The 105,174-nt window shown below is 45.2% G+C and overlaps 2 protein-coding genes across 2 annotated transcripts; one reads left to right on the top strand and one right to left on the bottom strand.

The window, feature by feature from the left end:
* The first annotated feature begins 29,543 nt into the window (after nucleotides 1-29,543).
* On the top strand, nucleotides 29,544-99,420 carry NUDT13 (nudix hydrolase 13). Its single transcript, XM_040437938.1, has 9 exons — nucleotides 29,544-29,580; nucleotides 71,174-71,280; nucleotides 81,041-81,180; nucleotides 83,578-83,685; nucleotides 84,417-84,535; nucleotides 89,063-89,188; nucleotides 95,479-95,590; nucleotides 98,349-98,497; nucleotides 98,673-99,420. The coding sequence occupies exons 2-9, from the start codon at nucleotides 71,201-71,203 to the stop codon at nucleotides 98,868-98,870; spliced, it is 1,032 nt and encodes a 343-aa protein (XP_040293872.1). The 5' UTR covers nucleotides 29,544-29,580; nucleotides 71,174-71,200; the 3' UTR covers nucleotides 98,871-99,420.
* Nucleotides 52,262-54,109, bottom strand: LOC121005654 (zinc finger BED domain-containing protein 4-like). Its single transcript, XM_040438427.1, has one exon. It carries the CDS (start codon nucleotides 54,059-54,061, stop codon nucleotides 52,262-52,264), a length of 1,800 nt encoding a protein of 599 aa, XP_040294361.1. The 5' UTR covers nucleotides 54,062-54,109.
* Nucleotides 99,421-105,174: the final 5,754 nt, after the last annotated feature.

Consider the following 105,174-nt stretch of genomic DNA (forward strand, 5'->3'; position numbering starts at 1 on the left):
TGACCCATTGAAATGAATAAGTTCCCATCCTATCCGCAAAAAAAACGGAACGGAGGCAGAGAAAAACAACTGTCGTGTGCATGAGGCCTTAGTAAAAGAAGATCTCACTAGCCATAAAGTACCGCGTGGTTGCCTTCCAATATAACAGTGTGATATAATAAAGATATGAATTTCAGAATGAAGAAGTTAGGGTACTTTCACACTAGCGTTCAAAGATTTCCGGTATTGAGTTCAGTCCTAGGAGCTCAATACTGGGAAAAAACACTTTTGTTTTGTCCCAATGCACCTTCTGAATGGAAAGCAATCCGTTCAGTATGCATCAGGATGTCTTCAGTTCAGTCCCTTTTACGGTATGCGGTATTTTCTCCAGCCAAAATTCCGGAACACTTGCCGGAATGTCAGATCCGGCATTAATTTCCATTGAAATGTATTAATGCCGGATCCGGTACCAAGTGTTCCTGAAAAACGGAACCAGTTTCCCGGTCTGCGCATGCGCAGACCTTTAAATCTGTGAAAAAAATAAATACCAGATCTGTTTTTCCAGATGACACCGGAGAGACAGATCCGGTATTGCAATGCATTTGTCAGACGGATCTGCAAACAAATACGGATTTCCGGATCTGGCCGGATTCTTCTAACGCTAGTGTGAAAGTACCCTTAGAATCCAGCAGGCAGTTCGGTTGCCGGATTTGGCAAACAGGATGAAAACTGATATACTTTTTTTTCCGGCTCCGGTGAAATACCGGTATTTAAATTTTTTTCAAAGATCAAAAGCGAAACCCGCTCCTTCCATATCCCGGCGCATTCGCAGACCGGAAAACCGGATCCAGCAATGGCAAGCTGCGGTATTTTGTCCAGCCAAATACCGTACAAGGGACGGAACAGAAGACATCCTGATGCATACTGAACAGATTGCTTTCCATTCAGAATGCATTAGGACAATGCTGATGCGTTTTTTTTTCCGGTAGTGAGACCCTTTACCAGATTTCAATACCGGAAAAGAATAACGCTAGTGTGACAGTACCCTTAGATTTCCTGACAAACTTGGTGTATCCATTGAGGTTGTCACGGCCTCTCAAACATTCATTACTGGGAGGATCATATAAATGAGCCATGGAAAGGTGTTAAAATATATTGGCTGAGAGTCTCAGATTTTATTATTAGAGTGAGGGCTTAGTCCATATATAATGCTTGCATTTATTGTGTTAGTGCATTATTTTCTGTTATTTTTCTACCTGAAATTTCACCCACAAGCCACCTCCTCTTCAAACAGCTGATCAGGTGCTGTCCGCATCTGTATTGCTGTTCTTCAGCCCTGCAAAAAAATAGGACATGTCCTGTTTTGTCCGTTTTGAGGACAAGAATAGGCATTTCTAACAGGGCAGGCCGTACCAATCTGCAAAATGCAGAATTCACATGGCCGATATCAATGTTTTGCAGATCCGCGATTTGCGGACCACAAAAATGGATACGGCCGTGTTGTCATGATCAGGGTGGGGGGGAAACTCCACACTGAACACAGGAGGGAAGGGGAACAGTAACTGCGCGTGGAAACTAGGGAAGGAACAGGACACCTCCTAAACAACCCTAATCCGGGCCCTGACTACTTATCAATATGAATAGACCTTGAAGGTAGGAATATTCATATGAAGGATATCTAGGTCCTGATTTTCCTATTAGGCTCTGGAATAAGTTAAGGACCAGAGACAACCAATTCCTCCCCAGATGGACGAATGGAAGTCTCTGTCTCAGCCCAGATACAACAACAGGGAATATAACAAATACAAACAAACGCAACACTTAACTTCTGTAGAGATGGAAGAACCGGAACACCAGAGACGACCTCACACCAGCTCAGCCAAACCCAAATGAAGCTATCTACTGCATAGTCAGAAGGGTGGGGTCAGACTATAAAGGGTAGAAGTGGTGACCACTGAGCAACAGCTGAGAAAAGGGAAGTGGTCATTAACTCTATCAACAATGAATAAAGAGAAATCAAGGAGGCTGTTAGATTCCTCCACACTCAGCAAGTCTCTCTGATCTCCTGACACCAGTCACCTGAGGGACCGTGACAGTACCCCCCCCCCCCTTCTACGGGTGACCTCTGGGCACCCAGGACCGACCTTATCAGGATGGGCTCTGTGAAAGGCCTTCACCAGGCGATTAGCATTAATATCGGCCGCTGGAACCCACATCCTCTCCTCTGGTCCGTAACCCTTCCAGTGGATGAGATACTGGAGGGATCTATGGAGAACTCGGGAGTCCATAATCCTGCTGATTTGAAATTCTAAATTACCATCCACCATGACCAGTGATCTTATATGGACCAATAACTCTTGGGCCCAACTTCCAAGAAGGTACCTTAAGCTTAATGTTTCTTGTGGACAGCCACACAGAATCACCCACTCTCAGGTCCGGACCATTCATACGTCTCTTGTCAGCCACAAGCTTATACCTGTTGCCCATCTTTTTCAGATTATTTAGAATTTTCCACAAAATAGAAGACAAAGAAGAGGAAAATCGTTCCTCCTCAGGAATACCGGAAGTTTGAGAACCAGAAAATGTGCCAAACTGCGGATGGAATCCATATGCCCCAAAAAACGACGACTTATCAGTGGACTTCTGTCTACGGTTATTATTGGCAAACTCAGCTAACGACAAGAATGAAGACCACTCCTCATGGTCATTAACCCTATCAACACTGAATAAAGAGAAATCAAAGAGGCTGTTAGATTGCTCCACGCTCAGCGAGTCTCTCTGATCTCCTGACACCAGTCACCTCAGGGACTGTGACATGTGTGCATGCTGAGGCTTAAAGAGGACCTTTCACCATAATAAAACATCTAAACTAACTATACAGACACGTAGAGCGGCGCCCAGGGATCCCCCTGCACTTACTGTTATCCCCGGGCGCCGCTCCGTTCTCCAGTTATAGCCTCCGGTATCTTCATAGTTAGGCTCCACCCAGGGGAACCTGACGCCGTCTCATTCTCCCATGCCGTAGTGCTGGCCAATCGCAGCGCTCAGCTCATAGCCTGAGAGAAAAAAAAACCTCTCAGGCTATGAGCTGAGCGCTGCGATTGGCCAGCGCTACAGCATAGGAGAAAGAGACGGCGTCAGGTTCCCCTGGGTGGAGCCTAACTATGAAGATACCGGAGGCTATAACCGGAGAACGGAGCGGCGCCCGGGGATAACAGTAAGTGCAGGGAGATCCCTGGGCGCCGCTCTCCATGTCTGTATAGTTAGTTTAGATCAGGCATCCTCAAACTGCGGCCCTCCAGCTGTTGCAAAACTACAACTCCCAGCATGCCCGAACAGCCTACAGGTATCAGCCTACAGCAGGGCATTGTGGGAGTTGTAGTTTTACAACAGCTGGAGGGCCGCAGTTTGAGGATGCCTAGTTTAGAGGTTTTATTATGGTGAAAGGTCCTCTTTAACAGGGTTATGTGCATCCAAGGTTCATTGTTATTAGTAGAGGGTGAAGGCTAGCCTGTCTGGTCCCATAGAAGAGCTACTGTGGGAAACATTGCTGAAAAAGTTGAAGGGGTTTTCCCATCTCAGACAATGGAGGCATATCCCTAGGAGCTACACTGAGAACGAAGTCCCGTAAGTAATGGAGGGCGCACTGCGCATGCGCAGCCCCCTTACTTTCATTTCTATGGGGCCGCTGAAAATAGCACAGCGCTGGCTCGGCATTTCCGTCGGCCACCACCTTCCACACTAAGTTCACGGCGAAGGTGCGGGTTCCAGAGGTGAGACCCGCACCTATCAGACAATGCAGGCATATCCTAGCGATATGACCCCATTGTCTCAGAGGGGAATACCCCTTTAATGGGGGAGATTTATTAAATGGGTGTATAGGAAAACTGGTTTAGTTGTTCATAGCAACCAATCAGATTCCACCTTTCAGTTTCCAAAGGAGTGCTGAAAAATGAAAGGTGGAATCTGATTGGTTGCTATGGGCAACTAAGCCAGATTTTTTTTTTTACACCAGTTTGATAAATCTCCCCCCATATGTTGGCTATGACAGAAAGGTGTCAGAAGATACAGTGCATTGCAGCTTGCTATATATGGGGCTAAGTGTTTATGCTGAGCATCAGATCTGGTTCATGGAGAAATGGAAGACGGTAGCTTGGTCTGAATCACATTTTCTTTGATATCATGTAGACCAGTGTTCCTCATTTCCAGTCCTAAAACCTTCCGATCATGATTTCAGAATATCCCACAGAATGAATACCTATGATAAGTCCTGATAAACTGACACTAATTCTATCACCTGCTCAATGCTATGGAAATCCTGAAAACATGACCAGCTGGGGGTCGTGAGGACTGGAGTTGAGAAACAATAATGTAGATGATCAAGAGCACTTCTGTTGCTTACCTGGTACCAGGAAGCCCTATGGGAAGAAGCACGGTGGTAGAGGCAATGTGATGACGCTCTGGTATAAGCAGTAGAAAGAGTGAAGTGCTTATGCCGCTGTACAGAACACTGGTGAGACCTCACTTGGAGTATTGTGCGCAGTACTGGAGGATATAGATACTCTAGAGAGAGTTCAGAGAAGAGCTACTAAACTAGTACATGGATTGCAGGATAAAACTTACCAGGAAAGGTTAAAGGACCTTAATATGTATAGCTTGGAAGAAAGAAGAGACAGAGGGGATATGATAGAAACTTTTAAATACATAAAGGGAATCAACTCGGTAAAGGAAGAGAGCATATTTAAAAGAAGAAAAACTGCTACAAGAGGACATAGTTTTAAATTAGAGGGGCAAAGGTTTAAAAGTAATATAAGGAAGTATTACTTTACTGAGAGAGTAGTGGATGCATGGAATAGCCTTCCTGCAGAAGTGGTAGCTGCAAATACAGTGAAGGAGTTTAAGCATGCATGGGATAGGCATAAGGCCATCCTTCATATAAGATAGGGCCAGGGGCTATTCATAGTATTCAGTATATTGGGCAGACTAGATGGGCCAAATCGTTCTTATCTGCCGACACATTCTATGTTTCTATGTTTCTATGGTCAATGTTCTAGTAGGAAACTTTTGGTCCTAGCATTTAGATGAATGTTACTTTGAAATATACCACAGACCTAAACTATGTTGCAGAAAAAAGACAACTCTTCATGTCAACGGTAGTCCCTATCACCAGAGGCCTCTTTCGGCAGGATAATGCAGTCTGCCACACTGCAAAAATGATTCACATATTGTTTGAGGAACATGACAAAGAGTTTAATGTGTTGACTTGTGTTCAATACGATGGAACATCTGTGGGATGTGCTAGAAAAACAAGTCCAATCCACATTGGAGGTTGACCTCGAAACTTACAGGACTCAGTGCCAGAAAACACAGGACACCTTCAGCGGTCTTCTAGAGTCCATGCCTCGACAAGGTCACAGCTGTTTTGGCAGCAAAGGGATGGTGGTTGCATAGTTATGGCTGACCAGTGTAAATGTGCCTGTACTCAGAGCATAGCTAGAACTGACTAGGCCCCACAGCAAATTTTTACAGGGTCCTCCCCCCCATCACTTAAAATAAAACCTTTAAACGATTTCTCTTTGTATCGCCAGTTCTGGGAAGATAATATTCTTTGATATTAGACAGGGACCAGGGCACATACCTGAAAAATTTGAATGAAAGAAGCAGTGGCGTGCCTAAGGTGTTTGGCACCCAGGGCGGGCCTTTTCTCTGGCACCCGCCCCCCATACTTTAAAACATTGTGTCACTCACGGTTGTTATGCCTTCATTTTCCCCCCTCACAGTAGTTATACCCACATTTTGTCCCTCACAGTAGTTATGCAAAGAAAAGGGGGTTAGTCAGCACATCCCAATGTTGGATCCACATCCATGCTGGGTCCACTCTGCCTTTTACCATTTTTGGTGCCATAATGGCCTCCATTACTTACAAGGGATGCAGGTACCAACATGCATGCTGAGCCCACTCCATACCTTTCCTTGTGCCAGACAGCTTCCAATAAATGTAGTGAGAGCAGGCCACCCTCCCCCCATACTTTAAAACATTGTGTCACTCACAGTTGTTATGCCTTCATTTTTCCCCCTCCAGTAGGTATACCCACATTGTGTCCCTCACAGTAGTTATGCCATCATTTCGCTCCAGGGCTCCTCCTACACAGTCCAGCAGTGTAATCTGTGCCTGCAGGGATGAATGGTGAAGCAGCCAGCCTGGAGAAAGGAAGGAGTGAGGAGAGCTGGGCGGTCATTAAGTGAAAGCACTGCCAGCTCCTCTGTGCTCTAACAATGAGCGCTTCAACCTGACAGCTGGCATCCAGGGCAGACTGCCCCACTTCTTCAGGCACGGATGCACTTAGCCTTTCTGCTGCCTGACGCAAAAACTGAAATGTCGCCCTCCCCACTCAGGATAGGTCATCAATATCTGATTAGTTGATGTGACCTCCATGTGAGCGCTACTTCCTCTTCATAACCCTGCCTGTCCTCTCAGAGGCGCAGTTTAATTATAAGCTCTTACTCCATTCAGTCGAATGGATCAAGTACCTGTAATCACACTACGCTGCAAAGGAAACAACGCGCAATGTAATTATCAGGAAGCAGTGGACGCATGGAGCACTGCCTCCTCTTCAAACAGCTGATCGTCGGGGGTAACAGCTGAGGATAGGTCATCAATATTTACAGCCCTGATGACCTATCCTCAGGTCATCATTATCAGATTGTTTGAAGAGTGGTGAACAGGTGTAATTACAAGTATGGTGTCCCTATTCATTTCTATGGGCCAGCTCCGTCTGTTCAAGTAAATAGGACGGAGCCATCCCATAGAACTGAATGGGGATGCCATACTTGTAATTACACTGCTTGCGCTGCAATTGCTGCGGCAGAGGAGTTAAACAGAGCAGAGAAGGCAACACTCGTATGAGCACTGCTTTCTCTTCAAACAGCTGATTGGCTGGGATGCCAGGAGTTGGATCCTCACCAAACTGATCCTGAGGATAGGTCATCAATAGTAAAAAAAATACCCTGACAACCACTTCAAAGAATAACTAAACTTTTGAGTAAAATTTTAATAAGATGTTCCTAAAGCCCTAATAATAGTTCTTCTAATATACTTTTTGTATTTTTATTACAGTTTCCACCCCCCTAAAGCGCACCATTCCCTGTGTGCTTAGAATTGACATTTCTGTACACCGCTGTACCGAGGTTTACTAACTGGCATAGCACATGGGTACAGGATTAGCTAAGCGGTTCTATGCCAGGAGTATGTAAACCTCCAAGGAGCACGGGCAGGAGCAGCAATATGCGCTCCTGCCCATACTCACAGCGCTGCTACGGCCCCATTCATAAAATGTCTACAGCTGGTACTAAGCAGTCAGCGGTGTACAGAAATGTAAATTTTAAGCGCACAGGGAATGGTGCATTTTAGGGAGGAAAAAGTATAATAAAAATACAAAATTAATTAATAAAGTATATTAGAAAAACTATTATTAGGGCATTAAGAATATCTTTTTAAAATTTTACTCAAAAGTTTAGTTACTCTTTAAGTATGTTGCACAGACTGCCGGAGGAGGCAAAAAATTCATGACAAGCCTGTGCCTCAACATTAATTTATTGGATCCTCTGGCAGCACAGAGGGATTCAAGACTTTTGTTTAAAATGTCGGTCTTGATAAATGTCCCCAATATTCTTTATATATACATACTGTACATATATATTCATCTAAAATAAGAACACTATTACTTATACCTTGATATTTAGGACACTCTTGGCAGGACAGTCTCAGATTTCAGTGGCTCTCCTGCTCTCAGCTGATTGTAATGGTGAAGCAAGGAGCCATATGCTCCCCGCTTCACCATTCCTCTCAGATGCCGGCGCTCCCCAGCAGCAGCTCGATGCGGTCACACATTGCGCTGCTGGCTGTGTAAGAGGAGCCGGGAATCCGCTTTAGCTCCTGCTACACAACAAGCATGATGTGTGACCACGCTGTGCTGCTGGGGAGTGCCAGCAACTGAGTTGTGATCATCAGAGGAACCAGGTGAGTATTTACTGTTTGTTTGTTTGTTTTTTACTTCCTGTGAAGGGGGCACATGTGGACATAACTACTCTGAGGGGACACATTTGGGCATAAATAACTATGAAGGGGGCACTGCTGGGCATAACTCCTCTAAGTGGGCACATTTGGGTATAAATAGTCTGAGGGGGGACATCTTGGCATATCTACTGTGAAAGGGGCACGTATCTTGGCATAAGTACTCTGAGGGGGAAAATCTGGCCCTAACTACTATGAAGGGGCACATGTGAGAATAACTACTCTGAGGGGACGTATCTTGGCATAGCTACTCTGAGGGACCACAACTCGGCATAACTAATCTGAGGGGGCACATTTTGGCATATCTACTATGAAGGGGGGCACATATTTTGGCATAACTACTCTGAGGGGCACATCTTGGCATATCTACTATGAAGGGGGCACATATCTTGGCATAACTACTGTGAGGGGGCACATATCTGGGCATAACTACTGTGGAGGTGGCACATCTGGGCTTCAATGCTGTGAGGGGGCACATATCTGATGTAACTACTCTGAAGGAGGCACATGTGAGCATTACTACTGTGAAGGAGGCACAATGTGGGTATAACTACTATGAGGGGAACAATGTAGGCATTACTACTGTGAAGGGGGCACAGTGTGGGCATTACTACTGTGAAGGGTGCACAGTGTGGGCATTACTAATATGTGCTGGCACAAAGGGGGAATAATTACTATATGGGATGTGGGGACTCGCTCTGGTAGACAGGATTAGCGGACGCAGTATAGAGGCAACAACAAGTTCTTTGGATCAAACAGTTCAGTGTTTTATTCACACTTTAGGCAAATGACAAAACAAGCAGTTAAATTCAAACAAAAAGTCACCTTGCGGTTTTGGTGGTAATACACACCATGCGGCAATTCTGCCTCAAAGAGTCCTTGCTGATAAAAGCACCAACCTGTTTTCACGCCAAACAGGTAGCAAGCCTTCATCCAGACACAAGGCTTCCAGATCCCAACACAGACACCTGGCTTCTGAGCCCAGCTGCCTATTTAAGGACAGCCAGGTGCTGCCAAAACCCAGACCGACATTTAAAATCCAGTCCGGTATTTTACCTCACCTGGCTGTAAATCAGCCCGCAGCACATGCTGGGAGTAAAATACCTGTTTTCCCAGACCAAACCTCTCACTGTGTCACAGGGGGCATTAAAGGAGTTGTCTCACTTCAGCAAATGGCATTTATTATGTAGAGAAAGTTAATACAAGGCACTTATAATACTAATGTATTGTGATTGTCCACATTGCTTCCTTTGCTGGCTAGACTAAGTTTTCCATCACATTATACAATTCTCATTTATGACCACCCTTCAGTCCAGCATGGTGGCCATTCTTGCACACTATAGGAAAAAGCGCCAGCTTATGTGTGCTCCTGTGATTCCGGCCACCAGAAAGGCCAGTACTTTTTTCTATAGCTTTCTATAGTGTGCAAGCACAGCCGCCAATGCTGGATTGAAGGGTGGTCGTAAGCATAGAAACCAGAAGTGTGTAATGTGATGGAAAAATGTGTCTAGCCAGAAAAGGAAGCAATATGGATATTAACAATACCTTAGTAAATACCTTGTATTAAAGGGGTTGTACAAGTTATATTTATTGATGACCTATCTTCAGGATAGGTCATCAATATCAGTTCGGCTGGGGTCTGACACCCGGCACCCCCGCCGATCAGCTGTTTGAGGAAAAGGCACGCGCCGTGCCAGAGCTGCGTCCTCTTCATTGTTTACCTGGTAACCATTGCATCTGCAGCGGTGAGCAGGTGTAATTACACCCAAGCCGTCCCATTCATTTCAATGGTACGGATCGCTCCTATACAAGTGTATAGAAGCGATCCGTACCATTGAAATGAATGGGACGGCTTGGGTGTAATTACACCTGCTCACCGCTGCAGATGCAACGGCGAGCAGGTAAACAATGAAGAGGAGGCAGCGCCTTCTCTTCAAACAGCTGATCGGCGGGGGTGCTGGGTGTCGGACCCCAGCCGATCTGATATTGATAACCTATCTAGAGGATAGGTCATCAACAGGGACGGACTGGGACAAAAAATAAGCCCGGGCATTTTTGACTGAGCAGCCCAATCACATGACCCCCAACAAGCCCCACCCCCTTGCAGTCTAGGGGCGGAGCCAAAACCGGAAGCACAATTGAGAGGCAGGGCCAGCCACCAGTAAGATAGGAAGGCTTCAGCCAACACACAAGCTTCTTTGGGGGTCCCCAGGTGACTTTAGGGCTCTTAGTACGATCCGGCCACCTAATCCGGCAGAAAATGCAAGGAATCGACTGGACACAAAGCACAGCATGCAGCGGTTTATGTCCCGCTGATTCTCTGCATTTTTCCCAGATTGTGGCCGGATCTCTGCCGTACCCCATTATAGTTAATGGGGCTGGCAGGCATTCTGTCTGCATCCAGCAGTGCCGGATCCAGTGAATTCTCAGCTGGAACAGCCTGCCGGGATCACTAACGCAGATGTGAAAGTAGCCTAATACAGCGCCCCATACCTCTTATATCCAGTGACGTCTCCTCTGATGTAGATGTTTTCTTTCTTCATCTTCTCCATTCAGACCAGACCACCGTGATAATTTCTTTCAGCCATCTCACGTCTCTGCAGAGTTTGACAGACATCTTAGTTTCCTACTTTTCCATCATCCTCCAATTAACATCCCATCATGCACCCCCAATACTGAGAAGCTGTGCTCCCCAAAACTATACTGCAAAAAGAAGTGTGCTAAGCTGATGCTGTGCCAGGGTGCCCCCAAAGTAATGGTGCTCCCAAAGTCCCAACAATAGTAATTATTTCTTTGCCAGAGTGCATTTAGTAGTAATAGTGCTCCTACTGTGCCCCCAACAGTAATTGTGTCCCACAAGTAATAATGCTCCCATAGTCCCCCAGTTGTAATAAAGCCCACCATAATGCCCCGATAGTAATAATTCTCTTTATAATGTGTGACAGTAGAACCCCCCCCTTATAATGTGCACCAGTACAAAAAATGCCCCGTTGTGTGGCAGTAAAAAAAGAAATACCTCCTCTTAGTGCCCCAGTAGAGCCAATGTCCCCAGAGTGCCCTCATGTGTTCCAATGACCCGTACTGTGTGCCACTACAAAAAACACTTAGTGCCACCAGTTGAGCTTAGGTGCCCATAGTGACCTTTTAATTTGTGCCAGTATAAAATACTCCTATATAGTCCCCCCAGAAGATGCCCCCATAGTGCTCCTTCCCCTTCTCCATAGTGCCCTCCATAATGTGGCACTATAAAATGCCCCTATAGACTGCCCCACATAGATACCCCCATAATGCTCCTTTCCTTCCTTCCCCATAGTGGCATCAAAATGGGTGCCAGTATTAAATGCCCCTATATAATGCCCTCATAGTGCTCTTGTCCCCCACTTCTCCATAGTGCCCACCTATAATGCGTGCCAGTATATAGGGCCCCCAGTAGATGCCCCCATAGTGCTCCTTCCCCTCTTCTCCATAGTGCCCCCCCATAATGTGCCAGTATATAGGGGCCCCATAGTGCTTCCCCTCTTCTCTATAGTGCCTTCGTATTGTGCCAGTATATAGCCCCCCCATATTGTGCCAGTATATATGGCCCCATAGTGCTTCCCCTCTTCTCCATAGTGCCGACCCCCCCCCCCCATATTGTGCCAGTATATAGGGCCCCATAGTGCTTCCCCTCTTCTGCATAGTGTCCCCCCATATTGTGCCAGTATATAGGGTCCCACAGTGCCCCCCCCATATTGTGCCAGTATATAGGGCCCCATAGTGCTTCCCCTCTTCTCCATAGTGCCCCCCCTCCATGTTGTGCCAGTATATAGGGCCCCATAGTGCTTCCCCTCTCCTCCATAGTGCCCCCCCATGTTGTGCCAGTATATAGGCCCCCCATATTGTGCCAGTATATATGGCCCCATAGTGCTTCCCCTCTTCTGCATAGTGCCCCCCCCATATTGTGCCAGTATATAGGGCCCAATAGTGCCCCCCCCATATTTTGCCAGTATATATGGCCCCATAGTGCTTCCCCTCTTCTCCATAGTGCCGACCCCCCCCCCCTATATTGTGCCAGTATATAGGGCCCCCACCCCCCTTCTTGCCACAGTATAGTATAAAATTAAATAATAAAAACAATAAACTCATATACTTACCTCCATGCTGCTGTCAGCGATGCGATGCAGGCCTCTTCCGGCCTGTGTCCCGCGCTGTACGGCTCGGGCGGCGCCCGCGATGACGTCATCGCTCCGCCTGCACCGGCCTCTGATAGGCTACAGGCACTAGGCCTGTAGCCTATCAGAGGAATGGGCAAGGGAGACGCCTCTCCCCTGCTCCATTCATCTGTATCGCTGTCCTGAGGACGGCGATACAGATGAATATGGAGATGAGCGCTTCCACAATGGAAGCGCTCATCTCCACTCCTGCCCGGCTGCTGATTGTGTTCGGCCCGGCCCACCAGGCGGCCCGGCCCACCGGGCAAATGCCCGGTCTGCCCTATGGCCAGTCCGGCCCTGGTCATCAATAAATATAACTTGGACAACCCCTTTAACTTTCTCTACATGATAAATGCTGCTGAAGTGAGACAACCCTTTTAAGAGGACTGGGTGTGTATAGTTATTGTGACAAAACTAACCTCGCCACTGGGTTTTGGAGGGGCCTGTTTGCCAGTCTCTTGCCTCAGGATTATGGCCCATATACTAACTTTGAAGGAGAAGATAGACCAGCCGCACAGCCTAAATCTGTGGAACTGTTTTGGGCAGGAAAGCCATGATTGCGGTCTGCCAAATGTGACTTCCATGGAATTCGGGAACCCCTGCTCGGATCTGGGTGATTTTTGGATATGTTTTAAATTATGGGGATATGTGGGGTTTTGAGGTATTTTCTGTGTTTTGGGAAAAATGTGTGTTTTCTGCCTGTGAGTGATTAAGTTAGCCCATTATGTTTGGTAATTGTATCACAGGCAGAGCCATTGTGTTTTGTTAATTCTGTTTAGTAATTGTATCACATGCAATGCCCATTGTATTTTGTTGATTGCCTCACAGGCAATGCCCATTGTATTTTGTTGATTGCGTCACAGACAGAGGGGGTTGGTTGCTGGGAAGGTTTCTGTAACGGAACGCCTAGCACCCCGACCGGGTACCTCCGTCGATAGATGCTCCTTGTGCTTCCAGAGGACTCCAAGCACTCCACTCGACACCGTCAGCACTGCAGACCCCACGAACCGCCACAGCTTGGTTGGGGTCTCACCGTCCTCCACCAACGCTGGACCCAAGACTGGGCTTCAGCTTCCAGTGGGTGAACCTCTCCTAATTCCAGAGACAGGAACCAGGAGCAAGCTCTTACAAGAGCTTATACTCAGGGGAGTATTATGATATAGCAATCCCCAAGAGTGTAGTTATCCCATGAGCCAAACATGAGCCAAGACTTCATGAAGGTATAAAACAGGAACTCCCTTTATTTTAACACACAAGCATTTTATACACATCTCCCAACAATGTTACCACCCACAGGGTTTTGTAAAAACAGCCAATCACATGTACCTACAGTATTCAACCTTCCCAGCAATTGTACACAAAATCCCCTTCCCTCTATCTGTAACGCAATAAACAAAATACAATGAGCATTTGTCTGAGACGCAATTAACTAACACACGCATTGTCTGAGACGCAATTAACTAACACAATGAACGTTTGTCTGAGACGCAATCCACAAAATACCATTACCAAACGTAATGGACTAACTTGAACCCTGGTCTAATTCGTGGGGGTGGGAGTTCAAGTTAGTCCAAGTCCTTTGTGAACAAATGAGGCCTGGCTGATGAGAGGGCCCATAATCCTGGGGCAAGAGGCGGGCACGCAGCCCCCTCCAAAACCCAGTGGCGAGGTTGGTTTCGCCACACATCTCCCCCTCCCAGGGAAGAATAACCAGATACCTGACCTCACGGTCAGTACCTGAGTTAGTTTGGCAGTCCACCCACAACCCAATACTGGATCTGTTAAATTTTTGGGCCTGGCTCTGTTCTGTATGTCCCCAGCTGTTGAGTGGGCATCTGCGACTCCTTGCTTCCTTGTGGTTCTCTACCTTGGAGCTGTAGGTACTTGGTGGGCAGAGGCCGACTGCGCTCTGCCCAGATGCCAGCTCTTCCGCTGGGGTAGCCAGTGGGGAGTCAGCCTCTGGACACGAGGATAGAGGAGGGCAGAGGCCGACTGCGCTCTGCCCAGATGCCAGCTCTTCCGCTGGTGTAGCCTGTGGGAAGTCCGGCTCTGGAGAAGAGGATAGGGGAGGGCAGAGGCCAGCGGCGCTCTGCCCTGATGCCAGCGCTTCAGCTGGGGTGCATGGTGCCAACTCCTGCTGGGTAGTAACTGAATGGTTAGGGCAGAGGCCAGCGGTGCTCTGCTCTGATGCCAGCTCTTCTGCTGGAGAGGGGTCAGTGGGGTTTAAAGCCTTACCCACTACCCTCAGTATTGGGCTGGGAGAGAGCTGTGGAGGGGGGCTATCACTTACCCCCTCCTCTGGATACCCCATCTGCCGCTGGGGAGAGAGACCAGCTGTCTCCACTACCAGTGATTCTGGTTGTTGCAGAGATGAGGGACCCACAATCTCCTCTCCCTGTACTCCCAGTGGCAGTCGGGGATCTGGGCCGCCTGCCCAGCCACCCTGTTGGGACGGTGGAGTGACTACGGTCCCATCTCCACCTGCCGACTGGGGTTCCTCCCAGTACCAGTCTATGAAGTCCCCTACCTCCACAGTTTGTGAGGAAGTAGGGGATACCTCAGCTGTGACTTGCCAGGGGTAGGGCTGCAGGTCTGGGCCTGGTATCCAACTGTCTTGCATCTTGCGCTGGGCTTGAATGGAGCGAAACAACTGTTGATAATCTTGCTCCAGTTCCCACTCCCTTTGGACCAGAAAGGTCAGATCTGCCCTCACCCCACTAGTTGTAGGCCAATTGTGCAAGTCCTACCTGTAGTCAGTAATGTCCCAAAATCTAGACTCTTCTGTGCTCCCAAAGTCAATGTCTTCAAAAGACTCCCACAATAACCCAGGGCAATTATATTCCTCACCTTCGGGCTTGGCGTACTCCTCCATCCATGGAGACTGTCGTACTTTGTCCCACCATAGTGCTTGGTAAGCGTCATCCAGCCAGGTTTCCTGCCATACCAGTGTCTCAAGCTCTGACACCCACTCCATCAATGGTTGCTCTCCCAGTAGAGGTAGTCACAGCGCCAATCGCATTCACAATCTCTGCTCCTTACTGGGAAGACTCTCACCCTTCCGACGCTGCACATCCTCCAGGGCCTGGTGCCATACGCCTTTCCGCTCGGCATCCCTGTAATCCGGGTGATCTTCTTCATGGAATGCTGTGCAGGAACCAACGGCATCCATATCGCTGTAGCCAGGGGCGCTGTACGGATACTAGCGTTGCCCTCAATATACTCCACAAACGGTGTCTCCAAGCTGCTTCTCCTCACACTAGGACGCCATCCCACTGCTTGCCACCAATGTAACGGAACGCCTAGCACCCCGACCGGGTACCTTCGTCGATAGATGCTCCTTGTGCTTCCAGAGGACTCCAAGCACTCCACTCGACACCGTCAGCACTGCAGACCCCACGAACCGCCGCAGCTTGGTTGGGGTCTCACCGTCCTCCACCCACGCTGGACCCAAGACTGGGCTTCAGCTTCCAGTGGGTGAACCTCTCCTAATTCCAGAGACAGGAACCAGGAGCAAGCTCTTACAAGAGCTTATACTCAGGGGAGTATTATGATATAGCAATCCCCAAGAGTGTAGTTATCCCATGAGCCAAACATGAGCCAAGACTTCATGAAGGTATAAAACAGGAACTCCCTTTATTTTAACACACAAGCATTTTATACACATCTCCCAACAATGTTACCACCCACAGGGTTTTGTAAAAACAGCTAATCACATGTACCTACAGTATTCAACCTTCCCAGCAATTGTACACAAAATCCCCTTCCCTCTATCTGTAACGCAATAAACAAAATACAATGAGCATTTGTCTGAGACGCAATTAACTAACACACGCATTGTCTGAGACGCAATTAACTAACACAATGAACATTTGTCTGAGACGCAATCCACAAAATACCATTACCAAACGTAATGGACTAACTTGAACCCTGGTCTAATTCGTGGGGGTGAGAGTTCAAGTTAGTCCAAGTCCTTTGTGAACAAATGAGGCCTGGCTGATGAGAGGGCCCATAATCCTGGGGCAAGAGGCGGGCACGCAGCCCCCTCCAAAACCCAGTGGCGAGGTTGGTTTCGCCACAGTTTCAATACTGTAAATGCATGTAATTGGCTAATGTATAAACTGTTGCAGTCTTCCACAAGGTCCCCAGGGGGAGTGTCCCTTGCTGGAAGACCTGCATAAAAGGCTGACATGTAGCCCCATTAAAGAGTTCCTGTTTTACCCTCAACAAAGAGCCTCGTCTCATCTGTGGGGGAGGGGGGAAGAAAGGCTGTATCTTCACTGGGGAATGCTATACGCTGTATACTCCCCTGGCTATAATCACTGAGCTCTTTTAAGAGCTTGTTCCTGCATCGCTCTCTGAAGGAAAAGAGGATCACCCACTGGAGCCTGGAGCCTTGTCGTAGGTTCAGGGTGGGTAGGAGACGGCGAGACCCCAACCAAGCTGCGGCGGTTCATGGGGTCTGCAGTGCTTACGGTGTCAAGTGGAGTGCTTGGAGCCCTCGGGAAGCACTAGGAGCATCCATCAACAGAGGTGCCAGGAGATCCGTTACAGTTATGCTTTGAGTAAAGTTAGAGGTGTGGCCAAGTGTCACATATCGGGGACCAGACTGGCCCACCGCGTCACGTTACAAGGGTTGCCCAAGCCCTTCAGGCCGATTCACCTCACGCCCTCACACGCTGTTACGCCCTACGCCAGGCCATAACTTGAGCATAAATCGCTACCTGAAGCCTGCAAGCATACCCACGCACTAACACGAAACTTTCACTGCCACCACCCGTCAGTTATAAGGTCGACAGGACACCCCTGAGTGTTCTACTCGCAAGCAGACACCCACACGATAGCAAGCCTCACGAAAAAACAACATACAACCTCAGACTGCACACACACTCTTCATCGAGCTAACAGGTTCTTAAAGGAACACTGACAGGCCAAATCAGCATATATAGTTAGATATATCACATTACAGGTCTTATAGAGTCTTTTAAAAGCATATAACTATCCCCCCTGTCCACCTTATAAAGAGCGAAATATAAAGTTTTATAACCTGCTTCTGCGGTCAGCAATCTGCCCAAGGGGCGGCGTTTCATGTGAAAATGCGCCCAGCCAGCCTTCCCAACTGCCGTTCTTAAGCCCCGCACAGCTCATCATTATTCACTTCGCTGGGCGGCGGCTAGAACTCTCCCCAGTCCCGATCCTGCGCCTGCGCAATTCAATCCTCCGGGCATCGTTCATGCCCAATCTTCTGCGCCTGCGCCCCGCCGTCGGACGCACTATAATTAACCCCTTATATGATGTGAGTGAGCAGCGCTCTGAAGCGCTGCTCTGAACAGTGCATGGCTGAGGCTGCAGCTGCCTCGAAGACGCAGGCTGGTGTGTGTACGCAGGCGCGATCTAACGGCATGGCGGGGCGCAGGCGCAGAAGATTGGGCATGAACGATGCCGGGAGGATTGAATTGCGCAGGCGCAGGATCGGGACTGGGGAGAGTTCTAGCCGCCGCCCAGCGAAGTGAATAATGATGAGCTGGGCGGGGCTTAAGAACGGCAGTTGGGAAGGCTGGCTGGGCGCATTTTCACATGAAACGCCGCCCCTTGGGCAGATTGCTGACCGCAGAAGCAGGTTATAAAACTTTATATTTCGCTCTTTATAAGGTGGACAGGGGGGATAGTTATATGCTTTTAAAAGACTCTATAAGACCTGTAATGTGATATATCTAACTATATATGCTGATTTGGCCTGTCAGTGTCCCTTTAAGGTTACAAGACAAACCATCAAACTTTTAGGTTTAATGTATAAAAAATAGACAGTACTTGGTTACAAAAAAAATATTAACAAGAGGCATACATAAATGGCAAACAATTGTAAAATAAAAAGGAGAAAACAAAGAAAGTTCTTATACTTAACATTTGTGTGGTAAAAGTCCTTTCCTCCCAGGAGATTTAGGCAGAGTAATGGTGCACAAAACCAATTCGATTGGATAGCCCACTGCTGCCACCAATATGTGACGAATACCACCCCTCGTGCTCCGACTGACGTTGGACATCAACGATGTCGAGCTCACGAGATACGGTATGGTCACTGGTAATTAAGTTGTGACGTTATTCCCTGGAGGAGCGGGTAAGGTCAGTCTTGGTACAGTTTTCAGAGACTCCTCCTATCCACACGGGCACAGAGAGGCAACATGCTGAGCCTTTTCACTGCCCCAGTGAAACAGCGCGTTCTCAGCCCGGAAAGACTGCCACCAGTTCCTTGTTTGATATAAGCCCGGTCCGCTAACAGGATTACATAGGGTAAGAAACCAACCTGCGGTAGCGTATTACTAGGCCGAAACACAGACATGAGGATTTGTGCTCGAGATACCAGACAGCACAAGATTAAATTATATATTTAATCGCCTTAAGGGCCCACTAGACAATACACTATACCCACAAGGAATATATACAGTGATCTGAGGTTACAAATACAGGTGGTATGGTACAAACAGGGTTAAGCAGAACAAAAGTCAGTTTACCAGATAGATCCTTTTGGGTTGTGATGAGTTCTTAGCTGTATTCACATAGAGGGCAGTGATGTCAGCAGGTTGCAGGTCCCTCTAAACACATGGCACGATGTGACCCTCCTTCAGAGAAAAGACACGCCTGCTTGCTTGCACAAGCCTTTTAACCTGTAGCCGGACCCTCCCCTCCCGGCCTCAGGGAAGGGTCCACTCCCCCTCTTCTGGGCTGGCAGCAAATGACCCACAAAACACTTTTGGGTTCATAGCTCCAAACCAGAAGGTCATAGGGAGATGGTTCTGGGACCAACAGACCTGCCTGGGTTCCGGCTACAAGTAGAGTCCAAGCATGGTACCATTATTGGGTTTCTGTGGGGAGATATGTATATCTCCCTTCCCTGGCCTCCCACCGCCAGACTATGACCACGGGCCTGTTCATTGTGGCCACAGGGACACAAATGTGTATCTGGTTTATGTATGTAATGCATGGGCGATTCATAATTCCTCATGAACCGCCGGTTCCAACCTGTCTGATAATCTGAGTGAAGTGGTGAATGAATTAGACCCCCTGCAGGGACGCTTTTCCTGTTTCTTTAGCTGGGTTCCTGACTGGCTGAATGGAAGTGTGAAAAGTTGTAAACACTGGTGGACTGCTAGAGGTCCTCTGCCATCTGCTGGCTTTGAAGCAGGGCCCCCCTGTGGAGCTCACTACCTCTGCTACCTTGCAGCTGATGGCTGGTGTGGGAACATGGCTGACAGTAAATATTAATCCATATTCCTCACACCTAGTATGAAAAGAATTGCCATGGCGCGCTATGCGCTGCACACGGTGTCCCTCTTTGCAATTTTCTAAAGTTGTGAGGTACGAGATATGTAATTCTACACACCCCTGTTAAAATGTCAGGTTTCTGTGCTGTAAAAAAAATTAGACAAAGATAAATCATTTCAGAACTTTTTCAACCTTTAATGTGACCTATAAACTGTACCACTCAGTTGAAAAACAAACTGAAATCTTTTAGGTGGAGGGAAGAAAACAAAAATTACTAAAATATTGTGGTTGCATAAGTGTGCACACCCTCTTATAACTGGGGATGTAGCTGGGTTCAGAATTAAGCAATCACATTCAAAATCGTGTTAAATAGGAGTCAGCATACACCTGCCATCATTTAAAGTGCCTCTGATTAACCCTAAATAAAGTTCAACTGCTCTAGTTGGTCTTTCCTGAAACTTTCCTGGAATTTTCTTAGTCGCATCCCACAGCAAAAGCCATGGTCCACAGAGAGCTTCCAAAGCATCAGAGGGATCTCATTGTTAAAAGGTATCAGTCAGGAGAAGGGTACAAAAGAATTTCCAAGACCTTAGATATACCATGGAGCACAGTGAAGATAGTCATCATAAAGCGGAGAAAATATTGCCCAACAGTGACATTACCAAGAACTGGACATCCCTCCAAAATTGTTGAAAAGACAAAAAGAAAACTGGTCTGGGAGGCTACCAAGAGGCCTACAGCAACATTAAAGGAGCTGCAGGAATATCTGGCAAGTACTGGCTGTGTGGTACATGTGACAAGAATCTACTGTATTCTTCATATGTCTGGGCTATGGGGTAGAGTGGTAAGACGAAAGCCTTTTCTTACAAAGAAAAACATCCAAGCCAGGCTACATTTTGCAAAAACACATCTGAAGTCTCCCAAAAGCATGTGGGAAAAGGTGTTATGGTCTGATGAAACCAAAGGTTGAACTTTTTGACCATCACCTCTTCACTTTTTGCACATCACCAAAAGAACACCATACCCACAGTGAAGCATGGTGGTGGCAGCATCGTGATTTGGGGCTGTTTTTCTTCAGCTGGAACTGGGGCTTAAGTTAAGCTAGAGGGAATTATGAACAGTTCAAGTCAGAAAACCAGTCAGTATCTGGTGTGGCCACCATTTGCCTCACGCAGTACAACACATCTCCGTCGAATAGAGTTGATCAGGTTGTTGATTGTGGCCTGTGGAATATTGATCCACTCCTCTTCAATAGCTGTGCGAAGTTGCAGAATATTGCCAGAAACTGGAACGCGCTGTCGTATACGTCGATCCAGAGCATCCCAAACATGCTCAATGGGTGACATGTCCGGGGAGTATGCTGGCCATGCAAGAACTGGGATGTTTTCAGCTTCCAGGAATTGTGTACAGATATCACGGTCGGCGTGGCTATCACATACGTGACACAGAGGGAGGGAACGAGGAAGGCCCTGCCCAAGTGAGAGGGAAGATGGTGACCCCTGACTCACCTGGCAGCTGGCACCTGGCTGCCCTGACGTCCCTAGACGGGTTCCTCACCCGTACGCCGATCACGTGCCTAAAGCCCTGGCTTTCCCTGAGCTGAGCCCTAGGTAGTGAACAGGGCGATGGGAACACTAGTCCGCACCACTAACTCTAAGGGAAAACACCAAGGGGAGGACAGACAACACAGACTCAACATATATTCCCAGGTGGGCGACAACAGGAGACAACAATAAGCCAAACAGGGATCCGGAGGGTAGCACACAGGAACAACAACCAGGATTAACCACTCCAGTGGGTCAGTATAGATGTCCAGGCAGGAAGCTCTATAACTGGCAACTAGAGAAGTGTGAGGGGAGAATATAAGGAGGTAGGGAGTGGCAGACACGAAACAGCTGAGGAGGAGAAGCTACGGATCCCTGAGAGAGACAAAAAGGATAGCAAGGCAAACACAGAAAACAATAACTAAGAAACACCATGATCTTTAGATATAGAGCGCGCAGCCACCCGCTGCGACTTCCTGACCCCGGGTATAACGGAGTCAGACGTGGCTCTTGATACCCTCGTGACAACAGATCCTTGCAATTATCATGCTGCAACATGAGGTGATGGTCGTGGATGAATGGCACAACAATGGGCCTCAGGATCTCGTCACGGTATCTCTGTGCATTCAAAATGCCATCAATAAAATGCACCTGTGTTCGTTGTCCATAACATATGCCTGCCCATAACATAACCCCACCGCCACCATGGGCCACTCGATCCACAACGTTGACATCAGCAAACCGCTCACCCACACAACGCCACACACGCTGTCTGCCATCTGCCCTGAACAGCGAAAACCGGGACTCATCCATGAACAGAACACCTCTCCAACGTGCCAGAAGCCATTGAATGTGAGCATTTGCCCACTCAAGTCGGTTACAATGACTAACTGCAGTCAGGTCCAGACCCCGATGAGGACAACGAGCATGCAGATGAGCTTCCCTGAGATGGTTTCTGACAGTTTGTGCAGAAATTCTTTGGTTATGCAAACCGATTGTTGCTGCAGCTGTCCGGGTCGCTGGTCTCAGATGATCATGGAGGTGAACATGCTGGATGTGGAGGTCCTGGGCTGGTGTGGTTACACGTGGTCTGCATGTGTGAGGCCGGTTGAATGTACTGCCAAATTCTCTGAAACGCCTTTGGAGATGGCTTATGGTAGAGAAATGAACATTCATTGCACGGGCAACAGCTCTGGTAGACATTCCTGCAGTCAGCATGCCAATTGTACACTCCCTCAAACGTTGCGACATCTGTGGCATTGTGCTGTGTGATCAAACTGCACATTTCAGAGTGGTCTTTTATTGTGGGCAGTCTAAGGCACACCTGTGCAATATTCATTCTATCTAATCAGCACTTTGATAGACCACACCTGTGAGGTGGGATGGATTATCTTGGCAGAAGTGCTCACTAACACAGATTTAGACAGATTTGTTAACAATATTTGAGAGTAATGGGTCTTTTGTGTATGTAGAAAATGTTTCAGCTCATGCAAAATGGGAGCAAAACCGAAAGTGTTGCGTTTATATTTTTGTTCAGTGTATATATATATTGTGAGGCAGTGACAGGAGTCATTTATGATGGGAGATATGTGTCACCCAAAATGCTGCAGGAAGCATTTTAAAAGAGGTTTTGTTTGCACCGGGAACGTGTCACCAAGGTGCCCGGCCTTGGTGGAGTAAAGGCCCCTAGATTAGGTGTCAAGGGTGTCTTCACACAGTGCGGATTACACGTGACATTTCCTCGTGGATTTTGTTCATAAAAAACATGGCATAATACAGAACCAGCAAAGTGTATATGATTAAACAAATCTCATGTACACTTTGGTTTTTCTTAGGGGCATGTCAATTGTTTGTGCGATTCCACATCTTCTGTAAAGTGGTTTTCCATAGACTTCAATGGGATGGTTTACATAAACCAAAAATCTGCACCACAAAATGCATAAAAACTGCACAAAAACTCACCAAAACCACAATAAAAAGTGCAGATTTATGTGCAGATTTCTTGCAGAACGTATCTATGTTTTGCGCACTGCAAAATAGGCTACAGTCGTGTGCATGTGCCCTAAAGAACAGATATTTCTCCTCTATTTTAGAATTTACTCCAAGTTTGGGCTTCCAAAACTACAGCGGCCGTACCCTCATATATTCAACCGAGCTCCGATAAACAGGAGGAACAAGCAAAACAAGACAAGCAGCAAATCCCCAGAGATTAGATCTCACTGATGGTCACTTTGAAATTCACAGTCAGGCATTTTAGTATTATAGTGTACAAACATAAAAAAACTTATAAAATTCAATTTTTATTTAGACAGGAGGGTAGGCTAGCCATAAAACGTGGCACTTAATTTTCGGCAAAAATATTGTTTTGTTACAGTATAAAATGTGATTGAATATTGTGAATATTATTCATGTCTCTTAAAGGGGTTGTCTCCCCATCTTCCCCCACTCAGCCCCTCTAACATGAACATTTCTCGCAGGGCAAGGGCTTTTTCTGGAGATCCAGTGACGTTCCGGGCTCTCCATGGGTAAGCTAGGCGGAGGCTTCCACCTAGCAGTGAGCCCGGTGACATAACTGGCACTAATCAGAGCCGGCACTAATCAGAGCGGACATCCAAACAAAAAACCTGAAAATGCTCTGATGCTTATCTCAGAGGGGTAGCTGAGGGCTGGACCACTTGGACATCCAGCGATCCTGAGTACAGCCAGAAGCCTACAGCCCGTACACACATGAATTTGGTCTGGAGTTTTATTAACCACTATAAAAATGCCATAGAAACTTCTTGCATATTTTTCCATACAGCATGCGGTTTTTATGATTTTTTTTTTGTGGCTTTATTTTTTCAAAGCTGTGGATGGTGTGTGTTTATTAGCCTTTTTCTTTTACAGAAAAGTAAAAACACCATTGTTTCAACATGCTGCATTAGAAGAAAAATGAAAAAGCCACCAGCCAAAAATGTCCTGGATATAGAATTTCCCATAACTTTCATCCAACATCTGCAGCTGGTGTTTTTCTTTCAACAAAAAAACGCCACAAAAAAATGCAAGTGTGGAGAAAAAAAAACCATGCTCAGTTTTTTCCCCTCCTTTCCTGACGTTTTAGTCCCCTAGATATCCATTGTTTTTTTTTTTTTTCTCTCCGCTTAACACCTTAAGATCCCAGGACGAGAATGCTCATCCTAAGGCCTCCTGCACACGAATGTGTGCTTCCCGGTTGCCGTATTGCGGACCGCATTTGCGGATCCGTAATACACGAGCACCGTTCCGTGTACATTCCGCATCACGGATGCAGACCCATTCACTTCAATGGGTCCGCAAATCCGGAGATGCGGAATGGTGCGGAACGGAACCCTACGGGAGCACTATGGAGTGCTTCCGTGGGGTTTCGTCCCATACTTCTGTTCCGCAAAAAGATAGAACATGTCCTATCTTTTTGCGGAACAGCCAGGTCGCGGACCCATTAAAGTAAATGGGTCCGCGATCCGCTGCAGCTGCCCCACTGACGGTGTTCATGCATTGCGACCCGCATTTTTCGGGCCGCAGCAAGACCACGGGGCGCACACGTTCGTGTGCAGGAGGCCTTAATGGCTGGTACTTTGCGCACCAGGACGAGTATTCTCGTCCTGCGGTCATTCCTCCCCCCATGAGCAGTCCGGCAATCAGCAGCACGGATCTGGCTGTTACTGACAGCCGAATCCCTGCTGCATCCACCAGCATCGGTGATAATGCTGATGCCGATGGATTAACCCCTCATATGCCGCGGTCAGCGCTGACCGTGGCATATGGGAGGTTTGCCCTCCCTCTCCTTAGCCATCTGGTCCCGCAGGCTGGTTCTCATAGACAAACTATCAATGTATTACACTGTGTAATACACTGATAGTTAATGCAGTACAATACAGATGTATTGTGCTGCATTGAAACAGGGATCAGACCCTGTAATGTCCCATATTGGGACAAAAATAAAAAATATTAAATGTGAAATAAAAGTGTTTTTAACAATAAAAAAAAACCTAAGTTTTAATTTAAAAAAATATCACATGATCCACCCCGTCTGGTCAACACCATAATTTTTTTTTTTTTTATAAAAACTGTGCTAAAAAAAGCCATTTTTTGGTACCTTTCATCACAAAAAGTGTAATACCAAGTAATCAAAAAGTAGTATGTACCCTAAAATAGTACCAATCAAACCGTCATATCAACCCGCAAAAAATGAGAGCCTACCTAAGACAATCGCCCAAAAAATAAAAAAAACTATGGCTCTCAGACTATGGAGTCACTAAAATAATGTTTTAGTGTCTCCATAGTCTGAGAGCCATAGTTTTTTTATTTTTTGGGCGATTGTCTTAGGTAGGGGCTAATTTTTTGTGGGATGAGATGACGTTTGGTTGGTACTATTTTAGGGTGCATATGACTTTTTGATCGCTTGGTATTATACTTTTTGTGATGTAAGGTGACAAAAAATAGATTTTTTGTCAAGGTTTTTTTTTAGTTTTTTTTTACGTTGTTCATCTGAGGGGGTAGGTCATGTGGTATTTTTATAAAGCAGGTTGTTACAGACGCGGTGATACCTAATATATCTCCTTTTTTATTGTGTTTTATATTTTTATATTATAGTTTTTTATATTTTTTATATTTTTATAAAACTTAGGCCTCATGCACACGGCCGTTGTTTTGGCCAAAACTGCAGCTCGGATGCGGACCCATTCACTTCAATGGGGCGCAAAAGATGCTGACAGCACTCCGTGTGCTGTCTGCATCCGTTGCTCCGTTCCGCTGTCCGCCCAAAAAATATAACCTGTCCTATTCTTGTCCGCGTTGTGCGGACAAGGATAGGTAGTTATTTTAAGGCTGTCCATGCGGTTCCGCAAATTGCGGAACGCATACGGACGCCATCCGTATTTTGCGGATCCGCGATTTGCAGACCGCAAAACACACAACGGTCGTGTGCATGTAGCCTTAAATAAATTAAAAAAGTATACATATTAGGTATCGCAGCATCCGTAACAACCTGCTCTATAAAAATATCACATGACCTAACCACTCAGCCGAACACCGTAAAAAAATTAAATAGTGTGTCAAAAAAGCCATTTTTTGTCATCTTACATCACAAAAAGTGTAATACCGAGCGATCAAAAAGTCATATGCACCTTAAAATAGTACCAATCAAACCATCATCTCATACCGAAAAAATGAGCCCCTACATAAGACACAATGGCTTTCAGAATATGGAGACACAAAAAAATAATTTTAAAAAAATGCTTTATTATGTAAAACTGAAACAAACAACAAAAAAGTAGTCATATTTGGTATTGTCCCGTCTGTAACAACCTGCTCTATAAAAATACCACATGATCTAACCTGTCAGATGAACACTGTAAATAACAAAAACTGTGCCAAAACAGCTATTTTTTGTTACCTTGTCTCACAAAAAGTATAATATAGAGCAACCAAAAATCATATGTACCCTAAAATAGTACAAACAAAACTGTCGACTTTTCCCGTAGTTTCCAAAATGGGGTCTTTTTTTGGAGTTTCTACTCTAGGGGTGCATCAGGGGCTCTTCAAATGTGACATGGCAACTTAAAATTATACCAGTGAAATCTGCCTTCCAAAAACCATATGGCGTTCCTTTCCTTCTGCGCCCTGCCATGTGCCCGTACAGCAGTTTACGACCACATATGGAGTGTTTCTGTAAACTACAGAATCAAGGTAATAAATAATGAGTTTTGTTTGGCTGTTAACCCTTGCTTTGTTAGGCTACTTTCACACTTGCGTTGTTCTTTTCCGGCATAGAGTTCCGTCACAGGGGCTCTATACCGGAAAAGAACTGATCAGGTATGTCCCCATGCATTCTGAATGGAGAGTAATCCGTTCAGTTTGCATCAGTATGTCTTCAGTTCAGTCGTTTTGACTGATCAGGCAAAAGAGAAAACCGTAGCATGCTACGGTTTTATCTCCGGCTAAAAAGACTGAAGACTTGCCTGAATGCCGGATCAGGCATTTTTTCCCATAGGAATGTATTAGTGCCGGATCCGGCATTCAGAATACCGGAATGCCGGATCCGTCCTTCCGGTATGCGCATGCGCAGACTGAAAAAAAGGTGAAAAAATAAATGCCGGATCCGTTTTTGCCGGATGACACCGGAAAGACGGATCCGGCATTTCAATGCATTTTTTCGACTGATCAGGCATTTTTAAGACTGATCAGGATCCTGATCAGTCTTACTAATGCCATCAGTTAGCATACATTTTGCCTGATCCGGCAGGCAGTTCCGGCGACGGAACTGCTTGCCGGATCTCTCTGCCGCAAGTGTGAAAGTAGCCTTACTGGAAAAAATGGATTAAAATGGAAAATCTACCAAAAGAGTGAAATTCTAAAATGTCATCTCCATTTTCTTTTAATTCCTGTGGAACACCTAAAGGGTTAACAAAGTTAGTAAAATCAGTTTTGATTACCTAGGGGTGTAGTTTCTAAAATGGGGCCATTCATGGGTGTTTTCTATTATGTAAGCCTCACAAAGTGACTTCAGACCTGAACTGGTCCTTTAGGGTCCCTTCACACGTCCGCAATTTTGCGGAACAGGTGCGGACCCATTCATTTTCAATGGGGATGGAATGTGCTGTCCGCATCTGCATTTGTGGATCCGCACTTCCGTTCCGCCAAAAAATAGAACATGTCCTATTCTCGTCCGATTGCGGATAAGAAAAGGCGTTTTCTACGAGAGTGCCAGCAATGTGCGGTCCGCAAAATGTGGAACGCACATTGCCGGTATCCGTGTTTTGGAGATCCGCAATTTGTGGATTCGCAAAACACATACGGACGTGTGAATGGACCCTAAAAAGTGGGTTTTGGAAATTTTCTGAAAAATTTCAAGATTTGCTTCTAAACTTCTAAGCCTTCTAACGTACCAAAAAAAGAAAATGTAATTTACAAAATGATCCAAACATGAAGTAGACATATGGGAAATGTAAAGTAATAACTATTTTAAGGGGTATGTTTTAAAAGCAGAGAAATTAAAATTTAAAAAATTGCTAATTTGTCCAAATTTTTGGTAAATTTGGTATTTTTTTATAATTAAAAATGAAATATTTTGACTCAAATTTACCACTGTCATGAAGTACAATATGTGACGAGAAAACAATCTCAGAATGGCTTGGATAAGTAAAAGCGTTTTAAAGTTATCACAACTTAAAGTGACACTGGTCAGATTATCAAAAAATGGCCTGATCCTAAGGGTCCATTCACACGTCCGCAACTTGTGTCTGGATCCATTTTGCGGAACGAGTGCGGACCCATTCATTTTCAATGGGGCCAGAACCGATGCGGACAGCACACTATGTGCTGTCCGCATCCGCATTTCCTGATCTGCGCTTCCGGATCTGCAATTCCGTTCCCGAAAAAAATAGAACATGTCCTATTCTTGTCCGCAACTGCGGACAAGAAAAGGCATTTTCTATTATAGTGTCGGCGATGTGCGGTCCGCACATTACCGGTGTCTGTGTTTTGCGGATCCGCAATTTGCGGTCTGCAAAACACCTACGGACGTCTGAATGGACCCTTAGGCTAAGTTCACACGAACGTGTAGGATCCGTGGCCGTATTGCGGCCCGCAATACACGGCCACAGTTCCGTGTGCATTCTGCATCACGGATGCGGACCCATTCACTTCAATGGGTCGGCAAATCCGGAATCGCGGAACAGCTGCACGGGACGGGACCCCTCGGAAGCACTACGGAGTGCTTCCGTGGGGTTACGTCCCGTACTTCCGTTCCGCAAAAAGATAGAACATGTCCTATCTTTTAGCGGAACGGGCGGATCGCGGACCCATTAAAGTGAATGGGTCCGCGATCCGATGCGGCTGACCTACGGCCGGCGATCGCACATTCAGGCCTGCTATTTGCGGGCCGCAGCACAGGCACGGGTCACACACGTTCGTGTGAACTCGGCCTTAAGGTGAAAAATGCCAAGGTCCTTAAGGGGTTAAGGCGTTTTTTGCAGCAATGTATTTTTGCCATACTGCTAAAAAGAAAGTGGCAACAGAGGGGGTGACATACTTTTCTATATAAAAAACAACAAAACATTAAAAAAGCCCGTGATGACACACACTATTTAGAAAAAAACACCCCACAAAACCCAAACAAAAACATAGCGTGGCAGTGTTTTTTTTTTTTAAAGAAAAAACCCTGGAAGAGCGCTGCAAACATTTGTGGTGTCTTCTGAAAGGGAGCAATTCCAATAATATACATTTTTAGTCTTTTGAACAACGGCATGGGGAATGGATTCCTACGCTTCTCACACATCCCCTCTTCTGGCAGGAATATACGTCACTCACACAGGAGAACTATATTTCCCGTGATGCCCTTGTACTAAAACTGCAGCAGCTGACGTTTTGAACGGGATTGTGGGAGATGTAGTTCTCACCGATAACGTTCCTGCTTGTTACCAGCGTACGGCTCGCGCACAGTGACTACATTTCCCATACTTCCCTTACGCCCGCCCGCGCTATGGCTGGTACCGAAGGTTGAACTTTCAAAGTAAGTACCTCAGAACCCCGGTGTCATTGAGTCACGTGATTCACACGATGTTGTGCGGTTTTATTGTGGTTTATGTTCTCGTGCACATTTTTGTCTTTTATTGGAGTTTCATTATCCAAAATGTATTTTATTTGTTTTGAAAAACAGAGTCTCATTGAAGAGAATGGAGGAATAATATGTTGTAATTCTAGCTAAGTATTGGTTAAATTCAAAGACAAAATACACAGAAAATGCTGCAGGTATTAAAATGGCTCATGAGCAGTGACATATCTGCAACCTGCTAAACATGATACTCTCTTCTGCATCTAATGGCTTTCCAGCAATATTTTGTGCCTTTCACAAATTTGGTCCATTTTACGTTTCCTCCTGGCCACACCGTTCGCTGTTGCCCCCAACCCCCATACACATGCATTATAAACGGGAGAAAGCCGCTGTCAGACACTATGATGAATAGCCAAAGGGTTTATCGGGTACTTTTAGGGCTCATGTAGGCCGCCCGTGCCCGTATTGCGAACCACATTTACTTGAATGGGTCTGCAAGATGCAGGGCGGAGGCACGTATCGGAATGACTACGAAGCGCTTCCATGACATTTCGGTCCATGTGCCTCCGCACCGCACAAAATTGAACAGTCCACACTATTTTTTTGCAGTGTGGGCTGTATCTTGCGGAAGGCGGACCCATTCAAGTCAATGGATCCGTGCGGATTTTGAGATCTGCATCATGTCAGTTCTTTGTGCAGATCTCACCCTTTATAATGCAAGGGTGAGATCTGCAGCAAAACCGTATCAAATCCGCACCAAATACAGTAAGGGACACATGGGTTTTTAGTGCGGAAATGCACAGAAATCCACATGGAAATTCATGTGGAATTTCTGCAAGACAGCCTGCACCTACACCCCAGGTCATAAATATCGGAGCGGTGGGGGTTTGACTCTCGACACCCCCGCCTATCAGCTGTTGCATCTTCCTAGACGTCACCTTCATCAGTCACATGGCCTAGGTGCAGCTCTGTGCCATTCAAGTAAATAGGGGTGAGGTGCAATACCAAGCACAGACAGTATCCAATGGACGACACTGTGCTTGGTAAGCTGCAAAGAGGCCATGGCGCTCACCGGACCCTTATCCTGAGGATGGGTCATCAATATTAAACACCCGGACAGGTGATTGGCTGCGGCAATGTCAAACCTGATATTTACAGTGAGGAGGTCTAGCAGAGCATGAAGGAGGAGTGGGGAGCCAGCGCCAGGAAGCAGGTAAGTAAGCCTTACAGGTCCTGCCAAATGGGGGAGGGGGTGGCCAATACCCCCACATTTCTGCACAACCCCTTTAAGACCAAGCCCTTGGAAAGCCTTTCATTTCTATGCTGATGTCTGAAAGAGGCCATTGTGATGAAGTAGCAATCACAAATTTAGGATTCAGATTTAGGTTACAGGTGGTGGGTTGTGGCTGCACAGCCCTGGCGACTACCAGAGAGAGTTGTCTCCAATGGGTCCATGTTCCGTAAAGTAGTGCATGCCCTTGCTCCGGGTGTAAAAATGGAGGTGTGAAATGTACCATTGACTTCTATGTGTTCATTACGCACATGCGGAAAAATACTGAATCAGGCCTAACCCAAACAGATGCATTTCAGTGGTACATATCATTGACAGGTAGCCATCGTCACTACTTCAGATTGGAGCTAATGGGCTACCATACCAATTTGATACGGCAGTGGCAGCATAAGGTTTTGTAGGTGCGGCCGTACAGTCTACAGCAGGATCAAATTAACTAATAACCAATTTTTTTATTCAATATTCATTGTTAAAGGGTTTTACGAGAAAATACAAGCGTTTGCGCCACTGCTTCAGTGCTCCTGGTCTCACTGCAGCAATGACATATCCGACTACCCCATGTGACCGCTGAGGCCAATGATTGGCGACACTAGTCTCATGGAGCAGTGGTCATAATTTTCTATCTTTTCACATCTTTTAGGACAACATAAAACTAGGGATAATCTGAATACAACTTTTTTTTATTACTTTTCTAAAGGCAGCAGTATACACAGTGAGGTTCTGCTTTGCATCGGGTTCATGCAATTCACAGACCTAACTAAAGACTTGTGTTAATGAGGTTTTCCACTTGCATTGCTATGTGATTGTATATACAAATAACTAAAAGAGCCTGTTGTTTGTGCAGATGGTCAGAAGCTGTAAAAGTCCAGCCCCTGTGTGCAGATCCCACCAGGAAGACCTACATCTGTCTAAGGTTCCTGGCACATAATCACACATTAGACTTGGCCTGTGTTTGAGCAAAAGAAAGTACACGCAGCATCTATAAACTTGCTTGCCACTATCGTGTCCATACCACTGTCAGACATAGAACAGGGAGCTGAGATGAAGTCCTAAAAGCTTGTCCTCCAGTGGTTGTGATGAAGCCTCTAGATGGTTGTGATAGTGCTGACATTGGCCAACCACTTTCACCATGATTATAGCATGCGAAAGAGACATCCTGTAAAAAGTACTCCAGTTGTGGGAGGAACGATTGCTAGAAATGATACCCATTTGATGATCTTGATGAGATAGTATTGGGAGGCCCAATCTGTTATGAGCAATGCCTTTTAATAAGAAGGCTGGTTTCACAGTAGGTATTACCAGGATATGCCATAAAATTTGATAGTTGAGTGTTCCACCACTGAGGCCAACACCTATTGTCAGAGGAGGGGTCATCTGACCACCATTCTGCCCCCAGATTGAGAATGAATGGAGAGGTGGTCTCACTTCAATGGGAGTTAGCCAAGAACGCATGTACAACTGTGTCCCTGACTCCTTTAGAAGTGAATGGAGAAAGCTGCACACATTGGCGGGCAATCCTCCTTTCATTCCCCACCTAGCTGTGGCAGCTGCCTCACCAAATGAGTTGCGGGTCCCACAGATGGTGTCTGCATCTATCAGACTTTAACACCTTAAAGGTGTTCTCCGAGTTCAGAGCTTAACCCGGACATATCCCCTTCTTTCCTCACTCATGCTCCGATGCTCTCCCTTGCCCTGCACGATTCGGCAAGGGCTTTTTCTGGATATCCAGTAACGTCCAGGGCTTCCGCCTAGCAGTGAGTCCTGTGACGTCACCGGCACTAATGAGCAGGCTTTAGCGCTGCCCTAGCCTGTAAAACAGCTAGGGCAGCGCTAAATCCCGCCCATTAGTGATGGTGACATCACAGGGGACGCTTCAAGGAGGAAGCCTCCACCTGGCAGTGTAAAGATGTAAACAAAAAAGCCCTGTGCGATACAGCGCCGGGCAAGGGAGAGCATCGGAGCATTAAATGCTCTGATGCTCATGTCACATGAGCTGAGTGGGGGAAGAAGGGGAACCCCTTTAAGTATTGGGCCCATTTTCGTTTTACTTTTCTGTTCACATAGCCATATGAGGGCTTATTTTTTGCATGATAATTAGTTTTTTTGTAATGGCACCATTTAAAGGGTTTATCTGATTTCTGTAACATCCCCCCCATGTGCTGGGCCCCTCACAGTTAATATACTTACCCCGCTCCCTGCTCCTGGCGCCGCTCCTGTTCCCCGCACTGCCGTTGCTGCTTCTCCCTGCGCGGGGAGCGGGGTACGTATATTACCTGTGAGGGGCCCGGCACATGGGGGGATGTTTCAGAAATGGGATAACCCCTTTAATTTACCATGTCTTGTATTGGAAAATGAGAAAAAAAATCTTGGTGGTGAGAAATTGAAAAAAAGCCACAATTCCAACAAGATTTATTGGGTTTTTATATAACAGCGTTCAGTGTGCGTTAAAAATGACAAAATTATATTCCAATTACAGTGATACCAAATTTGTACACTGTAGTTTTTTGTTTTGCTACTTTTTTTTAATCAGATGTCTTTTTATTGCTTTTTTTCTCAAGTTTTGCATAATCCAACATACACATACAATATGTGAATCAGACAACTTAAGGAATGCCATATACAGAGACGATTCTGACAAGCAGTGCAAAAAGCAACATATATAAGTACTAAGCAAAAGTAGATCGTATATATCCCCTATAACAAGAAACCCCCCCACCCACCCCAACATAACCAGAGCAGGTAATAATAATAATAATAATAAAGTCCATATATGGTCTCCTCCTAGAAAAGAAAATAGACATACAGAGCAGTAAGCGTAATACCCATTATCAGTAGTATGACCCATTCAGTCACCTCCGGGGTGTCAACACCACAAATCCCAATTTGAAGACAGTAGGGGGCATCAACATCATGGGAAAGTGCATGTATTATTGTACGTATCGCACCCACTAGACACCTATACATCCAGGCCCATTATATTGATAGAGCACCAAGTACCTTACTAATCCGTAGTCCCAGTACCCTACTCCATCCGACAGCTGTACCAGGATCAACACTTTCTCCACCTTGCAAAGCCACATCCACACCCACCAAACACCAAGGTTAAATGGATCGTAAGATCCCCCTGATAAGTGCCACATCCACACCCACCAAACACCAAGGTTAAATGGATCCCCCTGGTAAGTGCCAGCCACGGGCTACAGCACCCTGAGTTGTCGATCCATGCACCCCAAATAGCTTCAAACTTAGACAAACTGTTCCTTTTTAGATAGACCCCTCTCTCCAAACGAACAATCGCATTCAGTCTATTCACATACTCCAATACCACGGGAGGCGTTGGTTGCATCCATGTTGCCGCTAACGTTTTGCGCGCTTGATACAGCATTCTGTTAATACCAATGGTGATAACCACTTGTAGATCCTCCACCGGCAGAATTCCCAACAGGCACATCCTGGGATCAGGAACAAGACATGTACTGTATACTTTATTAATTAGTTGCACCACCGCTGTCCAATAGGCCGATGATAAAGGACATGCCCAAAGCATATGAAACAAATCTGCCTCTGCTGCTGTACACTTTGGGCACCCCGGGCTATCCCAGTATCCTATTTTAAATAAAAATAGAGAGGTCTTATACACTCTATGTAATAAGTACAAATGGGATAACCGCGCAGCTTCACTCAGGGACAGACTCGGAGTAAGGGCCAATACCTCTTCCTATTGAGCATCTGAGATGCTACCCACGTCTTGCTCCCAACCTCTCCTGACTTTAAGGGGAGTTTTGCTACTTTTAAACCCTTAATGATCCAGCACGAGAATGCTCATCCTAAATGGCCGATACTTTGTGCCCCAGTACGAGGTGAACACTGTAAAAAAATAAAAATAAAAACTGTGCCAAAAAAATCCATTTTTTGCCACCTTACATCACAAAAAGTGTAATACTAAATGATCAAAAAGTAGTATGTACCCCAAAATAGTACCAATCAAACCGTCTCTCATCCCGCAAAAAATGAGCTGCGATTGGACAGCCAGGGAGAAGGAGAGGCCCACTGAGAAAGACTCAGTCTCCTCCTCATTTTTCCGATACTCCTCATTATAATACAAGGCGCCAATGGGGGGCCACAGCGGACGAATGGGGGGGCTTTTGAAAAAAAAATATGTGACTTTTGCAAAACTGATAAAAGGTCCTCTTTAAGGTGTTAAAATTATTATTATTTAACGGTTGTTAAATTATTATTATTTTTTTGGGGGGGGGGGGGGGGGGGGATAAGGTGACAGAAAACATTGAATCACATGTTTTCATTTTTTTCCATTACGCTGTACACCGCCCAGGAAAATATTTTAATAGGTTAGGCATTTTTGGATGAGGCGTTTTTTTATTGTTTATTTTTATATTTTTATATTTGATCCCTTGTTCCAAAAACCATGATACAGAGCTGAATAGTGAATGAGCAGGTTCAACACAGCAGCACACTCCATACAAGCCCTCAGCCACTATGACGTACAGGTACGTCACGGCGGCTGAAAGGATTAGGGGTTTGCCCATTTCAGACATTAATGGCATATCACTAGGATTTGCCATCAATGTTAGAAAGGCGTGGGTCCTACCTCTTGGAATGGGGGCCCCGAAGTGAAGGAGAGCACACAGCAAAAGTGTGCTCTACATTTACTGCTATGGAATTTCCATAGCATGGCTATTTTTTGAGAAGTCCCATAGCGATGAATGGAGAGCACTCTGCGCATTCATGGCCATCTCTCCAATCGCCACAGTGGGACTGCTGGAAATAGCCGAACCAGCGTTCAGCTATTTTCGGATGTCCCATACAGATGGACGGAGGGTGGCTGCGCTTGCGCGTTGTGCTCTCCTTCACGTTAAGAGAGATGGTGCCTTCACCTTTCTGACATTGTTGCCATATGCTAACAATATGCCATCAATGTCTGAGATGAGAAAACCCCTTTAATTCTAAATTTCTAACCAACTTCAGGGACTGAGAGTGGAAAGTGCATTGTGAATGCCCGGCCTCGGGCACCAAAAGAGTTTGTCCTGCTCCTGAGATATCAGCCCTTGGTGCTGAGCTGAAGGTAACAGGAGCGGAGAGTGTAAATACTGTAAATATGTCTGACAACCTCACAACAGCCTTCTTCTCATCTCCGTTGGCAGATCTTTTTCACCACTGGATCCCTATTGACTGCAGTGGGGTCCGGTGATGATCCGACCGATTTCCTCTATAAATGCTGGGTTTCAACTGGACATAAACCATTGCACTGCTGGACCTCATTACAGTCAATGGCGATCCGGCGTTGAAGTTGGGGATCCAGCAAGGTGCTAAAACAGCCTGCCGGATCTGCAAATGGGGATGTGAACGAGGCATAGTACAATATGTGAACAGCTAGTTGGGCAATCTGAAGTCTTCTCATTCTCCTCCATGTGAGTGTCATGTTGCATAGATCTTTAATATATATGCAGATATCAATAGTCTAAATATTTGGTTTAGAAATTCACATTGTTCTCTTGCTATTTGTACTGCTCGACTCGTGAGTATAAAGTATTTTTTTTTTAAAGTTGCATTAAAGAGAACCTATGAAAATGCAATGCAATCTAGAGGCAGCATGTTAAAAAGCTGGCGGAGCTGACTTCTAAGGCTACTTTCACACTTGCGGCAGAGTGATCCGGCAAGCAGTTCTGTTGCCGGAACTGCCTGCTGGATCCGGCAAAACGTATGCCAACTGATGGCATTTGTAAGACTGATCAGGATCCTGATCAGTCAGAAAAATGTATTGAAATGCCAGATCCGTCTTTCCGGTGTCATCCGGCAAAACGGATCCACGATTTTTTTTTTTTCACCTTTTTTTCGGTCTGCGCATTCCGGTATTTTGAATGCCGGATCCAGCACCAATACATTTCTATAGAAAAAAATGCCGGATCCGGCATTCAGGCAAGTCTTCCGTTTTTTTGGCCGGAGATAAAACCGTAGCATGCTGCGCTTTTATCTTTTGCCTGATCAGTCAAAAAGACTGAACTGAAGACATCCTGATGCATCCTGAACGGAATGCTCTCCATTCAGAATGCATTAGGATAAGGCCTCATGCACACGGCCGTTGTTTAGGTCCGCATCCGAGCCGCCATTTTTTCGGCTCGGATGCGGACCTATTCACTTCAACGGGGCCGCAAAAGATGCGGACAGCACTCCGTGTGCTGTCCACATACGTTGCATCGTTCCGTGGCCCCGCAAAAAAAAATATAGCATGTCCTATTCTTATCCGTTTTGAGGACAAGAATAGGCATGTCTACAATGGGCTGCCCGTTCTGTTCCGCAAATTGCGCAAGGCACACGGACGGCTTCCGTTTTTTCCGGATCCGCGGTTTGCGGACCGCAAAAAACGGCACGGTCGTGTGCATGTAGCCTAGAACTGATTCTTTCCACAATGGTTCATTTTATTTCCTGGAAGGTCACTGGTAAATGAATTATGTCCCTTGAAGCAAGATGTGTCCAATGTACAAAGCATATTGTGGGGATTATATTGGTGAAGAAAAATGGAGTTGTCATGGTACCTTGTCCATGATATAGCAATCAGTTTCTGAATAAGGGATTTTTGTTTTATTAGGAGAAGCAGATTCCATGTTTATGTACATGGAAAACATGAAGTTGTGCCTAGATTGGCCAAAAGCATTATGCTGGTGTCAGCTTGTTAGAGACGGATGGTCCTGGTACAAGGCATTCCCAGATAGGAACATCTGCTTTGCATTTGTGCAATGAAAAATCTAAAACAAAAAAACATGGCTGGCAAGCAGAGCATTGAAACTTGCAATTGAACAATTGAATTTTACATGTGGATAAGTACAATTGAAATCACGACCACGTCCGCAATACCACTGATCTGAAAAACATGGACACCATCTGTGTGCACTCCACATCTTGACTTCAATGGGTCCGTGATCCACATGATGCAGTGAAGTGCAGTGGCCGCATGGACTCGAAAAGACATGGAAGAGCTCCTGTGTGCTTTTGGTTCCATACGGCTGAGCCGCAAAAGATAGGACTGTCCTATTTTTGCCTGCAAAATGCAGATCGCTGACCCATTGAGGGGCAGTGAGTAAATGGGGAAGAGCTAGTTTAGTTAACATGATAAGCCTGCCTAAAAATATGTATTTTTAATGCACGTTTAAAGTTTTGGAAGTTGGAAATTGACCTGAATGTCGAGGGCAGTGGTTTCCAGAGCGCTGGTGCAACTTAAGAAAGGCAGAAGTTCTTATTATGGAGTATGTTAAAGGGGTTCTCCGGCAATTAAGAAAATGAAAATACTTAAATATTACTTCATTATAAATACAGTATATTACCAAATACCTTTCATTAGTTATAATGGCTTGTTTTGTCCGGCGAGCAATCATTAGGAAAAATAAAATTGCCGCCATCCTACTAGTCCACACAAAACCTGTCCTAATTATACAGGAGGACAAGTTAAAGAGCTGCGACATCTTCCTCTCTTACTTATCAGGGATTATGATCCTGAATACAGTTTAATATGATCTTCTGCTGAATCTCTGTAGAAATGGAGTTCATTAGGAGACATGAAGTACAGAGAGGATAGTGGGGGTTTAGATAATGAGCAGCAGCACTTGTATGCAGTCTCCATTACCACAGACCCACATTACCTGTCCTGTCCGTCCTCTCTGTACTTCATGTCTCCTTATGAACTCCATTCCTACAGAGATTCAGCTGAATATCTTATCATCTGTATTCGGGATCATAATTCCTGACAAGCAGAGCAGAGAGGAGGATGAGGCAGCTCTTTACCTCAGTGTTGTAAAGTAACTTGTCCTCCTGTGTGATTTGGACAGGTTTTGTGTCTACTAATAGGACGGCAGCCATTTTATTTCTCCTAATGATTGCTCCCCAGACAAAATGAACCATTATAAATAATGAAATGTATTTGGGAATATATTTATTCTAAAGTAATATTTAAGTATTTTCATTTTCTTAATTCTCGGAGAACCCCTTTAATCTTAGATCATTTGCAGAACGGAGAGCACAGGTAGGGTGTTAGATAAAAATAAGGTTGGATATGTAGGGAGGTGCAGGACTGCGGAGAGGTTTGTGGGTGAGGGTGAGAAGTTTAAACTGTACTCTGTGTTAGATAGGAACCAGGAAAGTGACTGGCCCAGGCTAGAGGTATATGTGTAATGGTTGGACAAAAAGATGAGCCTGGCTTCTGCATTTAAGATAGACTGCAGGGGGTAAAGCCTAGTGAGGGGAAGACCAGTTAGTAATGAGTTACAGTCAAGAATAATTCGAAACAACAAGAGTTTTGGCTGTTTGCACCGTGAGAAAAGGGCGGACTCTGGAGATGATATGAGAATGCCAGTGATTAAATATAGGAAACAAATGGAAGATCTGAGTCAAACAAAACAGCCAGCATGCTGCCCGGGAATTATGATAGTAACACAAACTGAAATAAAAATATCAGGTTTAGGTAGGTTAGTAGATAGGGGAAAGACAAGAAGTTCAGTTTTTGAGAGATTTAGTTTCATGTGGAGAAAGGACATGATTTTAGACACAGCAGACAGTCACTGGTGTTTTGTAGTACTGCTATATTGATGTTATAGGAAGAGGTATACACAAACCGGATTCCAAAAAAGTTGGGACACTAAACAAATTGTGAATAAAAACTGAATTCAATGACGTGGAGATGGCAAATGTCAATATTTTATTTGTAATAGAACGTAGATGACAGATCAAACAGAATGGGCTCAGGAATACTTCCAGAAACCATTGTCAGTGAACACAATCCACCGTGCCATCCGCCGTTGCCAGCTGAAACTCTACAGTGCAAAGAAGAAGCCATTTCTAAGCAAGATCCACAAGCTCAGGCGTTTTCACTGGGCCAGGGATCATTTAAAATGGAGTGTGGCAAAATGGAAGACTGTTCTGTGGTCAGACGAGTAACGTTTCGAAGTTCTTTTTGGAAATCTGGGACGCCATGTCATCCGGACCAAAGAGGACAAGGACAACCCAAGTTGTTATCAACGCTCAGTTCAGAAGCCTGCATCTCTGATGGTATGGGGTTGCATGAGTGCCTGTGGCATGGGCAGCTTGCATGTCTGGAAAGGCACCATCAATGCAGAAAAATATATCCAGGTTCTAGAACAACATTGTCGGATTACCACCCGACAACATATGCTCCCATCCAGACGTCATCTCTTTCAGGGAAGACCCTGCATTTTTCAACAAGATAATGCCAGACCACATTCTGCATCAATCACAACATAATGGCTGCGTAGGAGAAGGATCCGGGTACTGAAATGGCCAGTCTGCAGTCCAGATCTTTCAGCTATAGAGAACATTTGGCGCATCATAAAGAGGAAGGTGCAACAAAGAAGGCCCAAGACGATTGAACAGTTAGAGGCCTGTATTGGACAAGAATGGGAGAGCATTCCTATTTCTAAACTTGAGAAACTGGTCTCCTCGGTCCCCAGACGTCTATTGAGTGTTGTAAGAAGAAGGGGAGATGCCACATAGTGGTGAAAATGGCCTTGTCCCAACTTTTTGGGGATTTGTTGACACCATGAAATTCTGATTCAACATATTTTTCCCTTAAAACTGTACATTTTCTCCGTTTAAACTCTTGTTCCGTGATTTATGTTCTATTCTGAATAAAATATTAGAAGTTGGCACCTCCACATCATTGCATTCAGTTTTTATTCATGATTTGTATAGTGTCCCAACTTTTTTGGAATCCGGTTTGTAGTTGGGTGTCATCAACACACAGATGGTACTGAAAACCAAATCTGTTGATGGCCTGTCCAGTAGAGGCTGTGTAGAGAGAACAGATGAGAGGACCTAGGACTGAACCATGAGGAGCAAGAGGAAAAGGAGAGAAAGTAGAGACAGCAAATGACACACTGAAAAAGCAGCCAGAGATATAGAAAGAAAACCAAGTGAGAGCAGTGTCCTCGAAGCCAATAGAGTGGCACATACTAAGAAGAAGTTTGTGGTCCACAATATTGAATGCTGCAGAGAGATCCAGAAGAATGAGTAGAGAGTAGTCGCCATTCCTTTTCGCTGTCATGAGATCATTAGACACTTTGGCAAGGGCAGCTTCTGTTGAGTGTAGAATGGGAAAGCCTGATTGTAAGGGGGTCAAGAAGAGAGCTAGCAGAGAGTTATCTTATTAGGCGAGAGTAGATCAGACGTTCCAGGAATTTAGAGATGAAGGTTACATGATTGGTGTGGGTCCGACCTTTAAAACAGCTGTGAGACAGTGACAGGTCTCACTCAGGTTAGAGGCATGGAAGGGGTGGATAGTGTGGTCCACACCCCTGTTCCACCTCAGGTGAGACAAGCTGGAGGTAATCAGCCTGGCATAAGGCACCTCCCAGAGTGTCAGAAAGGGGGTAGTGTGTTACCTGTGGACAGAGGCCTGGAGGCTCTGTCTGTGTGGTCTCAGCTGGGCAAGGCTGAGGGACCACAAGGCTGGGAGATAGCCTGGAGTTGGGGGATGCAGCGACGCCTGGACCAGAAACTTGGTGTCTGGCGACGATATTTGTGTGAATCACCCCCGGAGAAGAGCTAACCCCCCACACAGCCATTATCATGAGTATAAATTAACAGTGGTCTCTTCAGCCTTTTCCTTGCACATTAACGCACTCGACCACCACCTTTGCAGTGATGGAGCAGCTGTACCCAACCAGCATTGAATCTCAGCTCTGAGGATTGGTGGAGGTTTCAGCTGTCCTAATGACTTCTCACTTACTATAATAGGAATAACTCTGCACCATCACATTGATACCATTAAAGGGGTTGCCCATTGGGTAAATACTTTTTACAAACGGCTCAGAATATGTTTAAAAAATTTAAAGAAGCTATGCTCACCTCATCAATCCACTGCTTGAGGCGGGTCAGTGCTGCAGGCATTAATTGACTGAGCAGCCATTACCTGTGTGTCAAGGGGGACCAGGAAGTACAGACTAGCAGGATACCCTGGAAGCATCAGAAAGGTACTGGCAGGGGATTAGTGCGTGAGTATTAGTTTAGTTTTCTTTAAGTAATTGTTATCCTTTTGTAAAACATTTTTACTGAATGAAAAACCCCTTTAACAGTGCTTGCAGAGTACTCTCTGGTAAACAGTGCCAGCATAGTGCTTCCATTATTTTAGTTACTGTACGTGTTAACGTAACAGTATACCTTTATAGGGATCAGTGCACAATTTTTCTGTTAGATAGCTCTAAATCTGTGGCTACCGTTCACACAACTATGGAGGTACATGACAAAATTCTGTCTGCTGGCAGCTTCCACAAGGGGGAGCTCACTGGACACCTACCGGTATATACAGAACGCATTAAAATGGGGCCACTATAATACCTATGGAGCAAGCCCTGCCAGCAGCCTTTGTGGGAGTCTTGTCTGAGAGATCTACCTGAGATTGCCAGACAAGTATCGTGTAAAGAAGTGGACTCCAGTCAGTTGCTCTCTTTTTTGAGAGCTATACATTCCTGTGCTGCTGTAGTTAATGTTCAATCATAGTAAGGTTTTGGTAGTTAAAGAGGACCTTTCACCGATTCTTACCCTATGAACTAACTATACAGACATGTGGAGCGGCGCCCGGGGATCTCACTGCACTTACTATTATCCCCGGGCGCCGCTCCGTTCTCCTGCTATGTCCTCCGGTATCTCCGTTCCCTAAGTTTTGTAGGCGGAGTCTGCCCTTGTTCTTCTGTAGCGCTGGCCAATCGCATTGCATAGCTCACAGCCTGGGAGAAAATAACCTCCCAAGCTGTGAGCTCTGCGCTGCGATTGGCCAGCGCTAGGGCAGACTCCGCCTACCATAACTTAGGGACTGGTATCTCCGCCTACTATAACTTAGTGAGCGGAGATACCGGAGGGCATAACGGCAGAACGGAGCGGCGCCCGGGGATAATAGTAAGTGCAGTGAGATCCCCGGGCGCCGCTCCACATGTCTGTATAGTTAGTTCATAGGGTAAGAATCGGTGAAAGGTCCTCTTTAAACTACAGAGAAATGTCCACATATCTAATACTTCTTGCAGTTTTACTATTCAATTGTCCATTGTACCAGAAAAAGTAATGCAGTAAACAATTGTGCTTATTTAATAAAGGAAATTATTTGTTGGATTTTATGTTGAACCTCATACAGGTATGAGTGTATTTATTTTCTTTTCAAAATTTTTATTGTCCTTTTAAGAATGTATAGCAGTAACATCAGCAGTAAACATGTTACCAAATGAAATTACAGTGATAAGATACAAGCATAAGCATTAAAACTAGTGATATCAAGACATCATTGAGAAAAGGCTATAAGGATTCAGCCAATCATACTTAATGAACAAGTGCAGATAAATGGATAATGACTAAACTCAAGTCATCAGTGAACAATGCTGTAAGGTTACAACTTACCCAATAGCTTACCGACATTAAATCTTTTTTCCAAAGTAGCAGTAGGATAGAGGGGAAAGGGAAGGCTAGGGGTGGGGGGGGGTGGGGGGGGGGGGGGGGGGGAGGGGGGGGGGTTGGCTTATCAATATCTCATTATAGCCAGTTTTTTATGGTAAGGCTCAGTTCTGTGATCCAATTAATAAAAGAGAGGGAGTGAGAGGGCAATACCACCACTGATAGCTATGTGTGGATGGGGGGGGGGGGGGGGGGCATAAGTGTGTATCACATGAAAAATGTACCCTGTAGGAACTCTAGGCCTCAAAGTGCCTGTATTTATCCCAAGGAGACCAAGTATTCTGAAAGAGAATATGCGATCTGGACTCCCATCTTGCCAGTTCTTCTAAACGATATATAGGGTCCACCTTTCCCGACCACTGCGAAAGTGTAGGTGATGAGTCCGCCTTCCACAGTGTAGGAATCATAATTCCAACAGCGGCTAGGAGGTGTCTAGTTAATCTTAGTTTTCCCTTAGGGATTTTGTTTGGGAAGAGGTGTAATAGGCAGATCTAAGGTAGTAGGGGTAGATTTAAACCAGTGACTAAATTGATCTGTGCTAAAACAGACCTCCAGTATGAGGTGATGAAAAGGCAGGTCCACCATAAGTGGAAATACGGGCCCAAGGGCTGGTCACATCTCCAGCAGTTAGGGTTGTAGTTTGGATTATATTTGTGTAATAGTACTGGAGTAAGGTGCAATCTGGTCAATATTTTATAACCGCTCTCTTGCATTCTCACATATTTAGAGGTCTGTTTGGGTGCCAGAAATAGTTTTTGTAAATCTTCTTTTGAGAACTTTCTCTTAAAGGGAGCATGTCATCAACTTTATGCTGACTTCACTGAGGGCAGCATAAATTAGTGACAGAAATGCTGATTTCAGTGGGGTGTCACTTATGAGCTAAAAGTAAGCGGTTGCCAAGAAACGACATCATAATCATTGCAGCCCAGGCCTTGAAAAGAGTCAAATCTACCCGAGAAGAGTCATGGTTATTCATAATCTCCTACACTCTAAATCTAAACCATCTGCTGATGATTGGCAGTTCTCTCCTAGAGAGAAAGGGAGAAAACTAGGTAGAAGCCTGTCAGTTCTCAGCAGGTGGGCAGGGAGGGCAGGAATTCATGAATAACCATGACTCTTCTCAGGTGGCCGTGACTCTTTTCCAGGCCCAGTCTGCAATAATTGTGATGTTGGTTCTCGGCAACCACTTACTTTTAAATGACAGACCGCTGAAATCAACTCACCTGTCTCTGCTTTATTCTGCCGTTAGTATGGGCAGCATAAAGTTGATGACAGGTTCCCTTTAAGGTTGCACTCCCAGGCTCAGACGAAAGAGTGCTCGGTATCTATAGGTGGAGACAGGAGCAGCTTGCAGAGAGTCAAGACTTTCTAGGTGTTTTTAATTGGGCAAGAAGGGATTCAAACTGTGTTGCAGGTCTACCTAGGTCTTTAGGTAATAGTAGCTGTTTGAAGGAGAGAATGAACTTGTTATATAGTAGCTGTGATAGAGATGGGCAGTTAAGTAATTTGGTGAGTATAGTGAGAGAAGGGATTGTGCCATCTAAAATTAGGAGGTCGATAGTGGTATTGTTATTTTTAATCCCGTTCGGTATTGTGGTATTATGCGCACGGTCAGAGCTATATAGTAAGTCTCTAACTTGTAATAATGGGGAAGGGTAAGGGAAGCATATTGAGGGAACTTTGCGCAGATTCCATATTCGTCTGGTCTCCTTTGTAAGTAAGTTGTATGTATTGGTATGTGGAAAGCTAGTTTGATCAGAGAATACACGGTGTCTGAGTGGGAGTCCTGTTATCTCTTCTTCTATACGGACCCAGAGCTTATGATGGGGACATCTGATCCAGTCAACAATTCTATTCAGATGGACTGCTTGGACAAATAATTTGTGGGGCGGGTAAGTCAATTCCGCCATACTTCTGTGGAAGTTGGAGTGTAGAGTATTTAATGCTAGGTTTCTTGCAATTCCATATATATTTAGAGAAAATCTTATTCAATGGGGAATAGAAAATGTTGGGGATATGTATAGGGAGTGCTTGTAGTAGATATGTTATTTTTGGCCAGATGAGGCACTTAGCAATATTTTTACGTCCGAACCATGAGATATATGGTGTTGGCCAAGAGGATAAGGTTTTGGAAATCTCCTGTAATAATGGTGGGAAGTTATTTTTGTATAGGTTGTTGGGCTCAGATGAGATTCTAATCCCTAGAAACTTGATCGTAGGTTGGGACAAGTCAAAGGGTCAAGTGGTAGATAAAGTGGTAGCTAAACGTTTGGGTAGGGAGATATTGAGAACTTGAGATTTATTCATGTTCACTTTGAAGTTAGATATTAGCCCAAATTCAAGGAAAAGTCCTTCCACAATGGGAAGCGAGTCTGCCGGGTTGGTTAGCATTAACAGGAGGTCATTTGCATACGCTGCCACCTTGTGTTTCCCTCCACCACATGTCATCCCTTGTATATGGTCAACTTGTCTTATTTTTTGTAGTAATGTTTCCATTGTTAGCACAAAGAGTAGGGGAGAAAGTGGGCATCCCTGTCGGGTACCGTTAGAAATGGGGAACACAGGCGACAGCACATCATTGAGCCTCACTTTGGCGGTGGGATCTGTGTACATGGTGAAGATGGCAGCAACGAATATGGGTATCATTCCAAAAGCAGCTAATGAGGTCCAGTCTACTCGGTCGAATGCCTTTTCGGCGTCAGTACTCAACAGTATTAAAGGTTTGGCTTAAGATTTTGCGTGGGCTATGAGCTGTATAACTCTGTATATGTTATCTTTCCCTTCTCTACCAGGCACAAAACCTACTTGATCTGGAGAAATAAGAGAGGGGAGGGTAGTTTGTAATCTTTGGGCTAGAATTTTTGCAAATAGCTTTAGGTTAACATTGAGTAAAGGAATGGGGCGGTAGTTGCTGCATAACATTGGGTCTTTGCCCACTTTATGAATGATAGAGATTTGCGCTGCGAGTGTCTGTTTATGGAAGGTAACCCCAGATAATGCTGAGTTATATAGCTTGCTAAGGTATGGGAGCAAGGTTTCAGAGCATGTGGAATAATAAAAGGAAGATAAGCCGCCCGGGCCGGGACATTTATTTTTTGGAAGGGTAGTTATAGCATCTTTAATCTCTTGGTTAGAGATGGGGAAGCAGAGCTTTTGGGATTGGGTAGTAGTTATTTGCTGGAAAGAAAGAGATGCAAGGAAGTTGCTTATTGGGTTTGTTTTCTCTTGAGGGACAGTGTCTACCTGTGGTGGTTGTAAGTTATATAGTCGGGTGTAGTAGTTACTGAATTCTTCCACTATGTCTTCTGTTTTGTGTATTAGATTGTTTGCAGAGTTCTTAAGGCCAGTGATAAAGGATTTAGCTTTCCTGTTTTTAATCTGAGACAACATTAATCTAGTCAGTTTGTCACCGTGTGCATAGTGTTTATACTTCGCGAAGAGATAAGCCTTTGCTGAGCTAATAAGGACGTTTTTAAGTTCGTCTCGTAGGGACGTTAGTTCGGCGAGGTGCGAGGCTAATAAAGATCTCTTATGCAGACACTCAAGGCAAGAGATTTTCTGTTGAAGATCAGAAATCTTCTTGTTTTTTCTTTACGGACATAGGCAGAGAGGGATATTAGTTCCCCTCTATGTGCTTTATGAGCTTCCCAGAGCGTCTGTAAGGACACCTCTCCGTTGTTGTTAGTCCTAAAAAACTCAGCTAGGTGTCTCTTGATTTTCTCGACATTTTGGGAGGGTTTCAGTAGTAGGTCGTTTAATCTCCAGCATCTAATGGGGGGTGGAGAAGAGGGTATTTTGTATGAAAGCTCGATCAAAGAATGGTCAGATAGAACTTGTGATTTAATGGAGGAGGAGTGGCAGTGTTGTACATGAGTAATGGGAATGAATATATAGTCAATACATTGATACAAATTATGGGGGTTATGAGTAATGCGTGTAATCATTTTCAGAAGGATGTAGGGCTCTCCAAACATCTGTCAATTGAAGAGAGCAAAGAAGCCGCTTTAGTTTTGCCAAGTCCTGGTATCGTATGGAAGATCTACCGCTGGATGTGTCAGTTAAGGGGTTTAGAGCCATGTTAAAATCGCCGCCCAGGATTAGAGTGCCTTCTGTGAATTGGGAGAGTCTTTTAAGGACTCCTAAAAGCCAGGGGATCTGTTCTTTATTAAGAGCGTATAAATTCCCTACTGTGAACAGTGTTGCCTATCTTGCCTTTTATAAAGAGATAACGACCTTCAGAGTCTACACATCTCTCCACCTCAGAGAAGGGAACATTTTTGCTGACCCCTTTCGATTCACTACTATTGGAGCCCGAGTGGTACCAGTGAGAGAAATATTGTCTGTTATTAGTAGGAATGTTTGTTTTCTTAAAATGTGTTTCTTGTAGTAAGCATATGTCAGCTTTATTTTTTTTAAGAAAGTATATCACCTGACCTCTCTTGAATGGCGAATAGAGACCTCTCACATTGTAAGAGACTATGTTAAGGCGTGTCATTCTTGGATCTGTATGGTTATATAACTGAATCACATGATAGCCAACAACGGAGAAGGGAAGGCGAGGAAAAAGGGAAGGGTCGGGCTACAAGAGTATAACAGATAAAACATATAACGCATATTGCGGTATTCCAATTTTTCCTAATCGAGTGTGTGGTATGATGGTTAGGGCAACTTGTTTGCCCTACAGATGGGCTGGTGTCACGTACAGTATGTAGAATTATGGTTTGAGAGACCCAACAAGTATGTGGTCATGGTATATAGGTAGTGTATGATGCAAGTTAGAGAGAAAGGGTGGAAGATATTGAGGGAATAGTGAAGAATAAAATGAAAGTCTGCAAGTGAGTAGAGGAATAAATAGAGATAGTCTGAGAGGATAATATTAGAAGGAGGTAAGAGTTATGTCTGTCTCGTGTGTGTCGGAGGACAGTAGTCAAGACAATTGTGACACAGTCATGAGGCCCAGATGATTCAAATTTTGTGCTTATCTGATGTTGTCATTGGCTGGATAGAGGGAAAATAGAGTGGAAGGTGTTTTAGAATAGATAGAAAAGGATAAATAAAATATACTACAAGAGAGTAATGGAAATTCAGAGATAGTCTGAAAAGATATAGAGGGGGGGGGGGGTGTTAAAGAACCGTGTGCAGGCTATGGTGGCGTAAGTTTTCTTAAATAAAGGAAAGGTTGAGGTGAGATAGGTTTGTTATAAGAGACAATAAACATAACAGCCTATCACATTTGCAGAACTATTGAGGCACTAGTTAGCCTGTCCCTCCACAACTAGCTATGTACAACGGTGGGGCGAGGGGCGAAATGGTCAAAAGTGAACAGGAAAAAACTATTAGTAGTGAACTGAAGAAGGAAAATTCCTCCTATGTGGAGCTATATTTAACACAAAGTCCCTCTGTTACCAATAGCTGGCTAAGGTGTTGTCTGCGATGATATTTTTTGGTGTCACTCGTCCAGCCTTCCTTTTGGATATTGCGTCGCGACCGTGAGAGACTTCTTACCAAGGAGTCTGTGGATATATAGTAAGTTGGCTAGATCTTTCACCACTGCCCAATCAGGAATTTTGAGATCTGGCAGTTCTAGTGCTCTGTAGACGTCAGGAAGATCTGTAACCTATATTCAATGTCTTTGGATCTGAGGGCTTCTGCTAAAGGTTTGAGAATTCTTCTCTTCTGAAGTGGTGTGGTGATAAATCTTGATAGATATGTAGTTGAGCATCCTCATATTCTATGTGGGAAGATGATCTGGTGAGACGGAGTATTTCCTCCTTCACTTTATAGTTGAGGAGGCGGCATATTACATCTCGTGGTGGCTCGTTGTCTTTAGGTTTCCTTCTCAAGGCCCTGTGGATAAGTTCTATGGTTATGTCATCTGGGTGGGAGTCTCCAAGGATGGAGTGAAAGATTTGCTGTATGGTGGAGTGTAAGGACGTAGGTGAGACGGATTCAGGTAGGCCTTTTATCCTCAGATTGTTCCTGCGGCCCCTGTTTTCTTGATATTCAATTGCTTCAAAGGCAGCATTGAGGTATTTTTGACACAAAGACATGTTCCCCATGACTGCTGTGCTGTATTCACATATGCAGGGCTCCAGACTAAAAAAAATATCAAGGAGCCATTGGCTCCTAACCTGAAAAATTTAGGAGCCAAATTTAAATTTTTAGTCGCCAAATTTAAAATACATATATTTATGGTATAATAAAAAAAAAACAACACACATGTCTTACCTAGGGTTGTCACGATACCAAAATTTTGACTTGATTTCGATACCATAAAAAAGTACTGCGATCTTCGATACCACGTGAAAAAATAAAACACCAAAAAAGCTGCGTGCATTCCACATTTTATGGAATGTCTGGACCATAATAGAAGATAAGATGCCTTTATTGTCACTGTACAATACAATGTACAATACAATGAAATGTTGTTTGGAACAATCCTAGATGCCATGGACAGAGGAACAAGAACTGACATTTAAACTAAAGCATTACACTAGAAAAAAACAAAACATTGCATAGAAAGCATTACTATACACAGTTCACAGCATGTATATAGCAAGAGCAAAGTAGGAAGTGCTTATGAGTATATATACACACTGATTCAGACACCACTGCAGACAAGAGATCATCATGGGTTCATGAATGCAGCAGTCACTTTCAGTCTGTGGTAGTTTCTATCCTAGGAAAGGGCAATAATCTCCGAGCATTTAGGAGACTGATTGTTTTGGGGTAAAAGCTGTTCTTCAGCCTAGTGGTGCGGGCATGTAGGGCTCTAAGACGCCTACCAGAGGGTAGGGGAATGAAAAGGCTGTGGCCGGGGTGAGTTGGATCCCCGCATATAATTTTTGCCCTGTTGCTGCAGCGAGCAGTGAAGATGTCATCCAGTGATGGTAACTGAGTACCAGTGATTCTGCCAGCCATTCTGATGATGCGCTTGAGGGTCTTCTTGTCCTCTGGAGTTCCACACTGTAATGCAGTATGTGATAACAGATTCTATGGTGCACCTATAAAAATTGACTAGCAGCTGTTTTGGGAATTGTGCGTTCTTCAGTCTCCTCAGAGGCTTTATTTTCTGAAGGCCTTTTTGGTAATTTCTGTTGTGTTTTTTATCCATGACAGGTCCTGACTAATATGAACTCCCAAGAATCTGAAACTTTGAACTATCTCCACGTTTCCACCATTAATGCTAATGGGATGGTGTCCAATTCGTATCTTCTTCCTAAAATCCAGAATTAGCTCCTTTGTTTTCTTGGTATTGAGTATGAGGTTGTTGTTGTTCTTACTCCATCTCTCTAGGTTCTCAACCTCTTTCCTATAGGCTGTTTCATCATTGTTGGAGATTAGGCCTATCACGGTCGTGTCATCTGCAAATTTTATAATGGTATTGGTATTGTGAATAGGTTTACAGTCATTTGTGAAGAGGGAGTAAAGGAGAGGGCTCAACACACAGCCTTGCGGTACCCCAGTGTTTAGTGTTAAGGATGAAGAAAAGTGCTTGCCCATGCGTACGATTTGTGGTCTTTTTGTAAGAAAATCCAGTATCCAGTTGCACAGGTGTGAGCTGAGACCCAAGTTGTTCAGTTTCGTTACCAACTTGTTGGGAGGGATGGTGTTAAAGGCGGAGCTGTAATCAATGAACAGCATCCGCACATAGCTGTCTCTCTGCTCCAGGTGTGAAGGGTAAGTGAGACAGCATCCTCAGTTGACCTATGTGCTCTGTAAGCAAACTGGTATTGGTCCATGGAGGTGCAGATCTTGCTATTCATGTGCCTGAGGACAAGTTGTTCAAAGCACTTCATAGCAATAGGAGTGAGAGCCACCGGGCGATAATCACTTAAGGTCTTCACGCCTGCCTGTTTTGGAATTGGGACAATTGTGGAGGACTTCAGGCAAGTGGGGACAATGGCCTGCTCTAGTGAGCTGTTAAACATACTGGTAAATAGGGATCGACCGATATTGATTTTTTAGGACCGATACCGATAATCTGTGAACTTTCAGGCCGATAGCCGATAATTTATACCGATATTCTGTTTTTTGTTTTTTTTTAGAAAAAAAAAATCCTACACAAATCTGCTGTTAAATTAACATGTTTATTGTTAACATTTAGATTTTTTTGTAAATCTTTCTTTTTTATTGGTGATATGAGTCAAATACAACAAATTGTACCACTTCTTTTTCTTTTTTTTTTAAATATCAGTCAAAAGGTAACAACTAACAAGAAAGAACAACAATGTTCAAATGTGGACATCACCTGATTCACCTCCCACCACCACAGGTTGACATGTTTCAAACTGTAGCGTTCTTAGGCTACTTTCACACTTGTGGCAGAGAAATCCGGTAGGCAGTTCCGTCGCCAGTTTTTTTGGCCGGAGATAAAACCGTAGCATGCTGCGGTTTTATCTCTGTCCTGATCAGTCAAAAAGACTGAACTGAAGAGTCAAGACATCCTGATGCATCCTGAACGGATTGCTCTCAATTCAGAATGCATTAGGATAAAACTGATCAGTTCTTTTGTGGTATAGAGCCCCTTTGATGGAACTCTATGCCGGAAAAGAAAAACGAAAAAGTGTGAAAGTACCCTTAGCTGTAACCTCCTGGACATTCGAAACATGTCAACCTGTTTTGGTGGGAGGTGATGTCCACAAGATGAAACCTGTGATATGAAATTAAAAATAAATACAATGCAAGTGCAACGGTAAATTTATCCAGTGCTGGAATTTATCCTTTCACATTTATGTGCCGAGAGCCCGCCTTGGTACACAATGAGAGAATATTTAGAATTTCTTCAATACTTCCAGTTGAGAAGGAGTACATTGTAGTGCAGAAAGCACAACTTTTCTGCATGTTCTCCTGTTAAACGGCTTCTGTTCCTTTCACACTTCACTAAAAAGAGGAGGGTGGAGAGCAAAGGTATCTTCTGGCATAAGAAGCAAGGGTTTTAAAGCGTGCCTCATTTTCTTTCCACCACTCAAGTGGATTGTCCTTTCTATTGATCACTGGTTCTTTCAAATAGAGATGAAGCTCATCATCAAGGCAGACTTTTGGTATAGTTAGAGAATCCTCTACATGAGGCCCCAATAAAACGCTGAACATGGCATCAATTTGGCCATGTTTAAGCCTTTTTTCCATGTGTTTCCTTTTTGGGAATTTGTATGTTTCTGTGGCATCATCATCCTGCTCTTCCAGACTAGTAGTACTAGTAGTAGGCTCTTCCAGACTAGTAACATCAGGCTCTTCCAGATGTGACCTTTCTAGAACCTGCACCTCCTTTTGCATATCTTCTGTCAGCCATTCTTTTGCCTTGCTCAATACATTATCAGAAGAGAAAGCATGATGTTTGAATCGAGGATCTAAAAGACATGCCAACACTACGTTTATATTCTCTTCATACTTCAAAAAACATTTGTTGAGGCTTTCCTTCATGACCTCCCTAAGCGTTTTAATGCCTCGTGTAGTGGGCCCTTCATTCTCTTGAAGAAGCATCTTCAGCACTCTCACACATGGAATGACGGATGACACACTTGAGTCGTTATGGCTAACCTCTAGGGTCACTTCCTCTATTGGCAGGAGGGTCTGAATCAGATTTGCTACAATCTCCCACTGATCAGCATTAGGGCAAGAATATCCTCCATGTTCACCAGCGTAGATGCTAAGAGCTCGCTTTTGTTCCAGCATTCTTTGTAGCATATGGAGTGTGGAGTTCCACCGTGTTGGAACAGCCTGAATCAGGCTGTTGTGGGGCAGGCCAAGGTCTGACTGAATGCACCTCAGTCGGTGCTTGGCAATGAATGAATGGTGGAAATGACTTGCGCACTTCTTTAGCATGGCAATTATGTCGATCACAGCTCTCTGGCTTGACAGACCATCATTTACTACAAGTTGCAGGGTGTGTGCCATGCAGCTGAGATCTGACACTTCAACAAGCTTCATTCCTTTCACCATGTTTGCTCCACTGTCTCGAAGCACAAGCAGCACTCGATCTTTGGTTATCCCCCAGTCATCAAGCATGCCTAGAAACATTTCTTTAATGTACTCGCCAGTGTGGGATCCTTGCATCACCTTTGTGTTCAACACCAACTGCCTTTTTGTCCATCCATTATCAATGAAGTGACACGTAAGAGTCATTAGTGATTCTGTTGATCCAGACCAGCAGTCAGTAGTGAATGAAAGTGAATTGCCAGCGTCCTCTGGTTGTAACATTGTTTTCACTTTTTGAACCACCTTGTGGTGAATCTTTGGCAGCATTTCCGTTCTGTAAAACTTTTCATTTTTCAGTGTGTACCTTGGCTCAACTATGGACATCAAGCGCTTAAAGCCAGAGTCAGACACCATTGTAAATGGCTGGTTATCCGTAACCATCATCTCTGTGATTGCTCTGTCCAGAAGTTGGGATCTTTCATCGGAATTTTGCCACTTTGTGTGTTTCTGAAATAAGTCTTTTATTTTTGGCTGGAGTAAATCTGGTGTTTGAGATGATTCCCTTTCTTTTTCTGCGTCATTAAATAATTCAACATGATTAATTCTTAGATGGGTCCAAAGATTTGATGTATTCTTTGTTTTTGCAGTTGCAGATCCCATGCTCACATTGATTTTGCATGTGTTGCACATTGCCCGTCCTGGGGTGGGTTGACTAAAATAGTCCCAGACTATACTTTTATTTTTTCTTTGTGCATCCACCTGCATTGAAAGAAGAGGGTAACATGACTACTAGTGCTATTAGCCTTTTAGGAACAGTACAGATTAAGGAACAGTGCGCAAGAAATATGTGGAATTGAGGGGGGAGTAAAATATATATACACTCACCTAAAGAATTATTAGGAACACCATACTAATACGGTGTTGGACTCCCTTTTGCCTTCAGAACTGCCTTAATTCAACGTGGCATTGATTCAACAAGGTGCTGATAGCATTCTTTAGAAATGTTGGCCCATATTGATAGGATAGCATCTTGCAGTTGATGGAGATTTGAGGGATGCACATCCAGGGCACGAAGCTCCCGTTCCACCACATCCCAAGGATGCTCTATTGGGTTGAGATCTGGTGACTGTGGGGGCCATTTTAGTACAGTGAACTCATTGTCATGTTCAAGAAACCAATTTGAAATGATTCGAGCTTTGTGACATGGTGCATTATCCTGCTGGAAGTAGCCATCAGAGGATGGATACATGTTCTTATTCTGTTTACGCCAAATTCGGACTACCATTTGAATTTCTCTACAGAAATCGAGACTCATCACTCAGACCAGGCAACATTTTTCCAGTCTTCAACAGTCCAATTTTGGTGAGCTCGTGCAAATTGTAGCCTCTTTTTCCTATTTGTAGTGGAGATGAGTGGTACCCGGTGGGGTCTTCTGCTGTTGTAGCCCATCCGCCTCAAGGTTGTGCGTGTTGTGGCTTCACAAATGCTTTGCTGCATACCTCGGTTGTAACGAATGGTTATTTCAGTCAATTTTGCTCTTCTATCAGCTTGAATCAGTCGGCCCATTCTCCTCTGACCTCTAGCATCGACAAGGCATTTTTGCCCACAGGACTGCCGCATACTGGATGTTTTTCCCTTTTTTTTACACCATTCTTTGTAAACCCTAGAAATGGTTGTGCGTGAAAAACCCAGTAACTGAGCAGATTGTGAAATACTCAGACCGGCCCGTCTGGCACCAACAACCATGCCACGCTCAAAATTGCTTAAATCACCTTTCTTTCCCATTCTGACATTCAGTTTGGAGTTCAGGAGATTGTATTGACCAGGAGCACCCCCCTAAATGCATTGAAGCAACTGCCATGTGATTGGTTGACTAGATAATTGCATTAATGAGAAATAGAACAGGTGTTCCTAATAATTCTTTAGGTGAATGTAAACCTCATATAACACATATACAGTGTGTTATATGTATTATATATACCTCATACTACATCATACACACATTACAATACAATTACATACTATATAATGTGGCACTGTGTATGATGTAGCACGGTCGAGGTATAGAATACATGATATAACACACTGTATAATAGTATATGAGCCTGAGGTATATAAGGTGATTCAGATTGTAGGTAACAAACTATGACGGCGCACGTATTTATTTTACCATAGCAGAACTGTATAGAGTCTAGACTAGACTGTAATGGTGGCAGCCGCAGGCACTCTGGTTCTCGCCTCTGCCCAACACTGTGACCGCCTCCAATGACGTCAGCGTCTGCTATGGAGTTCCGTTCGGCGCGTTGCAGGCAGACACGCCCACAAGCGTAGTCTCTCTTGTACTCCCGTGATAGTTGGCACTGGCAGCCGAAAGACATGGCCGGACTCAGACTTCGGGCGGGCACATGCGGCGGGCGGCGTAAGCATTATCGGTAGTATCGGCAGTTTAGATGCCGATACCGATAACTTGCAAAAACATGAATATCGGCTGATAATATCGGCCAAACCCATAATCGGTCGATCCATACTGGTAAACACTGTTTTCAGCTGTTTAGCACAGTTTTTAGGACTTTTCCAGGAACTTCATCAGGGCCAGCTGCTTTGTGGGGATTAATGTGGTTTAAGGCCCATTCTACCTCATGTGCTCTCAGCATCAGGGAACATGATGGAGCCTCTTGCTGGGCTAATTTGATGATAGGCAGCTCATTGTCTTTGTCAAATTGTGCAAAAAAATGATTTAGGTCACGGGTGTCAAACACAAGGCCCGCGGGCCGAATCCGGCCCGCCAGACCTCGTCAGGGCAGCGATTGAGATGCCTGCCTGTGCTGCGGTAGGGGAGGGAGAGGCGTGTCCCTTTCCCTTCCTCTGATAGGCTGCCGGCCTAGTGCCTGCAGCCTATCAGAGGCCGGCGCAGGCGGCGCGATGACGTCATCGCGCTGCCTGAGCCATACAGCGTGGGACACAGGCCAGAAGAGGCCTGCATCACATCGCTGCCAAGGAGGTAAGTATGTGTTTTGTTTTTTTTAAATTATTTTTATTATGTACGATACTTTTACTGGCGGGGGCTGTTATTACTGGCAAAGGGGGGGCTGTTATTACTGGCAAAGGGGGGGCTGTTATTACTGGCAAAGGGGGGGCTGTTTGTTATTTACTGGCAAAGGGGGGGCTGTTTGTTATTACTGGCAAAGGGGGGGCTGTTTGTTATTACTGGCAAAGGGGGGGCTGTTTGTTATTACTGGCAAAGGGGGGGCTGTTTGTTATTACTGGCAAAGGGGGGACTGTTTGTTATTACTGGCAAAGGGGGGGGATGTTTGTAATTACTGGCAAAGGGGGGGCTGTTTGTTATTACTGGCAAAGGGGGGGCTGTTATTACTGGCGGGGGCTGTTATTACTGGCAAAGGGGGGGCTGTTTGTTATTACTGGCAAAGGGGGGGCTGTTATTACTGGCAAAGGGGGGGCTGTTATTACTGGCAAAGGGGGGGCTGTTATTACTGGCAAAGAGGGGGCTGTTATTACTGGCAAAGGGGGGGCTATTATTACTGGCGGGGGCTGTTATTACTGGCGGGGGCTGTTATTACTGGAGGGGGCTGTTATTACTGGCAAAAGGGGCTGTTATTACTGGCAAAGGGGGGGCTGTTATTACTGGCAAAGGGGGGGCTGTTATTACTGGCAAAGGGGGGGCTGTTATTACTGGCAAAGGGGGCTGTTATTACTGGCGGGGGCTGTTATTACTGGCACAGAGGGGCTGTTATTACTGACACAGAGGGGCTGTTATTACTGACACAGAGGGGCTGTTATTACTGGGGGCTGTTATTACTGGCACAGAGGGGCTTTTATTACTGGGGGCTGTTATTACTGGCACAGAGGGGCTGTTATTACTGGGGGCTGTTATTACTGACACAGAGGGGCTCTTATTACTGGGGGCTGTTATTACTGGCACAGAGGGGCTGTTATTACTGGGGGCTGTTATTACTGGCACAGAGGGGCTGTTATTACTGGCACAGAGGGGCTGTTATTACTGGGGGCTGTTATTACTGGCACAGAGGGGCTGTTATTACTGGGGGCTGTTATTACTGGCACAGAGGGGCTCTTATTACTGGGGGCTGTTATTACTGACACAGAGGGGCTGTTATTACTGGGGGCTGTTATTACTGACACAGAGGGGCTCTTATTACTGGGGGCTGTTATTACTGGCACAGAGGGGCTCTTATTACTGGGGGCTGTTATTACTGGCACAGAGGGGCTGTTATTACTGGGGGCTGTTATTACTGGCACAGAGGGGCTGTTATTACTGGGGGCTGTTATTACTGACACAGAGGGGCTGTTATTACTGGGGGCTGTTATTACTGGCAAAGGGGGGCTGTTATTACTGGCAAAGGGGGCTGTTATTACTGGCGGGGGCTGTTATTACTGGCACAGAGGGGCTGTTATTACTGACACAGAGGGGCTCTTATTACTGGGGGCTGTTATTACTGGCACAGAGGGGCTGTTATTACTGGGGGCTGTTATTACTGGCACAGAGGGGCTGTTATTACTGGGGGCTGTTATTACTGACACAGAGGGGCTCTTATTACTGGGGGCTGTTATTACTGGCACAGAGGGGCTGTTATTACTGGGGGCTGTTATTACTGGCACAGAGGGGCTGTTATTACTGGCACAGAGGGGCTGTTATTACTGGGGGCTGTTATTACTGGCACAGAGGGGCTGTTATTACTGGGGGCTGTTATTACTGGCACAGAGGGGCTGTTATTACTGGGGGCTGTTATTACTGACACAGAGGGGCTGTTATTACTGGGGGCTGTTATTACTGACACAGAGGGGCTCTTATTACTGGGGGCTGTTATTACTGGCACAGAGGGGCTCTTATTACTGGGGGCTGTTATTACTGGCACAGAGGGGCTGTTATTACTGGGGGCTGTTATTACTGGGGGCTGTTATTACTGACACAGAGGGGCTGTTATTACTGGCAAAGGGGGCTGTTATTACTGGCACAGAGGGGCTGTTATTACTGACACAGAGGGGCTCTTATTACTGGGGGCTGTTATTACTGGCACAGAGGGGCTGTTATTACTAGGGGCTGTTATTACTGGCACAGAGGGGCTGTTATTACTGGGGGCTGCTATTACTGACACAGAGGGGCTCTTATTACTGGGGGCTGTTATTACTGGCACAGAGGGGCTGTTATTACTGGGGGCTGTTATTACTGACACAGAGGGGCTCTTATTACTGGGGGCTGTTATTACTGGCACAGAGGGGCTCTTATTACTGGGTGCTGTTATTACTGGCACAGAGGGGCTGTTATTACTGGGGGCTGTTATTACTGACACAGAGGGGCTGTTATTACTGGGGGCTGTTATTACTGGGGGCTGCTATTACTGGCACAGGGGGGCTGCTATTACTGGCATAGGGGGCTATTATTACTGGCATAGGGGGCTATTATTACTGGCAGGGGGGGGCTGTTAATACTGGCACATGATTGGGGGCACTATAGGGGCATCTACTGAGGCCACAAAGAAGGGGTATTTTATATGGGCTCTCTGTACAGTACAATTTTATACTGGGACACGTGGGTACTATGGGGAAGGGGGGAGAGGAGTACTATGGGGTCATCTACGGGGGACACTAAGAAGGGGTATTTTATACTTGCAAATTATGGGGGACACTGAGGGCATCTACTGGAGCATTTTATACTGGCACATTATGGGGGCACTATGAGGACATTAGCTCAAATGGGGGCATTACAAGGGGGTATTTTTTGCACTGTCACATTATAAGGAGAATTATTACTACTGGGGGGGGCATTATGGTGGGCTTTATTACTCCCCCATGGTATGACCCCCTAGTAGCAGCACCAGCCTCTCTGCTCTGCTATCCCTCTGCACCTTCTCCAAATACTTATTATGAAATCTTTCTCATTAGGATAAAACACCTCATCAGCTCCACCGAGCCCCCGGCCAAAGTGTGGAAGTGGCGTCCGAGATCCCCAAGGGCCAAGCCAAGTAACTGTAAGTTTTCCGGCCCTTTGAGGGTGACCAAACTGCTGATGCGGCCCCCGATGAATTTGAGTTTGACACCCCTGATTTAGGTCATCAAGAGAGAAAGAATTTCCAGTGTTGATAGAACAGGTGTTGCTCTTATAATTCGTAATGGACTTGACACCCTGCCACGTGCGTCGGGAATTAGAGCTTGTAAAATGATGTTGTATTTTTGTTTTGTAGCAGTGCTTTGCCTCCTTAATGCCCCTCTTCAGATTGGACCTGGCTGTTTTGTACTCCTCTGGTTCTCCCTTTCGGAAAGCAATGTCACGTGCCTTCAAAAGGTTTTGGACATTTCTGTTTATCCATGGTTTCCTATTTGGGAAGGTCCGAATGATTTTGGTATCAGTGACATTGTCCATGCAAAATTTAATATAGGATAGGACAGAGGAGGCATATATGTTTAAGTCTGTGTGGTTTTCCTTTGTAGCTGCCTGTTTAAACAAATCCCAATCTGTGTCCTCAAAACAATCCTGTAGTCTCATTGTGGCTCCTTCAGGCCAAACTCTGTATGCAAAGTAGGCTTAATCCTGGTGTATGCTGGAGCTAAAAAACAAAGAAATGTGATCCGACCTGTCCAGATGGGGGGCAGGTGATGCTGTATAAGCATTTTCTATGTTGCAATAAACACGGTCCAATGTATTTCTCCCCCTAGTTGGGAATTTAACAAACTGGTAAAATTTGGGGAGCACAGTTTTGAGATTGGCTTGGTTAAAATCACCCGCTAAAATGAACACTCCATCTGGATGGATATTTTGCAGACTGTTCGTAATATCATGCAATTTGAACAGTGCCATCTTAACATTAGCTTGTGGAGGAATATAAACTACGGTGAGATACACGACTGTTATTTTCCCTCGGAAAGTAGAACGGTCTGCATTTAAGTGTCATAAATTCTAAATCAGCAGAGCAATATTGTTCAGCAATGACTGTGGAGGTGCACCAAGCCTTATTGACATAAATACACACTCCACCTTCCTTATTCTTACCGGACTCAGCGGTTCGATCCATTCGGTAGAACACTCTGATCCTAATTTTTGTTGGGACAAGGTGACAAAAAAATTGCAAATTTTTAAATATTTTAATAGTTCGCACTTTTTCGGGCGTGGCAATATTTTATTGTTTATATATTTTATATGTAAAATTGGGCAAGGGAGTGATTTAAACTTAATATTTTGGTGTTTGTTTTTTTAACTTTTTTATTTTTATTTTTAACTTTTTTTAATACCCATTTACCCCCTTAGGGGCTAGAACCTGGGATCTTTCATCCCTTGTCCTATTCACCCTGATAGATCTCTATCAGGGTGAATAGGACCTCACACTGTCCCTGCTGCTCTGTGCTTTGTGCACACAGCAGCAGGGAGCTGACTATGGCAGCCAGAGCTTCAATAGTGTCCTGGCTGCCATGGTAACCGATCGGAGCCCCAGGATTACACTGCTGGGGCTCCGATTGGAACTGCCACTGCCACCAATGATAATACTTGGGGGATGGGGGGTTGGGGGCGCACTGCACCACCAATGATTATAATACTTAGGGGGGGGGGTTGGGGGCGCACTGCACCACCAATGACCAATGATTATAATACTTTGGGGGGGGGGGGGTTGGGGCGCCACCAATGATTCTAATTTATAATACAGGGGTTGGGGGGGGTGCGGTGAACTGCATCACCAATGAATATCGTTTATGCTTAATACAAACGCAGGCTGCGGGTGCCGGTCATAGAGGCTGGGTGCCAGGTATGGGCTATGTCCGGCACCCGCAGCCTGTGTTTGTATTAAGCATAAACAATATTCATTGGTGGCGCAGTGGCCATAGCCCCTCCCCTCCTCCTCCCTGCTATCAGCCCATTGGTGGCAGCGGCAGCAGCAGTACAGGGTGGAGGGACTGCCTCCTTCTCCCCTGTGTTGTTGAGAACATGGCACGCGCTGAGAGCAGCGCGTGCCATGTCAGTTTGTGAAAGCGGCAGAGCAGCGGCGGGTCTAGGCGCAAATGGCGACAAGATTGTCGCCATTTAGCATTTCTAGGTTGCATTTGCGACCCTTTTGGTCACCATCTGGAGCCCTGCATATGGCTGCTTGGGTATTCTGCAGTTTTTCTACTCGTGAGCCAATTTGCTTCACATCTTCTTTTATGTCCTGTAAGTCTCTCTCGAGAGGGCTTTGGCCAGAGCTGGGCTCTCCATGGGGCTGCCAGGAAGCGCGGTGACGTCACCGACACTGATGGGCGGGCTTTAGCGCTGCCCTAGACAGTAAAACAGCTAGGACAGTGATAAAGCACGCCCATCAGAGGCGGTGACGTCACCGAACACACTATGTGATTGTAAACACTGTGTTATTGTAAACTAAAGAGATGAGATGCTCCGATGCTAAAATCAGGGCGGCTGCCTGGGTGAAAATATGGGTAGCTCTGAACCCGGACAACCCCTTTAACTGTTCACGTGCTGCTGTGGTGAAAGTGTATCGTAAGTGGATAAATGGCACCACAATAAGCATCGTGGAAACTGCAAAGCACCATGCTCCATTAATGTGAGCGGCAAATGTCGGCTATGAAGGTGCACAGGGGTGGACCAACCTGCTACAATGGAACAGCTCACGGCCAAAATAAACAATTCAGTGAACCTGTCACGGATGGTGTACAGGAAACAAGACAATAATATAAACAATGACTCACTGGATCCACAACTAAGGAACAAAAGGGGAGACCCCTGCAAGAGACCTGCCGCTCTCCCTTATTGCTCAGCCTATGCGACCACCCCAAAGGTGGATGGGCGCATATCCACGTACCTCGACTATCTTACACCTGAAGACCCTACAATAGTGAGGGGACACGACCACCGGCTCCCTACACAGACACGGAGGGAGTCAGGGTCACCTGGATCCAGAAAACAGAAAATCATAAATACATAAACAGAACTTATCTTGCAGACGACTGGGGACTGTGGACTGGGAACAAGGAACAGCATGCACACACACTCCAGGAAGTTGTATAAGCCGCACACTACTGCATTCTGGGGAGGAACTTAAAGGGCAGTAATCAGTCCAACAGCATGACAGCTGAGATAGACTAACGAGATGAGAAACTAAACCAAAACAAAGAAATTCAAGGAGGAGGATCTGAAAGGCTCCTGTCAGAGCTTCTCAACTGTCTGGCTGTGACAGTACCCCTCCCTCTACGAGTGGACTCCGGACACTCAGAGCCCACCTTCTCAGGATGGGACCTATGGAAAGCCCTGATGAGACGAGAGGCCTTAATGTCCGTCACTGGGACCCACATCCTCTCCTCAGGACCATAACTCTCCCAATGAACGAGGTACTGGAGGGAACCGCGGACAAGACGAGAATCCACAATCCTAGAGACCTGAAATTCAAGATTTCCATCAACCACAATCGGAGGAGGAGGCAAAGGCGAGGGCACAATAGGTTGAACATAAGGTTTCAATAAGGACTTATGAAAAACATTATGGATCTTCCAAGTCTGAGGAAGATCAAGACGGTAGGCAACAGGATTGATGACAGACAGGATCTTGTAAGGCCCAATAAACCTAGGACCCAACTTCCAGGAGGGAACCTTCAATCTGATATTCTTGGTAGACAACCACACCAGATCACCAACATTCAGGTCCGGACCAGGCACACGTCTCTTATCTGCCACACGCTTATATCTCTCACTCATGCTCTTTAGATTATCCTGAATCTTTTGCCAAATAGATGACAAAGACGAGGAGAATCTGTCCTCATCAGGTAAACCAGAAGACCCCTCTCCCGAGAAAGTCCCAAACTGCGGATGAAATCCATATGCACCAAAAAATGGTGACTTATCAGAGGACTCCTGACGGCGGTTATTTAAAGCAAACTCAGCAAGGGACAAAAAAGAACACCAATCCTCCTGATTCTCCGCCACAAAACAGCGCAGATATGTCTCCAGATTCTGATTGACGCGCTCTGTCTGGCCATTCGACTGCGGGTGGAAAGCAGAAGAGAATGACAACCGAACCCCCAAGCGAGAACAGAAAGCCTTCCAGAATCTGGAAACAAACTGCGTGCCCCTATCAGAGACTATGTCTGAAGGAATACCATGCAATTTGACAATGTGGTCAATAAATGCCTGCGCCAGCGTCTTAGCATTGGGCAAACCAGGAAAAGGGATGAAATGCACCATTTTGCTAAAACGGTCCACCACCACCAGAATCACAGTCTTCCCCGAGGAACGAGGCAAGTCCGTTATGAAGTCCATGGACAGATGTGTCCAAGGACGGGAAGGAATGGGTAAGGGAAGGAGAGGACCTGATGGCCGTGAATGAGGGACTTTGGCACGAGCGCAAGTCTCGCAAGCTGCCACAAAACCCTCAACCGACTTACGAAGCGCAGGCCACCAGAATCTCCGAGCGATGAGATCCAGTGTGGCTCTTGCCCCCGGGTGCCCAGCAAGGACCGTATCGTGGTGTTCCTTAAAAATCTTGTGTCTCAAAGCGAGAGGCACAAACAACCTCCCAGGAGGACAAAGATCAGGAGCCTCTGACTGGGCTGCCTGCACCTCTGCCTCCAATTCAGGAAAAAGAGCAGAGACCACCACACCTTCAGCCAAAATGGGACCCGGGTCTTCAAAATTCCCACCTCCCGGAAAACAACGTGACAGGGCATCTGCCTTCACATTCTTAACCCCAGGGCGGAACGTGACAACAAAATTAAACCTTGAAAAGAACAAAGACCATCTGGCCTGTCTCGGGTTCAGACGCTTGGCTGACTCCAAGTAGGCCAGATTTTTATGGTCAGTAAACACGGTAATAGGGTGTCTGGCTCCCTCTAGCCAATGGCGCCATTCTTCAAAAGCCAACTTGATGGCCAACAATTCCCTATCTCCCACATCATAATTTCTCTCTGCGGAGGAGAGTTTCTTTGAGAAAAATGCACACGGTTGCCATTTGGCAGGAGAGGAACCCTGAGACAAGACCGCACCCACCCCTACCTCAGAAGCATCAACCTCAACTATGAAGGGTAACGAAATATCAGGTTGTACCAGGATGGGAGCGGAAGCAAAACTCTCCTTGATATTAGAAAAGGCCTTACGTGCCTCTACCGACCAGGAAGAAAAATCTACCCCCTTTCTGGTCATATCAGTGAGTGGTTTAACAACAGAGGAATAATTCAAAATAAATTTCCTGTAATAATTGGCAAAGCCCAAAAAACGCATCAGCGCCTTCTGATTCTCAGGAAGCTCCCACTCAAGCACAGCGCGGACCTTCTCGGGGTCCATGCGAAAACCAGAAGCGGAGAGAAGAAACCCCAGAAATTGAATTTCTGGAACCGCAAACACACATTTTTCCAGTTTTGCGTATAATTTATTCTCCCGCAGGATGAGCAAGACCTGACGTAAATGTTCCTTATGAGTCTTGAAATCAGGAGAAAAAATCAAAATGTCATCCAAATACACTAATACAAATTTTCCCATTAAATGATAAAAAATGCTGTTCACGAAATGCTGAAAAACGGCTGGGGCATTCATCAAACCAAAAGGCATAACCAAATTCTCAAAATGGCCCTCAGGGGTATTGAAAGCCGTCTTCCATTCGTCTCCTTCTCTGACCCTGACCAGGTTGTATGCCCCTCTTAGGTCTAATTTGGAAAAGACTTTAGCCCCAACAACCTGGTTAAACAGGTCCGGGATCAGAGGGAGCGGATAAGGGTCACGAATAGTGATACTGTTCAGCTCCCTGAAATCCAGACAAGGTCTTAAAGAACCATCTTTTTTCTTAACAAAGAAAAAAACAGCGGCAACAGGTGACTTCGAGGGTCGTATGTGTCCTTTTCTCAGACTCTCAGAGATATAAGCACGCATAGCGACCCTCTCAGGTTGGGAAAGATTGTATAAACGAGATTTAGGCAGCTTGGCGCCTGGGATGAGATTAATAGGGCAATCGTACTCCCTGTGCGGGGGCAAATCCTGAACTCCACTCTCAGAGAAGACATCCGAAAATTCAGAGAGGAAAGGTGGTACAGTCTTAGTAGAAACCTCAGAAACAGATGTCATGAGGCAATTCTCTCTGCAAAAGTCACTCCAACCATTTATTTGCCTCGCTTGCCAATCAATGGTGGGGTTATGTTTAGTGAGCCAGGGTAGCCCCAACACTAGAGGAGTAGGCAAACCGCTAAGGACGAAACATGACACATCCTCAACATGAGCATCACTGACAATTAAACGGATATTGTGAACTATGCCCTTTAATGATTTCTAAGAAAGTGGAGCGGAATCAATAGCAAAAACAGGAATATCCTTTCCCAAAGTGCATACCTGGAAACCATGAGTTATTGCAAATTGATTATCAATGAGATTGACAGCTGCTCCACTATCCACAAAAATCTCACAAAAAATGCTTTTGCTCTCTAGCGCCACCCTAGCAGGCAGGACAAAACGGGAACTACAAGCAAACGGAAAACCTTCAATTTCCGCCTCAACCCTGCCAATAGTAACAGACGGAACATTTTTAAAAGATTTTTTCCTTTTAGTTTCTTTAGTACTCCCAGAAAACTGCCTGAATCTCCTAGAGGGACAAACATTTGCCAAATGATTTATACCTCCACAACAAAAACAAACCCTCCCATGCGGGCTGAATCTTCTATCGTCAGAGGCAATCAACCCCAGCTGCATGGGCTCCTGCTCAGAAGGGGCTGACAGCGACTGAGACCCCTGCGCACAGAAAGAGACCGCTGCACTGTCCCGGGACTGAGTATGACAGGAAGGAGAGATCTCTCCTCTCTCTCTAAGACGCCTGTCAATACGAACGGCCTGAGACATAGCAGAATCCAAGGAGGTAGGTCTCTCATGAAAGGCAAATGCATCTTTCAATCTCTCTGAAAGACCATGGCAAAATTGACTTCGGAGTGCAGCATCATTCCAACCAGTATCAGCTGCCCATCTCCGAAATTCTGAGCAGTATATCTCTGCGGATTGTTTACCCTGGCATAACAGACGTAGTCTAGACTCAGCCAGAGCAATACGATCCGGATCATCATATATCTGACCCAGGGCTAAAAAGAATTCATCCACTGAACGGAGGGGCCGTGCCCCCTCCGGCAGCGAAAAGGCCCAGGATTGAGCGTTACCCCTGAGCAGCGATATAATGATCCCCACCCTCCGATTTTCATCACCAGAGGAATATGGAAGAAGGCGAAAATGGAGTTTGCAAGCCTCTCTAAAACGCACAAAATACTCACTACCCCCGGAGAACGTATCCGGGAGCGAGATCTTAGGCTCAGAACAAACTCCATGAACGCAAGCTGAACCGGTCACTTGAAACTGAGAAATAGTCTTACGGAGATCAGCTACCTCCAATGAAAGACCCTGGAAGCGCTCAGCCAAAAGTGAAACCGGATCCATGCTTGAGACGGTTTTGGCGGCTTATAATGTCACGGATGGTGTACAGGAAACAAGACAATAATATAAACAATGACTCACTGGATCCACAACTAAGGAACAAAAGGGGAGACCCCTGCAAGAGACCTGCCGCTCTCCCTTATTGCTCAGCCTATGCGACCACCCCAAAGGTGGATGGGCGCATATCCACGTACCTCGACTATCTTACACCTGAAGACCCTATAATAGTGAGGGGACACGACCACCGGCTCCCTACACAGACACGGAGGGAGTCAGGGTCACCTGGATCCAGAAAACAGAAAATCATAAATACATAAACAGAACTTATCTTGCAGACGACTGGGGACTGGGAACAAGGAACAGCATGCACACACACTCCAGGAAGTTGTATAAGCCGCACACTACTGCATTCTGGGGAGGAACTTAAAGGGCAGTAATCAGTCCAACAGCATGACAGCTGAGATAGACTAACGAGATGAGAAACTAAACCAAAACAAAGAAATTCAAGGAGGAGGATCTGAAAGGCTCCTGTCAGAGCTTCTCAACTGTCTGGCTGTGACAGAACCCTACTGTGTATGGAGCTCTGAAGCAGACGGATGGTCACTGCACCTCTGCTAAGAAAGTAGACAGTATCAGAATTGGATCTCAGCTGATTGGCAAAGGGTTGCCTTTTCCAACGAGTCATGTTTTCTGATTCTTTGAGCAGATGGATGTTGGCGTGTCAGCCAAAAAACATCAGAGAATAGACACCCTGCAGCCATTGCTGGAAGAACACAAGCTGGTGGTGGCAGTTTTATGGTCTGGGGAATGCTTTCATGGTATTATTCTTTGGGCCCACTCATCCATGAGGAAGGCACTCTCAACTGACTTGGGTATGAAATGAATCCTTCCTTGCAGATAGATCCATACCATACATGCTGATTGTCTTCCCTTGGGTGGATGAGATCTTCCAGTGAGAAATATCCGACATTGGTTGGAAGGGCATGACCAAGACTTCCAAGTGCTACCCTTGCCCCCTAAGTCCCCAGACTTGAAAACACTTTAACATCTGTGGGACCACCTTGATCTTTGCGTGCGTTCTATGGATCCCCCCCCTCATGCACCCTTCAGCAGCTGTGGGATGCACTGCAGTCAGCATGGCTCCAGATACCTGTGACAACCTACCAGGACCTTATTGAGTCACTCCCAGCCCCTCTAGCTGCTGTCTGTACTGCACACGGCAGTTACCCTGGATGATAGCTGGTGGTCATAATAATGTGACTCCACTGTGTAGCATGGCACTCACCATAAAAGTGGTATCTTTATTGAATAATCTTCATAAAAACATAACATAATTCATGGGCTTCCGTGTGGAAGAAGCGTCTTGTAGATTTGAGAGCAGGAGCTCTATGAAGCCAAGGAATCGTGTTATGCTGGTTTTAGGATTATTGAACAAAAGGATCAAATTAAGATACTGGAGAGGATTTATCATCTCCCTGCACTATTTTTGTGGCATAAAAAAAGTCGCAAACATCGTGTTTGAGACTTTTTAAACACCACTTGTGATATCTTGTGATATCTTCTTTTGTGCCTGTTTTCAGAGGCAAATGAAGACAAATCTGTGGCATCTCTGAGGTGCAGTAGATTTTATTCTGGTGTACAGCCTGCTGGGTGATGCGCCTAATAGATCACGAGGCCTGCGCCTCTTTATAACTTAGGCGCTATGTTCTTCTGAATTATTTATTTGAATGTATTTCACTAAAGTTCTTAATGAACTATAAAATAAACAATAAACTAGTTACATCGAACATTAATTAATCATTGCTAAGGCCTCTTTCACACTTGCGTTGTTGGGATCCGGCATGCACTTCCGTTGCCGGAGGTGCCTGCCGGATCCGGAAAAACGCAAGTGTACTGAAAGCATTTGAAGACGGAACCGTCTTCCAAATGCTTTCAGTGTTACTATGGCACCCAGGACGCTATTAAAGTCCTGGTTGCCATAGTAGGAGCGGGGAGCGGGGGAGCGGTATACTTACAGTCCGTGCGGCTCCCGGGGCGCTCCAGAATGACGTCAGAGCGCCCCATGCGCATGGATGACGTGATCACATGGATCACGTGATCCATGCGCTTGGGGCGCCCTGACGTCACTCTGGAGCACCCGGGGAGCCGCACGGACGGTAAGTACACTGCTCCCCCGCTCCCCACTACACTTACCATGGCTGTCAGGACTTTAGCGTCCCGGCAGCCATGGTAACCACTCTGAAAAAGCTAAATGTCGGCTCCGGCAATGCGCCGAAACGACGTTTAGCTTAAGGCCGGATCCGGATCAATGCCTTCCAATGGGCATTAATTCCGGATCCGGCCTTGCGGCAAGTGTTCCGGATTTTTGGCCGGAGCAAAAAGCGCAGCATGCTGCGGTATTTTCTCCGGCCAACAAACGTTCCGTACCGGAACTGAAGACATCCTGATGCATCCTGAACGGATTACTCTCCATTCAGAATGCATTAGGATAATCCTGATCAGGATTCTTCCGGCATAGAGCCCCGACAACGGAACTCTATGCCGGAAGACAATAACGCAGGTGTGAAAGAGCCCTAAGAATATTGGCTGGTGTTAGGAAATTTAGTGAAATAAATTAAAATGAAATTAAAATAAAATGATCAAAAGAGACATGATCTTTACTTCAACTGAATAAAGATACTGGGTAGAATTATCAAAACTGGTGTAAAGGAAAACTGGTTTAGTTGCCCATAGCAACCAATGAGATTCCACCTTCCATTTTTCAGAGCTCCTTGGTTGCTTTACACCAAACCTCCCAAACCATTTTTATGCCATACCGTTATACTAAGGGGAGAATTTATCACTCTCATACATCACTTCTTCAGCTTAAAATACCATTGCACCTAAATCCATGTAGAAGTGGCGTTTGTACACCACTTTGCCACTTCATCTTCTTCACCATTTCTTCTTGGCCTCGGCACATTTAACCTCTTTATTCCGGTTTTCTGGCGTAAGTGATGACTGAAATCTGTACCACTTATGAGCTGGCATAGATTTCGATCTAGAGCAAGGAGTGCTAGAGGATGCGCTTCATTTATGAGGAGTGAGCCTTGTCATAAGTTAAAGGGAATCTATCACCCCAATTTTGGACCATTATCTACAGTAATACATGAGTAGTACTGTAGATACGGAGTCCAGATGACATTTTTTTCCCCACTGCCCCCTATTCGCCTGCTGTCAGCGCTTAGAGCTGCATTGAAATGCATTGTCAGTGCTGCTGTGCATGCACACATAAGTCCTTTCCATTATATTAGAACCGCATGTCAGTCCTGACTGTGTATTTCAGTGCAGCTCTGAGCGCTGACAGTGGGAGGAACTGGGGGCAGTAGGAAAATAAAAAATAGTGGTCTGGACTCCTTATACTTACTACTCATGTATTACTGTAGATAATGGCCTAAAATCAGCGTGACAGATTCCCATTAAGCACATTCTCCACCAGCACAGGGGGAATATCAAGACTGTGTACAAACGGTCATTAGAGTTGTAGATTTCCTATAAATGAGATGGGAATATCCACAATAAATGTCTGATTAATAGGGTCTGAACTCTAGAATCCACCCTAATCTTTATCTGATATGCCATCATTTTATATTTATTGTTCAAGGATTTCACCCTTCCAAATCGCCTATTTAGTGTACATTCTCGAGGTCAAATTCGTTTTAGTGAAACTCGCAGCAAAACTACTGTAGTTTGACTGTATTCTGAAATTGCGGTCTTATAGTACTGCTGGGTCAGAACAGCAAAAAGTGAAATTAGTAATATTCACCTCGGCAGCTCCCGCTCTCTGACTCTTCATGGGTCTCCCGCCGGTCTTTGCTTCCTGGTTCCTTTTGACACACAGGAAATGTCTGCTCAGTCATCGCTAGATAAGGTGGATCACCGCTGGGGCCAGTAATTGGCTGAGTGGTCACATTTTTGAGAGGAACCAGGAAGTAGAGAATATTAGGGGACCTGGGAAGTGGCGTAAGAAAAGCAGCAGGAAATTGGTGAGTATGACATCATTATATATTTTTTTCCATCGTCCGGACAACCCCCGTTATGGTGGCCTTAAATGCACTTTAGACGGCTGTGGGCAGGGTGCTTGTTTGGCTGACAGCTACGGTATTGCTCTTGTCTTCATCACACATTTCTTGATCTGCTGATTAAGGCCATCTTTAGGCTGGATTCACACATGCAGGCCTGGATTTACTAATATGCCTGCACCAAACATCTGTCTAAAAACGGTCGCAATTTGGTGCATCTAGGGTTTCTACACCTTTTTCTGACTTGTTTGAGGGGTGGGGATTCACAGGAAATAGGCAGGACTATTGGGTACCACAATTGGGCCACAAATCTGTCTCAAAGTAAGCCAACAAATATAAATAGGAGTTTTAGAATTTTGCTGGATTTTATTGTTTATTGTAATCTCAGTTTTGCCCTTGTTATTTTTAGGTATTTCCCCGCTGTAGTGAGAGTTAGATGCAGAAAATGCTTAGCGCCGCTGTTAGGCACACAGCCCGTTCTGTCAGGACTTGCTCCTCCTACGTTAAACAAGCACGGTATGTCAGCTTGCATTTTTATTTTTGCTTTTTATGTTTATTTTTATTTTTTTATGTTATCTTATTAGTCGCACTTTATGTTTCTTGTATTTGCTGTTTTATGCAACTAAAATGGGTAAAGCTTAAAGAGGTATTCCCATGTGGGACATTTATGTCATGTCCACAGGATGGGTGCTGGTCTCATTCTCTTTAAAAGCACATCAGAAATTAGCCAAATCTGCCCACTCTGCTATTTTCCTAGGTGCTATTGAAGTGCATGGAGAGAACTGTACATGTGTGCCCACGTTTACATTCCCAGCCAGGCGTGATAGGGCCTTGTTCACTTTAATTCCTATCCCTTTATGATCCACACCGGATTTTAAAACTGCATCAGAAACCTGAACAAAACCTGATCACATATCTGAACATGTAAATATACCCTAAGGACCCCCACAATCTGATATTGATGACCTATTCTGAGGATAGGTCATCAATATTAAAAGCCCGGAGAACCCCGCAGACCAACTAAACTGAGTGGTTCTCAATAGTTTAATTAGGGTCTGCTGCAGCCTGTGTAGCTGCATGGTACTCAACTGCAGTACATGCTGTGTGGTCACACCCTAAGGCCCCTTTCACACGGGCGAGAATTCTGTGCGGGTGCAATGCGTGAGGGGAACGCATTGCACCCGCACTGAATCCAGACCCATTCACTCCAATAGGGCTGTGCACATGAGCAGTGATTTTCACGCATCACTTCTGCGTTGTGTGAAAATCGCAGCATGCTCTATATTGTGCTTTTTTCCCACGCAGGCCCCATAGAAGTGAATGGGGCTGCATGGAAATCGCAAGCATCCGCAAGCAAGTGCGAATGCAGTGCGATTTTCACGCATGGTTGCTAGGTGACAATCGGGATGGGGACCCGATCTTTATTATTTTCCCTTATAACATGGTTATAAGGGAAAATAATAGCATTCTTAATACAGAATGCTAAGTAAATTAGGGATGGAGGGATTATTTTTTTAAAAATAAATTAAACTCGCAGCCCGACTCGTCTTCTTTCTTCTTCTTTGAGGACCTGGGAGGAAAAGGACCTTTAGTGATGTCACTGCACTCATCACATGGTCCATCACCATGGTGATGGACCATGTGATGAGCGCAGTGACATCACCAAAGGTCCTTTTCCTCCCAGGTCATGCTAAAACTGCAATCCAAGTCACTTTCCGCACAGAAAAAAAATCTGCAAAGTGTACATGAGTTATTGTAATCTCATACAGTTTCTGTTACTGTATTATTCTGCCGTTTTTTCTGCGTTGAAATCTGCACGGAAAATGTGCACATATTCTGCAACATGTAAAGGTAGCCTTAGGGTGCTTTTACACTTTTTTGTGTTGTTTTTCTGCACTTTTGTGTTCTTTGCTGTGTTTTTTGGTGCATTTCTTTTACACAGAACATACAAGCATTTTCTTTGCTCCTAGCATTTTTGTTAATGTGTTTTTTTTTGCCTTTCTTGCTTCTTATAAAAAATGCAACATGCTGTAGCTTTTGCCGTTTCAGCATTATAGGGGAGAAATGTCAAAGAAAATGCTAGTGGTAAGACACACTATGGGTCATTTATTATAACTATACACCATTTTTCTGGCATAGTAAGGCTACTTTCACACTTGCGTTCGGAGCGGATCCGTCTGGTGTCTGCACAGACGGATCCGCTCCTATAATGCAAACGATGGGATCCGTTCAGAACGGATCCGTCTGCATTATCTTTCAGAAAAAATTCTAAGTGTGAAAGTTAGTCAGACGGATCCGTCCAGACTTTGCATTGAAAGTCAATGGGGGACGGATCCGTTTGAAATTGCACCATATTGTGTCAACTTCAAACGGATCCGTCCCCATTGACTTACATTGTAAGTCTGGACGGATCCGTTTTGCTTCGCACGGCCAGGCGGACACCCGAACGCTGCAAGCTGCGTTCAGGGGTCCGCCTGCTGAGCGAAACGGAGGTCAAACGGTGCCAGACTGAGGCATTCTGAGCGGATCCGCATCCAGAATGCATTGGGGCCATACGGATCCGTTCGGGGCCGCTTGTGAGAGCCTTCAAACAGAGCTCACAAGCGGAACCCCGAACGCTAGTGTGAAAGTAGCCTAAAGGACCAAAATTTAGGGCAATTGCTAGTTTGTGACAAAATGTGTGGGGTTTTCCAACACACCGCTTTTACAAGAAGTGGGCAGGGTGTTGCCAGGAGGAGGCAGGACATAACTGGGACCTCTGTGGCCCAACTCATTTAACAATATGCGTGCAACAAAACTGGTGCCCGTTGGAGTAGATTTCTGTTCAAGTGCATGGACAGCAGAAGATACAACGGGAGGTGCGGTCGGATCTACTTTTTAGGATTTTTAGTAAGGCTGGTGTGCGCAACACCTGTCTTTAGTAAATGACCTGACCTGTGTACAAATCCCCCTCAAAAAAAACCCTGGTGAAAAAAGGCAAAGCCAAATTGATGTGTGTAAGGACCCTAATGGAGTAAAAGAATGAAAGCAGCTTGGATATCTGGGTCACTACAGCTGTGTTTGGCTATTCTTTGCAATTCTCTGGTATTTTAGAACTTAATTACAGAGTTTAACGGAGCAGCAGAAAATGACAGTATATAGATGACAACCTCACTGTCCTTCCTGTTGTCAGCTGGGCTTCGGCCTGACGATATAATGTTAATTGTTGGTCTAAGGGTGCTGCCACATGTCAGGTTTCTTGATGCAGTTTTCGAAGTCCAAATTAGGTTTGCATAGGAGAAAACCTATTAAAAGGGTTTTCCAAGATTTTTATACTGATGGCCTATCTTCTGGATAGGTCATCAGTCTCTGTTTGGGTCCGACACCCAGGACCCCCGCCAATCAGCTGTTTTGAGAAGGCACCGACGCTCCTATGAGCGCCGCTGCCTTCTTGCGGCTTACCAAGCACAGCGGCATACATTGTGTAACGGCTGTGCTTGGTATCGCAGCTCAGCACCATTCACTTGAATGGGGCTGAGCTGCTCCTAGGCTATGTGATCAAGGAACGTGACATCACTGGCCTAGGAAGAACATAGAGAAGGCCGAGGTGCTCATAGGAGAGCCACTGCCTTCTCAAACATCTGGTCGGCAGGGGTCCCGGGTGTCGGACCCCCACCGATCAGATACTGATGATCTATCCAGAGGATAGGTCAGTTAAAAAGTCTTGGAAAACCCCTGTAAGGGCAGATACTACTTCTCTTCTTTTTTAAATCCATTCCTGGTTTTGGCTTCAACAACTGCATCAAAAAGCCTGAACGTGTGGCAGCACCCTAAAACTGACATGTAATACATACAATGCAAATTGAAGAAGGTGGGATAGAACAAAACATTTGCCCACTGTGAAAGTCCACTGCTTATTAAGAAATATTCCTTAAAGGCCTTCTGCTATTTCTCAGCATGTCCAAGTATTTGAGCACATTTTTTGATGAAGGGTGTAACCTTGTGCCTTGCCTGTTGCCTTCAAGTGGAAAGTAAATTCAGGAGTCGCTTGGGTGAGTGCAGTGGTTTTTGGCAGGGTGTGTAGAAGTCTTATTTTTGGTATGTTGAGGCTCCTGGTCTGTCTGATGTAATAGGTTTGTGGTATGTGGAGAACAATCAAAGGAATATTTCAAAATGACAAGGTTTGTTTGCATAGGAGCAAGTAATTGCCCCTGATTTTTGCACTGTTCCAAGTCCATTTTTCTTGTTTCAGTAAAGTGCAGAATACCTGTCACCTCTCCAGACGAGTATGTTTTAGTAACCCCATGCAATAACAATTCTGGAGCATCTATTCTTATGAGTTTACGATGTGCCATTCCTATATTATTCCTGCTAGAAATTATGAATGAAATACTAGAAGTTTGCTATAAAGTTCCAGATGGGTGTTACTAGTTGGGGGGGGGGGAGGGGGGGGGGGGGTGTCCCTGCACAGTCTGACACTAACTAATCAGTGCTGCCAGTGTCAGACTGCACGGACTAACCTACGAAAACAGGTAATGCTTTTTCTTTTAGAAAATGTTGCTCAGAATGAGCAAGATTTTAAATGAATGAAAGTTATACTGAATCTTTTCACACAAAACGATATATCATTCTGCTCAGCTCCTCTGCTCTATAACATGCTGCCTGCAGATTAATTTGCATTTTCATGGTGACAGGCTCACTTTCAAAGGGTTATCCCTTTTTTTAATATAGGTTTTAAATTTAATCCAGCCCATAATTATAAACCTTTTTTAGCATTTACACTTATTAACAATGCTTCTATCCCTTGATATTTCCAGAATAATGTTAGTACACCTGCTGTTTCTATAGAATAGTGTTTCTGTGTACACCACAGTAAATGCACCGAGCTGGAGACACATGCTCAGTCTTTCCTCTCTGTCTGCTCCCTCAGATTTAGGCCTCATGCACACGACCGTTGTGTGCACCCGTGGCCGTTGTTCCGGTTTCCGTGATTTTCTGCAGACCCATTGAATTTCAATGGGTCAGTTGAAAACTCGGAAAATGCACCGTTTGTCATCCGCCTCCGTGATCCGTGTATCCTGTCCGTCAAATAAATAGGACCTGTCCTATTTTTTTGACGGACAACGGTTCACGGACCCATTCAAGTCAATGGGTCCGTAAAAAAACACGGATGCACACAGGATTGGCATCCGTGATCCGTGTCCGTAGGCTACTTTCATACAGACGGATCCGAAGATCCGTCTGCATAAAAGTTCCCATAGTGATGGGGAGGCTTCTAGTTAGAATATACTACGAACTGTGTACATGACTGCCCCCTGCTGCCTGGCAGCACCCGATCTCTCACAGGGGGCTGTGATCCGCACAATTAACCCCTCAGGTGCCGCACCTGAAGGGGTTAATTGTGCGTATCATAGCCCCCTGTAAGAGATCAGGGGCTGCCAGGCAGCAGGGGGCAGACCCCCCCCTCCCTCCCCAGTTTTAATTTCATTGGTGGCCAGTGCGGCCCCCCCCTCCCTCTATTGTATTAATATCATTGGTGGCCAGTGCGGCCCCCCCTCCCTTTATTGTATTATCATTGGTAGCCAGTGTCCGGCCCCCCCCCTCCCTCCCTCTATTGTATTATCATTGGTGGCCAGTGCGGGGGCCGGGGGGGGGGGGCGCACACTGGCCACCAATGATAATACAATAGAGGGAGGGAGGGGGGGCCGGGGTGCACACTGACCACCAATGATAATACAATAGAGGGAGGGAGGGGGGGGGGGTCGCACACTGGCCACCAATGATATTTAAACTGGGGAGGGAGGGGGGTCTGCCCCCTGCTGCCTGGCAGCCCCTGATCTCTTACAGGGGGCTATGATACGCACAATTAACCCCTTCAGGTGCGGCACCTGAGGGGTTAATTGTGCTGATCACAGCCCCCTGTAAGAGATCGGGTGCTGCCAGGCAGCAGGGGGAAGTCATGTACACAGTTCGTAGTATATTCTAACTTGAAGCGTCCCCATCACCATGGGAACGCCTCTGTGTTAGAATATACTGTCGGATATGAGTTTTCACGATGTAACTCAAATCCGATGGTATATTCTAACAGAGGCGTTCCCATGGTGATGGGGATGCTTCAAGTTAAAATATACCATCGGATTGGAGAAAACTCTGATCCGATGGTTTAATAGGGACTCCTGACTTTACATTGAAAGTCAATGGGGTACGGATCCGTTTGCAATTGCACCATATTGTGTCAACGTCAAACGGATCCGTCCCCATTGACTTGCAGTGTAAATCAGGACGGATCCGTTTGGCTCCGCACGGCCAGGCGGACACCAAAACAACTTTTTTTTCATGTCCGTGGATCCTCGAAAAATCAAGGAAGACCCACGGACGAAAAAACGGTCACGGACCAACAGAACCCCGTTTTGCGGACCGTGAAAAAATACTGTCGTGTGCATGAGGCCATATGGAGGGTTCCTGGTGTGATGAGAGCCGGCTTCTTCTGAAGCTGTAGTGTCTTCTCTGCTTCTCAGAGGAGATCCTGAGCAAGTGATAAGAGTGAAGCAGCATTAGTACAATTGTACTTGCTCAGACTCTCCTTTAAGAAGCAGAGAAGATGCTACAGCTTCAGAAGAAGCCGACTCTCCACACCAGGGGTCCCTCCACATACTTCGAGTTGCAGAGAGAGGAGTAAGACTGAGCAGGTTTGTCCTCCTCAGCACATTTACTGAGGTGAACACAGAAATGCTGTTCAATAGAAACAGCAGGTGGCGCTACACTAACATTACTTTGGGAATAACTAGAGGTCTTTAAAGATGGCGTCCTCTCTGGAGTAGAGCAGGCGCCATAGATGCAGTGAGCCTGATGTTTCAGACAGCAGGCACCTGAGGCTAATGTCTGTGATCAGCGTTATCGCGTCTGAAAAACTGGGAGCACTGCGCTCCTGTTCTGGAAAGGCTCCCCACACAGCGATGGAGTGTAGGTGTCACGAACCAGTGGGTGTGAACCCACTGTGCCACTGACTGGCTATACTCTGGAGGGGCGTGTCTAAGCAACTACCTGGTTTTCACTAGAGCCTCAGATGGTGAGGATAGACTTAAGCCATTAGGGTAGTTGCCAGGGGCTACTCCAGAGCAATCCCCGAGTCAGTGGCAGCTGGTCCAGGCGGACCAGGAGATACCTGGGTAGGTACTAGAAGTACACGTGTAGTCAGGCAGGCAGGGTCATTACCAGGAGGAACAGTGCAGTACAGAAGGATGAGGCAGAGGCGTAGTCAAAAGGTCAGGGCAAGCGGCACAGGTACAGGTCAGGCAATCCGGGTCGGCAACAGGTGAGACAAGGCAAGCAGACAGGGATCAGACGATAAACAGAGTCCAGGAACGAAATATAAATCAGGCGCACATGAGAGTATCAGGAACCAACAAACCCAAGGACCTTGACACTGAGGCATCTGGGAAGAGAGCTGAGCCACTTAAATACCTGCAGGAGAGCCAGGGTTGGTCAGCGAGGTCACCTGACCTAACCCACACAGCCCAGAGAGTAATGCGCTCCGCCCTTAGAGCAGTGTAACACAAAACCAGCCTACCTCATGCTGTGTCCAGGGCTAAGTGGACGCAGTGGAGCGAATCCTCAAAAGCAATACCACTTACAGAAACTGAGCCCAGGACTGCAGCGGTGAAATGGGAGGCACCGCACACAGGTCACCACTGAGCGCGGCGCCCGGAACCCCGGCGATAAGCGGGCGATCAGTGGCGTACAGCAGCCCTGTTACAGTAGGCCTGCAGGTGGTAGCTTTACATTGGAATATAGTGAATTTTCTATCCAGTAATGCATTAAATACAATTACTGGATAGAAATGGTAATCTGATGGTTGCATGTTGAGGTCCCCATGGGGGCCTAAAAAGGTAAAACAAAAGTTTTTAGAAATTTTAAAAAAAGGTTATCATTTAAATCACCCCCTTTCCCTATAATAAAAAATACATAATAAAAAGAAGATCATAGACATTGCAGAGTCCCAAAATGCCTGAACTATTAAAATATAAACATATATATCTCGTATTAACGCCGTAATGGGGAAAAAAAATTCAGATTTGCAGTTTTTTTGTTGCTTCATCTCCCCAGAAAAATGGAAAAAAAAAGATCAAAAAGTCATACATACTCCAAAATTATATCACTGAAAACTACGGATCGCTCCACAAAAAAATTAGCCCTCACACAGATTTGTAGACTAAGGCTACTTTCACACAAGCGTTCGGGTGTCCGCTTGTGAGCTCCGTTTGAAGGGGCTCACAAGCTGAGTGGACGCGGATCCGCTCAGAATGCATCAGTCTGGCAGCGTTCAGCCTCCGCTCTGCTCAGCAAGCGGACACCTGAACGCTGCTTGCAGCGTTCGGGTGTCCGCCTGGCCGTGCGGAGGCAAGCGGATCCGTCCAGACTTACAATGTAAAAAGTCAATGGGGACAGATCCGTTTGAAGATGACACAATATGGCTCAATTTTCAAACGGATCCGTCCCCCATTGACTTTCAATGTAAAGTCTGGACGGATCCGTCTGAAGCTACTTTCAGACTTAGAATCTTTTCTACAATATAATGCAGACGGATCCGTTCTAAACGGATCCCAAGTCTGCATTATATGAGCGGATCCGTCTGTGCAGACCCCAGACGGATCCGCTCTGAACGGTAGTGTGAAAGTAGCCTTAGAAAGGGATTCTGTCACCAGGTTTGACCCCTGTCAGCTAAAAATATGCTGATGTTCAGGGCGTTTTCACGATTCCTAATGTGGGCTTATAAATGTCATCTGTGGGCTTATTTAGCTAAAAAACAGCTATTACTAACCTGTCAGTCAAACAAATAAGGTGCCCAAGGGGATGTTAATGGGTGCAAGATGCCCACCGCACCCACCGCCGTTCGTGCCCAGCACCGCCTTTCCGGACTTCTGCGCCGCCTCCTAATCCTCTGTGCCGCCTCTCGCTCTCCCTCCCTCCCCCCTCCTCCTGCTGTAAGATCTCGCGCATACAGGGGTTGAGCGAAGTGCCGGCGCATGCGCACTTCGCTGTAAGAAGCCAAATGGAGAAGTCTGCACGGGCGCATCAGGCAGAGCCCTGTGTGCAAGCGCGAGATCTTACAGCAGGAGGAGGGGGGAGGGAGGGAGAGCGAGAGGCGGCACAGAGGATTAGGAGGCGGTGCAGAAGTCCGGAAAGGCGGCGCTGGGCACGAACGGCGGTGGGTGCGGCGGGCATCTTGCATCCATTAACATCCCCTTGGGCACCTTATTTGTTTGACTGACAGGTTAGTAATAGCTGTTTTTTTAGCTAAATAAGCCCACAGAGGACATTTATAAGCACACATTAGGAATCGTGATGAGGCCCTGAACATCAGCATATGTTTAGCTGACAGGGGTCAAACCTGGTGACAGAACCCCTTTAAATTTAAAAAAGTAATGGGTTCAGAATATGGTGATGATTTTAAAAATATTTTTGTTCCAAGGTTTTTATTTTTTTTAAGTATTAAAATACAAGCAAAATTATATAAATGTAGTATCGCTGTAATCGTACTGACCAGTAGAATGAAGGTAACAGGTCAGTTTTACCACACAGGGAATGATTTCACAGGGAATCAATCTGTGGCAGAATTGCGTGTTTTTTCCCTGATTTCACCCTATTTTTCTCCAGCTTCCCACTATATTATATGCAATATTAAATAGTGCTATTAGAGAGTACAACTTGTCCCGCAAAAAAACAGGCCCTCATATGGCCATGTGAAATGAATAATGAAAAAGTTATGGCTCCAGAAAGGCAGGGCGGAAGAAACAAAAATTTAAAAATGGAAAAGGGGTTGATAAATCATTAGAACAAGCCGCCCTCCACTAGAGGGAGCCAATAAGCTCTCTGCATACTGGTATAGGATGAAATAGGACAGTATGCAGTTGTATCCCTCTAGTTATGTTCTGATTTGGAGCAGAAAAACAAAGCTCCAGCTGCTAGAAAGATGCAGTAAGGAATTACTTTGTAGAGAATTTTGGACATAAAACTACATGATGATAAAAGGTGGAGATTCCCTTTAAGTCAATATAAAGCTATTATGAGTTGCATCAGCAGGAGCCTCCAACCTGGTAGCAAGAGAGTAAAGAAATGATGATAAAATACACGAAAATGAAAAGAACAGTAATGAAGATGTATTACAAAGACAACTTGGATTTAAGATTTGCTTCACTTCAATGGAGTGCCCCGATGACAGAGTTCGGATCAGTGGGGGTCCCAGATATGTAAAAGTGAATCATTACATTAATGTAGTTGCTATGTCCATTCTCAGCTTCCTGTTTGATCTGAAAGAAAATGATGACACCTGTCGCCAAGCCCTGAAATCGGGATCTTTCTACCTATTCCACAATCTTTCACCACTTATCCGGAAGTCTGGAAACACCTTCTATATACCAGCAGTCAGCAGTCCAGGTAGGTAAGATTTTCACAATCCTTAGGCTCGTGCATATTGGCATATTATGACACTGTGCAAACTCAGAGAAAGTCCACACTACCCGTTTTTACAAAAGATCACATTGGCAGAATCCTTAATTAAAGGAACCTGTCACCATGATTTTGGACTATTTACTGCTGTAATACATGGGCGGTATTGCAGATAAGAAGTCCAGATTGCTATGTTTTATTTTTTCACGGCCCCTGTTCTCTGCTGTAAACGTTTAAAGCTGTGCTGAAATACATTGTCAGGACTTCCGTGCTTGCGCACAGGAGTCCTCTGCACAGCAGTCCGGACTGTATATTGCAGCGCAGCTTTGAGTGCTGACAGCAGAGGAACGCCAGTTTCTTGAACATATTTAAAGTGTAACTGTACTTAAAAAAATAAATAAAATTTTGCTATGTCATATCAAAGGTTTTGATTGGTGTGGGTCCAAGTGTTGACACTGCTACCGATCACTAGAATGAGGGGAAAGAAGCACTCACATAGCGCTCTCTTCCCTCACTACAAAAGACAGGCTCAATAGAAAGTCTGTGAGCCCATCTTCAGTCCGTCTCCTACATCAAGTAGAGACAATATGTAGTCTGACATCTTTTATCTCCTTTCTAGTGATCAGTAGGGGTCTCAGCACCAAGACCCTACTGACCAAAATCTTTGTTATATCACTATGACATATCAAAAGTTTTTTTTATAAGTACAAGTACACTTTAAGAGTTGCCATAGACTTTAGACTAAAGTTGATCAAAATGGATGATTACAACCAAAACTAACGTTCACCGGGTAAAATTTAACAACCAACCGATAACAGACCAACATTATCTGATAAGTCAGCTGTGTTTGAAATTTTCATCCGATAGCTGGACGAAAGAGCTTTCATTGAAAGAAAGATCGTTTATCGATGAAGAGCTCTTTCTTTGAAAGAATGTTCCCAGAAAGATCTTTCGTCCAGTTTCATTGAATATGTATGGGCAGTCTGATCAACTGTAATGGCCAATATGGACTAAACTGTTCATGGCCGTGTCTGCAAAATGGTCGTTCACCAGATGATTGTCCAACTGCTGTTTAACCATCAGCCAACTTCTATCTACGGTGATGTGTATGGACATCTCCAGGCATTACTGACATTTCTTGTTTCAACTAAGGCTACTTTCACACTTGCGTTTTTCTTTTCCGGCATAGAGTTCCGTCACAGGGGCTCTATACCGGAAAATAACTGATCAGGCATATCCCCATGCACTCTGAATGGAGAGTAATCCGTTCAGTTTGCATCAGGATGTCTTCAGTTCAGTCGTTTTGACTGATCAGGCAAAAGAGAAAACCGTAGCATGCTACGGTTTTATCTCCGGCGAAAAAAACTGAAGACTTGCCTGAATGCCGGATCCGGCATTTTTTTCCATAGGAATGTATTAGTGCCGGATCCGGCATTCAAAATACCGGAATGCCGGATCCGTCCTTCCGGTCTGCGCATGCGCAGACCTTTAAAAATGAAAAAAAAAAAAAAAAACGGATCCGTTTTGCCTGATGACACCGGAAAAACGGATCCGGTATTGCAATGCATTTTTCAGACTGATCAGGCATTTTTCTGACTGATTAGGATCCTGATCAGTCTGAAAAATGCCTGATCAGTCAGAAAAAATGACATCCGTTTGCATACAGTTTGCCTGATCAGGCAGTCAGTTCAGGCAACGGAACTGCCTGCCGGAATCAAACAACGCAAGTGTGAAAGTACCCTAACTTGGGGAAGGAAGAGCGTTTCAGCAGTACTTAACCTTTCATCACTCTGCCGATTCCACCGTCTCAGCTGTGATCATATGACTGACCGACTGGTTGTGGGCTCCTCTGCTGAAGTCCGATGTGCTTCCATTTCTTCCCATTCAGCTGCATGTACCCTATGCGGATGAACAGCAAGACACAGAATCACGTCCGGTCAGGGCCTCAACATAAGAGCTAGCAGCCCTTTGGGCAGTCACATGATCAGCAAATTTTTTAACTGGGCCACCCCCCCAGGAACTTCTTTGCAACCAACTTCTTCCTTGCAACCCCCACTCCTGTGGCCAGTCAAAATTGCTTTCTCAGACGATGCCCAACAGCCGCTGTCCGTTTTCTACAGTGTCCCTGTATATAATGAGATTTTATAATGCTGTTGAGGGGCCCTGACAATAATATCTTTTAGTCCCCCTCCTGGGTGGGCCCCTTCTGAGTTCGGGCCCCAAAGCAGCTGCTTTTCCTGCTTCCCCTATAGCTACACCCCTGGCTCTAGGACATGTTCCCCTATTGAAGTGTGCACTTTTTCCTATAGAAATATTTAAGATGCTTCAGTACAGAATTGTTATCTTCATACATTGCTTCAGTACTATCATTTTGATGGGTCTTAGATTTACTGCAAGTCCTCGGTAGTTGTGGAAAAGACAAGTTTAGCTTGGAAGACTCGGTTCTGCTTGGTTGCTCAGAATCCTGTGTTACTGAGTTTGCTCTAGATCTTGGTAAGTTTTTTCATTTATCCATGATAATTAAATGCTAGAACACTCACCTAAGGTGTGTGCTATTACTTTAAGGCTCCCTTCACACGTCCATAACGTGTTTTGCGGATCTGCAAAACACGGACACCGGCAATGTGCGTTCCGCATTTTGCGGACCGCACATCGCCGGCACGAATAGAATGCGGAAAAATGCGGAACTAAATTGCGGACGTGTGAATGGGGCCTTAAAGGGAACCTGTCACCTGGATTTTGGGTATAGAGCTGAGGACATGGTTTGCTAGATGGCCGCTAGCACATCCGCAATACCCAGTCCCCATAGCTCTGTGTGCTTTTATGGTGTAAAAAAAAAGATTTGATACATATGCAAATTAACATAAAAGAGTCATGTTACTTGTGTGACCAGAGAAGAGTCATATTTTCAAGCTCTGACTCATCTCAGGTTAATTTGCATATGTATCAAATCTTTTTTTTTATACAATAAAAGCACACTGAGCTATGGGGACTGGGTATTGCGGATGTGCTAGCGGCAATATAGCATCCCATGTCCTCAGCTCTATACCTAAAATCCCGGTGACAGGTTCCCTTTAACTGCTGATTTGTGCTTCTGTGCCATAGTTGTCTTCTTCTGGGAGCTTCGGAGACCTTTTGACTCACATTGTGAACATGGACAGCGGCAACAGAAGCCACGTACTGCTTGAATGATATGATAATTCTCAGATTTCTTTGTTTTCTAGGATCTTTGGAAAAATCTGCTTTAGAACAAGAACTTTCGGGGAAATTCACTGACCTCAGCAAAGCAGTTGCAAAAATTGATCGAAAAATGGATGCAGAGAATTTATTGCTGCTATGCAGGGTATTACTTCTGCGAAGAGCGTGCCTTCATTTTGTGTGTTTTCTTTATATATTGCACATATACAAAATTCTGTCAATAATTCAGTTCCCCAAAATGTATTTATTAGAGGGAAAGTAAGTGCAAGGATAAAAAAAAATACTTGGTCACTAAGGCCCAAACAGACCTGGTCCTTATGGGGTTAAAGGTTTTTTTTGGGGATTTTTATATTGATGGCCTATTCTCAGAATATGAGATCATATGGCACCCCCGCCGATCAACGTGAAGAGGCTGCGGTGCTCCAATGAGCGCTTAGGCCTCTTCCTAGGCCATTTGACGTCATGTTCATCGGTCACATAGCCAAGGCGCAGCTCAGTGTGATTTACGCTGATTTTTCATACCTCACATGGATCCAGAGATCCCCCATTCATTGCTCCAATTGCTGTTCTAGGTTTATATGTAGCTGGCAGCTCAAGAGACATATCCCTTTTGTTGCAGCTCAGGAGGTGTGTCCTTTCTGCTGCAGCTCTCTCCCTGTGACAGCTCAGGAGGCACTTGAGTGATGTAATCGAGCATGTATGTCCACCACAGCGAGGTGGACAGAGAAATAAGAAAAAGAACAAACAGCAGGTGGCGCTATACAGATATATTTTTTTTTTTTATAACTCAGTTCCTATACAAAATGTTTAATTACATGCAATTACAAAAGTATTCAGATCCAGTGCTGGTTTGAAAACTGCAGAATATTTTTTGTGGGACAACCCCTTTAATTTTCAAACTTCTTTAGTTTCTTAGCTAGGTCAGACATTTAATGTCACAGACATATTGGAGCAGGGAACCCCATGCATCCAGCTGAATGGCCACAAGTATTATTTAATGGATTATGAGGCTAGTTAGAGTACTTTTGGTTAATAAGTTTGCATACCTGTATGATGAATAGCTTTACAAGTCCCAACGAGGGGGCAATAACGTGCCCCCAGGAAAGCCATAGTAGTGTCTTGAATGTGTCATTCTTTCCTTAGGTCTTGAGGCTTGTTGGAGCAGAAATACAGAGCTGCCCAGGGCAGATATCTAGACGAGGTTGCACAGTGGGTGTAGTTGTCTCTTGCCCAGACTTGTACGAGTACTGTGCTGTCTCCTCACATATAATGGCCATGATCACATTTGACACAGATCATCTCTATTAGAATAAAGAATACTGCTGGTGGCTGTACATTTTTCTTAAGTGCATTGGAGACGTTTCAAGGCTCTTGCATCAGCACATCTGGTGGAGCAGTGAATGATTTCAGTACAACCTTATAGTCATGGTGTGCGGTGCTGGTGAAGCCCCTGACATCGAAAGGGTCTGGCAGTAGGCGACACCTATTTTATAAACTCCCTGAGCTTGAGTTTTTTTTATAGTGGGAAGAACCTGTGAATGTATGCAATTACAATTAGGCTATGTCCTGTGGATTTTACGTGTGCAATCTGTTCACAACTTGCTGAGAAATCTTTGTGTATATTAGGGCATGCTGCAGCTTTTCAAATCCACCACATGCTCTACTTGACCCTGTGAAGGAGGGAATTGATATTGCAAAGAGTGAAATCCACAAAGTATAGTCCAAGTACACATGAAAATCTATGTGGGTATCTTGCGGATGTCAGCATGGATTTGCTATTTCATGTGAACATAACCTTACAGATCCAGAAAATGTGTAATATACAGTTGCAAGAAAAAGTATGTGAACCCTTTGGAATGATATGGATTTCTGCACAAATCGGTCATAAAATGTGATCTGATCTTCATCTAAGTCACAACAATAGACAATCACAGTCTGCTTAAACTAATAACACACAAAGAATTAAATGTTACCATGTTTTTATTGAACACACCATGTAAACATTCACAGTGCAGGTGGAAAAAGTATGTGACTAATGACATCTCCAAGAGCTAATTGGAGTGAGGTGTCAGCCAACTGGAGTCCAATCAATGAGATGAGATTGGAGGTGTTGGTTACAGCTGCCCTGCCCAATAAAAAACACACACCAGTTCTGGGTTTGCTTTTCACAAGAAGCATTGCCTGATGTGAATAATGCCTCGCACAAAAGAGCTCTCAGAAGACCTATGATTAAGAATTGTTGACTTGCATAAAGCTGGAAGGGGTTATAAAAGTATCTCCAAAAGCCTTGCTGTTCATCAGTCCACGGTAAGACAAATTGTCTATAAATGGAGAAAGTTCAGCACTGCTGCTACTCTCCCTAGGAGTGGCCGTCCTGTAAAGATGACTGCAAGAGCACAGCGCTGACTGCTTAATGAGGTGAAGAAGAATCCTAGAGTGTCAGCTAAAGACTTACAAAAGTCTCTGGCAGATGCTAACATCCCTGATAGCGAATCTATGATACGTAAAACACTAAACAAGAATGGATTTCATGGGAGGATACCACAGAGGAAGCCGCTTCTGTCCAAAAAAAACATTGCTGCACGTTTACAGTTTGCACAGGAGCACCTGGATGTTCCACAGCAGTACTGGCAAAATATTCTGTGGACAGATGAAACCAAAGTTGAGTTGTTTGGAAGAAACACACAACACTATGTGTGGAGAAAAAGAGGCACAGCACACCAACATCAAAACCTCATCCCAACTGTGAAGTATGGTGGTGGGGGCATCATGGTTTGGGGTTGCTTTGCTGCGACAGGGCCTGGACAGATTGCTATCATCGAAGGAAAAATGAATTCCCAAGTTTATCAAGACATTTTGCAGGAGAACTTAAAGAGGACCTTTCACCTTGAAAAACATTGTGAACTAAGTATGCTGCCATGGAGAGCGGCGCCCGGGGATCTCACTGCACTTACTATTATTCCTGGGCGCTGCTCCGTTCTCCCGTTATCCCCTCCGGTATCTTTACTCACTAAGTTATAGTAGGCGGTGTCTGCCCTTGTCCTGTGGGCGTCTCATTCTCCTAGGCTGTAGCGCTGGCCAATCGCAGCGCACAGCTCACAGCCTGGGAGAAAAAAACCTCCCAGGCTGTGCGCTGCGATTGGCCAGCGCTGCAGCCTAGGAGGGGGAGACGCCCACAGGTCAAGGGCAGACACCGCCTACTATAACTTAGTGAGTAAAGATACCGGAGGGGATAACGGGAGAACGGAGCGGCGCCCAGGGATAATAGTAAGTGCAGTGAGATCCCCGGGCGCCGCTCTCCATGGCAGCATACTTAGTTCACAAGGTTTTTCAAGGTGAAAGGTCCTCTTTAAGGCCATCTGTCCACCAGCTGAAGCTCAACAGAAGATGGGTGTTGCAACAGGACAACGACCCAAAGCATAGAAGTAAATCAACAACAGAATGGCTTAAACAGAAGATAATACGCCTTCTGGAGTGGCCCAGTCAGAGTCCTGACCTCAACCCGATTGAGTTGCTGTGGCATGACCTCAAGAAAGCGATTCACACCAGACATCCGAAGAATATTGCTGAACTGAAACAGTTCTGTAAAGAGGAATGGTCAAGAATTACTCCTGCCTGTTGTGCACATCTGATCTGCAACTACAGGAAACGTTTGGTTGAAGTTATTGCTGCCAAAGGAGGTTCAACCAGTTATTAAATCCAAGGGTTCACATACTTTTTCCACCTGCACTGTGAATGTTTACATGGTGTGTTCAATAAAAACATGGTAACATTTAATTCTTTGTGTGTTATTAGTTTAAGCAGACTGTGATTGTCTATTGTTGTGACTTAGATGAAGATCAGATCACATTTTATGACCAATTTGTGCAGAAATCCATATCATTCCAAAGGGTTCACATACTTTTTCTTGCAACTGTACCTACGATCAAAGACAGAACTGGCTCCTGTTGGGTAGGTAGGGCAGGGTCAAGAATGTGAAAATGACATGCCGCATCATAACGGCCAGTATCTAGTAGAATTAAAGTAACCTTCTGCCTGGCCATCGATTTGCTTAATTTTGTTAATGGGGTTTTCCCATTTTAAAAAAAGGGATGGCAGATCGCTAGGATATGACATCCCTTTATGATCAGTGGTGGACTGTCCTCTGGAACACCCTCCAATCCTGAGAACTCAGTAGGTCTCATTGGTTTGGACCCCCTGAGGGGGGGCCTGGGAACTTAAAGTGGTCCTGGAAAAAAAATAAAAGTGGCTTCATTTTGTAGTTGGGTCCAAATTGACTGAAGGCAGGGTCAACACAAGTAGACAGAGCGGGCAATACCATGTTGTGGCATGATACCGCTCCAGCAGAGCCAAATACCACACTGCATCACAACATGCTGCACCAGCAACACAAAATACCTCCCCAAAAACTGCCCCTCTGTGGTGGCCAGCACCAGCTACCACATTCTGTCCTACTTCAGTTGCCTCAGGATGGCAATACAGTTGAATTCAGGAGGGGAGCATCAGATCACTACTTACCTGGCTGACAGCTGTGGGAAGGGCTCTGACAGCCCCCTGGGAAGTTTCCCTGTAGGGGGTATGGTCAATCCGCCCCAGATCCCCACCAGTTATGCCCTGGCAAACTCCATTAGCAATAGTTTACATAGGATTGCCTATTGCTTCTGTCTTGTAGGCACGGTCCCTTTTACAGTGGCATGATTCTCATCAATACTGCAGCAAATCAGGAAAGCCAACCACCAAGAATGTCTCAGGGAGTAAGCGTGTGTGCCATGTTAATGGGTTGATCTACTACCCGCAGGTGAGTTGAAAGAGCTGGAATCTCACTTATTGTGACAAAATTATACTGATCAAACATTGATTGGCTAAATTACAATTCCTACATTTCCTAAATCATTGAATTGATGTGCTCAGTTGATGAGTTTGACCAGAATAGTCCAAAATTCAGATTTAATACAGGATGATTAAACGGGTTATCCGGTAATCATTATTGGTGACCTGTCCTCTGGTAGAGGTCCAACAGCCGGGACCCCATACATCAGCTGTTAGAAGAGGCCAGGCGCTCCGCGAGCTCTGCGGCCTTTTCCTAGGCCATGTGACATCACGTACATCGGTCACATGGCCTAGTTGCAGCTCAGGCCCATTTAAGTAAATGGGGCTGAGCTGCAATACCAAGCACAACCGCTGTACTATGTACAGCACTGTTCTTGGAAGGCTGTTGATTGCCAGCTGCGCTACCTAGAGCTCTGGGGATCATGGGAACTCCCTGCTGGGACTTGGACCCCCACCAATCTGATAATGATGAGCTATCCTGAGGATGGGTCATCATTATCTGTCACTAGATAACCCCTTTAAAATGGTCTACAACTTTCAAACATCTTCTTCTGGGAACCCTAGAAATTTTCCTGCGTTTTGATTGACCATGAAAAATGTCCATTAGGCCTCATGCACACGACCGTTGTGTGCACCCGTGGCCGTTGCTCCGTTTTCCGTGATTTTCTGCGGACCCATTGACTTTCAATGGGTCAGTTGAAAACTCGGAAAATGCACCGTTTGCCATCTGCCTCCGTGATCCGTGTATCCTGTCCGTCAAAAAAATATGACCTGTCCTATTTTTTTGACGGACAACGATTTACGGACCCATTCAAGTCAATGGGTCCGTGAAAAAACACGGATGCACACAAGATTGGCATCCATATCTGTGTCCGTAGGCTACTTTCATACAGACGGATCCGAAGATCCGTCTGCATAAAAGCTTTTTCAGAGCTGAGTTTTCACTTCGTGAAAACTCAAATCCGACAGTATATTCTAACACAGAGGCGTTCCCATAGTGATGGGGACGCTTCTAGTTAGAATATACTACGAACTGTGTACATGACTGCCCCCTGTTGCCTGGCAGCACCCGATCTCTTACAGGGGGCTGTGATCCGCACAATTAACCCTTCAGGTGCTGCACCTGAAGGGGTTAATTGTGCATATCATAGCCCCCTGTAAGAGATCAGGGGCTGCCAGGCAGCAGGGGGCAGACCCCCCTCCCTCCACAGTTTTAATTTCATTGGTGGCCAGTGCGGCCCCCCCTCCCTCCCTCTATTGTACTATCATTGGTGGCCAGTGTGCACCCCCCCCCCTGCCGGGAGCTCCTTCTACTGGTAAGTGACAGATCATTAAGCAATGCGCCGCACAGACCTGTCACTTACCAGTAGGAGGAGCTCCCGGCCGGTCACAGACAGCGCAGCAGGTAAGTATGATGCTTCTAATATTGCTAAGTAACCATGGCAACCAGGACTGCAGTAGCGCCCTGGTTGCCATGGTTACCGATCGGAGCCCCAGCGAATAAACTGGGACTCCGATCGGAACTCTCCGCTGCCACCAATGATCGGGGGGGGAGGCCGCACACTGCCCACCAATGATATTAATACAATAGAGGGGGGGCCGGAGGGGCGCACACTGGCCACCAATGATAATACAATAGAGGGAGGGAGGGGGGGCCGGGGGGGGGCGCACACTGGCCACCAATGATAATACAATAGAGGGAGGGAGGGGGGGCCGGGGGGGCCGCACACTGGCCACCAATGATATTCAAACTGGGGAGGGAGGGGGGTCTGCCCCCTGCTGCCTGGCAGCCCCTGGTCTCTTACAGGGGGCTATGATACGCACAATTAACCCCTTCAGGTGTGGCACCTGAGGGGTTAATTGTGCGGATCAAAGCCCCCTGTAAGAGATCGGGTGCTGCCAGGCAGCAGGGGGCAGTCATGTACACAGTTCTTTTAGTATATTCTAAGCTGAAGCGTCCCCATCACTATGGGAACACCTCTGTGTTAGAATATACTGTCGGATTTGAGTTTCGCGATCTAACTCAAATCCGATGATATATTCTAACATAGAGGCGTTCCCATGGTGATGGGGACGCTTCAAGTTAAAATATACCATCGGATTGGAGAAAACTCTGATCCTATGGTATATTAACTCCTGACTTTACATTGAAAGTCAATTGGGGACGGATCCGTTTGCAATTGCACCATATTGTGTCAACGTCAAACGGATCCGTCCACATCGACTTGCATTGTAATTCAGGACGGATCCGTTTGGCTCCGCACGGCCAGGCGGACACCAAAACGACTTTTTTTTCATGTCCGTGGATCCTCCAAAAATCAAGGAAGACCCACGGACGAAAAAACGGTCACGGATCACGGACCAACGGAACCCCGTTTTGCGGACAGTGAAAAAATACTGTCGTGTGCATGAGGCCTAAATCACACAAATTCCACACAAAGTGGAAAGGGGATTTCTGTTGTCCTCAAACGTTTTATTTGGAGAGAAGTGCTGAATCTGAGTACCAGACCACTCCTACTTGTTGCTGTTCACAGTTGATTACTTTTTCTTTTGGGCTTCGTGCACACAACCATATTTTTCATGTGAGCTATCTGCATTTTTTGTGGTTAGCACATTGACCCTGATCTGTATTTTCTGCAGATTATAGAACATGTCTTATTATAATCCGTATTGCGGGCAAGAATAGTCATTTCTAGTAATGGGAGTGAGAAAAATGAGGAGTGCACACAGAAGGTATCCATATTTTGCAGATCCATGGCTTGCGGACCAAAATACTGAAATGGTCGTGTTCATGAGGCCTAAAATTCCAAGGAAATGAGAGTTCAGTTCGTTAAAGTTAAAATTACCTGAAAGTAGGGAGGTTAGCAATGAGAAAAGAAAGTGACACCTTATCAGTGTAACTAAGCAACCAAGCTATCTTTAGGTGATGTCACCTTGCTAGGCACTTCTTCAAATTGCAAAAGTTAATGCAAAGTAGGCGAACGTGCAGTTTAAGGCTCCATTCACACGTCCGTAATAATGGGTCCGCATCCGTTCGGCAAATTGCGGAACGGGTGCGGACCCATTCATTCTCTATGGGGACGGAATGGATGCGGACAGCACACAGTGTGCTGTCCGCCTCTGCATTTCCGGAGCGCGCCGCCGATCTTCTGGTCCGCGGCTCCGGAAAAAAATAGAGCATGTCCAAAAATAGGCATTTCTATGGGGGTGCCGGCCGGGTGTATTGCGGATCCGCAATGCACTACGGACGTGTGAATGGAGCCTAACTCATGAGAATGGTAAGGCTAGTATTACACTAGCAGATTTTGCAGGCTATTGTTGGGAAGGAAGCTTTCCTTCCCGACAATCGCCTGCTCGTTAGTGGAGGAGAGCGCTGCTATTATATGCAGCGATCTCCTCCACAATATAGATGATAAAAGGTTGGATGGTTCTCCAATTGTATGGCGTGGGTATCAGGAGATGGTTCCCAAACCAGATATATGCAATATAAGAAGACTCCTGTATTCCACTTGAATTTTAGTGCAAAGCTTTTTAGTGCGGTTCCAGTCAGAACGTTTTCGGCTGTGAAGCCTTCTTCAGTGCAACTGGAGAGGCATACAAAGTGTCACAAATCAATATACAATAGTCATATGATGATTACAATAGATATGGGATCAATTGTATAGTACATAAATTGTCACAAATAGGTGCGTAGATAACAGGTATTATATCGAATATATTATATATACAAGGAGAGGATGTGTCGATATGGCACGTGAGGAGAGCGTTTAGCCGTCATCTGGGGATCCAGCAGGATCTTCATCGGAGTGGTTTGTGGTCAGCAGGTGGTTCGAGGTGGTACTGGTGGTGCTACATCGGTTTTAGTCAATAGGTGGCAGTAGGTGGAGTTAAAGAACACAATTGCAGAGTGGGACAGAGAAAATGCTAAACACTGTTATGTGGACCGCACAATAGGAATCAAGATTAGCGTGGTATATGTTAACAGAGCTTATTAAACGTACATTGTAAAACACAGGTTAACATATCGACGGGGGGACCAGACAATCTAGTTCGCTGTGGAGTCAGTTCAACTAGAGCTTTCACAGTATTAAGGTAGACCAGGTATGCATTTCAGAACACATTCAGAGCGAGGGGCAATTAACTCAATATAGATTACATATGGCGGTGTAGTTTAGCAATCGCTATATGCCATAGTGAGTTGTTAGGTCTTACCCGGATTGTGTCCGCAATAGGTCCAAGGGAAGCTTTGGATAGGGCAATTCCTCGGTGGTCAGCAGGAACGCTGCTGTCTGCATGGGCTCTGTGTCCCTTTCTGGACACCGCCATATGTAATCTATATTGAGTTAATTGCCCCTCGCTCTGAATGTGTTCTGAAATGCATACCTGGTCTACCTTAATACTGTGAAAGCTCTAGTTGAACTGACTCCACAGCGAACTAGATTGTCTGGTCCCCCCGTCGATATGTTAACCTGTGTTTTACAATGTACGTTTAATAAGCTCTGTTAACATATACCACGCTAATCTTGATTCCTATTGTGCGGTCCACATAACAGTGTTTAGCATTTTCTCTGTCCCACTCTGCAATTGTGTTCTTTAACTCCACCTACTGCCACCTATTGACTAAAACCGATGTAGCACCACCAGTACCACCTCGAACCACCTGCTGACCACAAACCACTCCGATGAAGATCCTGCTGGATCCCCAGATGACGGCTAAACGCTCTCCTCACGTGCCATATCGACACGTCCTCTCCTTGTATATATAATATATTCGATATAATACCTGTTATCTACGCACCTATTTGTGACAATTTATGTACTATACAATTGATCCCATATCTATTGTAATCATCATATGACTATTGTATATTGATTTGTGACACTTTGTATGCCTCTCCAGTTGCACTGAAGAAGGCTTCACAGCCGAAAACGTTCTGACTGGAACCGCACTAAATAAAAGCTTTGCACTAAAATTCAAGTGGAATACAGGAGTCTTCTTATATTGCTCCTCCACAATATGGGGTGGAGCGATCACTAATGCCATCGCTCGTCCCCATAATGACTATTTGTTTGCCAGCAGCAGATCATGATTAGACAGCACAATCTACCCCGGCAAAAGAGGATTTTAAAGCATGCTTAAAAATCTGGATTGCCTGATGATTGAGCGTTTGCAGTACACTGCCAGATTATCGCTAAAGAGCGTTCCTATGAACACTTGTAGGTGATGATCTGCACCATTCCAGTGTAATACTAGCCGTTTAGACGGGCTAATGTAGCGGCCGATTGTTGGGAAGGAAGCATTCCTTCCCGACAGTCGGCTGCTCGCCCAGTGAAGGAGTCCTGCAGTGATCTCCTTCACAGTATGATCGCTACAGCGATCCCTTGGCGTCATACAGAATCATTGTTTTGGGGCAGCAGATCGCTGTTTAAACTGCATGATCTGCTGCCCAGAAATGATGTTTGGTGGTGCCTGCACGAGCATTTTGCTCGTTCATCAGGTGATAGACTTCGCAGGAGCGGACGTTCCTGATAATCTAGACGATTATTGGTTAAAGTGCATTTACACCAACAGATTATCTTATCAATTTCTGTCCGATCAGACCAATAGGTGGTGTGTATAACAAAAGATCTGTGTGTGTAAATGGCCATCTGTCAGATAATCTGTTGGTGTAAATGCACCCTTAGGCTGGGTTCACATCTGCTTTCTTAATTCCGGCAGTCTGTTCCGTCAGAGGAGCAGACTGATGGAATTCACTGTATCTGGCGTGCATGCCTGCCCTTGGCCGGCCAAAAAGTGCTACTTGCAAAACTTCAGATGTGAACCCAGCCTTACTCTGCTTCAGAGAATTGTACCACAGTGGATATAAGATGTTTGTTAGCAAGAATGGCATTCCTCAGCTTGCTGTATAATATAATACATTCAAGCTACTTAAGCAAAGCACAAATTTTAATCTATATCTAATATGTATCTATCCATTTCATTCAGCACATAGTAGGAGGTCTACTGTAGTTTGCAAATTTCTAGTTAAAGTGAAAAGGATGACTAGGAAAAGCCACTCTGGACCTTTAATAAGTTAAATGTATGTAAATCTCTTCCCAGTATTCAATGCATGGTCCCAGATATATATCAACATAGGTTAGTTCTTCATAACATGAGTTGTTGAAAGGATTGAAACACCTGTAATCTGTATTTCTTTCATTTTTATCTGCCTGTTTAGCATGTGGATGATAAAGCTAACCGTAGATTTTATATTATAGATGGCTCCAGTGATTATCACACTTGTGTCTTGCAAAAACCGCTGCTTGCTCGCTCATCAAGAGAACTTCCCACCAGGGATGTATACTGCGCTTGCAGGTTACTGTGAAATTGGTAAGATGTTACTGTATATCCACAACTCAGTTATTTTATAGCTGGGATATTTAGCAAATTGTTGTTTACTAGATGCAAACATGACCTCGTTTGCACTAAGCACTTTTCTATTGTCTTGTCACAAAAGCCTTTTGGTGTCTGTACATAGTATTTAACAACCAGACACACTTTATCCAGTTACGACTAAGGGTCCAGTACCCGAAACGCGTCAACTTGTCTCGTGTACCAAGTGGCTGTGTCTGCTGTAAATGAATTTATTAATAAAGAAGAAGTTTTAAGAGGATCTCCATCTGAATCCGAAACCATTCTTTTTCTTAAGTTTCATGCTATTTAACAACCACACTACAGGCTTTAGAGGAAGTGTTAAAGGGCTGTCAGTATAGGGATCCTTTTTTAAACTCAACATTCATAGAAAACTATTTTTTATAGACTTTTTGGTAGTTTTTCTTTTTCGTAGTACTATACCTTTGAAAATGAAATACAAAATATTTTCCTTCTGTTGCAGTCAGCACAGAGAGCTAGAACTCCTACATAGGTAACCCATTGTCAGTGTACTGCTGCTGAGAGGGGATGATGTTATCTAAAGGGTAATCCTCATGATAATAATAGATGTAGAATTGGGATAAAAGTATGGCAGCTCTGTTGTTCTCTTTATAGGTGTAGATAAAGATGCCCATAGAAGAGCATTGCCCTTATCAGTATAATGTATGATGTTTTAATTGAGGCATTCCTCCCTCTTTCCTCTCTGGCAGCAGTCAATGGTCTGATTGAGGCTTCTTTCACACTGGCGCTAGAATTGTCAGCAGCGTGCTGCGGTTTTTGTCCAGCCACCTCTCAGCATGTTTGCCGTGCTGCGGCCGCATCTCCTGCCTTCCCCATTATAGTGAATGGGGCCGGGGTGGACTTCTGCCAGCACACGTGTGCATCGTTCGTACGGCTCTGGCAGGCCGTTCACCTGCTGGAACAGCCTGCTGGACAATCCCAACACCAGTGTGAAAGAAGCCTGAGAAAGTCAACGGAGGCTGTTTGCCATGCTAAAAATCCAAACAAAGGAAGAAGTTAAAGAGCCAGGGCAGGAAGTAGAATATATAGTGTGACTTCAAAAAATTATATTAAAAAAAAAGTGCCATATTCACATATAGGCTATTAATATATATTTTTTCAATGGTACTGTCTCTTTAAAGCAAAGGTTCACCTATAGGCTGGGGCTTTGCACAAACATTTAGTAATGTGACAGCTGCAGTATAAAGGAATACAATGAGTCATTTTACAATTTTCATGGAACAAAATATTGTGCATGTGTAGGATAGATATCTAATCTGTATCTATCCACACCCTCCCGCAAAGCACAAATTTTAATCTATAATCTAATCTGTATCTATCCATTTCATGTAGCACATAGTAGGAGGTCTACTGTAGTTTGCAAATTTCTAGTTAAAGTGAAAAGTTACTATTGAAGTTGTCACATGAGAAAAGTCCATGTGGACCCAGAAGAATGACTGTTCCCTATTGTAAGGGGATGATTTGGCTAGTAAGCATATTATTATGGAACTGAACATTTTCACTCCTTGAAGATATACAGTATTTTTCGCTTTTATAAGACGCACTTTTTTTTTTACCCCAAAAGTGTGTGTGAGGGGAAAATGGCAGTGCGTCTTATAAAGCGAATCATCATCACAGCAGTGCGATGTTGTTCAAGCAGATTTGACAGCTGAGACCTGTGATTGACTGCAGAGGTCATGGGGCCAAGCCACTTCCTGGTCTTGCGGGGACCGGAAGCATCCTGAAACGGAGAAGTGGTGTGGGTATGGCAGCACCACACACGTGTGAGTGTGTTTTTTTTGTTTTTTTGGGGCATGGATTAGGACCATAGGGGTTTTCAGCTCCTAGGCCGGACAACCCCATAATTATTCTATTGAAGATTTTGGAGTGCTGCTTTTGTCTTTATGCTTCTAGTTTACATATGGATCACTGAGTTGGGAAATCTGAAGCTATGCACCCACAATTTAGGATTTAACCACCTAACTGTTTTGCCGGAGGCCAGCTCGGCAGTGGGAAAAGTAGCTAACAGGAGGGGGGAAGGGCTGCTTTAGATGCTGCTTTCTCCTGAATGATAGCAGCTAGGAACATGCAACTGGTCTTGTTTGAAAGCTGACATTCCAGGCTTTCATGCAAGACCACAATGACCGCAATGACAGCTAAAGTCCAAGGAACAGAGGAGAAACAATTGTTAGAAATCGAGTCGGAATAATCACGGGTAAAACCTGCTTTTACTTTCATTTTCAGCTGCATTAACAGCATCCCGATTTCTATCAGTGATATCTTGCCCTGTACTGAACGTATTGCTGTCGTTCTGGTATTGTCTGAAAGCTTGGGATGTCAGCTTTCAAACAAGATCTAGCTGCTACCATTCAGGAGATAGCAGCATCTAAAGCAGCCCTCCCCCCTCCAGTTAGCTAGTTTTCCCACTGCTGGAGCTGGACTTGGGCAAAACAGTTAGGTGGTTAATACTGTCACATGGTGCTTCTCCATTTACTGAATTTGATGTACTTTAAAAGTGATGACTGTTGCAATTGGTGCTTTCCATGGAAAGCTTCACCTGATGTCATGCATCAGCAGGGTTGTACATAACCTTGGGTAACACAGTTCTGCATCTTCACAGACTGAAACCAGATGTAAAGAAGTTAATGAAATATGCTAACATTTAAGGAAGTCTTCATCTATAAAAAAAATTTCACTGTTCCTTGTCTCTATTCAGGCGAGACTCTGGAAGAGACAATTCGGAGAGAAATAGCAGAAGAAGTTGGTCTGGTGGTGGATACTATCAGATATTCTGGATCTCAGCACTGGCCATTTCCTGGCAGCTCATTAATGCTGGCATGTCAGGCCACAGTCAAGGATGACAAAGTAAGTGTTATCTGCCTTATTTTTCATAAGGATTTGCCATTACCCGTGATTTAACTATGGTAGTTCTTGTGTGACTGTCTCACAAAATGCTTACTTTGAAAATGGTTGTATTTTTGTGCTTGATTGACCCAGAACTTGGTGGACTCTGACATGCTGATCAATTCCTCCCCTACAGCTCGATATCAACAGAGCAGAGATAAAAGATGCTCGATGGTTCACCTTGGAAGAGGTGACTGAAGCTCTACAAGTGAAGATGTCGCCTTCTAAATTACCAGATGATACTTTGCCAGTCTGGGTGCCACCGAAGTTTGCAATAGCCCATCACCTTATACAAGAATGGGTACAAGAACAGAAAGCTCTAAATGGTAGTTAACACCCAGGGGAATCAGACATCATTTAGAATTATCCAAAATGTCAGATGCACTTTACAGAGACTTCACCTGTCTTGCCACAGTGCCATTTTAGTATATAATTAGTTGCCTTATTACAAAGTTAGACTAATTTTAGACAAGTGTGTCCTGTGCGTAAATCACGCTTCTTGTGTAAGAGTGATTCCCTGTTATGGACACTGATTTATATTGCTGTGTGTCTCTGCATGACCTGTATCTACAGAATTATACTGACATAAGGGCTTGTGCACACGTCCATTGCCCGGCCGTGCCCGTATTGCGGTCCACAATATACGGGCACCGGCCATGATCGCACCGTACCACAGATGCGGACCCATTCACTTGAATGGGTCCGCAATCGGGATGGTACGGTGCGGTGTGGAATGGAGGCACGGATTGGAAGCCCACAGAAGCACTATGGAGTGCTTTAGTGGATTTTCTTTCCGTGCTACTGCACCACAAAAAAGTAGTGTGTGCACTACTTTTTTGCGGTGCAGACCGTTGGATGCGGATCGCTGACCCCATTCAAGTAAATGGGTCTGTGCATTGAGGACCGCATTTTGCGGTCCACAGCACGGCCCATGACACAGCATTATAAATCATTATAATGCCATGCGTTCCTGAGAAAATAGCAGTGTCCATAATGGGTAATCACAATCTCACAGAGAGCACGATTTCCGCACAGAGCACACATGAATGAAAGAGGCCTTAGTAGACTTGGGGTATACACATCTGAATAAGCCTATTGATTTTTAATAAATTTGGGTATTGAAAATACTGTAATTTAAAGTAATATTTTGCCAAACATTACCTCTAACGTGGGCAGGACGCCTGTATGCCAGGTCACAGGTACTGTTTTTGTTTTGTTTGTTAGTTTAATTGTATCGGTGTGTGTGAGGGGCGGACTGAAAACCTAAAGTGGAAAAAAACTAAAAGTGATCATAGAAGTGTACAAATTGACAGGAGGCAAGGACAACACAAGTAGGCAGGAATAACAAGTAGGTGGGGTCAGCAATACCATGGTGCAGCACAAAATACCTCTCCAGAAGCAGCCCCCTTGTGGTGGGGCAGGAAGCAATCTAAGGACACTGCTTCTAACCTGAACTCTCAGTGTCATAATGACTTATGATGCTGTGAGTTTCTGCGTCTTCTGTACTGTACTGGAGGTATTATGTAATTGCAATACGTTAGACCCGTAGTCAGGCAGGAACAGCATCATAGATCATCGGTCAAAAAATGCAACCATTAGGGTACTTTCACACTAGCGTTCTTCTTTTCCGGCATTGAGTTCTGTCAAAAGGGGTCAATGCCGGAAAAGAACTGATCAGTTATATCCCCATGCGTTCTGAATGGAGAGTAATCCGTTCAGGATGCATCAGGATGTCTTCAGTTCAGTCTTTTTGACTTTTCAGGACGGAGATAATACCGTAGCATGCCGGCATTATCCATCATTTTTTCCCATTGACATGGATCCGGCCCCGAGTGTTCCGGCAAAACGGATCCAGAATGTGAAAAAAAAAAAATGGCGGATCCGTTTTTCCGGATCACACCGGAAAGACGGATCCGGCATTTCAATGCATTTGTTATACCTGATCCTGATCCGTCTGACAAATGCCATCAGTTTGCATGCGTTTTGATGGATCCGGCAGGCAGTTCCGGCGACGGAACTGCCTGCTGGAATCCTCTGCCGCAAGTGTGAAAGTACCTTTACATGGAGTGTATTTCCCACACTGAACATGTCGGTCAAACAGCTGTTTCTCTTAACCTTCCCATAAACATGCACGCTTGTCTCAGCTAAGTGTGTATGTGCCTTTATTGGGCAGAGGGAGCTGCCAGAAAAATTTGGCGATGGCTTATCTCCCAGAAAACTAAAAGGGCTGGGCATGTTGAAATTCAACATCCCCAACTCTTTTTTCCTGCAACATCTGCTATCAGGTGAGATACAGGCGACCCTTAAGGCTCATTCAGACGGCCGTATGCTTTCCGCAAAAATGGGGCCACGTCCTGATTTTCACTGACAGGTATAGGGCATGTTTTATTTGTTTCGCGGGGCCGTAGAAAGTATGAAAAGGTCCCTATAGAAGTGAATAGGTCTGCATCTAATCCGCAAAAAAACTGATCCGCATTTTTACAGACAGCATACGGCTAAAAAACCCACTCACCAGTTCACGGTCCCAACATTGCTTAGTTCCCAGCCGCTTCCGGCCCCTGCAGGACCAGTAAGTAGCTTGATACCGTGACCAGTGCGGCCAATCACAGGCCTCAGCGGTGGCTTGAATGCTGCGTTACAGCAGTGAATTTTGCATTGCAGAACTGTAATAGACCTGAAATTAGACAATGGAGACTTTGAAACATGTCCCATTTTTAAAGTATAACTGTCGTATTATTATTTTTTTGGAGTATTGGATTGTGGTGATTAATATGACCTTGGTGGCCCTATTGAAACCTTTCACTGTGTATTCAATTACCCCTTAATTCCACAGATTTGTTCCCTGTACTACCTTCTGTTACCTGTGCTTAAAATCGGGTTGCTAGGCATGGTCCGTCTATATGTTGAAGGACGGAGGACGCAGAAGCAGGCTCACATTACTGACAGCCAGGGACTGTAAGTAAATGATTAAAGCCAGGTCCTCCCCAGCAGCTGATAACAGTGCCTGGGCTGTGTGCACTTCTCCCTGTCCCTGCGCTTGACAGGCGCTCCCTCACTCAGCAGAGCTGGAGAAGCAGAGTTGGAGCAGCGCAGACCAGGGAAGGGAGATCTGCCGTCTGCTCAGTGTATAAATGAAAGCAACATGTGGTAAGAGGACCCCTTTGTGCTGCAGAAGATTAACCCTTTAGGGGGAGGGCTCTGGTTACTGACACTTTTGGGGGGCTATTGTTACTGGCTAGTGAGGGCAGGCGGGATTAGCCTCAGGGTGAGGGCAGTGGCGGCCATTTTAACTGAATAGTGAGATTGCAGTTTTATGCAGACTGGTTGCTAAGGGCTGAATCTTATTAAATATGGGGTAAGTCAGTCTAATAGTAACTGATTCTGGAATAACATGTTATTAGTAACTACATATATGAAAATTGAAATTAGGGTCTAAGTGTGACAGTTATCTTTTAAGCCTCGTGGTCTTAACGAGGTAATGTGGGTAAAACGAATTGCACAGATGGCTGGCTGTGTATATATTTCTTTCATGTACAGAATTTCAGTGATGCTGCTATATTAACACTCAGGACTGAATTATCTTACATAAGAGTATGAACATCAGGTGAAATAAACTTTATATTACGACTAGGAATGAGCGAATCAGCTTCGGATAAAACTTTTAAAGTCGATTCGCATAAAACTTCGTTCCAATACTGTTTGGAGCAGGAGCTCCGTACAGTATTAGAATGTATTGGCTCCGATTAGCCAAAGTTATTGCTTTGCGAAGTCTTGCGAGACTTCGGGTAATAACTTCATAAATTAATTTGTATTGTAAAACAACATTTCCCGAACTCGGGTTCGGTTCCAAGTGGTACCTTGAAGCAATAACTTCGGCTCATCGGAGCCAATACATTCTAATACTGTACGGAGCTCCTGCTCCGTACAGTATTGGAACAAAGTTTTATGCAAATCGACTTTGGATGTTTCATCTGAACATAAAGTCAATATTTTTTTTAATTTCAGATATATGTGAACTTTTATTGAATGCCACCATTGGGGGCATTTATTTTTACTGAAATACATGTATTTCTGGCTAGAAATCATTTTTGTAATTAGACTTTATAAAAAATTTAGCGTAATTTGTCTTCTGCAGTCTGCATGTATGATCATCAAGATTTGTGATGGTTCAGTTTGTAGCCATTTTGCTGTCCTGAAAATAAGACGTCCTTACAACCAAATAAAACAAACTTAAAGGATATGTACATCTTTGGAAGCAATGTTTTTTATGATTGCATTTTACTCGTTTTAGGCTAAAATAATTTTTTCAATTGGCCTTTATTAAAAATGTTGAGCTGTTCTCTCACAAAGGGTTAACATTTTTTTTTAAGGCTACTTTCACACTGGCATTTTGGCTTTCCGTTTGTGAAATCCGTTCAGGGCTCTCACAAGCGGTCCAAAACGGATCAGTTTTGCCCTAAAGCAGGGGTAGGCAACCTCCGGCACTCCAGCTGTTGTGAAACTACAACTCCCAGCATGCCTACTTGCTCTTTTCTTCTCAGAACTCCCATAGCAATGAATGGAGCATGCTGGGAATTGTAGTTTCACAACAGCTGGAGTGCCAAAGGTTGCTGATCCCTGCCCTAATGCATTCTGAATGGAAAAGGATCCGCTTAGAATGCATCAGTTTGCCTCCGTTCCGTCTCCATTTCGCTTTGGAGGCGAAACTGAGCCAAACGGATCCGTTCTGACACACAATGTAAGTCAATGGGGACGGATCCGTTTTCTATGACACAATCTGGCACAATAGAAAACGGATCCGTCCTCCATTGACTTTTTTGGCTATGTTAAAGATAGTACAAACTGATCTGTTCTGAACGGATGCAGACGGTTGTATTATCTGAACGGATCCGTCCGTGCAGATCCATGACGGATCCGCACCAAACGTAAGTGTAAAAGTAGCCTAAGGCTACTTTCACACCTGCGTTAGGTGCGGATCCGTCTGGTATCTGCACAGACGGATCGGCACCTATAATGCAAACGCTTAGATCCGTTCAGAACGGATCCGTTTGCATTACCATGAACAAAAAAAAATGCATGATAATGCAAACGGATTTGTTTTGACTTTACATTGAAAGTCAATGGGGGACGGATCCGTTTGAAAATTGAGCCATATTGTGTCAACTTCAAACGGATCCGTCCCCATTGACTTACATTGTAAGTCTGGACGGATCCTTTTGCCTCCGCACGGCCAGGCGGACACCCGAACGCTGCAAGCTGCGTTCAGGGGTCCGCCTGCTGAGCGGAGGACAAACGGTGCCAAACTGATGCATTCTGAGCGGATCCGCATCCACTCAGAATGCATTAGGGCTGGACGGATCCGTTCGGGGCCGCTTGTGAGAGCCTTCAAACGGAGCTCACAAGCGGAGCCCCGAACGCTAGTGTGAAAGTAGCCTTAGCTGTGTGACTGGTACTTTGACTTTGTGCTGGTCATCTAATAAACCTTATCTCTAAACTACTGAGAGGTCATAAACACTTATTTAAGCCACATTCTTATCAGTAAGATAAGAACTGAGCTATAATGAGTGTTTGTAATGTCAGAGAACAGAGATAAGGAGTCCATCTGCTCCTCGTTTGACGGAAAAGAGAGAAAATCCAGAGGCTGCTACTAGAGCATGTTAGCTCTGTACAGAAAAAAGGACGCCATATTTTTAATAAAGCCCAATTTAAAAAATTACTTTTAGCTCAAAATTAGTACAATGCAATAATAAAAAAAATGCCCCCTAAGGGCTCTTTCACACCTGCGTTCTTTTCTTCCGGCATAGAGTTCCGTCGTCGGGGCTCTATGCCGGAAGAATCCTGATCAGGATTATCCTAATGCATTCTGAATAGAGAGAAATCCGTTCAGGATGCATCAGGATGTCTTCAGTTCCGGAACGGAACGTTTTTTGGCCGGAGAAAATACCGCAGCATGCTGCGCTTTTTGCTCCGGCCAAAAATCCGGAACACTTGCCGCAATGCCGGATCCGGAATTAATGCCCATTGAAAGGCATTCATCCGGATCCGGCCTTAAGCTAAACGTCGTTTCGGCGCATTGCCGGAGCCGACATTTAGCTTTTTCTGAATGGTTACCATGGCTGCCGGGACGCTAAGGTCCTGGTAGCCATAGTAAAGTGTAGCGGGGGAGCAGCATACTTACCGTCCGTGCGGCTCCCGGGGCGCTCCAGAGTGACGTCAGGGCGCCCCAAGCGCATGGATCATGTGATCGCATTGGACACGTCATCCATGCGCATGGGGCGCTCTGACGTCATTCTGGAGCGCCCCGGGAGCCGCACGGACTGTAAGTATACCGCTCCCCGCTCCTACTATGGCAACCAGGACTTTAATAGCGTCCTGGGTGCCATAGTAACATTGAAAGCATTTTGAAGACGGTTCCGTCTTCAAATGCTTTTAGTACACTTGCGTTTTTCCGGATCCGGAGTGTAATTCCGGCAAGTGGAGTACATGCCGGATCCGGACAACGCAAGTGTGAAAGAGCCCTAAGGTATACATAGCCTTTAAATCATTACAGATGCTAGCTTTATAAAGTGCAAACATTTTCAAATATTTCAGTGTAAAACTGAACACTGGTACTATACCATCCAAGTAGGCTTTGTTCA

Source organism: Bufo bufo, chromosome 6 (assembly GCF_905171765.1).
Source record: "Bufo bufo chromosome 6, aBufBuf1.1, whole genome shotgun sequence".
Lineage (NCBI taxonomy): Eukaryota > Metazoa > Chordata > Amphibia > Anura > Bufonidae > Bufo > Bufo bufo.

What these genes read in the sequence shown, in the direction of transcription:
- NUDT13 (XM_040437938.1), top strand. Translation starts at nt 71,201, where the DNA reads ATGCAGAAAATGCTTAGCGCCGCTGTTAGGCACACAGCCCGTTCTGTC. An exon ending in ACCAGCAGTCAGCAGTCCAG is followed by an intron (nt 81,181 to 83,577) that starts GTAGGTAAGATT and finishes GATGGGTCTTAG; the next exon opens with ATTTACTGCAAGTCCTCGGT. An exon ending in ATTTATTGCTGCTATGCAGG is followed by an intron (nt 84,536 to 89,062) that starts GTATTACTTCTG and finishes TCTGTCTTGTAG; the next exon opens with GCACGGTCCCTTTTACAGTG.
- LOC121005654 (XM_040438427.1), bottom strand. Translation starts at nt 54,061, where the DNA reads ATGCAGGTGGATGCACAAAGAAAAAATAAAAGTATAGTCTGGGACTAT.